The following is a 138,616-nucleotide window of genomic DNA, read 5'->3' as shown; positions in this document are numbered from 1 at the left end:
GCTTCTACCCACAAGATGACCCCTGACCTCTGCCCCCCACCCCCATGACCTCCACCCTTCATCCCCAAGGCCCCGCAGACCGTGGAGCTGCCAGCAGTTGCTGGTCACACCCTTACTGCCCGCCGAGGCCTGTCTCTGCTCCTGGTGGGTGGTTACTCCCCTGAAAATGGCTTCAACCAGCAGCTGCTTGAGTACCAGCTGGCAACCGGCACCTGGGTGTCCGGAGCCCAGAGCGGGACACCTCCCACAGGTGGGCCTGGGGACAGGGCATGGCGGGGAGGGGGCGCTATGCTTTTGACTCCCAGCCATCCTCTCTGTCCACTCCTGTAGGCTGTGGTCACTGCCCCCCCTACCTGTTGTCTCCCTGTCTACCCCCATCACCCGCCCACATTCTCAGGATGCTGCCTTTTGAGAAGTTCAGTTTCTATACCCTTCCCAGACTTCATGAGAAGCTGCCTACCTCCTGCCCAGTAGCAGTGGGTCACTGTTTCCCTCTTCTAGGTCCTAGATCAGTGCCCCTCAGGTATTTTCCTTTCTCTCTCTCTCCTTCTACATTCTTTAATCACCATCCGCAAGGTCATTCTGGTCACCCTGTCTCCCTCTCTTGTCTTTCCCAGGGTCCCTTTAATGGTTGTCCTTTAGAACCGAAGGGAGAAGGAGGGGTTGAGAAAGGCTTCCAGGTCTCTGGCATCAGGGCCTGGTAGGGTGGTGGTGTGGTCATGAGAGGGGGAGCCCAGGAAGACGGGGAGTGTTCCTGATCACCAGCCCTTCCCCCAGCCTCTGTGCTCACTAATCCTTCACCCCCAGGTCTATATGGTCATTCCGCTGTGTATCACGAGGCCACTGACTCCCTCTACGTGTTTGGGGGCTTCCGCTTCCACGTGGAGCTGGCGGCCCCATCCCCTGAGCTCTACTCCCTGCACTGTCCTGACCGCACCTGGAGCCTGCTGGCCCCTTCTCAGGGGGCAAAGGTCAGGAAAAAAGGTCCAGACAGATGAGTGTAGGGGGTAGGAGGGAGGGGGGCCCCCCCTTTCCCAGTGCCCCAGGGACTGGCTCAACCTTGGATTCCTACTCTGCCTCCTTTCTGGTACCCCAAGTCTCCCCTTCTTCTCTCTGTGACTTGGAGGTAAGAATCCTAGACCAGGAGGTCAGAGGCCTGGGTTCTGTCCCAGCTCTGCCACACTCTGGGCGTGGCCGTGACAGGTCCCTCCCCTTCCTGGCCTCTCCAGCTGTGAAACGGGACACTGAGGCTCCTTGTGCTTCTGCCTTCAAGGCCAAAGGAGACAGTGGGAGAGCAGGAAACCCCGGGTATGCTGTTTAGAGACAATTGCATTTGCCATCCACACACATATTCCCAAGCCCTTCTTGGGGCTGGACCACAAGGGAGATGGAAGTAAGAGCCCCAGCAGGATACACCCCGGTCCAGCTGGCGAGGTCACCCAAGAAATGTGGGGCTCATCTCAAGCATCTGAGGCTGGGTTCCTGAGGAACAGCATGGGGTTTGGGGGTTCTGGGAGTTCAGGGAAAGGAGATGGCTGTGGAGACAGCTCTGAGGAATGAGGGAGGCTTCCCGGAGGAAGGAGGTGAGATTTGAGGAAGGTTAGGATTGGGTGGGCTGGTAGGGGCTGGGGCGTGGGGAGGTTTGGAGTGGCGGGTGGGCTGAGAGGAAGCACGAAGAGCGGGTGACCGTGGGCTCTGACAGCCCGTCCTGCCGTGTGTCTCCCCATCAGCCCCGCCCCCGACTTTTCCACGCCTCAGCCTTGCTAGGAGACACCATGGTGGTCCTTGGGGGGCGCTCGGACCCTGATGAGTTCAGCAGCGATGTCCTGCTCTACCAGGTCAACTGCAACACCTGGCTCCTGCCTGACCTCATCCGTAAGTCCACCACTCTCCCTGGGAGGCCGCGGGACAACCAGGGGGAGCGCTGGCCCTGTCCTGCGACTCTCACTCATTAGGGGTCATTTGGGTCCCTTCAGGCCCACAGGCAAAGCTCCTGTCCTCTCCACATTATCTAAGCACCCACGGAGACACCCTCCTTCTTTTTCTGTCTTAGAAAAATTTTTAATTCTGTTTATGAAGTAATGATGGTCATTGTAGATAATTTGTAAAATAGGAAGGAAAAAGTCCCCCATAATCCCATTCTCTAGAGGCAACGACTGTCATATGTGAGGGTGCTTCCTTCCAGTTCATAGGCTGGAAAGGGATTGTATCTTGCCGTTTTATTTCATTTGACAGTCATTGTAAATGACTGACTGTGTGTGTGTGTCTCCGGGCCTGTCTCCTTTGCTTTTTGTTGCTTTCTCTGAGCCTCTGTCTCTAACTCTCTTTCGCTTTTAATCTATTTTTTCCACTGACTCTTTTTTTTTCTTGAGGATTTAAAAAAATTTAGGTGAAATTCACATAACACAATCAGTCATCATAAAACGAACAATTTAGCGACATTTAGTACCTTCACAGTGTGGTTCAGCCACCACCTTAGTCTTGTTCCACAACATTTTTTTTTTTTGGCCACGCCACGTGGCATGTAGGATCTTAGTTCCCCGACCAGGGATTGAACCCATGCCCCCTGCAGTGGAAGTGCAGAGTCTTAACCACTGGACTGCCAGCGAAGTCCCCGGGTTCCACAACATTTGTCTCTGTTCTTTTTTTTTTTTTTTTTTTGTGGTACATGGGCCTCTCCCGCCGCAGAGCACAGGCTCCGGATGCGCAGACTCAGCGGCCGTGGCTCATGGGCCCAGCCGCTCTGCGGCATATGGGATCCTCCCATACCGGGGCACGAACCCGCGTCCCCTGCATCAGCAGGCAGACTCCCAACCACTGCGCCACCAGGGAAGCCCATGTCTCTGTTCTTATTCCACTCTTTTCTGTTCCTTTTTTCTGTTTATGTGTCTCTCTCCCTCTCTTTTGTCTTGCTGTGTCTGATGCTCCTGTCCTATTTGGCCTTTTCTGTCTTCTCTCTGTCTTTCGTTGTCTGTCTCTGCTCTCCTTAGACTGTCTCTCCTCTCAGCATCCCTCTCTGACTGGTACCTTTGTGTGAATCTCTTCCTCGAGTCTCCTGCTCTCTCTCTCTGAACTTTCTGTCTTTCCCCAGGCCCAGCCTCTGTGGGACCACCAATGGAGGAGTCTGTGGCCCACGCTGTGGCAGCGGTAGGGGGTCGCCTGTATATCTCAGGAGGCTTTGGGGGAGTGGCCCTGGGCCGCCTGCTGGCCCTGACCCTGCCCCCGGACCCCTGCCACCTGCTGCCCTCGCCCGAAGCTTGTAACCAGTCTGGGGCCTGTACCTGGTGCCATGGGGCCTGCCTGTCCGGGGACCAGGCCCATAGGTAACCATGGAGACTGACAGCACGTGGGTGGGTGGGTGGTACTGGTGCCCTCCGAAGTGGGTTCTGTGCCAGGCCAGGCTTGTGGGGGAGGCCTCAGCAGGGTGTGGTCTGGTTAGGAGACCAGCTCACACGGGAAAATGGGCAGCTTATCACAGGCAGGGGCAGGCTCGGGGACCTCACCGAGTGGGGAGCCCTGTTTGTGGGCTGGAGTTAGCTGGGTCTGAACTGGGCCGTAAATGACCGGTCAAGTTTAGACCATGAGGGTTCAGAAGCGGGGCTGTATCTGGTGTATTTTAGAAACCATCTGAGCTGGGGAAGAATGAGATTGGAAAGGTGGGTGGGTCAGCTCAGAAAGGGCTTCCGGTGCCTGGCTGAACTGCGCTCCGTCCAGCTCCAAGACTCCTTGTCTGGAGTTTGGGAATCCAAACATATCAGGAGGCTGAAGGCGCTGTCCTAGGTTTAGCACAAACTAACTTGACTGCGCAGTTATCCTGCACTGGTATGAGGCTACTAACGTGGTATGAGGCTACTAACGGGCTTTATTTTGTCCCATTAAATGTGTCACCATGTTTACTACAGAATATTAAAGGGTTTGATTTTTAGGGTGCTCCCCCAGACTCTGCTAGGGGTATTATGTAACAGCGGGTACACCCACTGCTTTTCTGAAACCTGGAAAGTTCTGAAACAGGTGTGCCTTCAAGGATTTTGAGTGAGGGATTATGGCCCTCCACTGTGGGTGATGGGGAGGCACAGAAGGTTTAAGTAGGAGAGGGCAGGGGCAGGCTTGTGAAGGAGGGGGTGGTGAGGGGAGGCTGCAGGTGGAGGCCTGGAAGGGGGAGGCTTGAACTGGGCGGGGGCTGCAGGGCTGGAGGAGGAGGGGATGGTCAGAGAAGAATTCAGGAGGCAGAGGCCTCGGTGGCTGGAGGGCCAAGAGGCCATGGGATATCGTCCAGTGTCTCTGACCTGGGTGATAGGTGGACGTGGGACCATCACCAAGGGAGTTGGGGAGGAGCAGGTTTGGGAGGCCTGTGCTGAGAGCACTTGGGAGTGCATATGTGGGACCTGCAGGACGGTGTCCACGAGGCACCAGGAAGAGGCGAGGGTGAGGAGGAAGGGTGGGGCCTGGCTGAATGTGATGAGCCAGACCTCCTATCTCCCCAGGCTGGGCTGTGGTGGTCCCCCCTGCTCTCCAATGCCCCACTCCCCCGAGGAATGTCGACGTCTGCGGACCTGCAGTGAGTGCCTGGCCCGCCATCCCCGGACCCTGCAGCCTGGAGATGGAGAGGTGAATGATGGGGGTGGGGGTGGGAAGGGGGCGTGGCTCAGGCACCACTGAGCTCTTCAGCTGGGATTGGGTGGCAAGACCTGAGGCTGGAGGGATGCTGGGGGCCCTGACAACCCCGCTGAGCCCGTATCCCCCCGCCAGGCATCTGCCCCCCGCTGTAAGTGGTGTACCAACTGCCCTGAGGGTGCCTGCATCGGGCGCAATGGGTCCTGCACCTCGGAGAATGACTGTCGCATCAACCAGCGAGAGGTCTTCTGGGCTGGGAACTGCTCGGAGGCCGTGTGTGGGGCGGCCGACTGCAAGCAGTGCACAAGGGAGGGCAAGTGCATGTGGACGCGGCAGTTCAAGAGGACTGGTGAGCGCTGAGGCTTGCTCCCCGAGAGGAGAGTTTGGGGGCCTGGATTCCTGCTGCAAGGACGCAAGGGGCTCAGGGGCCTGGTTTGAGGGAGGAGGGGAGGGGCTGGGGGCCCGGACCTGCTTCTAATCCGTGTGCCCCCAACCCCAGGGGAGACCCGCCGCATCCTCTCGGTGCAGCCCACCTATGACTGGACGTGCTTCAGCCACTCTCTGCTGAACGTGTCCCCGATGCCGGTGGAATCATCGCCCCCCCTGCCCTGCCCCACGCCCTGTCACCTCCTGCCCAACTGCACCTCCTGCCTGGACTCCAAGGGTGCAGACGGGGGCTGGCAGCACTGTGTCTGGAGCAGCAGCCTCCAACAGGTACCGACTGCCCCCAGCGGGGTGTGCTGTGGCCCTCCTCCCTGCTGCACACTGACCTTTCTCCAACCCCGCCGCCGCTGTCCTATGTCCGCCTCCATTTCCTTAGGGCTGGTCCCACCATCACACTTTCTCTTTCTTCCCACTTTCTCTTCTCTCGCCCCTTCCAACATCTCTTTCTTCCCTCTTTGCCTTGTTCTTGTTGTTGGTTTTTTTTTTTGGCTACGTCGCACGGCTTGGGGGATCTTAGTTCCCTGATCAGAGATCGAACCCGCGCCCCCAGTGGAAGCGTGGAGTCTTAACCGCTGGACCACCAGGGAAGTCCCTCTCCTTGCCTTGTGAGTCTCCCTGTCATGTCCCAGCACCCGCTTCCTGACTCCTCAGCCCTGGTGTCTCTCCAACTCTCAGTTAAGCTCTCCTCGCCCCATCCTTCCCATGACTCAATACCATCTCCCTTCTCCCTCTCACACCTTTCCACTTTCCTCCTCCATCTCTTTCTCTCTCTACTTTTAGAAGTTTTGGTTGTGAGAAACAGAAACCCACTCGAGCTGGTGTTATTATAAGGAACCGGGGGTATTTGATGTTGTCTGAAGGTAGGAAGTACTGTTGCTTCATCCTTCTTGGGCCGCCTGGTCTCTGATCTCAGCTGTTTTCTGCGCGTCTCCATCCTCTGGTTTCTCTCGGCTTGATCATCAACACACACCACCTCAACTGGCAGACCTTGACCCTCAGTCTGTGTGACTTCCTTTTTTTTTTTTTTTTTAAAATATTTATTTATTTACTTGGCTGCGTTGGGTCTTAGTTGCGGCCTGTGGGCTCTTCGTTGCGGCGTGCAGGCTTCTCTGTAGTTGTGGCACACGGGCTCAGTAATTGCGGCACGCAGGCTTAGTTGCCCCACAGCACGTGGGATCTTAGTTCCCCGACCAGGGGTCGAACCCGCGTCCCCTGCATTGGAAGGCGGATTCTTAACCACTGGACCACCAGGGGAGTTGCTATGTGACTTTCTAATTCCAGAGACTACAGTCATCTCTGTGTTCTTCTGTTAGTTCACATTCTCAGGGAAGACTTCAGCTCAGCTCACGAGTTAGATGTCCAGCCGTGGTCCAGTGAGGTGTGGCCAGGGAAGGGAAGGAGCACTGCTTCTGACACAGCCATTCAGACCCACCCCTCATCTATGGCTATGGTCTAGAGAGATGATTCTTGAACATGGGCATGGTCTGGGGAGGTACAGTCCACCCTTTGGCTGCCCAGTGCGTGCTGTCTCATAAGGTCCATTCCAAAGACGCCTCTGGGGGGAATTCCCTGGTGGTCCAGTGGTTAGGACTTCGCACTTTCACTGCCGAGGGCCCGGCTTCAATTCCTGGTCAGGGAACTAAGATCCCACAAGCCGTTCAGTATGGCTGAAAAACAAAACAAAACAAAAAAACCAAAGATGCCTCTGCCTGGCATGATTTAGCTGTCCCAGTGGCAGACACAGGCAGTCAGCCCCAGCCCCACCCCAGCAGGAGATAAGAAAGCTTCAGCTACTGCTGTCATATCCAGAAACAGTGTCACTGGGCCAGAGTTGTGAGTCTGTCTACTCCTCATTCATCTTTTTTTTTTTTGGCGGTATGCGGGCCTCTCACTGTTGTGGCCTCTCCCGTTGGGGAGCACAGGCTCCGGACGCGCAGGCTCAGCGGCCATGGCTCACAGGGCCAGCCGCTCCGTGGCATGTGGGATCTTCCCGGACCAGGGCACGAACCCTGTCCCCTGCATCGGCAGGCGGACCCTCAACCACTGCGCCACCAGGGAAGCCCTACTCCTCATTCATCTTTATTGTGCAAGATTGTGCAAGACCCAACTGAGGTGTGATTACTCACCATCTCACAACCCAAGAGCCTACACGAGTCTTTGGTAAAATAGGAGTGCTGTCAAGAGACCCTGTCTGGGGTGTTTTCCAACACCAACAACCAATTCTCCAGTTCTCTGGACGCCAACTATGTGTTCAACAATTCAGTTAATTTCTGACACTATCTACGTGACATCAGAGTCAGATCCCACAGGTTAAAGTGTTCAGTTCCACAAGACTGCTCCCCCTTCAGATGGCAGTCACAAATCCAGGCTAACTGGCTGTACCTTGGGGGTTCCCACCATCCCCTCTGCAGGGTTGATAATGTGCTAGAATGGCTCACAGAGCTCAGAGAAACGTTTACTTACTCACACTGGTTTATTATAAAGGATACAGCTCAGGAAGAGCCAAATAGAAGAGGTGAATCGGCAAGGCATGCAGTTTCCATGCCTTCACTGGACATGCCGCCCTCCCAGAGGATGCACTCATCAACCTGGAAGCTCTCTGAATCGCATCGTTGTTGTTCTTTTTTTTTTTGGCCGTGCCGCGCGACTTACGGGATCTTAGTCCCCCGACCAGGGATTGAACCCCAACCCACAGCAGTGAAAGCACAGAGTCCTAACCACCGGACTGCCAGGGAAGTCCCCTGAATCTCATGGTTCAAGTGTTTTTATAGAGCTCAGTCTCTCCCCTGACCCCCGGTGGGTGAGTGGGGCTCTAATCACTTGGTTTTTCGGCTCACTCCCCTAAGTCACCCCGTAAGCATAAACTCAGGTGTAAAAGGGGTCCCTTATGAACAGCAAAAGACGTCCCCACCGCTCAGGAACCCCTATGTGTTTTAGTAGCTCAGTACCAGGAACTGGGGACAAAGGCCAGATACATTTTTGTGTCATACCACACCGTCCCATAGGAAGGTCGTCCAAGTTAGATGGGAGAATGTATGTAGAGCGTGGAGCCCGGCCTGCTATTCAGTAAAAACTCAGTAACATCCCCATGTTCCACCCACTGGGAGGATTCCCAGTCTCCGCTGTCTGGGTCACACCAAGAGGGTCAGTGCAGCGGCTGGGAGTGGGGAGTGCTCCCCGTGGGGCTCTCAGCGTGGCTGCAAGGGCAGAGGTCCCCTGCGGTGGCACCTCTAACGAGCAGAGGCCTCTCGTCCTCAAGCCTGGGGTCCTTCCGGTGATACACGTCCTCCCTAAATATTACTGAGATTTCCATTATTTGTTTTTATTGGGATCCCAGGGACTGGAAGGCAACACCAGAGAGCCTGCAGGCAGCTCAGGAGGTGTGAGGCGGGAGGGGGTGGTGGCGCGGCTGAATGGAGAGCGCGGAGCTGATGCTGCATGGGAATGTCAGAGGGCTGCTGCCAGCTCTTCTGATTTCTGGGAAAATCAGTTAAAACTGTTGGCTCGGGTGTTTTAAAAACACAGATCAATCATAACAGGTGCGCAGACCAGACCTATTGTGATTTCGCTCAAGGGCAGCCTTATTTTAACAGTCAGGCATTGTTCTTCTAAATGCCTTTGGCCTCAGAACCTGGGGCAGACAACAAGGTGCTCCCTTCCCTGGCTGGCTGGCTGGCTGGCTGGCTTCTTCCCTCCTTCCCTTTGTCCTTTTACCAAATTCTTCATAGAGCACCTTCCTTGTGCCGGGCACTTTGCTAGTCTGTGGGCATATGTCAGCAGATGAGCTAGGATCCTGCATCTCTTCCAGGAACACAGGAAATGCAGTTTATGGTATTGGGCAGCAATCACATTTGGCCACTAGGGGGGGTCCCAGCAGAAAGTGCTGAGCAGACTGGAGCCTCGGGCTTCTCTGGGCCCCCTTCCAGGTTGCCCCTCTGTTTGTCAAGGGGTGCACTAAATTCAGATCTGGAAGCCTAACCTGGAGGAGCATTTGGCTGTGGCAGTTCAGCCAGGCTCGACTCATCACCGGCGTAACCCATAGGGACTCAGAGATCCGGCCACAGCTATCAGGGTGTTCTATTTCAGGACTGCATGGTTGCTTTGTTTCTTCCTAAGTGCTTCCAGACAGCCAGCCTAGACTAATCTCTTTCCTCTTGTACTTTACTTAAGGCCCAAGCCGTAAATAAAATGCTCTCATACACTGAGGTAAGTTTCCAGGAGTGTGAACCTCGTTGAGCACCGTGTCTGGGTCCCAGGACACAATAAGTGATGGTGTGTGAGCTGCTGAGTCCTGACCACGGACTCCTCAACTTCCCAGCCAAGGGCGGGCGGATCCTGTTGCCCCAGCAGCTGGGTCCATGTTCTAAGAGGCTGTGGCTGGCAACCCCCCTCCTGATGCTTGTTTCTTTTTCCACCTGGGATCATTGCCTTTCTTTGATTGTAAGAAAGAGCTGCATCCCAAGCCAGGTGGGTAAAGGGGCTCATTATACCAACACAGTGGTGCCTCTTGTAACCCAGGTAGAAAGTGCAGCCAGGCCCTACCAGGGACTGGAGGTGGAGCCTGGAAAGCTGCCTGTCTTCTTGTCTTTGGGGTGTGTGATTCTCATCTCTGCTTCCTTCTGTCTCTGCTCTTTTCTTGCCTCTCTCTGTTCTCTTCATTTGCTGTCATTTGTTCATCCAAACGGCCCAGCCAGCCCTAGTCTACACAATCTAGTTTCAAGGATGTCCCTAGCCTGACTTCTGGTCTGAACTTCTAGTTACAAATGCCGAGGAGGGAGAATGTGATGACCCCAGCTGATGTCCATTTTGGTCCACCCGGTTGTGGCCAGCAGGGGTGAGATCTCTGAGAAGAGGGTGCAATCCAGGAAGACACCCAGGAGGTGTTTGCTTGATCTTCTTTCTCTGCCCTTTCCCCTCCCCTGTAGTGTCTGAGCCCCTCCTACCTGCCCCTGCGATGTATGGCTGGAGGCTGCGGGCGGCTGCTCCGAGGACCCGAGAGCTGCTCCCTGGGCTGTGCTCAGGCAACACAGTGCGCCCTGTGCCTACGGCGGCCCCACTGTGGCTGGTGTGCCTGGGGGGGCCAGGATGGGGGTGGCCGCTGCCTGGAGGGTGGACTCAGCGGCCCCCGCGATGGTGAGACGGGTTTTCGGATGGGGTGAGTGGGGCTGGCTCCTGTCTGCGTTGTGACGTGGGGTTGGTTCAGGGAACGTGGAGGGCCGCCGGCGGCTCTCACAGGTGGCGCTCAGCGGAAGGGGGAGCAAGGGCCCGGGTGGCTAGGCGAGTGGTTCAGAGGCCTCCACAGTGAAGCCCTGTATCCTCGTGCCAGGGCTGACATGTGGACGACCTGGGGCCTCCTGGGCCTTCCTGTCCTGCCCCCCTGAGGACGAGTGTGCAAACGGGCACCACGACTGCAATGAAACACAGAACTGCCATGACCGGCCCCACGGTTACGAGTGCAGCTGCAAGACGGGCTACACCATGGACAAGTGAGGCTACAGGCCAGACGCGGGGGCTTGGGTGGGGTTGAGGGGAGCAGGGCCAGGCAGACCGTGGGGTGGGAGAGTCTGTGGGGAGCAGTAGACGACGGGGCATGGATCAAAGTGGGACGCAAGAAAACATAGTCCAAGGTGTGGAGGAGGGTGTGAGGGCGGGGGCTAGGTCGTGGAGGGCAAGGTTGGTCAGTTAGTTTAACAGGATACCCTGGGAAGGGGGTCATCGCCCCTGGAGGAGGTGCTGGGCTGGACCCGGGGCAGGGGAGTGATGCAGCGGACTGGGGGGTGGACTAGTTGCGAAGAGGGTGGGCTGGCCGGTGGTGGCCTCAGAGGCGCGGTGAGGACCGTGCTGACGGCTGGGTGTGCCTTTGGGAGGGAGCGGCCCGCTACCCTGCGCTGACTCCTGCCCCACCCCTGCAGCGTGACGGGGCTGTGCCGCCCCGTGTGCGCCCAGGGCTGCGTGAACGGCTCATGCGTGGAGCCCGACCACTGCCGCTGCCACTTCGGCTTTGTCGGCCACAACTGCTCCACGGAGTGTCGCTGCAACCGCCACAGCGAGTGCGCCGGTGTGGGGGCCCGCGACCACTGCCTGCTCTGCCACAATCACACCAAGGTGTCCGTCCGGGACCTCAGGCCCTCGCCCCGGGCCTCTGTGCCTTCAGCCTACACTCAGGCATCTCGAGCCTCCTTCCAAGCCCCAGTGAGCTAGGCACAGAGAGGAGGGGGCCTAGCCCTATGCCAAGGAAGTACGAGAGGACCCTGGGGACACCATCTGGGTCTGTACCACAGAGGGGCCGCCCTGGATAGCGGGACAGAATTAGTACTGGACCGGGGAGGGGGATCCCGTGGAGGAGCATCTGGGATCCTGTGGGGAAGGGCTTTCTGAGCGCAACACTGGGGCTGAAGGGGAGTGAAACCCCATCACTGGAGGTGTGCGAGTGAAGGCACAGGGCTCAATGGCAGGTGGGCTGGGACTGCCCAAGCCAAATGCCTGAGCTGTTGCTGCCCTCCCCTGGTGCTCTCAGAACCTTCCCCCAGCTCTCACACCCACTGTGACTCTTCACCCCCTCTGACTGCCCTGTCCCTGGTTTCCAGGGCAGCCACTGTGAGCAGTGCCTCCCCCTGTTCGTGGGTTCAGCCGTGGGGGGCGGGACCTGCCGGCCCTGCCACGCCTTTTGTCGGGGCAACAGCCAGGTCTGCGTCTCCAGGAAGGAGCTTGAAATGGCCAGGAAGGAGCCGGAGAAGTACTCGCTGGATCCAGATGAGGTGCAAGAGACTGGGGTCCTGAGCTCCTGGGTCTGAAGGAGGAGGGGCTGGGGGCTCCTAGTCTGAGGGAGGAGGAGGCTGCCGGGCTCTGGACTCCTGGCTCTGAGGGAGGAGGGGCTGGTCCATGCATTTCTGTGATCACCCTGTCCTTCCTCGGCCAGATCGAAAACTGGGTGACAGAGGGGCCTAGTGAAGACGAGGCTGTGTGTGTGAACTGCCACAATAATAGCTATGGGGACAAATGTGAGAGCTGCCTCCATGGCTACTTCCTCCTCGACGGGAAGTGCACCAAGTAAGTGGAAGGGGGGCCAGGAACCCTTGCCCCGCTCAGTAGGAACAGCTCTGGGAGCCAGGCTCCTCTCCCCAGTCCTCTGCCCTCAGTCAGGAAAGGCTGAGATCCCCTGAGGCACGGGTTGGGGGCAAAGAACTAGACTCAGGTGGGAGACCCTCTCCCTCAGGCCAGTGCTGAAACGCAGGCTACCGAGCAGCCCTGGTGGAGACTCTTGGGCAAAGAGAGACAGCGAGGGCCCTGAGGGAGAGGCCTCAGGACAGCCTCCCCATTCCACCCCCTTCCTTCTGCATGGTCAGTAAGCCCTGGAGTTCGTCCATCCTGGGTTCTAATCCTGACTCTGCCACTTACCAACACTGTGGCCTTGGGGTAAACGGCTTGACCTCTGTGAGCCTCAGTTTCCTCTTCTGGCCTCATGGGTTGGAGCTCACGTTTACAGCATCCAGCCTGGGCCCCTGTAGGTCGTGGGAGCTCTATAACCCCCGTCTTCTTCCCTCTCTTCAGATGTCAGTGTAATGGCCATGCAGACACATGTAACGAGCAGGACGGGACAGGCTGCCCGTGTCAGAACAACACAGAGACGGGCACGTGCCAGGGCAGCTCCCCCAGCGACCGCCGAGACTGCTACAAATACCAGGTGCGGCTGGAGAAGCAAGTTATGGGCCAAGGGCCCCGTGCCCAGAAGAGGTCAGGGCTGGGATGAGGTAGCCTGGCCCGGGCAGGACTGACAATGTGGTTCCGATATCAGTGGTCATGGGGATCAAGGTCGACTTGACAGACTGTTCCTGAGCCCTAGTCAGTTTCAGGACCCGGGCGGTGTTGCTGGGATCCCAGAAATGAGCCTCTTGTGGGCGGTGGAGGTGAGGAGACGGACTCCTGTACGGATAGTCACAACTTAGAGACTGCAGATGCCAGAAAACTCATCTCGTAGTAGCTTAAGCAAAAAAGAAAATGTGTTGGCCCTTAGCACTGAGGTCTGGAGTCCACTTGAGGAATGGGCAGATCCGGGTGCTCACACAGTGCAGTCAGGAGCCCTTCTTTCCCTGGGTCTTGACTCTCCTCTCCTCTGGGTTGGCTTCATTCTCAGGCAAGTTTTCGCTCAAGTGGTGGCCCTCACCTGATCACTTGGGGCCAGTAGGGGATCTCATATTATTACTAATACCCATATGCAAATTCCCCTTGAGTCCATATCCCCTTTCTTCAGCTGGGGGGCTCCTGGAGCCCCTGTACTGACTGCCTGGTTGGTTACTGTGTTGCAGGCTCACCTCCCACAGAGGGGATATTCCATGTTCCTTCCTTGGGGTACAGCTCCTACCACCCCACCCACCTACCTTCTCTCTAGTTCCAGAAGGAAGAGAGAATCCCTTGCTCGCCTCAGTCTCCCTACCCGTCTACTGGCAAAGATGCGACCACGCCCAAAATGGCGACAGAGCTTCACAAGCCTTACCCCTAACATTTCCATCCAAGACCAGAATTTTTGCTTGCTTTCTTTTTTTTTTTTTTTTCAGCCTTGCCGTGCGGCATGCGTGATCCTAGTTCCCCAACCAGGGATCGAATCCGTGCCCCTTGCATTGGGAGCTCAGAGTCTTAACCACTGGGCCGCCAGGGAAGTCCCCAGAATTTTTGCTTGCTTGATGCATAATCAAAAGGCCCATTGGTCTTTGTCAAAACAGACAGCTTCAGAGCTTAATTCAGACCTCCTCCGCCAGCAGCTCTGTTGGTAGCTCTGAAACAGCAGTTTCTTTACCTTCTAATGATAGCAGTAGTGGTTAGTATGTCAGGAGTGCCTGCCATAGATACAGTGGAGACAGCACAGACACGGAAGGCTTATGAAGGCTGTGCTAGGGCCTCGGTGAGCTGTGGGCGTAAGAGCAAAAGGAGGCTCAGAGACTTGTCCCAGGTCAGACAGCTGGCTGGGTTTGGAGCTTGGACTGACCCTGGTCAATCCCAGAGGTTGAGTGGTTTCCACTGGACTACAGGAATCAAAATAGCTGTTATCCAGCCAACTCATTCACTCGACACCTATTTACTGAGCACCTAATATATGCCAGGCACTGTGCAAGGTATTGGGACGCAGTAGGGAACAAAACAGGCAAAATGTTCTGTCCTCAGGGAATTCATGGAGGAGTCCAGCAACCAACAAATGAATATGTCAGACATGTAGTGTGTTAGTGATGAGCAGTAAGGAGGAAAATTAAGCAGAAAGGAGGGCTAGGAAATGTTGGGAGCGGAAATGGTAGATACAGTGGCCAAGGAAGGCCTCAGTGAGAATGTGACACTTGAGTAAAGACATTCAGACATGGGGCGGGTGGTGCGGGGCAGGCAGGAGAGCGATCCAAGCAGAGGCTCAACCAGTGCAAAGGCACTGAGGCAGGACCTACCCAGTATAGTCCAGAAACAGCAAGGCTAGCAGGCAAGGCTGACTCACCTGTGCTGGGCCTGTGATTTCAGTCGTGTTTACTCTCTGTGTACAGAGGAAGAATCTCCAGTTCAGCAAGGTTAAGTCACTATTCCAAGGCCACACAGCTAGTGAGGAGGTAGAGCCAGGATTCAACAGAGCTCTTCATTGCTGTGCCTCAGAGTTCCAGGGGCCTTGCCACTAGGGTGCTCTGGTCACTGGAGTGACACCAGGAGCAGCAGTGCTGGAGTGTAGGATGCTGTTAGTGTCCACACTGTGTCAGGGAAATCCAGGGGGGTCACAAGGAAGCTGCTGGGACACTGTGGAAACCCAGGGCAGGGGCTACTTACCAGTAGGTACAAAATGTCAGTCCTCCTTGGAGGAGGGCTGGACCCTGAGTTCAGCTCTGATGGCCGCTTCCACTCCCTACCCTGTCCGCAGTGTGCCAAGTGCCGGGAGTCATTCCACGGGAGCCCGCTGGGTGGCCAGCAGTGCTACCGCCTCATCTCCGTGGAGCAGGAGTACTGCCTGGACCCCACGTCCCAGACCAACTGTTTCCACGAGCCGAAGCGCCGCGCTCTGGGCCCCGGCCGCACTGTCCTCTTTGGCGTGCAGCCCAAGTTCACCAATGTGGACATCCGCCTGACGCTGGATGTGACCTTTGGCGCCGTGGACCTCTACGTCTCCACCTCCTATGACACCTTCGTGGTCCGTGTGGCCCCCGACACTGGTGTCCACACCGTACACATCCAGCCGCCACCGCCTCCCCCAGCCCCTCCACCCCCTGCTGACGGTGGGCCCCGGGGGGCTGGGGATCTGGGGGGACCTGGGGCCGGAGGTGGGCCGGCCACCCCAGCGGAGCCACGAGTGCGGGAGGTGTGGCCACGGGGCCTGATCACCTACGTGACGGTGACAGAGCCATCCGTGGTGCTGGTGGTCCGTGGCGTGCGGGACCGGCTGGTCATCACCTACCCGCACGAGCACCACACCCTCAAGTCCAGCCGTTTCTACCTGCTCCTGCTGGGCGTGGGAGACCCAAGTGGGCCCAGTGCTAATGGCTCGGCCGACTCGCAGGGCCTGCTCTTCTTCAGGCAGGACCAGGCCCACATCGACCTGTTTGTCTTCTTCTCCGTCTTCTTCTCCTGCTTCTTTCTCTTCCTCTCACTCTGCGTGCTGCTCTGGAAGGCCAAGCAGGCCCTGGATCAGCGGCAGGAGCAGCGCCGGCACCTGCAAGAAATGACCAAGATGGCCAGCCGCCCCTTCGCCAAGGTCACCGTCTGCTTCCCACCCGACCCTGCTGCCCCGGCCCCCGCCTGGAAGCCGGCCGGGCTCCCACCACCCACCTTCCGCCGCTCTGAGCCCTTCTTGGCACCCTTGCTGCTGACGGGGGCTGGCGGGCCCTGGGGACCCGTGGGAGGGAGCTGCTGCCCACCAACCATCCCTGCCACCACTGCTGGCCTGCGAGCCGGGCCTATCACCCTCGAGCCCACTGAAGATGGCATGGCCGGCGTGGCCACCCTGTTGCTCCAGCTGCCTGGCGGGCCCCATGCACCCAACGGCGCCTGCCTGGGGTCAGCCCTTGTCACTCTGCGGCACAGGCTGCATGAGTACTGTGGGGGGAGCGGGGGTGCTGGGGGCGGTGGGCACGGGGCTGGTGCAGGCCGGAAGGGACTGCTGAGCCAGGACAACCTCACCAGCATGTCTCTCTGACCCGTGGTGGGACCCTCAGCCACAGCAGTCGAGTCCCCTGAGGGGGCCGCCCTGGACTTGGGGCCCCTCCACCTGGGACACTGTGTCCTCAGAGACCTCTGGTTTCCTTCCCCTGGGTGGGGTGGGGTGGGGTGGGGGGGTCCCCAGACAGGCCTTCTTTGTTCTGCATTCAACAATTATTTATTGAATACCTACTATGTGCCAGGCACTGTTGAAGGCACTGGGCAGAGCGGGAACCAAGACAGCCAAGGTTCCCTGATCTTGTGGGATTTAGGTTCTAGTGAAGGGATCCCGTCGGCATGCGCGCACATGCGCGCGCACACACAGATGAGTCAGGCCATGGCGAATGGGACGAGTGCCGTGAGGTAGCAACGGAACGTGGCTGTGAGGAACCTTGGGGTAGTCAGTTGGTCCCTGTGCGAAGCTAGACTTTAAGAAGGAAACTGGCTGTGGGAAGAGCTGTGGGAAGCGGGATCCAGGCAGAGGGAACTGTTAGGACAAAGGCCCTGAGGCGGGAACCAGCTTCTGTTATTGGAAGGATCAGAAGGCTGGCCAGTGTGACCCAGACCACGTGTGAAGAGGAGATGAGGTCAGGGTCAGGCAGGGGCGGATCACCCAGGGCCTGTGGGCCACACATAGGGTTTGGGGTTTTATTCTCAGGGCATTGGGCAGCCATCGGACAGTTTTAGGAGGGAGAATGACAGGATCCGATGTATTTAAGAGGTCACTCCGCTCTGTGGAGAGTGGACTGGGGACGGTGAAAGAGAGGCAGCAGGGGGACAAGAGATGGGCCAGATCAGGGAAGTGGCCATGAGAAGAGGAGTCGGGAACAGATGCAGGCTGTGGGTGGAAGGATGTGACGATGGTGTGGACGTCGGAGTGAGGGAGGGAAGGAGTCCAGGCTGACCCCAACTTTGTGGCCCAAACTGTGGGTGGAAGGTGGGTTTATAAAGACGGGGCAGACTGGAGCTGTGGGGGGAAACCAGGAGTCCAGCTTTAGACCTAAGATCCCCTTTAGAGACACCTCTTCGGGTAGGTCCAAGCAGGGAAACACAGTCACCCGGAGTCTTTTCAGCAAAGGGAGCTGAGTGCGGGGATTGGCTCTACTGGTGAGGGATGCTGCCGAGAAGAGATGGGACAGTGAGGCAGCCCAGGGGAGAGCCAGAGCAGGACGCTGCTGCTGCCACCGCTAGGCTGGAGGGACGAGGCTCAGGTGGTGGTACCTGACCCCAGGACCAGGGTCACTGTGCTCAGAGGGGGCATAAGGAGACAAAGCCCCTGCCTGAGATGCCGCCCCGGGAAGGGCAGGGTTGGGTGGGGGACACCAGGGTTCGAATAGAAATGGCAGAGTTTTCAACATACAGCTCTCTTCCCAGACAATGCTGCCTTGAAGCAGCATCTGGCTTTTCCCCAGGGCCTACCCTCACCCCAGCCACCACCTTGCTGAGCCCTTCTGCCCCTTGAGGACCGCCTCTGCCCCCCATCCCCACCCCATCCTAACCATCTTGAACTTGGGACTCCTTTCCCAAGACTCCATCCCTCAGCTGTTTTTTTGGACCTTGGAGAGCTGGGCCCCGTGTCTTCCTCTCCGTCTGAGGCCATGTGTGCCCTTAGAGGCCGTCTGAAAGAGGGGGAGCGATTAAAGCAACAAATAGTGTGGGGAAGATCCAGTGTCCAAGTGCTGTCTGTGTGCAGCGGATGGGCCGTCTTGGCTTCCTGACCCAGCACCTGAGAGCTGGTTAAATCAGATAAATGTCCTTATCTTGGTGCCCCCTCCAAGCCGCGTGGCCTGAGGCTGGCTCTTCACTGCGTCTCCTGGCACGGGTGGTGCCACTACAGAAGCTCTTGTTCCCCAGGAGGGATGACCTGAGGGGACATGAGGGCAGTGAGGCCTTTGACCCTTGCCCAGATCCCTGTCACAAGGAGACCCCTGCTCGTCTCAGGAAGGAAAACAGACTGCCTTGCTCCCAGGTTTGGGTTTTATTCTGGCCCCTGACGTAAGAGAATTCAGGCAGCGCAAAGACTGAGGTGAGGCCCTAGCACGGTGAGCTTTCTCTAATTCAAGTAGATTCTCACAGCCCAAACCAAAAGCATCATGGGAGCCTTTATCCACCAGTCCCCTGGCCAAGCAAGAGCGCTTTTGCGAGGGAAGGTGGGAGTGGGAGATCTCCGTCCCGTCGGTGGGCCTCGCTCAGCGTGGGAGTCTTGCTGGGAGTGTTCCACAGTGTACTTATGACCCAGCCCCTAGGCACAGGCCGGCTGCTTCATCTGCTTCTGAGCCAAGGACATGACGATGTGTTGGATTTAGGGGCCTGTGAATATCATGGTATTTTCAGACTTCATGAGCAACTTAAGGAGTTTTCAGGGATTGCCCTGCCCACACGTTCTGCCTTTACCTAACCTCCAAGACGTGACTGTGAGCTTACATTTTACTGAACACCAATGCTAGATGCTCGCTATTATGATCTTTCCAACAGTCAAATCTATGAGGTGGGGACCATGTAATCCCCATCTTGCAGATGAGAAGACAGAAGTTCATAGACACTGTTTAGCTGTTGAGCGACAGCTGCCATTTGAACCCAGACCTGACTCTCACATCCATGTTCCTGACCACCAGGCTCTTCCACTTCCCAAGGAAGAACTGCTTTATTTAGCATAAGTTGACCTAGCTGTCTCAGCACAGAGTGGACACTAGGAGTAGGTGTTCAAAATGGTCAATATCTGCTCAGGATAAGGCAGAATTTCCCAACTGGGGAGCCAACTAGCAGTGGGACACGCTGCCTCAAGGAGTCCTGAGGCCAGTGGGGTCATCCCGCATAACCAGAAAGGAGTTAAGGTGGTTATTCAGGACTCCTCCATGGGGGCTTCCCTGGTGGCGCAGTGGTTAAGAACCCGCCTGCCAATGCAGGAGACACGGGTTCGAGCCCTGGTTCGGGAGGATCCCACATGCCACAGAGCAACCAAGCCCGTGCGCCACAACGACTGAGCCTGCGCTCTAGAGCACGCGGGCCACAACTACTGAAGCCCGCGTGTCTAGAGCCCGTGCTCCACAACAAGAGAAGCCACCGCAATGAGAAGCCCGCGCACCACAACGAGGAACAGCCCACGCTCGCCGTAACTAGAGGAAGCCTGCGTGCAGCAGCGAAGACCCAACACATCCAAAAATAAATAAATTAATTAAAAGTGCTGGCCCTCTGCCAGGTCCTGCTAAATGCTTAGGGGAAAGAAAAAAAAACGACTCCTCCATGTTGTGTTTGGACCCTTTGGTAAGGTCTCTTATTAGCAGTCACCCTGTGACTTTGCCTTCCTGAGCAGCGCGTTTGCACTGACTGGACTTTTCCTCTGGGGCACAGAGCCACCTTCCCTTCAGCTCCTGTCACTGCTATGCAGATGCCCCTGTACCAGTGCCCCACAGCATGTGTTCCTCCTTTTCCACGTCAAACCCTCAGCAGTTGCCTCTCCCTGATACCCACACACCCGAATGCAAGGGGCTTGTGGTGAAGTGAGAGAAAGCCTGGACACGGGATGCTAGGGACCTGGATTCTAGCCCATGTGTGGCCACTGATGGCCTAGGGACTTCAGGAGAAGGGGAGAAATTTTACCAAGGGCCTACAGCACTCCAGCGCTGTGCTGGGTGCTTGGCATGAGTCTTTTAATCTTCCCAACGTCACAGCTGGGAGGTATGGGCTTGTTCCCCCATTCTGCAGATTCGGAAATTAAGTCCCTTGCCTAAAACTCAGAGCAGATTAGTAGACGAGTCCAGATTCCGACACAAGCCTGTCTGACTTTCCATTGCCCCCCTGTATTACCTCTAAAATCTCTTCCCTTTTCTAAGCCAACGTCTCCCACCTGTGATCACACATTGTCTCCACCTCCACTGGGCTCCGCACTGTTCTGGACATACAGCCATCAACAAGGTCCCTGCTCTCATGGAGCTGACCATGGGGGAGCCAAATAATAAAAGATTCGGTATGTTGGAAAATGACTGGATAAACGAGGCAGTGAAGGAGGGGGATGGGGAGGTAGGTACTTGCTCTTTAATGTAAGGTGGAAGTGGGGGGGCTCACTTTTTTTTTTAATTTATTTTTGGCTGCGTTGGGTCTTCATCAGTGCGTGCAGGCTTTCTCTAGTTGCAGCGAGCTGGGGTTACTCTTCGTTGCGGTGCAGGGGCTTCTCATTGCAGTGGCTTCTCTTGTTGCGGAGCCCTGGCTCTAGGAGCGTGGTTTTCAGTAGTTGTGGCTCACGGGCTCTAGAGTGCAGGCTCAGTAGTTGTGGCGCACGGGCTTAGTTTCCCTGCAGCATGTGGGATCTTCCCGGACCAGGGATGGAACCCATGTCCCCTGCATTGGCAGGCGGATTCTTAACCATCTGCGCCACCAGGGAAGTCCTGGGCCTCACTCTTAAGATGACATGTGAGCAGAAGTGAAAGAGTGAGCCATAGGGACATCTGAGGAGAGTTCCGAGTTGAGGGAACAGCCAGTGCAAGGATCCTGACGTGGGAGCGTGCCTAACATCTTAGAGAAACAACCAAGAGACTCGTGGAGTAGAGAGAATAAAGAGGAGGTAAGGTCACAGAGGGAATAAGAGGAAGATTGTGCGGGTCCTTGAGCCACCGTGAGGACTCTGGCTTTTACTACAAGCAGGAGGAGCCAGCAGAGGGTTCTGAGCACAGGAGGCATGTGATCTATTTCAGATGTCCACAGGGCTTCTCCGTGGGGAAGAGACTAAAAGGGTGGAGTTAGGGCAGGAAGCCCAGTGAGGAGCCACTGCGTTTGTTTAGGCCGAAGAGGAGGGTGGTTGGAACAAGGAGGCGCAGTAGAATGGGAAGAAGGGAGATTCTGGATCTGTTCTGAAAGTAGAACCAACAGAATTTGTTGACAGTTTGGATACTGGGTGAGAGAGAAAGTGGGCAACAGAAGGGATGGCGTTCGCTATTTCCTGAGATGAGGAAGACTGTGGGAAGAGCAGACTTGGGGCGGTGGGGAATCAGGGGTCAGGTCTTAGACACGTTAAACTTAAGATGCCTATTAGACATTCCAAGTGAAGAATGTCACTCGATGGTTGAATACACACAGAGAGAGAAGAATAGCAAATAATACAAATAATATATGAATATTAGAATAGTTATACATTATTACATAATGATATTAACAACAGTTTGTTAAATTGACTCTGGTCTTTCCATCTGTTCCATCTCTTGCTCTCACAGTAGCCATATGACATATTAGGGATTATCCTCAGAGGGAGAAACAGACTCAGGTGTATTAATTTACTAAGAGAACACAGCTGGTAAGTGGCAAGGGTCAAGATTGAATCCCAGGTCTGTCCAACTTTGAGACCCAAACATTTCTAATCTGCTAGTCGCTTTTCAATAAAGGGGGTGGATTGAATTGTATGATCCTTGAGTATGCCTTTCAGCTCTAGAGAGTTTTAAACCTGACAGTTCTGTGCTTTGAAGACAAAGAGCCTCCGCATCTGTTAGGATTGTGTGCAGGCCAAGAGTCCACAGGTATTGAGTGAGCAGGGGGGCTCTCCTAATTTTTTCTTTGAATGGTTGGTACCCGGACAGTCCTCAGACAGCCTTTCTGGTTTGGCTAATTTTCAGGCTCTGGGCGGAGCTTCAGGTAGGCAGCTAGGGAGTTGGTGGTTTTCCTTTGTTAGTGAGGACTCCCTGGCTTAGTGAGGGAAGAGACTTGCCAATGTCGCACACAGCAGATCCGGGTCAAGCATCTGACTCGACTCTGGAACTCCTTCCACACCTAGGCATGTTCCCTGTGTCCCCGCCTCCCTCACCAAACCTCCTTCTCCACCCAGATTCCTTCCCTGGGACAAAAAAGGATGTAGGCGGAGTTGGTTTTTAGGTTTTTTTTTTTATTGTGGGTGCATTTCTGGTAGCGGGATAGGGCGGAGGGTCAGGACCTCCCAGGAGAAGGCAGAGGAGGGCAGGCGTGACGGGTGGAAAAGGAAAAAGGTGAGGGGAACGTCTTTACTCTCGGATCTTCAGCTCCCGCGCCATCTGACAGAGGGCGCAGGGCAAACAAAAGGTGAGGGCCGCCCAGTCTTTCGCGATAGAGCCCTGGAGGGTGGGAGAAAGAGGTTAGCAGTCCTAACTTGCATCCCAGGAGGCCCGTCCCCAGCCCTCGGCTCCTGCGGTCCCGGGCCCGGCGCGTACCTGGATGTGGTAGCGCTCGCGCATGCCGGTGCGCAGGGAGTTCAGGGTTCCGGGCAGGCAGGGAGTGCCGCAGCACTCGCCGAAGTCGTCGGAGATGCGGCAGGCGAGGCACAGAGGGACGAAAGTGCCGCACAGACCTGCAGGGGACGCGGGGCAATAAGGGCGGGGCCCACCGGGTGCCACCGGCCGGCTCTGCCTCGGGGAGGGGCTAGGCGGGGTCCGCGGCGCGCGGTTGAGGGGCCCAGAGGCAGCTGAGTGTTGGTGGAAGTGAGGGTCCCAGAGGGAATTAGGGGTCCGAAGAGTGGGGTTTCAAGATTGGGAAATAAGGTTTGAAGGGGGAGTTGGGGACCCAAGGAAGACAAGTGAGGGTGCAAGGGGGACGTTGAGGGTCCCAGTGGAAGTTGGAAGGTGTGAGGCCGGGATCCTAGGGAGTGTCGGGCGTCCCAGGAAGGCGTGTGGGTTAGAGACTGGGAATTCAGGGTCCAAGGAAGGAGACGGGGAGTGGGGCTAGTAGGGCGAGGAAGGGGCTGGGGGTGACCTTCGCTCCCCTCCCGCTCTTTCCCCGGGCCTGGAGAGGGAGCGGCGGGCACTCACAGATGGGCATGTCACTGCAGCAGTCCATGAGAGTGGTGTTCCAGTCACTGAGCTGGCACTGGTAGCTGCTGGCACCCTGGGGCTGGCTGGTCACTGGGTAGGACATGGCTGCGGAGGGGAGAGGTGGGGGTCAGCGGGCAGCTTCGCAGCACCTCCTGGGCCCTTGCACCTATGCAGCCCCTCCCTCTGCCGGGCAGTCCGGGCGAGGCCACCAGGCCGCCCACTGAGGGGACACCACTGTGCCTCCCGCGTTCTTTATGCCACATCTGGGCATCGACACCCCAGTCTGTCCCTGTTGTTGGTGTCTCCTGCACAACTGGTTCGGCTGGAGGTGGGGTGGGTGGGGAGCCTGCAAGTCTAGGGAACGTTGGCGCCACATGTGGGCGGGGCGGGGACCTGCCGCTGGTTCCTCCACGCCTGGGCCTGGGGACCTGGGTCCCTGCACGTCGGGGCATCTGGGGTGCAGGCAGGTGCCGTCTGTCTTCGAAGCCAGGGTGCCCAGGGGAAGGAAGTGGCCATGTTCCGGGGACTGGAAGGTTTGGGGTTCCATCCAGCGATCCCACCTTTGCCTTTCACGTTGTCGTGCATCTCAAATTGCATCTTGCTGGCCCTGAGGAGGTGGCCGTTGGGGACAGCAGATGTGGCAGTGGTGACAACGTCAGAATCTGTCCAAGGGATGCTGGATACTGGGGGAGGTCAGGGCAAGGGGCAGGGGCACTGGGGGCTGGGTTCTCAGGGGTAAGGATGCTGGGGAGAAAGAGCCATATCAGCTTGCCAGCTAGGAGAGACGTGGGATAGGGTTGTATGGGGTTGGGGGCGAGAAACTCGCCCATCTCTGTACAGCTGCCCTCCTCATACCAGAGGCAGAGCTGGAGAGAAAGACCAAAAGACAGAGACAGGCAGAGTCAGAGACAAGGGGAGAAAGAGATCAGAGGTAGGTGCCTATAGAGATGCCACCAGTAACACTCACACCTGCCCAGTACTGTTTTTCTGTAAGCCCATTTCACAGACAGCACACTGAGGCTCAGTGAGCTGAAGAGAAACACCTCACATCTGATGGCCCAGCCAAGAGGGTTAGTAAAGGGGGTACTGGCCCCCAGAACTTCCAACTTCAACTCAGTGCCATCAGGTTGAGAAAGGGGGGTGGGTCACAGGGGGCATTGAGAAAGACAGGGATGTCCAGAGAGGTAAACAGTCAGAGACATGTAAGGGGGCAGAGAGACATGAGTGGAGTTGGGTGGGGGGAGAAGAGAGCAGAGGCACCAACCTTTGAGTAGAAGGCTGTGGGCAGATGCTCCTACCTGCAGGACTGCTACAGCGACGATGGAGACAGAGGTGTGGGTGACACCTGGGAACTGAGTTGCTTATATCTGGGCGGGCCACGTGGCCCTGGGTGGGGCTCTGACAGAGATGCCCAGGGAGCCAAGCCGGTCTGGCTGACCCTCTTCCCCACATTGGGACTTCCCCTTCCTCCTTCTCCATCCCTCATTCCCTTCTCCCGCCTCCTGCTTGGCCTCAGAGGACCAAGGAAATCGTGGGGGAGGGGGTCCAAGGATGAGGAGCTGGGAGTAGAGATCTAAAGGGAAGTGGGCAGAGAGACCAAGAGAGGGAGAGAGAAGGCTGAGGGGAGGTGCAAGGGGCACAGCTGTACAGACACCAAAAGAGAGGAAGAGACAAGAGAGATAGGGAGGGAATGGGAGACAGAGACAGAAGGAGAGGCCCAGAGGGGAGAGAGAGACAAGGAGATTCAGAGAGATGGAGAGAGATAAGATGAGAAGACATGGAGAGAGAGAGAAAGAGATGCCGAGACAGAGAGGCACAAAGATCTGGGGAGAAATAAAAAGAAAGGGGGAGAAGAGATTCAGAAAAAAGACACAAAGATAGAAAGGTGGAGTGTCAGGTGAGTGGAGGTACCAGCCACTGGCCATGCCAAGGCTTAGAGGGAAGGGAAACAGGGAGAGGAGAGAGGCTGGTGGTGCAGGAGAGTGCAGAGTGGGCTCCCACTGGGCCCTCTCCCACCATCCTTAGTGAGGCCCCGACTTCCCGGGCAGAAGGGGCTTTGTGCCCCCATTCAGGGCCACTGGGCACATGGGGGGCAGTGTGTTTTGGGGGTGACCCATGCTGGAACCAAAGTAAAAAAACACACCTCACCCAAATCCAAATTGGGAAGGGAGGAGGCTGGGGACTGAGAAACTTCTGGTTCCTGAGGGAGGTGGATGTGGTCTAGGACACTTGAGTCCTAACAGAGCAGAGGACTGGGGCCCTGGACTCCTGGGTCTGAGGGAGGAGGGGGCTGGGCATCCAGACTCTTGGGGTTAAGCTAGGCTGCATCCCTGAGTGGGGTAGGGGTCCTGGGATACCCAGACTGCTGTCTTCCTGGGAGATGAAAGAGCTGGGGGCCTGGAGGCCTGAGTCACCAAAGTCTCCCCTCAACAGGTCTGGCGGGGTTGGAGGTGACTCAGTGAAGGAAGCAGAATTAGAGCTGGGTGGGGTTCCCACCACGGGTGTCACTCCAAAATTGTACGAGGCACCGGAAAACTGGGGTGTCAGCTGCAGAGAAGGTGATGCTGTCACCACACTGGGTATGAGTATGGGGTGATGAGGTGGACCACCCTGCTGGTCTGGGATCCCAGCTTTCCCCCCACAATCCTTAATTTCCTGACACCACCCAGATGGCTTGCTGTCCTTGTCCCCAGACCTAAGGGCAGCATGCAACATCTTGTCTGTCAGTGTCCATCACTTGGTCCGGGATCCTGAATGTCTGGGAAACATCTTCTCCCCGCTTCTGTTCTAGGGTCCCTGTCCCCCACCCCGCCCCCACCCCCGTCTCTGCATCTTTGTCTCTCTGGCTCTGAATCTCTCCTTTCCTTCTTTCCTCATCTCTGCAGATCTGTTTCCAAATTTCTCCTGGTTCTCTGTCTCCTCATCTCTGAGTCTCTCTTCCCAAGCTCTGTGTCTCAGTGTCCTTATCCTGGAGCCTCTGCGTCCTTTCTCAGCATCTCTCCCCATCCTGAGGCTTACCCCATGGAGGCAGCCACAGAGCCCCATCCCCCAGCTGTCCAGACCATGGGCTGCGGGTGACTCAGGGTCAGACCCTAGGTCTTCCAAGACAACAACCTGAGTTGTCCTCAAGTTTCCTCTCCCAACTCTGACACAGCCTGGGGGCCCCAATTAGATAGATACAGAAACTCATGTACGTGAGGAAATCAGGACTGGGAAAGCTGTGAGGTGGCCTGCTTGGGGGTGAGGAGGAGGGAAGTGGCAGGAAGAGGAGAGCTGGGGGCTGAGGAGTGAGCATGGCAGCGTATCCAGGCTTCTGGCCTGCATCCCCCTCAAACAGGGTTGCCAGATAAAATGCAGGATGTTGGGATTCCCTGGTGGCGCAGTGGTTGAGAGTCTGCCTGCCAATGTAGGGGACATGGGTTCGTGCCCCGGTCCGGGAAGATCCCATGTGCCGCGGAGCGGCTGGGCCTGTGAGCCATGGCCGCTGAGCCTGTGCGTCTGGAGCCTGTGCTCCGCAATGGGAGAGGCCACAACAGTGAGAGGCCCACGTTCCGCAATAAATAAATAAATAAATAAAAATAAAAAAATGCAGGATGTCCAGTTCAATTAGAATTTCAGATAAACAGCAAATACTTTTTTAGTATAAGTATGTCCCAAGTATTGTACGGAACATACTTATACTTAAAAAGTATTTGCTGTTTGTCTGAAATTCCATTTTAACTTGGTGTCCAGTATTTTTATTTGCTCAATCTGGAAACTTACCTTCAAAGAGGGGAATCCAAGTCCCTGGGTCTTTTCCCAGAACCCAGGAATCCCTCCTCAGAGTCCAGGTCCCACTCCCACTCCTCTCCTCCCCTAGAATCCATGAATGAGGTACCCAGCCCCTACTCCCTCAGAACCCAGGAGTCCAGGCCTCCAGCCTCTTTCTCCCCAGAATTCAGGTGTCCAGGCCAGGTCAGGATACAGTTGCCCAACGTGGGTTTCACAAGGCGGGTGTTGCCATCTATGGCACTGGCGGAACCGGTCTGGCTGAGCAGGCAAGTGAAGGGGCCCCCTTCCCATTGTAAGCCTGCTGCGTCCTCCAGGGCCAGCCCAACGGGGCTGGGAACGGAAGAGTAGGGACTCAGAGCTCTGGATGCGTCACCGTGTCTGGGTTTGGGTGTGTTGTATAGAGACATATCTATCTCTTTGGTGTGTGCTTCTCTAGGTGCTGTGCATCTGTGTGGGGTTTGTCACGATGTGCCTCTCTTTGCGTGTTCCTGTGTCCTGGGGTGTGACACGTGAGGACGTCTTTTCTATGTGCGCGTCTGTATTGCCCTCCTGTGATTCTCCCTACTGTGCATCTGTGTTTGGGTGTGGTCTCAGTTGTGAAAATTCCCTAATTCTGACTAGATTAAGGCAGGAATTAGTTTTTGAGTGGTTGCTTTGTATGCTGGACTCCAGAGCCAGAAAAACTTAGTTCAAATCTTGATGGCCTCTGAATGGCTATGAAACCCTGGGCAAACCACTAAACTTCTGTGGACTTCAATTTTTCCATCTACAAGATGGGTTGCTGGGAATAGAGTTGCTGAGAGGATTAAACGAGTTAATCCATGTAAAGAATTGCACCTGGACCATAGGAAACATTTTTCTGTTTATGGGGATGATGATGATGTTCTAGTTGCTGGAGATACAATAGTGAATAAAACCAAGTCTTTGCTCATGGACCTAGTAGGGATTAGATGAATGGCCTCTCTATGGCTGGGCATATAACTGCGTAACTGGGGTGTCTGTTTTACATGAGGAATGGGATATTTCTGTGTGTTGTCAGTGCGAGTGATTCCACGATTGTGTGCCTATGTGTGTCTTTGTAGGTAATTGCACATGCCGTGTGTGGATTCTCTGCTTGTGTGGGTGTAAATGCAAGATCACACCAAGCAGGTGTTGTGAGGACACATGGGGACAGAGGAAGAGCTGCACAGAGAGATGTGGATGTTTGTCCGTCCATTCCATAAGCATTTGCTGAGCCCCTGCGATGTGCCAGGACCTCTGGCAGGCATTGGTTCAAGGCCTGGGGGAACGTAGAGAGACCTAGAGACCCACCTGGAAATCTTTGGCTGCCCCAGGCTACTCTTTGTTGTGGTGCCCGGGCTTCTCATTGCAGTGGCTTCTTTTGTTGTGAAGCACGGGCTCTAGGCACGCGGGCTCAGTAGTTGTGGCTCGCGGGCTCTAGAGCACTGGCTCAGTAGTTGTGGTGCACTGGCTTAGTTGCTCCGAGGCATGTGGGGTCTTCCCAGACCAGGGCTCGAACCCATGCCCCCTGCATTGGCAGGCGGATTCTTAACCACTGTGCCACTGGGGAAGCCCCTATTATTTTTATTGTTTTCAGCATTTTAATCTCTCATTTGGTATGTATGCTTTTCTCTTTGTTTCCACATGAGTCTCAAGTCTCCTCCTGCTCTGGGTTCCTTCTGCACACAGCACCCGCCCCTGGGTTCCCTTTCAGGGATGAGGAAAGAGCATTATCGAGGCCAGAGCTTCCCCTAAGCCTTTTCCTCTTCATCTCTACTCCAAGCCCCACCTCAGGACCCAGAATTCTGGCCTGGGGACAAGGCCTGGCTCCAGTACAATACAGAGCCACATAAAATCCCGAACCCCAAATCTGTCTTCCTTGGTCAGGCCAGTGACTCTTGGGATCCAGGAATCCCCGTCCCTAGAGCATGACCCTTCAGGTTCCCAGCTCCTCCCTCCCTCAAGATGCAGGAATCCGGACGCTCAGCCTCTTCCTCCCTCAGACTCAGAAGTCTAGGCTCCTCCGTTCCTCCTCCCTCAGGACCAAGGAATCCAGACTCTCTCATCCTCCCTCAGGACAGGATCAGTCCGTCGAACAGCCCAGCTTCGTGCAGCCAGAAACCTCGTTCCTCGTCCTTCTGCAGTCGCCCACGCCCTCAGCTACCTCCCATTTCTGTCTTTCTAGAGGCGTGTCTGACACGCGAGCGCTCCTCGGCAGTCGAGCTGTGATAAGCTACCCACGACGTCAGTCACTATCTTCCAGCCAATAGACACTCCGCCTCCTAACTCCCTGGGCCACTCAGGGCAGGGCGAGTTCCCTAGTAGGCGAGGCCCACAGCTCGAGTCTGACAGCGATAGACTAGTCTCCCCGCCCGTCCTGTCGGCGTGTCAGGAGGTTCGCCGGTTGGTGTTGGGGTCTGCATCTTAGACGCTGGAGCGGCTCTTGAGTGGACACGTTCTGCGAGGCTGTCCTGGTAAACCCTTCACAGCACACCCAGTATTGGGGTTCTGGACGTAACTCGGACGGGAAACGGTGAGCCTGGGTGAGGCTTGAGGCGGAGCGGGGAGCTGGATGCACAATCTAAGAAATCCATCCATCCGTTCCCTTCCTCCCACCCTAAACTCGATTCTCGTCTGCCCCTACCCGTCCTGCTCACGCATGCGTTCAGTCCTTCCTGCCCTCATTAAGTACCTCGCTCATTGATTTCCTCGCATAGCCACTCACTCGCACCCGTTCATTCACACACTCAGCCACCCATTACTTAAACATTTCCTGAGGCTTCCAATGTGCTAAGCCTCGTGCTGGGCCATGGTGGTAACCAAGATGAATCAGGCCTGGGCTGTGTCCTCAAGGAGGCCTGGTCAGATGGGAGGACAGACCCACATACTGATATGCAGGGGTGGGCAGAGGCAGGGGAGTCCAAGAGAGTCTTTTTTGGGTTTAGTGGGTCAGGAAAGGTTTCAGAGGAGGGAACCTCCCTCTCCTGACTCCTCCTGCCTCCTTGATGTACCCCTGGGTTGTCTCCATTACGGTTTATCATAGGATACTGAATATAGTTCTCTGTGCTATATAGTAGGACCTTGTTTATCCATTCCATATTATAATAGATTACATCTGCTACCCCCAACCTCCCACTCCATCCCACCCCAATCTCTTCCCCCTTGGCAACCATAAGTCTCTTCTCTATGTCCCTGAGCCTGTTTGTGTTCATGAAGACCTTTTTTTTTTTTTTTTTTTTTTTGTGGTACGCGGGCCTCTCACTGCTGTGGCCTCTCCCGACACGGAGCACAGGCTCCAGACGCGCAGGCTCAGCGGCCATGGCTCACGGGCCCAGCCGCTCCGCGGCACGTGGGATCCTCCCGGACCGGGGCACGAACCCGTGTCCCCTGCATCGGCAGGCGGACTCTCAACCACTGCGCCACCAGGGAAGCCCCATGAAGACCTTTTGATCTGTGTGCAAAACAACCCTCAGTACCTCACCCACCTCTCACACACCTGAGTCTCCTCCCAGTAAAGAGTCTCACTGTCCACCTGCTCCCCTGTCCAGACCTGAGTGTCCCCTTCATCCCCTTGCCTTCCTGTAACCTCTGCTCCACCCTCAATAAGTCCCACTTACCCAACCTCAGTTATGGCTCTGGGATCTGCTCTGCCCCTACTTCTACTCCTTACCTTCATGGCCTCTGCCCCAGCTCAGGGCTTGTCTTCCCTGCCCCCAGCCTCCTCTTTTGCTTTCAGGGCTCTAGTCTTGCCCTTTTCAGTCTGTTCCCCAGTTTCCCACTAGGCTCTTTCAGTGCCTGCGCTGATCCTGTCCCTCCCCTGCTCAAAGCCCTTCTGTGGCTCCCAGTGCGCTTCATTTATAGTCCAAATTGCACTCCAGGCCCTTCACGATCTGCTGCTGACCACTTCCCACTTTGCACCTGAACTTCTGGCCAGGCAGAAGCCTTGACCACTGCCTGTTGGCTCCCACGACGTTGCGTGTTTCTTCTTCTTAGCAAACTTTTGCTCATCCTTGGATCACCTCCTTTGTGAAGGACTACCTGACTACCACAGATGGAGCCTGCGGGGACTGTGACGGCCTATGTCTGGGTCTCTTCCCACACCCTCCCTGAGTCCAGGGTTGGAAATTTCTTGAAGGCTGGCCCTGCATGGAAATCTCTGCTCCAAACCTAGGGCCTACAAAGGGTGAGGGACTGAGTGACACGGGGGCCGTGCCGCGGGCGGGAGGGAGCGAGGGGCGGGGCCGCGAGCTGGAGCGGGATTCTCCCAAGGCGGCATCATACCCTGTCCCAGACATGGGACAGTCACATGTCACAGCTGGGCAGAGCTTGGGTTCCAGTATTTTGGGTGACCAGTTTGTTTCTGGTTTCCTGTTAGCTTTGCCCCGGTTCTCTACGGAGTTCGGGTTTTCTTTTCCTGGTGTATGCTGGGGTTGGGTCTGTAGAGAGGAGCAGCTGAGAAGCCAGAGTCCTGTGGCACTGTACCTGAATTAGGTCTGAGGGGGAGGTGGGTCTGTGTTAGTAGGGAGCGGTCCTGTCCTTCCTCACTAGAGAATCCAGGCCCGGAGACCCCTCCTTCCTCAGGACCCAGACCTTGGGCCCCCAGCCTTCTGCTCTCCGGTGCCAAGTGTCTCGGTTTCCGATGCTGCCCCCTGGTGGGCGACCCCCCACCCACTCTATTTGCGTGAGGGCAAACTAATTAAATACTTTTATTTACAAAAAGCAAACAAAGCAAACCGTCCTGCAAAGTAGGGTCAGGCTCCGCCCCTGCGGCGGTCGCGGCAGCAGAAGGCAGTGGTGGAGTGCAAGTCCAGCTGTCTCGGAGATGCTTTCTGGGCGTCCCCCTCCCGCAGGCCAGGGTGTTAGCTTTCGGGGGCCCTCGCCCCGCCCCCCCCTTGCCGCACCCTCGATTTAAGGCACAGCCCGCCCCCTTCCGCCCGGCCCGAGGGAGGGGCCGGATGGGCCGGGAGGCGTGGCAGGGGTCCCCGCCGCCCTTTCCGAGGCGCATTCACTGCGGAGCCCTGAGCGGATGGGTACGAGAGGCCTTTAGTGTAGCCCCCGGCAGCCCCCCTCTCCCCGCGTGGCCAGGCTCCGTCCCACGGCTCAGACCGGCGGGCCCGGCGGATTGAGGACGAGGCGGATGCGCTCCACACAGAGCGCCGCGGCCTGCCGCGTCTCCTGGCACAGCGCCGCCAGGCTCAGGAAGCCGTGCGGCAGGTCCTCCACCACGCGCAGCGTCACGGGCTGGCTCAGGCTGCGTAGCCGCCGCGCGAACATGACTGAGTCGTCCAGAATGGGGTCCAGCGCGCACGCCTGCGGGACGGCGGGGGTGGGGCACAGGGGCAGGGTAGATGAACGCGGGGAAATACGTGGCCATGTGGGTGGATAGAGGCAGGAGACATGGGGAGGGGGGCGGAGAGTCGGAGAATGAGTTTAACTGGCCTCTGCCTAGCTTCTCCCTTCCCCCAGAGACCCACCCTCTCTTTGCCCCTTCCCTGAATCTCCAAGCCCAGCGCCTGCCCCAGGTACTCAACAAGACTCCCTTAGTCTACCCGTTTCCTGGCCTTCCCTCCTCTTCAGTCAGGCTTAGGCAGGCTTCCTCCATTCCCCCCCCTCTGCCTTCCCTGGGGGCTCCCTTCCCCAGGTGCACCAGTGCCCCGCCCTCCCCGCTCCTTGCCAGCTCCACCTTCCCTGTCTGGCACTCACCACGATGTGCACAGGTGGCAGGGTCTGCAGCATGCTGTCAGGTGCCAACAGCGGTGACATGAAGGGATTCTTGAGGATGGGCGACGAGTAGAGGGTCACCCGTTTGACATCGTGGCTGGAGCGCCTGGGGTGGAAACCCTCAGGGAAGGCAGCATACACTCTATCCTTGGTGCTCAGCTCATCCCCGGCCTCAGATTCTTCAGATGCATCCTCAGGCCGAAGTAAGAAGTTGACGGCTGAGGGTGTGGAGTGGCCACGTGCCTCCGCTGACAGTGACAGCTCCGGGGTGTCTGGTGTCTCAGAGCTGCCCCTTAGGCTCAGGTCATGCAGCGTCAGGCGCTTGAGGGAGTCCGTTCCCTTTGGGCTCTCAGGCTGGGCCAGTGCTGTTTCAGACACACTGCACCGCATTGGCTCTGCGAGAGATGCAGGGTTAGGGGGCCAGCCAGGGACACAGATAATCCTGGCTCTGTTGGCTGTGTGTATGGTTGGCTGGCCGGGAAGATCATGGGCAGAGCAGTGGCCGGTGGAGGAGTTGCACCCTAGGGCTGTGGAGGCCTAGAGTGTTCCCCCAGACTCCTTCCCTGGGGATGGGCGGGGAACTCCAGGGTGCCCCAGGCTGCAACTCCAAGGGGGAGGTGGAGTTGTGTGCTAATAGAGGGGTGTTTACTTCTGGGAACCTGTTTCCTTCTCTGTACAAAGGGGATAAAAATAGCCCTTACCTCATAGGAAGTGGTGAGAACTCAGTGGGATAATAAGATTTGGGATGAGGTAGTGCTACCCCTGGGAGGTCATAATATATCAATATTTATGTTTTATTACCAGGTGCCCTGTTCCAGCTGCCTCCCTGGCCCCAGCACGAGGCCCAGTCAACTTTGTATTGTCACTTGAGACAGAGGGTATGAATGGCTCAAAGTGGAGTAGTGAGCAGGCCCACGTGGCTTGAAAAGAGGCCCTGTTCACAGGGAGCTAAAAAGAATCTTGAGGACATACCAGGTTCCCAGAGATCCCACATCTTTAGCCACGTAGATATGCTCCCCCAAGTTCCTTCGTGTTCTTCACTTCATCTCTTCCCTTTGTTTCGTTTTTGGTTTTCGGCCACGCTGGGTGGCATGCGGGATCTTAGTTCCCAGACCAGGGATCAAACCCATGCCCCCTGCATTGGGAGTGTGGAGTCTTAACCACTGGATCCCCAGGGAATTCCCCATCTATTCCTTTTGAATGACCAGACAAGCAAGTGCCCAAATGATGCTAAAGGTGCGCTTCAGGCCTGCCTGGTATAGCCACCTTGGCCTCAGCTCCACTGATTTTATCAGACTCATGCTGCTTACCACTAGGGCCAGGACCTTACATTTTTCAGGTTTTTTTTCCACGTGCTTTTATAAATCCATAAAGGCAAAACGCAAGACGATATGAGAATAACTGCATAGGTGCCCTGTGCCCCAGAGGGTCACTGGGACAGAACGGTTGACTAGAGTCACAGGGCACCAGAGGACCAGCATCTTCAAGGAGCACCTACTGTGTGCCAGGTATTGTGCTGGGTGCTTGGCACAAATAGGTGTATGCAGTCCTTACAACAACCTTATGAGGCAGGTATTCTTCTTGTACCCATTTCACAGAGGAGCAAAGCAAGGCTCACAGATACCGTGACCTGCCCACGTCAGTCAGCAACCAGCCAGTACCCGGTACAGTAGGGAGCTAGACTGGCGTGTGCGCCTCTAGGGTTTGCTCTTGTCACTTTTCTCCTACAAGGAAACCGCCTATGCCCAATGGTCCATGTGCCTAAAATTCAAAATCTCTTTTAATTGTTTTTGGTTATATTTACTTGCAACCATTGGAATATCCTAGTATTAAAAACTGAATTTAAAATAAAGCACATTCAATTGGAATGTTTTTCTGAATAACAGGAACTGTATCTACTTTTTTTTTGGCCGTGGCTTGCGGGATCCTACTTCCCCAACCAGGGATTGAACCTGCGCCCTCGGCTGTGAAAGTGCAGAGTCCTAACCACTGGACCACCAGGGAATTCTGTGGGAACTGTATCTTTTTTTTTTTTTTAATGTATCTACTTTTGGACATGCAATTTCTATTACCCAGAAAATACTATTAAAAGTGATTTGAATTGGTTGTGCTTTAAAATCCAGGAAATGGTTTAAAATCCAGGAAAAAATGGATCCCTGGATGGAAGTGATTTTTGGCTGCCTGAGGGTCCTCCTACCCACCCAGGGCTGGGAATCTCCTCCACTTCCTGAGGTCTGTCCAATCTTCTGATCTCCCCATGCCAGGGCCAGCCCCTGGAGCGGGTATATCCCCAAGCACTTCTGTTAAAAGTCTGGAAAGAATCTAGGAGGTCTGGACTCCCACCGAGGGCCCAAGGGATTTGGGTGGGGTTCTTGGGACTGAAAATCAGGACACTCGGCAGGTCTTCTGAGTCGCTCCCCAGGGCGCCTTTCTGAGAGAGGCTGTTTAGAAAGTGAAATCTTACAGTTCCTGGGATTCTGAGTTGACCCGGGGGACCAGAGTCCTGGAATTTGTAGGATGTGGGCTGTCGTGGACAATCAAGGCTTTGTGGTAGGGACTTGGCACAGATATGGGGCAGAGCCAGGAAGGCGATTGCTGCTTCCCTGAGGGCCCAGGGCACAGCCTCTTGCCTTCCCCAGGACTTCTGGTGTGCCAGGCTGTCCCTCCTGGCCACGCTGGATGGGTGTGTGAGGAAAGGCCGTCACTCACCTGCTATGGGCACCGAGTTCGGGTGGGACTTCTGCCCGCTCAGCTCCAGAAAGGAGTTGAGCCACGAGGAGGCACCCAGGCGGAGGTCTCGGAAGAGCAGGGCTGTGTCCCGCTGCACCAGCCCCACCATGCCCAGCGCCTTCTGGTCCGAGTCACAGTGGTCCTCGGTCTCCCCACCTGGGAGTGTACATGGGGGGCTGAGTTGGTCTCTTCTCTTTCTAGGCCCAGTCTGAACACCCAGAACCTCAGGCATCTGTGCCCCCAGGGACCCAGAATATCTGATGGCTTCAGCAGGAACAAGGAGTCTCAGATTCCCTCTCCTTCATACCCAACGAGACAGGGCTCTAGTCTCTGACCCCAGAGGACCCAGGTATCCAAGCACCCGCAGGGCCCCAGTCGAGTGGGTGTGGGACTAACCAGCATAGGCATTGACACACTTGGAGAGCATGCTGAGGGGCAGCAGGGGGTCCATGAGGCTCAGAAGGCGGGAAGGAGAGGCGGTAGCCTGCAGCATTGTGGCCGGGTAGGCTGCCATGATGCCATCTGGCACCCGCACCCCATAGGCTGCTGCCCGAAGGGACACGGTGAAGCAGAGATTCCCGCCTGCGCTGTCTCCTGCGAGGCATATCCGCTCACCTGTTGAGCCTGGTTTGGAGGGGGCTTGGTCAAGCCTGGCAGGGAGGAACTGGAGCTCTGGGCCAGGAGCACTGGACTCTCAGAGGTCGGGTGTCGGGGGCCCAACCCCAGGGTCTAGCCAATTGCAATTTTAGACACTAGTAAGCTACGGCAGGGATTTGGACCCATTTGGGGGATAGTGGTCAGAGGATAAGGCAGCCTTGGGACATGGAGAGGCCTGGAGATCAGGAAGCTCTGGGAAGCTTGGGAGGCTGGAGGTCAGAAGCAAGGAGGGAGGGTGGTGGAAAAGGGAGACCAAGGGCACGTTTCAGGAGGGAGGGGCATCGAGGCCAGCAGATGGAAGCCAGGGTTCAGGCTGACTGCACACAAGGGCCACGGGCCCTGTGCCCTGAGGCACGGCCTCATCCTGTGCTTCCCAAGCTGTGGGGAGTGGGAGGTCGGAGGAGCTGGGAGAATGGGCTGGAGTGAGGCCAGGTGGCTGCCAGCACAGGACAGCAGTGGGTAGACAAACAGGAGGAGGCCATGGGAGGTGGGGGACAGAGTGTCAGGGCTAGAGTGGGCGGAAGTAGGAGGCAGAAGGAGGAAGTGGTTGAGACAGAAGGTGGGAGCACTGGGGCAGAGCTGGGAGAGTGGGCGGGGGACAGGCGGGGTGAACAGGCGGCAGAGGGCCGGGTGGCAGGAGATGGAAGGGGAGGTGGGGCATGCAAGACTGAGGCCTGAGCAACTAATGGATTGTTCCCCCTGCAGGAGGCTGGGGCGGGCTCGGGGAGCTGGTGGCAGTGAGGGGCTCAGGCTCACCAAGGAGGGCACAGTGCTTGACGGCCCAGCAGTAGGCGTAGAAGCACTCCTCCAGCGCCCGGGGGAAGGGGGCCTCGGGGGCCAGGGAGTAGTCGATGGAGAGGATGGGGGCGCCCAGCTCCTGGGCCCAGCTCTTGAGGTAAGGCTCATGGGATTTGGAGGTCTGGGCCACGAAGCCGCCGCCATGGATGTGCACTACCAGGCACCTTGAACGGGGTGCCTGTTGGGGGCGGGACCGCAGCTCCAGGCTTCTGGGGCCCTCGGACCTCCCCAGGCTGCTGAGCTCCTCACTGTCCTGGGGGTGAGGAACGAGGAAGTGGGTCAGGCTGGTGTGGTCTTCCTGGGCCTCACCCCACCGAGGGTGTGTGCTCAGAGACAGGAGTCGGGGCAGTGTGGGCAGTGAGAGGTGGGAGGACATTTGGGGAAGGTGCTTCCATGCTCCTCAGCTCTGTACCTGTCCTGGCTGAGGCAGGGACCCTACCTGTCCTTCACGCAGGTCATAGGAGATGAGCCTGACGAGGACAGGCCCGGGGCCTGTGTGGGCCAGTGGGGGTGAGATGGTGACCATGACCTTGGGGTCAGCAGTCAGCGGCATTTCAAAGGTGATGGGTGGCAGGCTGAGCAGGCGGCTTACCCTCACGGTAGCCGATGTCATGTTTGCTAGAGACTGGTGGGAGGGAACAGAAGGGGCGCTGGGAGGGCCTGCTGGCAGGGGTTCCCCTCACACCTCCCCTCCGACCCCCAGTCTTTTTCCCCCCGTGCTATCCCTGGACCTGGAACACTGCAGAGGCCCGGGAGTGTCTCTGGGCCTCAGTTTCCCCATCATGCACCAGGTTGGGGCCCTCACCGTGCCCCATGCTCACCGATAGCACCTGGATCTCTGTGATATTCCAGAAGGTTTTCCAGAAGTGCACGTCCAGGTTCTGTACGATCCGCTCAAACTCGGCCCCACGCAGCTCTGGGTCGATGGCAAAGCGGCCACCGGTGAAGAGGGAGCTGGCTGTCACACCTGGGGGTCAGGAGGGGTGTCAGGGAGCCCCTGGCAGCCTCGCTGGGGCAGCGGTGCGGAGGAAGGACAGGAGTGGAGGGGAGGCTGCAGGCAGGTCCCTGCAGGGACTCACTCAGGCCCGTCTCGTTGCGTTTGTAGTGCTCCCCGAAGGACACCAGCCCGATGGAGATGGTCTGCAGGAATGGCCGGATGGCGGGCGTGAACTGTGGAGACATGCCTCCAAGTCAGGGACCAGGAGCGGGCAGGAGTGGGGTGGGGCAGAGACATGGGGGGTAGATGTGGTCATTCAGCAAACATTTAGTGAGCTCTGGCTGCGTGCCAGGCACTGCTCTAGGCACCTTCATGGAGCTGATGTTGTCGAAAAGACAGACAATACTCAAATAAAGGCATGCCATATAATGTGAAGTAACGATCGATGTTTGAAAAGACGGTAGGTGGAGGGGACAGAGTGATGATTAGGGGTCTGACTCCTCATACGGGTCTCCAGGAGGGGACTTGAGGAGGCATGGGAATGAAGTGAGGGAAGGCTGTTCCCTGCAGGGGGCAGGACACGTGCAAAGGGTTTGAGGTGGCCCTGTGCTTGGTGTGATGATGGGTGTGGCGGGAGCAGAGTGAGCCAGGGGAGAGGCGCAGGGGCTGAGATCAGAGAAGCAGAGGGGGCTCACATGGGGCCTGAGGATTTGGATTTGTTCTAGATGTGGATGGAGCCATAGAGGGTGGTGAGCTGGGAGAAGGATGATGCAGGGATCCCTGAAACTCAGCGAGGACAGAGATGAGGTGACTCAGGCAGTGGGGACCAGTTAAGGGGCAGCAGGGAGACAGAAATGGGAAAGGTCAGAGACAGGGCCCGAGATCCTGAGGCAGAAAGAGTCAAATGGGGAGACCCAGCATCTGAGAGGAGCCAGGCAGCTAAGAAAAGACAATAGAGAGAAAAAGAAAGCCACAGGAGGCTGGGCAAGGGGCCAGCAGGGTTCTTCTGTTCCTTCAGCAAATACTGGCCTGGGTCCTACTGTGTGCTAGGCACTGGGCTGGAACAGGGGCTGAACGAGACCTAGACAGAGAGGGCCTCTGCCCCCTGGGGCTGCCATCTTACAGGGGGAGGCTGTCCTGCAACATGGCACAGCTGGGCCCTCAGAGAGTAGCTGTCAGGCATGGCCCTGCCCCTGGCCGGGGGCCCAGTGGGCCAGAGAGCACAGCCGGGCTCAGGTGACCCTGGGTTCTCACTCCCGAGCTTCGAAGGGACAGCCGGGACACAGGGAGGAGCAGGCTGGCCCAGCTGGGCCGATCAATATTTGTGGGTTCAGCTTAGGCGAGGGGAAGTTCCCAGGAACGCCCAGGCTGGATTGGTGAGGACGGGCTGCCCCGCATGGAAGCAGAGAAAGGTGGGGTACGGTGGGAAGAGGCTGAGAGACTGCCAAGCTCAGCTACACTGAGGGTGGGGGAGGCCCAGAGAGGGTCTGAAGGGGTACAGGGTTACACAGCTCCAGATACTCCTGTTGGGGTTCCCAGATGTGGCTGGGGACTGTGGACACAGCACTGACCCCAGATGGGGGCAAGTTGGGCCTTGGCTCTGAGCCTGGTGCCCCAAGTGCTTCCCAATTCTGAGTCCCCAAAATACTCTTCCTGTGAGTCCAAAGGCCTCAGAGCTGCTTCCCTGTCAGTTCTGAGATGAGCTGTGTCTCCCTGAGAGTGGTTTGGGGTGGGCAGAGGATAGGAGAAGGCCTGCAGCTGGGGGTCAGGGCCCTGGTTCAGGGAGGAGAGGGGCCACAGCCAGGTCTTCCTCACTGTCACCAACTTGGATATGCTCCCTGGCTCTCCCTGAAACCTCAACATCTGGATTCTACTGTGCCTTAGGTGAGTCGATATGCCCAGGCTGACCTGGGTCCAGTTGAGAAGCTTGGGGCCCCTCCCCTTGAACCTCTGTCAAATGGGGCTGGTACCCTTCCTCCCTGCCTGCCAGGCCTCCGGTGGGGATGGCCTTGGCCATCCAAGTGGGGATGGGGATGACTAAGTGGGACGTGCTCTTACAAACTGGCCTTGAGAACAGTACTGGCTACTCTCCTAGAGGGTCTCCAATGAATTCAGGGGCCAGACAGGTCACGTAAAAGAGTGAATGAATCTCCTGAGTGTAGGACGATAGGGAGCAGTGGAGATCCTGGTGCAAGAGGCCATGCAAGTTAAAGATTTCCTCCACGGTAGATTCGGCCAAAGGGCCACAAGTTTGAGACCCTTCGTGCAGTGCTGTCTGAGCCCCAGACAGCTTCCCCTTCCTGCATCTGCTGTTTGCTGAATCCAGTAACACAGACCACTGTGGTTCCTCTACTATGCTTCTGAGCCTGGTTGGGGCCCACCATGTGCCTTCACCATGGCCCCAGAGGGGCAGGGCAGGGGGCTCACCTGGAAGCCCAGGCAGCGGCCGTAGAAGCAGCCCTTGTGCAGAGTGATGTACTCATGCAGGAAGTCGGCAATGACCCTCTCATCACCCTCGAAGAAGAGCTTCCCGGGCTGGTTGGTGGCCAGCAGGTGCTGAGCGTAGTAGGCCAGAGCACGGAGCTGGGTGAGAGCGGTCAGGTAGGCCTCGAGTTCGGCCAGGTTGTGGCTGGTACGGAAGAAGATGCTGCGGCGGTTAGAGGCCACGTAGCGGGATTTGTGCAGCAGGTGCACCAGGCAGCAGCGGGCTGTGTGCACCAGGCTGCGGTACCCGTTGGCCGGCGTCTCTGCGTCCAGGTCAAAGAGGTGTGCCACGCTCAGCAGGCGGCCCAGGGTTGGCTCCAGCCCCAGTGCCTGTTCCCGAACACCTGCAAAGACGCCTGACAGCCGCCGTGCTGTCTCCCCAGGGCCCTGGCTGGAGAAGAAGGCCATGTTGTCCTCTGCCAGGGTCACCAGCAACTGTGTCACTGTGTGCAGGTCCATTCTGTGCGAGAGCCGTGAGGCTGCGGGCAGGTCGGGAGGCACGTTAAGGCAGGGCTGGACCAGCTGGAGCCTGGCGTCCAGGAGTCCAGGCTCTACCCCCTCCTCCCACAGACTCACGTCAGACCACAGCCCCTCCTTCAGACCGAAGGATGGAGTCTAGGGCTCCAGTTTCTTCCTTCCTTGGGACCCATGAGGCCAGGTACCCACTCTCTCCCTGCTCAAGAGGCAAGTTTGATCCCTCAGTCCCCACCTTCCTAAGACGCAGGAGTCCAGGCCCCAGAACCCTCTTCTTCAGGGCCCAGGAGTCCCTGTCCTCTCTTATTTGGGACACTGATTGATTCCTTAGCTCCAGCATCTGTCCTACAGCCCAGGAGTCTACGTAACCCTTTCTCCCTTCTAGGGACCCAAGTTCAGGCATCTGTCTCCATTTACTCTCCCAGGACCCAGGACTCCCTCTAGGTTCTGAGCAGTCTGGACCCCCCGTTGGTCCCCTCTCTCAGGACCAGGAGTTCAAGCCCCCATCCTACCTCCTTCTCAGGTCCCAGGGGTCGCCCACAGGCCCTTGCCTTCTGCAATATTTGGGAGAGTTCAGCCCTCAACCCACCGATTCCCACCCACCTGGCGGTGTCCCAGGACCCTGGACCCAAGCCCAATTCTCTTCCTGAACCCAGGAGTTCATATTTCTACAACTGAGGGGTCACTCCTGCCCGCTCCTGGTCCCTCCAGTCTGGCTGTGGAATCCCCTCCAGTCTTCTCTGGGGGTCCCCAAACCTTGGTTCCACTCCTCCCCCAGCTGGGTCCCTGGCCTTCAGGCCTGGCTTAGCTTGCACGGGCCAGCCCTGCTCCCTGCCTAGGATGGCATTCATCCCTGCCATTAACCTTGAACTCACTCTGAGTCAGACTCTGTGCTAACAGCTTTCTCTGTTTGCTCCTTTAGGTTCTCACTAACCCTCTGAGGCCCACACCGCCTCGGTTCATGTTTCAACTGTTATTAGGAGCATTTCCGTCTTACAAGAGAGGAAACTTGAGGCTCAGAGGTATTAAGTAAGGAGATGAAAGTTTCCTTGAAAGCGGCAGAGCAGAAGTCAGACCCAAACCTCTGGGGCCAGAGCCGTTACTTTTGCTGGTCTCCATCCCAGGGCTCTGGAGACTGGGCCTCTAGCTCTGGCTCTCAAAAACTTTCCCTGGACTAGGCCTGACTCCCCACACTTCAGGGTCCCCGGTTAATCTTCCCGTCGGCATCCCCGTCCTGTCACCCAGGTCCTGGACAAGCTGTTCTTGCGCCCCTCGGTGGGGATGCTGCCCTCTGCTTCAGATACTCTTCCCTCCTGAAGCCCATCCAGCACCTTGCCTGACTCCCAGGTTGAGGGTCCCCCGATCCCCCAGAAAAAGGTGTCTCTTTTCGCCTCTAGGCCCTGGGGTTTGGCAGCGGCCACTCCTGTCTGTCAGCTGGCAGTGAACTCACCCCTCCCAGGCCTCTTCAGAGCTCCCCAGGGCTGGGACTGCTGCTGACTGCTGCTTGTGCCAGTTGCAGCCTGGGGTGATAATCCCGGGGAGGGGCCCAGCCTGCCCAGGGTGTGGCCACCAGCTCCACCTCCCACCCAGAAAGGACAGTGAGAACCCAGTGCTGTAAACAGAGCCTGGGGCCCAACTCCCAGTCATTGCCCAGCCTCCTCTGGCTTTGAACCCTGGAATTTGGGCCACCAAGAACCTCCTCCCTCAGTCCCAGGAGTCCAGACCCCTAGTCCCCTCAACAGTTAGAAACTGAGGCGTGCAGGTCCCCTGTCCCCTCCTCCCTTAGACCCAGAAGTCTCACCCTGTTCCTGAACAAAGTGTGCCCTCTCACCCAGCCTGGCTGCCCTCCTTCTCCCCAGGGTGGATTCAGGGAGCAGAAGCACCATGATTGATCGCAGCTCCTGCCCCCAGACTGGCCGTGGCACAGCTGGCCCCAGCTGGTGGGGAAAGAGAGGGCAGCCAACCTTGCCTGTCCCTCCCAGGAGGACAATAGCCGATTAAGGGCAGTGCCAAGCTCAGCCAGGGGGCCCAAGCCGCAGGTCCTGCTGCGTGGTGTTCCCACACTGGGCACCCTGTACCTGCCACTTACCCTTCCAGCCCATCCTGCTGTGACTGTCATTCCCACCTCACACACGGGAAACTGAAGCTCAGACGCACTTCACCTCCGTTATGCCACGTGCTCCTCGCCTGGCCAGCTCTTTCTCACCCTCAGGACTCAGCTTCTCACCTCCTCCAGGAGGGCTCCCCCCATCTAAGATGCACCCCCTACCACTGCTTTCTGCCATCATCTTTAAGTTGTTCTTCCTAGAATTTTACATATTTGCAGTTTTCCATTTATTTGTTTCCATGTGTGTTGTTTGTGTCCCCCAGGGGCAAAACCAGGCTTCATGGAGCTCTGACACTTTTACAAGTGGAGGTGGGGCTCTTTAGGAAAAAGAATAGAAAACCACAAGTATGATATTAGGTACAGGCCCTTGGAAGAGGCCTGTGCAAATGAGAGGCCTCGGTGTCATGTGCTTGGCTGTAGGTGACTCCTCCGGTCACTCTGCCTGGGATATCATGCCCATGGGGGCATGGGATGGCCCCAGGGGCCATCATGGGGCCTAGCACGTAGCAGGTGCTCAGCAAATATTTGAAGAAGGAAGGAAAGGGAAGAGTAAGAGTGGGGGCAGGAGGGCCTGGATGGGAGTTTGGGACGGGCCCACCCCTCCCCAGGACGCACAAACGGATGGACAGACAGAGGCCTCTGGAGGCAGCTCTGAGCTTGGTGGCTGTGACAACAGAACACTGGCCTAAGCCACTGGCCAGGTGATCCTAGATGAGCTTGGTCTCCTCATCCGGAAACTGCGCTTGGCCATCCTGCCCGCTGAGGGCCGGAAATGATCTTGGTAAGCAGGACCCCACGGCGGCATTTCTGCTCGTGGTTTGCTTTGTGGTTCTCACTCAGCCTCACTGAGATGTGTATCGGGTCAGTTTTCCATCTAACATACTGTACAATTTACTGCTTGTGCTGTTTGCTTTCTGTGTCTGACAATAGATTACAGGCTCCCTGTGGGCAGGGACTTTGTTTTGTTCACTGCCGTACCCCCAGCCCTTGCGCATGCCCGGCACAGGGCTAGCGTGGTATTTATTGCATGGCTGCGGTTTCCCATTTTATAAAGCAGCTGTCATTTACTTCCTGTCTGTGGGGTAGGGCTCCTTATCGAACATGAGGGCACAGGAGACCTGGACAGAAGAAGTAACCTGCACAAAGCAGTGAGGAAGAGGCTGGATCCCAGGCGCTGCCCTTTGCCTTGTTCCAGGCGGCTCCCTGGGGGCTGGGCCGGATGGAACAGGGAGGGTGGGATGCTGAGTTTGATAGAGGTTTGCCAAGAATCTGAGGCAGAGAGCACTGGGGCAGGGGCAGGCCATCAGGGCCTTGGGTGAGGACTGGGGCAGAGGGAAGGGTGAGGGTCCTGCTGCCTGGGCACTAGCCCTTTGCCCTAAATGGTCACAGGACAACTGGACCCGGCCTGGATTTTGATCCCTGGGGACTGAGCAGGAAGAGAAAAGGGTGGTAGGGAAGTAAGTGGGGGGAAGATCGAGGAAGGGCCAGGTATGAGGCCTGGGAGGGGCAAGGCCTTCTGAAGGGGGAGAGGCCTGGGGGCAGATGCAGGCCAGGGGTAAGTGACTGTGGCTCGATCCCTGACTGTGTCTGCATGGAAGAGCAGACACTGCTCTAAGACAGCTGTGTGCCAGGCACTGCTCTCTTCCTGTGCTTTAGGTGAGGTAACTCGTTTCATCCTTTCCACAACCCGTGAGGTAGGAACCATCATGACCCATTTTGGCAGATGAGAAAACTGAGATGCAGAGAGGTGACATACTGCCCAGGGTCACCGAGCCAGCAAGGATGCCACAGCTTCTCTGCTGTGTTTCTGTGTGTATCCGTGTTGCTCCTTCTGTCATGTCTCAGCTCTGTGCTTTCTGGGTGGGCAGGTGTGAGTATGTCTTTGAGGTTCCATGGAGGTACATACATATGTAGGTTCCTGTCATGCCTAGCATTGGTCCCGGTCTGTGTTTGTGGGTGAGTGTGTCCACATTTTTTCTTAGCCTGTGTGTTTTCTTTTCTCAGTATGTCTGCAAGCACATTTGTATGCATGTGTCACGGCCTATCTGTGTTGCTCAGCCTGTGAGGGTTTCTGTGTCTCTATTTCTCTTGGCCTGTGAGATTGTGTGGCCATGTGTTTGTATGTGTATGGACGTATATCTTTTGTGTGTGTGTGTGTGTGTGTGTGGCACCCATCTCTTCCTATTTGCTCCAGTTCGAACCCAGGGCATCAGCATGGCCACCTCCCAGTCCCATCCAATCCATCATGAAGTCCTGTTCCCCCTGCCTCCCCTAGAAAGCACTGGAACCTGGCCCTTCTCCCACCTCCACTAGCCCCCTTCTCTAGAGGACTGTAACAACTCTTTCTGTGTCTCTGTTTTTGCCCCCTCCATGTCTTTTCCACATAGCAGCCAGAGGATTTTTCTAAAACTTAAATCTGGTCACACACTCCCAACCCTTCAACACCTCCACCCTTGCTCTCAGGGTAAAGACAGTCTGAGCTCTGAGCCTGTCTGAGCCTTCCTGTGTGCATCTGGAGCCAACTCCAGTTCTATGCTTGGCTAATGATGATGTCTATGGCAGGGAGGATGATGAGTCTGGGGGTCTCTGGGCCCGGCGGCTATGTCAGTTTCTTTCCTGCTCAGGAAATTCCCATAGGTCCTCACTGGGATTGACACATACTTCTAATCCAGCAAGGACTTCATGTGTGCCTCTGCCTGAGGCTTGTAGCATCTCTGTTGGTCTGTCAGTGTTTCTCCAGCCCGCTGAGATCTGTAAATAATGTGACCCCCTAGGGAACCCAGGTGACAGCACTTCCTTCTCCCAAGTGAAATTTAGTCTGTCCAAAGCGAACCCAGGGCTCCTTAGTCCTAGGAGTAGGAGTCGGGAATTTAGGTCCTAGGGCAGCCAGGCTGAAGCAGGTGGACTGACAACAAATGGATGAGTGGACTGAATGAAGGATGGTGGGACAGGGCTGTTTGGAGTTGTACTGCACCCCTCCTCCGGGCATTCCCCACTATAGGGCACCCCTTCCTCCTACCCGACTCACCCCTAAACTTCCTCTTTGGACCACAGCTTCTAAATCTCTTCTCCATTACCGTCTCAAGAGGGTCAGAGACCTGAAAATCGGCGTTTGAACCATCTCCCACGTTGAAATCACAAGGCAAGAACTGCCACGGTCACACAGCGTGTACGGAGCTAGAGCAGGAACCCTGGTTCGGGACACTAACATTCTGGACTCTACTCCCAAGATGGTACTGGGGCGTCGGAGAGTTTTTATGCTGGAGGTGATATTTCCCTCTCACATCACCCGCTTCTCACAGTGGATTATCCCCGCATCCCCGCCCCGCAGGGCAGCAATGAGCCAGTCCACGGGCCCCCCCACTTCTTGTGGCAGGAGGTCAGTCCACTCGGTCCCCAGTTTCCCACAGGATGTCTAAAGTTCCTTCCGGCTCCCGCCGGCCTCCTCCCACTCACCTTTGGCTTTGCCTTTTCGCCACCGCCCGCGCCTTTGACTTTTGGACCCCTCTTGAACCTTGTTCGAGCCCGGAGCCCCAGCGGCCACAGGGAAACTCACTTCCCTGGCCGACTCCATCAATTTTCTGCGGCCCGGGCCCCGGGGCCAATTCTACCCGCCTGGGCCAATTCCACCAGCCTGGGCCAATTCCACCCGCCAGTCACCGCCCCGAGGACCAATCCTCGCTACGTACCACCGTCGGGCCCCCACACCACCCAATCTCGGACTTGCTTCTCTCTGGGTCCCGCCCTCTAAGCAAGGAGGGCCGCCCTCCACAGTCCGGTCCCGCCCCCCGCCGCAGGCTTAAAGGGCCCGCGACCAACAAAAATGCAGCCTTGGAGGCGGCTAAAAGCGTATTGGGTCAGAACTAGTGGGGAGTCCCACGGGGGTCACCCCAGCAAGGAAGCCCCGATGTTGTCACGTGTTGGCTGTCATCCTTGTCTTCCCACTCACCTTCCCACGCAGGGATCGTCTAGAACGCACCGGGTCGGCCCGCCGAGAGGTGAGCCGGGTGCCACTTATCTTCCGCCTTGGGTCGGGGAGCGGGCCAGGTCCTCGGGCAATTCAAAGCCGAGGCCGGGCTGCAGTGCAGGAGGCGTGGCTCTGCCAGGGAGCCTTTGGAGGAGGAAGCCCCGCCTTTCCCCCTGCCCTCAGTCTCCTAGTTCTCCTATTGCTCCGTTTCTTGGGGTTCTCCTCTCTGCCCTGTCCCTCCCCGCGAGAATGGAAGGGAGGGGCTGTAGGGTGCTCGGCGCCTGCGCACTAGCTCCAAGCCGTGCACTCGCCCGCAGGGAGGAGAGGCGGCCGCGGGAGCTGCGCGAACCTGAGAAAAGGCGGGAAACAGAGGAGGCTCGAGGCTCGCGCGTGCGCACACACTCAGCTGTCTTTCTGAGGGTCCCGGAGAGGCGGCTTTGGCTGTGGCGGCGCTGTGGTGAAGGCGTCCCTTGAGACTGGGTTCGGGAGGCCCAGGGAGACCGCTGTTTAGCACCAGAAGCACCATCGCGCCCCTCCTCCCCGCCCTCCCAAAGCACACGAGCAGCCGTGGCACTGAGAGACCCGGATGACCCTCTTCTCAGTCCTGAGAGAGGCGGCCCAGCCCTTCCGGGGGACACAGGCCTCTGGGCTGAGACCCCCATTACCAGCCTTCGGACTAACCGTCCTCACAGCGCCCTCAGCTTCCGGAGTGCGGCCGCCTTGTTTCCCCCCCTCTGGCTATCTCACCGAGTCTCCCCACGTTCCCCGGAGAGAACTTGCGCCCCACCTTGTGCAGGGCAGGGCTTCTGAGCGCAGAGAAGGAGCTCAGGGCCCGAGTCTGCTCCCCGGGGGCACCATGGCCGGCTTTGGAGGAGGCGCAGGGATGCTGCCGCCAGTGGAGTCTTGTGCCCACGACCCGCCCACACCGCTCCCCCAGCTCTCCCTCCCGTCAGCGCCGACCTTGCCTGGGACTTGGGCGGAGCCCCAGCGCCCCTCCCAGGCGCCCCCTTCCTGAGATCACAACCCACGAGGCCATGGGCCCGGCGGGACTGGGACTCCCTGGGGACAAGTGTCCTCCTGCCCACTGGACAGCCCAGAGAGCTCAAGGGTCGCTCCTGCCCGGTTTTCGGCCTGGCCTGCGTGGACACTCGCCGAAGGTAAGGGTCCACGTTCAGCAGGGTGCCGCGGTGGCCCACTTGGTGCCCGCCCCAGAGCGGTGCTCAGAGTTGGGGGCCCAAGGGATGAGTACGGGCCCCTCGCCCAGGGCCTTCTTTAGTTTCTGTTTGATTTCCCCCAGATCCCCGCCGGGAGGCAGCCTGGAGCAGGGGAAGGAGTCAGAGGCTCGCTGGGGGTCCTGGCTTGGCCAGCCCCTAACTGCCCAGCCTCCTGCAGGATCCCTCTCTTCTCTAGGGCTCAGCTTCCTCCTCCGTCAAATGGGGCTGTTGATCTGTGTCTGCAGGACTGTTGCGGGGTCACCTGAGCTCACCTGACATTCTGGCAGGCCTAAGTTCTTCCTGAGCAAATGAATGACCATCCCTGGGAGGCCCCCTTCCTCCAAGCTCAACTTACCTGGGTTCCGGTAGTGTTTGGGGTTCTGGCTGCTGGTTTTCTTACTGGGTAATGACGTCCCACCAAATCCCGACATCACTTCATAACCAGGTTTCCCCTTGAAGACCGGCTTCATTCCCTGGGCCACTGTTCCACCCCTCTGGGCTGGCGAGTTGGTCTCTAACGTAAACCCTAAATCCGAATCTGCACCAGAATCTACTACCCGTTCAGGAAATGTCTTATGTTCTGAGGCCGGTTGCTGCATGGATGGTTCGTTTGGTTTTGACAGAAATTGCCACTCAGCCAAAGATCCCTCTTGGGATTTGGCTCCCTGGGCTGGAGCTGCGTGCTGAGCTGTAGGGTCTGACTGTCTCCGTCTCTCTTGGGACATCAGTTCCGTCTGGGCAGGTGATCCATTTTGGGGTCCAGGTCCTACCTGGGCTCCAGCTCCCTCTCTCAATTCCGGCTCCTGTTGAGTTCTAGAATCTTTTCCCAGCCCAGGTCTGTGCTGTGAGGCAGCTTCCTGTTTCCTGAAGGGCACCCTTTGGATGGGAGGTGACTGCTGTGGTGCAGGCTCCTGTGGGGCAAGAAATTCCTGCTGCAAAGCAGATTTTTGCTGTGCTCGAGGTTCCTGCTGGGATTCAGCTCCTTGTTGGGCAAGGGGTCTTTGCTGTGCAGTGCGCTTCTGTTGGGTATCGGGTCCCTGCTGAGCCTTAGATACTGGCTGAGCTGTGGGTGTCTTTTCTGGCCCAGACTCTGACTGGGTGATAGGTGTCTGGTGTGGCTCAGGTTCCCAGTCAGGCCTAGAAACTAACTTAGAGCCTGGCTCCATTGTTGTTATTTCCCTGAAGGGAGCTGTTGATCTCCCAGGCTTCATCCTTCTCGGCCCCCACAGGCCTCCTTTGTCACAGATCTCTCACTGATTGCTCATGATGGCTCCTCCCTTTGGGTTCCACTCCTTCATCCTGGCATCCCTGCTCTTCCTTTTTTAAGGCAGTTGGCAGGTGGCCCCCTACTCCTGTGCCAAGTGATGTGCTCTGTTCCTCCTGCTTTGAGAGGAGGATTGGGAACAGGAGGAGGCTGTGTGCCCAGCACACTCTCCTATCAGAGGGGAGGGGCTTGCCCTGTTGTGTCATAAATAGGACCCCACCCAACTCACCACTCAGCTAAAATGCTGCTTCTCATAAGGCCAGCATCCCAACTTAGTCCTCTGTTCAACCTGGATGACAGAAGCCAGATTCTGGCTTGGTGTTTCTTTTCCTTTCTCCCCTTCTGATGTTTGAGGAAATGGTCAGAGGGGGAGGCAGGAGCTACACATTTTTTTTTTTTTTTGGCTGCTGCGGTTTGCGGGATCTTAGTTCCCCAACCAGGGATTGAATCTGGGGCCACAGCAGTGAGAGTGCTGAGTCCTAACTACTGGACCGCCAGGGGATTCCCAGGATCTACACTGTTTTAATGTTTTCCTCTTTATTCATTCTTTCAAATGGTTGCCATTTTATTCCCTTATATTATCGTTCTGATCATTTTACTCCCATGTTAAAAAAAAGACACCCTCTCATTTTTTCACTTGAAGCCCTTTTCAGGACCACACCATGTCTCTAGCTTTCAACTCTGCTTCTGCATATATGTATTCTGTAGTAGATTGGAAAGTTACAGAGTCAGATGACCATTGATGATGATGATGATGATAATCATAAATACTGGAAGCATTTTACCTGCTAGGAAATTGTGCCAGGTTTTTAAAAAATCTATATTATCTTTACTAAGACAATGTCTGATTCATTGCTTTAACTTCTTTGCCCCACCTAGCTCTTAGCTCAGAAGGGTTTGTTGCATGAGTAAAGGAATAACAGGTTGGGCAGTGGAGAAAGAGTGAGGGTGGTGTTGGGGAGAGGTGTGTGTAGAATCTGGATTAAGTTTGGAATTTACAGAGTAAAATGGGTCGACTGGATTGAACGTGAATTTCCGGACCCCTTTGAAACAAAATGATTTTGCTCTATTAGATTTAAATACATTAATTGACTTATGTTTATTACTTGCCTGGTTATATTTAAGGTCAGGTGGTGCCAGCTAGGAAACCTGGATTTCCTGGTTTCTTTCAGGTAAGTGAGCTTAAGCCTGGGTAGGGAGAGGGCACAGGAAAAGACTGTCAGGAGAAGGCATTAGAGGGAGCAATAATTTTGGTGATAATGCTTTTTTTTTGAGAACACTAGAACGGTTTAGGGAGTAGAGACAGGGATGGGGAGCGTGAGGTGGGAGAAGAGCATCTTAAGATGCGCTCACTGCCTTGTTGACTGAGAATGTTTCATCGGGAGGGTGGGCTCTCATAGCTCCTGTAAGGGCAGAGCAAGGCTTGCCAGCTGAGAAATGGCTGGCAGGCTCTGGAGGGCTTGGTTGGCTTCTTGTGGTGTCTTTAGTGTCCTAGGTTGAAAACAAAAAGGGGAGACTACTGTTAATGCATTTTTTAAATTTAATTTTTATGAGAGCTTTTAAAATGTTAAAAGTAAGACTCATCTAGTGGAAAAATTAAAATAAAACTTATTTATTTTTTACATAATAGTTTGTTCTCCATATCTTTTTGTATGTAAACATAATAGTTTACTTTTAAAAAATGAGCTTATACTATACATATTGTTTTGCTCTGTACCTTTAACAAATCTTTTACTATTGCACAATATTTTATTTATTTATTTATTTTGGGGCTGCATTGGGTCTGCATTGCTGCGCGTGGGCTTTCCCTAGTTGCGGCGAGTGGGGGCTACTCTTTTTTAAATTAATTAATTAATTAGTTAATTAATTAAATTTATTTTTTTTTCTGCTTTGGGTCTTGTTGCTGCGCGGGCTTGCTCTAGTTGTGGCGAGCGGGGGCTACTCTTTGTTGCGGTGTGTGGGCTTCTCATTGCAGTGGCTTCTCTTGTTGCGGAGCATGGGCTCTAGAGCGCAGGCTCAGTAGTTGTGGCGCATGGGCTTAGTTGCTCCGAGGCATGTGGGATTCTCCCGGACCAGGGCTTGAACCCGTGTCCCCTGCATTGGCAGGCGGATTCTTAACCACTGTGCCACCAGGGAAGCCCCTATTGCACACTATATATATATATATTTTTTAAATTTATTTATTTATTTGGCTGTGCCGAGTCTTAGTTGTGGTATGCAGGATCTTCATTGACACGTGCGAGATCTCAGTTTCAGTGTGTGGGATTTAGTTCCCTGACCAGGGATTGAACCCAGGCCCCCTGCATTGGGAGCGTGGAGTCTTAGCCACTGGACCACCAGGGAAGTCCCTGTTGCACAACATTATACATGTATAGAAGTCCATAAAACTTATGTGTGCAGTTCAATAAATAGTTACAAAGAAGATATTCACGAAACTACTACCCAGGCCTAGAAATAGAATATTGCCAACAACCCTCCTCCTTTTCTGATTACTAACCTCTCTCTCCCCCTCACATTGGTAATCCCAACTTTTACAGTAAGCATTTACTTTTTTTTCTTTATAGTTTTACCACCTACGTATAAATTCCTAAATAGTTTAATTTTGCCTTTATTTGAACTTCATGTATATGAAATCAGGCAATAACTATTTTGGTTTTTTTCTTTTATTCAACATTATGTTTGTAATATTCATTTATGGTTTTTATTGTTCATTCTCATAGATATATAATATTTGAATATAGTACTATTTATTTATTCATGGACCAGTTTTCAGTTTGGGGTAGTTATGAACACCGCCGCTATGAAATCCTTGTTCATGTCTCCCACTTGTTCATGTCCTCCATAAGCAAGCATTCTTTTTGAGAATACATCTAAGAGTGGAATTGCTTGGTCACAAAGCTTAAACTTTAGTAAATAACCACCAGCACTTTTTCAAAGTGATTTAGCAATTAAACTCCCATTAGCAGATGAGAGTTTCTCTGTTCTACTCTCTGCCAATACTTGGTATTGTCAGACATTAAAATTGTTGCCAGTCTGATGATATATAATGATCTCTGTTTGGGTTTAATTCATATTTTTCCAGTTACTAGAAGGGTTGAGTGCCATTTCACATGTTTATTAGCTACTTGGATTTCTTGTCTCTGAAGTGCCTATTCAAGTCTTTTTCGTATTTGTTGTGTTGCCTGCCATTGATCTACAGGAATTCCTTATATAGTCTGAATAGTAATCCTTTGTTGATCATATATGTTGCAGACATTACTCCTACTCTGTAGACTGTCGTTTTATTCTTCCTTTTGGTTTTGTTTTGTTTTGTCTGTGCCACGCAGCTTGTGGGATTTTAGTTCCCTGACCAGGGAGCAAACCCGGGCCCTTGGCAGTAAGAGCGCTGAGTCCTAACCACTGGACCACCAGGAAATTCCCCATTTTATTCTTTTGATGATCAAAATTCTTAATTTCAATGAAGTCAGATTTATTAATCTTTTCCTTTATGACATATTTTTTGTATCTTGTTTGAGAAATCCTTTCCTACCCCAAGGTCATGAATATATTCTCCTACATTCCCTTGTCTTTCATATTTAGATCTTTAATTCACTGAATTTTATTTTTGTGATGGGTTTAAAATAGGGGGGTCTCTGCACCTTTATTTCACTTAATGTATTGTGGATATCTTTCCAATGAATACATAATGATCTACCTAATTATTTTTGTCAACTGCAGAAGTGCCCAATTTGCTTTTGATGAGTTTTTAAACTGAGGTATAATTGACATGTAACATTATATTAGTTTCACGTTTACAATATAATGATTCGATATTTGTATACATGGTGAAATGATCACAGAATAAGTCTGTTAATGATGAACATTTAAAATTTCATTTATTTATCAATACAAATACTGGTATAATTCATATGCTTGTACATATATCTTTGAGTATCCATGCTAATATTCTATACTAGAGATTGTGAAGTGAGATAGCTGGTTAAAAGGTACACACATTTAAGTTTTTTTTTTGGCCACGCCTCTCGGCTTGCACGATCTTAGTTCCCTGACCAGGCATTGAACTGGGGCCCTGGCAGTGAAAGTGCCAAGTCCTAACCACTGGACCGCCAGAGAATTCCCTGTTTTTGATAGGCATACTACCAAATTGTATTTTACCTCCATCAACAGTGATAAAGATCTTGATTTATCTTATTCTTTTTTAAAAATTTATATTTTATATTGGAGTATAGTTGATTAACAATGTTGTGTTAGTTTCAAGTGTACAGCAGAGTGATTCAATTATACATATACATGTATCTATTCTTTTTCAAATTCTTTTTCCATTTGGGTTATTACAGTGTATTGAGCAGAGCTCCCTGTGCTATACAGTAGGTCCTTGTTGGTTATCTATTTTAAATATAGCAGTGTGTACATGTGAATCCCAAACTCCCAGTCTATCCCTCCCCCACCCCCCTTCCCCCCCATAACCATAAGTTCATTCACTAAGTCTGTGAGTCTGTTTCTGTTTCTGTAAATAAGTTCATTTGTATCATTTTTTTTAAGATTCCACATATAAGTGATATCATGATATTTGTCTTTCTCTGTCTGATTTACTTCACTTAGTATGATAATCTCCAGGTGCATCCATGTTGCTGCATGGCATTATTTCATTCTTTTTAATGGCTGAGTAATATTCCATTGTATATTTGTACCATATCTTCTTTTTTTAAAAAAATTTATTTAATTTATTTATTTCTGGCTGCATTGGGTCTTCGTTGCTGAGCACGGGCTTCCTCTAGTTGCGGTGAGCGGGGGCTACCCTTCCTTGCCGTGCGTGGGCTTCTCATTGCGATGGCTTCTCTTGTTGTGGAGCACGGGCTCTTGGCACGTGGGTTTCAGTAGTTGTGGCACGCAGGCTCAGTAGTTGTGGCTCACAGGCTCTAGAGCGCAGGCTCCGTAGTTGTGGCACAGGGGCTTAGTTGCTCTGCGACATGTGGGATCTTCCCGGACCAGGGATCAAACCCATGTCCCCTGCATTGGCAGGCAGATTCTTAACCACTGCACCACCAGGGAAATCCCCACCATATCTTCTTTATCCTCATCTGTTGATGGACATTTAGGTTGCTTCCATGTCTTGGCTATTGTAAACAGTGCTGCAATGAACACTGAGGTGCATATATCCTTTCAAACCATGTTTTTCTCCGTATATATGACCAGGAGTGGGATTGCTGGATTGTATGGTAGCTCTATTTTTAGTTTTTTAAGGAACCTCCGTACTGTTCTCCATAGTGGCTGTACCAATTTACATTCCCACCAACAGTGTAGGAGGGTTCCCATTTCTCCACACCCTCTCCAGCATTTATTGTTTGTAGACTTTTGGATGATGGCCATTCTGACTGGTGTGAGGTGATACCTCATTGTAGTTTTGATTTGCACTTCTCTAATAATTAGTGATGTTGAGAATCTTTTCATGTGGTTTTTGGCTATCTGTATGTCTTCTTTGGAGAAATGTCTATTAAGATCTTCCACCCATTTTTTTTGAGTGGGTTGTTTGGTTTTCTGATATTGAGCCATATGAGCTGTTTGTATATTTTGGAGATTAACCCCTTGTCGGTCGCTTCGATCGCAAATATTTTCTCCCATTCTGTGGGTTGTCTTTTCATTTTGTTTCTGGTTTCCTTTGCTGTGCAAAAGCTTTTGAGTTTAATTAGGTCCCATTTGTTTATTTCTGTTTTTATTTCCATTACTCTAGGAGACAGATTGAAAAAGGTGTTGCTGTGATTTATGTCAAAGAGTGCTCTGCCTATATTTTCCTCTAAGAGTTTTATAGTATTTGGTTTTAGCTTTAGGTCTTTAATCCATTTTGAGTTTATTTTTGGGTATGGTGTTAAAGAATGCTCTAATTTCATTTTTTTATGTGTAGCTGTACAGTTTTCTTAGCACCATTTATTGAAGAGACTGTCTTTTGTATACGCTTGCCTCCTTTGTCGTAGCTTAATTGACCAAAGGTGCATGCGTTTATTTCTGGGCTTTCTATCCTGTTCCATTGATTCATATTTTTGTTTTTGTTCCAGTACCATACTGTTTTGATGATGGTAGCTTTGTAGTATAGTGTGAAGTCAGGGAGCCTGATTCCTCCAACTCTGCTTTTCTTTCTCAATACTGTTTTGGCTATTTGGGGTCTTTTTTGTCTCCATACAAATTTTAAGATTTTTTTTGTTCTAGTTCTGTGAAAAATGCCATAGGTAATCATTGAATCTGTAGACTGCCTTGGGTAGTATAGTCATTTGGACAATATTGATTCTTCCAATCCAAGAACATGGTATATCTTTCCATCTGTTTGTGTTATCCTTGATTTCTTTCATCAGCATCCTGTAGTTTTCAGAGTACAGGTCTTTTGCCTCCTTAGGTAGGTTTATTCCTAGGTATTTTATGCATTGTGATGCAATGGTAAATGGGATTGTTTCTTTAATTTCTCTTCTGATCTTTTGTTGTTAGCGTATAGAAATACAACAGATTTCTGTGTGTTTATTTTGTATCCTGCAACTTTACCGAATTCATGGATGGGCTCTAGTAGTTTTCTGGTAGCATCTTTAGGATTTTCTACATGTAGTATCATGTCATCTGCAAACAATGACAGTTTTACTTCCTCTTTTCCAATTCGTATTCCCTTTATTTCTTTTTCTTCTCTGATGGCCATAGCTAGGACATCCAAAACTATGTTGAATAAAAGTGGCAAGAGTGTCTGGTTCCTGGTCTTAGAGGAAGTGCTTTCAGCTTTTCACCATTGAGTGTGATGTTAGCTGTAGGCTTGTAATATATGGCCTTTATTATGTTGAGGTATTTTTCCTCTATGCCCACTTTCTGGAGAGTTTTTATTGTAAATTGGTGTTGAATTTTGTCAAAAGCTTTTTCTGAATCTATTGAGATAATCGTATGGTTTTTATTCTTCAATTTGTTGGTGTGGTGTATCACACTGATTGATTTGCAGATATTGAAAAATCCTTGCATCCCTGGGTTAAATCGTACTTGATCATGGTGTATGATCCTTTAAATGCATTGTTGGATTTGGATTGCTAGTATTTTGTTGAGGATTTTTGCATGTATGTTTATCAGTGATATTGGCCTGTAATTTTCTTTTTTTTGTAGTTATCTTTGTCTGGTTTTGCTGTCATGGTGATAGTGGCCTCATGGAATGAGTTTGGGAATGTTCCTTCCTCTGTGATTTTTTGGAATAGTTTCAGAAGGATAGGTGTTAACTCTTCTCTAGATGTTTGATAGATTTTGTTTGTTGGGAGTTTTTAAATCACAGATTCAATTTCAGTACTTGTGGTTTGTCTTGTTCATATTTTCTATTTCTTCCTGGTTCAGTCATGGGAGATTGTACCTTTCTAAGAATTTATCCATTTCTTCTAGGTTGTCCATTTTATTTGCATACAGCTGCTTGTAGTAGTCTCTTATGACCCTTTGTATTTCTGTGGTGTCTGTTGTAACTTCTCCCTTTTCATTTCTATTTTATTGATTTGAGCCCTCTCCCTCCTTTTTAATAAATTTATTTATTTTTGGCTGCACTGGGTCTCCATTGCTGTGCACTGGCTCTCTCTAGTTGCGGTGAGTGGGGGCTACTGTTTATTGCGGTGCGCAGGCTTCTCATTGCGGTGGCTTCTTTTGTTGCAGAGCACAGGATCTAGGTGTGCAGGCTTCAGTACTTGTGGCACGTGGGCTCAGAAGTTGTGGCTCATGAGCTCTAGAGCACAGGCTCAGTAGTTGTGGCACACGGGCTTAGTTGCTCCACAGCATGTGGAATCTTCCCAGACCAGGGCTCGAACCCATGTCCCCTGCACTGGCAGGCGGATTCCCAACCACTGTGCTACCAAGGAAGCACCCCCTTCCCTTTTCTTAATGAGTCTGGCTAAAGGTTTATCAATTTTTTTTATCTTTTCAAATAACCAGCTTTTAGTTTCATTGATCTTTTCTATTGTTTTCTTCCTATTTCACTCTTTCTGCTTTGATATTTATGATTTCCTTTCTTCTACTAACTTTGGATTTTGTTTGTTCTTCTTTCTGTAGTTGCTTTAGGTGTAAGGTTAGGTTGTTTATTTGAAATTATTCTTGTTAGGTTGTTTATTTGAGATTCTGCTTGAGGTAAGATTTTATTGCTATAAACTTCCGTCTTAGAACTGCTTTTGCTTTGTCCCATACGTTTTGGATGGTTGTGCTTTCATTTTCATTTGTCTCTATGTAAGTTTTGATATCCTCTTTGATTTCTTCAGTGATCTATTGGTTGTTTAGTAACATATTGTTTAGCCTCCACGTGTTTGTGTTTTTTACAGTTTTTTTCTTGTAGTTGATTTCTAATCCCATAGTGTTGTGGTTGGAAAAGATGCTTGATATGATTTCAGTTTTCTTAAATTTACTGAGGCTCTCTTTGTGGCCCAGCATGTGATCAATCCTGGGGAATGTTCCATATGCACTTGAAAAGAATGTGTAATCTGCTGCTTTTGGATGGAATGCTCTATAAATATCAACTAAGTTGGTCTGGTCTAATGTGTCATTTAAGGCCTGTGTTTCCTTATTGAGTTTCTGCCTGGATGATCTGTCCACTGATGAAAGTGGAGTGTTGAAGTCCCCCAATAGTATTGTGTTAGTGTTGATTTCTCCTTTTATGGCTGTTAGTATTTGCCTTATATACTGAGGTGCTCCTATGTGTGGTGCATATACATTTTTTTTAATGGCGCATATATATTTACAATTGTTATATCTCCTTCTTGGATTGATCCCTTGTTCATTATGTAATGTCCTTCTTTGTTTCTTGTAACAGTGTTTATTTTAAATTCTATTTTGTCTGATATGAGTATTGCTACTCCAGCTTTCTCTTGATTTCCATGGAATACATTTTTCCATCCCCTCACTTTCAGTCTGTATGTGTCCCTAGATCTGAAGTCAGTCTCTTGGAAGTCAGTCTCTTGTAGACAGCATATAGATGGGTCTTGTTTTTTGTTTTTTGTTTTTTGGCTGTGTTGTGTGGCATCTGGGATCTTAGTTCCCTGACCAGGGATCAAACCAGTGCCCCCTGCTGTGGAAGCACAGAGCCTTAACCACTGGACTGCCAGGGAAGTCCCAATACAGTTCTTGTTTTTGTATCCATTCAGTCAGTCTATGTCTTTTGGTTGGAGCATTTAATCCATTTATGTTTAAGGTAATTATCAATATGTTTGTTCTTATTTCCATTTTGTTAATTGTTTTGGATTTGTTTTTGGGGGTGTTTTTTCTTCCCTTCCTCTCTTGTTCTCTTGTGATTGATGAGTAACTTTAGTGTTGTGTTTGGATTCCTTTTTCTTTTTTGTGTGTGTATCTGTTGTAGATTTTTGGTTTGCAGTTACCATGAGGTTTTGATATATTGATAGCAGTCTATATATAAACAAGATTGTTTTAAGATGGTGGTCTTTTAATTTCAAATCCATTTCAAATATCCTGCATTTGTACCCTCCTCCTTTCCTGATTATTGGTTTTGATATCATATTTGTGTGAGGATGATTTCCTACCTTTATAGTATGTTTGCCTTTACTAGTGAGCTTTTCCATTTGTAATTTTCTTGTTTCTAGTGTGGCCTTTTCTTTTCTGCCTAGAGAAGTACCCATAGCATCTGTTGCAAAGCTGGTCTGGTGGTGCTGAATTCTCTTAGATTTTGCTTGTCTCTAAAGCTTTTGATTTCTTCAGTTTTGTTGAATCTGAATGAGAGCCTTGCTGGGTAGAGTATTCTTGGTTGTAGGTTCTTCTCTTTCATCCCTTTAAATATATCATGCCACTCCCTTCTGGCCTGCAGAGTTTCTGCTGAGAAAATGGCTGATAACTTAATGGGAGTTCTCTTGCACGTTATTTGTTGCTTTTCCCTTGTTGCTTTTACTATTTTTTCTTTATCTTTAATTTTTGTCAGTTTGATTACTATGTGTCTTGGCGTGTTCCTCCTTAGGTTTATCCTGCCTGGGACTCTGTGCTTCCTGGACTTGGGTAACTGTTTCCTTTTCCATGTTGGGGAATTTTTCAGCTATTATCTCTTCAGATATTTTCTCAGGTCCTTTCTCTTTCTCCTCTCCTTCTGGGACCCCATAATGTGAATGTTGGTGTGTTTAATGTTGTCCCAGAGGTCTCTTAGACTGTCCTCATTTCTTTTTCTTTTTCGTTCTGTTCTGTGGCAGTGATTTCCACCATTCTGTCTTCCAGCTCACTTATCCGTTCTTCTGCCTCAATTCTTCTGCTATTGATTCCTTCTAGTGTATTTTTCAGTTATTGTATTTTTCATCTCTGTTTGTTTGTTCTTTAATTCTTCTAGATGTTTGTTAAGCATTTCTTGTATATTCTCAATCTGTGCCTGCATTCTTTTTCTGAGATCTTGGATCATCTTTACTATTATCACGCCGAATTCCTTTTCAGGTAGGTTGCCTCTCTCCACTTCACATAGTTGTTCTTCTGGGGTTTTATCTTGTTCCTTCATCTGGGATATATTCCTCTGCTGTCTCATTTTGTCTAACTTTCTGTGATTGCGGTTTCTGTTCCACAGGCTTCAGGGTTGTAGTTCTTCTTGCTTCTGCTGTCTGCCCCCTGATGGATGAGGCTGTCTAAGAGGGTTGTGCAGGCTTCCTGGTTGGGGGGACTGGTGCCTGCCTACTGGTGTGTGGAGCTGCGTCTTGTCCCTCATGGGCAGGGCCGCGTCAGGGGGTGTGTTTATTGGGTAGCTGTTTATTCAGGAAGACTTTAAGCAGCCTGTCTGCTGATGGGTGGGGCTGTGTTCCTACCCTGTTGGTTTTTTGGCCTGAGGCATCCCAGCACTGGAGCTACAGGCTATTGGGTGGGGGCAGGTCTTGGTGGGAAAATGGTGGCCTTCGAGAGGGCTCATGCCAATGAGTACTCGCCAGAACTGCCTCCACCAGTGTTCTTGTCCCCATAGTGAGCCACAGCCACCTTCTGCCTCCGCAGAAGATCCTCTAATACTAGCAGTTAAGTCTGGCCCAGTGTCTTATGAGGTCACCGCTTTTTCCCGTGTCCTGATGTGCATGAGACCCTGTGTTTACCCGCCAAGAGCTGAGTTTCTGTTTTGCCCAGTCCTTTGGAATTCCTGCAATCAATCCCCGCTGGCCCTCAAAGCCAGATTCTCTGGGGGCTCCTCTTCATGTTGCCAGATCCTCAGGCTGAAGAGCCTGACGTGGGGCTCAGAACTTTCATTCCTGTGGTAGAACTTCTGTGGTATAATTTTCCAGTTTATGAGTTGCCCACCCGAAGTGTATGGGATTTGATTTTATCGCGATTGTACCCCTCCTACCATGTTATGTGGCTTCTTCTTTTTTTTTGTTTTTTTGTTTTGTGGTACGCGGGCCTCTCACCGTTGTGGCCTCTCCCGTTGCGGAGCACAGGCTCCGGACGCGCAGGCTCAGCGGCCATGGCTCACGGGCCCAGCCGCTCTGCGGCACGTGGGATCTCCCCGGACCAGGGCACGAACCCGTGTCCCCCGCATCGGCAGGCGGACTCTCAACCACTGCGCCACCAGGGAAGCCCGTGGCTTCTTCTTTGTCTTTGGATGTAGGATATCTTTTTTGGTAGCTTCCAGCATTTTTTTATCAGTGGTTGTTCAGCAGTTAGTTGTAATTTTGGTGTTTCTGTAAGAAGGGGTGAGCTCATGTCCTTCTACTCTGCCATTTTGTCTCCTCCTCCTGATTTATCTTATTCTTGATAATATCATAATATCAGTCAGTTTAAGATTTGCCAATATACTTTTTATATGACATTTAATAACAGACTAGGGAGCAATCAAATTCTGTTTGTCACCAACACTGGTGTCATCTCCAAAGATCAATGGCCAGGTCCCCAACAGCCCCATCTCCCTCCACTTTGATAAGCAATGGCATTCTATCGTTAAAGAATTAGGTTATACCTCTCTAGTTGTAAGAGAACTGTATTCTGCTTTTCTTTCTCTTCCTATTTCCCCACAAGTTGACATTGAGTAGAAATGGCTGAGGAGTGTGCTTATCCTGATCTTCATTTCATCTCTCTTATCTCTTTGCAACCCCTGCTTCAACCCTGGTTGATTCCACAGAGTGACTCTGGTTTAAGGAAGGTCATTCTTTTGCAACTTACTGGTTTTCTTCACTCTGCCCTTGAAATGATCACAGGGACACGGCTTCTTTGGCAGCCTGGGCACTGCCATGAGTTTTCTTTTAGGGGCTCTCAGGAACCAATCTGAAGTAAGGGGGTTGCTGCTTAGGAGGGTCAATAAGTTTGAGGGCTAGGGCTTTACTTGCCATCTTCCTTGCCTCGCGATTCGTTTTCATACTGCAGTGGGTGTGGGAAAGGGTCAACCCAGCACAGTGAAGGTATCCAGTTACATGAGCACCAGGGCCTCTAAGTTGTTTGCCTGACCTGTATGGGCAAGGATTTGGTGGCAGGTTTGGAGGAGGCATCAGGGTATCATTAGGGAGACTGAAAAATGAGGAATAAGACCTAGGTGTCTTCTTTTTAGTGTCTGCTTTACCTCAAGCAAGGCTTGCCTCTCTGATTTCAGTCTACCTGTGAGTAAAATAAGGTTGAGAATGGCATCCAGGAAGGTCTTGGAAGGCAGACCTGGGTTGTTGGGGAAAAAAAGGGTAAGGGAGAGGGGGCAGCCAGAGATTCAGCCAGCTCCCCTTTGGACCTTGGAGGAGTCCAGCTCTTGCCTAAGGCTCAGAAAGAAAATAAGTGTTGGTGCTGCATGTGATGGTCTTGTGGAGAGGGGAGAGGGTGAGGGCAGCTCAGATAACATCTGCTCTGGTCTCAGAGGGACTCAGCGGAGCAAGTTGGGATCTGATGGTGCATCGCTGTTGTCAATACTGGATTACTGACCTTTGCACTCACATTCTTGGGCGCCTTCTCAGAACCACTTCCCAGAAGCCTGGCGTTGGTCCCTGTGGCCTCTGGTGACCCATGTCGGAAGGAAACAGATCATTTCGTCACTGGAAAGCAAAGGCGCCAAGAGAATTGGTACCCTGCCACTGTGCTAACTAGGTCAGTACAGCTCCATTGCTCTTCCTTTTTTACTCAGGGATCTAGGGAACTTCAAGAGAGGAGTATTTTATATGTATTTTATTTATTTATTTATTTAGGCCACGCTGCACGGCTTGTAGGATCTTTGTTCCTTGACCAGGGATTGAACCCAGGACCTTGGCAGTGAAAGTGCAGAGTCCTAACCACTGGACTGCCAGGGAATTCTCTGTTATATTTTTTAAATTATATAGTTTATTTATAATGCTGTGTTAATTTCTGGTGTACAGCAATGTTATTCAGTTTTATACACACACACATATATTCTTTTTCATATTCTTTTCCATTATGATGTATTACAGGATATTGAATATAGGTCCCTGTGCTATAGTGTAGGACCTTTTTGTTTGTCTATTTTATTTTATTTTTTTAAGTTTATTTGTCTGCATCGGGTGTTGTGGCACACGGGAGCTTAGTTGCGGCATGTGGGATCTTTCGTTGTGGCACACAGGCTTCTCTAGTTGCGGTGTGCGGGCTCAGTAGTTGTGGCGTGTGGGCTTAGTTGCCCAGCGGCATGTGGAATCTTAGTTCCCAACCCACGTCCCTGCATTGGAAGGTGGATTCTTAACCACTGGACCACCAGGGAAGTCCTCTATTTTATATATAGTGGTTTGTATCTGCTAATCCCAAACTCCTAGTTTATCTTTCCCCTACCCCCTTTCCCCTTTGGTAGCCATAAGTTTGTTTTCTATGTCTGTGAGCCTGTTTCTGTTTCTTAAATAAGTTCACTTGCATCATATTTTAGGTTCCACATATAAGTGATATCATATGGTATTTGTCTGACTTACTTCACTTAGTATGATCATCTCTGGGTCCATCTGTGTTGCTGCAAATGGCATTTCATTCTTTTCTATGGCTGAGTAATATTCCATTGTGTATATGTACCACCTCTTCTTTATCCATTCATCTGTCAATGGACATTTACGTTGCTTCCATGTCTTGGCTATTGGAAATAGTGCTGCTATGAACATTGGGGTGCATGTATCTTTTCAAATTATAGTTTTGTCCGGATATATGCCCAGGAGTGGGATTGCTAGATCATATGGCAACTCTATTTTTAGTTTTTTGAGGAACCTCCGTACTGTTTTCCATAGTGGCTGCACCAATTTACATTCCCACCACCAGGGTGGGAGGGTTCCCTTTTCTCCACACCCAAGAGAGGAGTATTTTAAATGAATAATCCAGAATTGAAGTTTAAAATCTGGCTTAGAAAAAAGCTTACCTGGAAGTAGGTCGAGAAAGAATGGCTTCTGGATGGAAAAGAGCACAAACGGTAGGGGTTAATCAAGACCTTACATCCTCCCCCCATTAAAATCCTCAAGACTTAAGGAATGAGAGCAAGGAGTAGATTATTCTATTAACCAGTCAGGAACTTCACCTGACCTCCATGTTTGGTTGTATTTGAATCCGTAATCCCAATTCAACTATAAAAGGATGGTATTTACCTTTGTTCCTCTGGAACAAATCCATTCTGTTTTGGCCTCCATTCAGGTCTGTCTTATCACCTGATGCTATCTTACTCGCATTTTGTGATACCTAAAATATTTTTATGACAATCAAGTATGATGTTTTATAGAGATTCTGGGACTAGAAATGGGCCCAGATGATGCTTCCGCTGTACAGGAGCTGCTCATGTTTCCTGTCAGACTTAATTACGGTTTCACATGGTTCCCCATCACATTTGAATGCAGCTGTATCCTTGCACAATTACACTTAAAGTTTGTTGTTTGAAATGTGTTGTGGACTGAACTGTGTCTCCCTAAACTCATTGAAGCCCTAACCCTTAATAACTCAGAATGACTGTATTTGAGGATAGGGCCTTTAAAGAGATGATTAAGTTAAAATGAGGCCCTGATGGTTGGGCTCTAATCCAGTCTGACTGGAGTCCTTATAAGGAGAAGAGATTTGGGCGCACAAAGAGACACCAGGCATGTACATGCACAGAGGAATGACCAGGTGAGGAAATAGCAAGGAGACGGCCATCTGTAAGGCGAGGAGAGAGCCCTCAGAAGAAACCAAAGTTGCTGACACTTTATCTTGAACTTTCTAGCCTTCAGAATTGTGGTAAAAAAGGTTGTTGTTTAAGTCTCCTAGCCTGTGGTATTTTGTTATGGCGGTCCTAGCAAACTGAAAATCTTTCTCCCTTACTAGACTCTGACCCAATGGCTCAGTAGTCATTCAGCTACAGGGCTCCTGACACATGGTAGACACGTGGTAAATGTTTGTTTGATAAGCGGATGGACAGGTTGTCCAGACAGGGCCCTTAGGGCAGCATCTGGTTCAATCCAGCTCTATTTTCCAGACTCGTGCCCTTTCTGTCACACAGATGGAGGATGTTGCATCATTTCCCTACCTGCTGGTTTCTAAATGTTCTCATGTGCTGTTTTGAGTGGTGTTAATTTCAACAAGCATGGCCCCTGCTGTCTAAACTTTTCTAATATTTTACTCTTGCCTGACCTCTACTTCTGGTTCCAGAGAAAAGCCACAGAATATTGGAGCCAGAAGGTATCTTGGAGATGAGGTATCTTGGAACGCCCACACTGATGAGTTTTTCTTCTTCATTTAAAAAAAGTTGATCTTTATTGGAGTATAACTGCTTCACAATACTGTGTTAGTTTCTGTTGTGCAACAAAATGAATCAGCCATATGCATACATATATCCCCATGTCCCCTCCCTCTTGAGCCTCCCTCCCACTCTCCCTATCTCACCCCTCTAGGTTGTCGCAAATCACTGAGCTGATCTCCCTGTGCTATGCCGCTGCTTCCCACCAGCAATCTTACATTCGGTAGTGTGTATATGTCGATGCTACTCTCACTTCGCCCCAGCTTCCCCCTCCCCACCCTATGTCTTAAGTCCATTCTCTGTGTCTACATCTTTATTCCTGCCCTGCCACTAGGTTCATGAGTACCATTTTTTTTTCAGATTCCATATATATTCATTTTTAATGGGACATAACTATATTAGAGAAAATTTGTAAAGTCCAAAATCAACTTTACTCTTACCAAATGTTGGAATTTTAGTGTGAATATGATTTTTTAAATATAGTGGTAACCACAGTATGTGAATGAATTTCTTTCTGTTCACTTTATAAGCTTGTTCCCGTGTTGTCTTATAACATTTATAACAGACATTTTGAATGACTACATAACACTCCCAAGTATACATACTTCAGATTACTTTTAAAAAAATTATTTATTTATTTGGCTGCGCCAGGTTTTAGTTGCGGCACGTGGGATCTTCATTGCGGTGTGCGGTGTGCGGGCTCTTAGTTGCAACATGCAAGATCTAGTTCTCTGACCAGGGATCAAACCCGGGCCCCCTGCAGTGGGAGCTTAGAGTCTTAACTGCTGGGCCACCAGGGAAGTCCCCAGATTACTTAATTGTTCTCTCATTGTTGAGTATTTAGATTGTTTTATTTTTGGATATTGATAAATTTCTTTGTAACTGTTTTCTAAATGTTGGATTTCTGTCTCGGGAAAGACTTCCCAAGTGGAATTACTGGGTCAAAAGTTAAGAACAGTTTTATGTTTCTTGATATCTTTGCCAAGTTGCTTTTAAAAGAGTTGTACTAATTAACTAAATAACTGTCCCTTTTATTTTCACGTGAGGAAACTGAGACCCAGAGAGAGCAAATGAAATGCCCAAGTTCACAAAGGTAATGGTGACTCATCTGGAGCTAAAATCCAGGTCCAAGACTCCTACTCTGCTGTTCTTTCTGCAGCCCTACATGACCTAATGTCATGGTGTAACTGAAAACGAAGCCGTTACTATAGTATTATGTCCTCCAAATGTCAGGCATTTTTGGACCACCTTAATGTTTTTTGCTATAGCTTATACACCTCTACTATTATTTATTTCATACTTTTTGCTTTAAATAAATTTAATTTACATAACATCTTCAGTCTATGCAATATTTTTTGTGAGATTATCCATTTGATACATGCTTAGATTTTTTTCTAACATGCATTAAAATAAGCATGTAATTATTAAAGTAAAAACTAATTTACGTTCTATGTAAAATCAGTTTTGGAATATATTTATACAATGTAATAAGCATGGACTTTATATCCAGGCAGACCTGGGGTCAACTGCTTCCTCTGTCAGTTAACTCTGTAGCCTGGGAGAAGTCACTTAGCTTCTACGATCTTTGGTTCTCTGGTTTGTAAAGAGTGGATATTAATATCCACCTTGCAGTGTTGTTAGGAATAAAGGAGCTACTGGGGGCCTGGTGCCCAAGGAGGTGTTCAGTACATGATGGTTATTATTGTGGTTATTATTGCAGACTTCTAGTTATTTCCCAAAGGGTGTGTCTATGCTGGAATGTTTCTCTTATTGCTTTCTGCTGATTTGCATGTGTAAAGAAGTAACTTCCACTTGTTAGTTTTTGCAGTAGATCTATTATTTTTTTGACTTTCCAATTCTACTACATATTAGCTTTGTGACTTTGGACAAGTTGCTTAACTTTTCTGTGCCTCATTTACCTAATTTATAAAATGGGGCTAAAAAAAGTACATTGGTGTGTGTATGCATACATCTGTCCACCAGAGGGCCTAGATGCAATAGCCCTTGTAGCAATGGGCAATACCTTGTGCCCAAGGTTTGTGTATATCATTTTCCCCTGAAAGGAGCCATGGCTCCGAGGAGAAATGGCTGACTCCAAGGATAGGGAAGGAAAGTAGAAGATGAGCCTGGAACATCTAGTGGTGTCAGAAAGTCAGAAACTGCTAAAAAAAAACCCGATATGTCAAAATGATGCAGAAGCCAACTTGAAGAAGTTCTTAGTGGCCGGTTTTGGGACAATATGAATGACATTATAAATAAGGATAGTAATGGATTATAATCCACAAGTATCCCTGAGAATTTACTTATATAAATAAATAATTGAATACCTGAATAAATGAGAGAGAAGGAAGAGCTCTTTCTTTTTTTTTCCCCTTTGGCTGCACCACACAGCTTGAGGGATCCTAGTTCCCCAACCAGGGATTGAACCCTTGCCCTTGGCAGTGAAAGCACGGAGTTCTAACCACTGGGAATTCCCCAGAAGAGCTCTTTCTTATAGTAGAATCCTAATTAATACATTTAGAAGGAATGTTGGAAATAGAAAATCACCATTTGGCTAAGACTATAGTAATACCTGTTGTAGGCGAGAATCATCAATGGATTTTAAAAATTAATAGGCAAAAGTATGACGAGAAGAAACAGGCTATTTGCATAGTTTCGAAGTATCTCTCCACAAGATACTTATTAACTACAATGAGAATATAGTACCTTTGTGCACACAGCCTTAACTAGTGTTCAAACTTAACATCACCCATAAATGAGTATTGTTACTGTGGGCCTCTGATGTGCCGAGAAGGCAAACGTCACTTCTGTGGTGTTCTTGCCAGAAATGCGTAATCTGAATTTAGTCATGAGGAAACATCAGATAAGCCCAAGTTGAGGGATATTCTATAAAATAACTGACAATACTCTTCAAAAGTGTCAAGATCATGGAAGACAAGGAAGGCTGACAAAGTACTCTAGATTGGAGGAGACCAGGAGATCCTACATTCTTCAGTGTAGGATCCTGGATTGGATTCTGGATCAGAAAAAGAATACTAGTGGGATGAATTGGGAGATTGGGATTGACATATATACACTAATATGTGTAAAATAGATAACTAATAACCTGCTGTATAAAAAAAATAAAATAAAATTCAAAAAAAAAGAATACTAATGGGATGATTAGCAAAATCTAAAAATTTGTACATTAGTTAATAGTACTGTATCATTGCTAATTTTCTGGTTTTGATCATCATATTATGGTTATGTATGATGTTATTGGAAAAAAACTGCATGAAGGATATATTGGAACTCTGATTATTTTTACCATATTTTTGAAGTCTGAAGAATGAAAAGTTAAAAAAAAAAGACATTAGGGACTTCCCTGGTGGCACAGTGGTTAAGAATCCACCTGCCAATGCAGGGGACACGGGTTCAATCCCCGGTCTGGGAAGATCCCACATGCCGTGGAGCAACTAAGCCCATGTGCCACAACTACTGAGCCTGAGCTCTAGAGCCTGTGAGCCACAACTACAGAGCCTGCGTGCCACAACTACTGAAGCCCACGTGCCCTAGAGCCCGTGATCTGCAACAAGAGAAGTCACCACAATGAGAAGCCTGTGCACCGCAACGAAGAGTAGCCCCCACTCTCCACAACTAGAGAAAGCCCGTGCACAGCAAGAAAGACCCAACACAGCCAAAAGTAAGTAAATAAATTTATTTTAAAATATCGTATCAAAAACAAACAAACAAAACAAAAACCCTAGGGATAAACTTAACCAAGGAGGTGAGGTGAAAGATCTACATGCTGAAAACTATAAAACATTGATAAAGGACATTGAAGATGATTCAAAGCAATGGAAAAATATCCCATGCTCTTCGATTGGAAGAACTAATATTGTTAAAATGGCCATACTACCCAAAGAAATCTATAGATTTAATGTGATCCCTATCAAAACACCCATGACATTTTTCACAGAACTAGAACAAATAATCCTAAAATTTATATGGAACCACAGACGACCCTGAATTGCCAAAGCTGTCCTGAGGAAGAAGAACAAAGCTGGAGGCATAACCCTCCCAGACTTCAAACAATACTACAAAGCTACGGTAATCAAAACAGTGTGGTATTGGCACAGAAACAGACACATAGATCAATGGAACAGAATAGAGAGCCCAGAAATAAACCCACACACCTATGGTCAATTAACCTACAACAAAGGAAGCAAGAATATACGATTGAGAACAGTCTCTTCAACAAGTGGTGTTGGGAAGACTGGACAGTTACATGTAAATCAGTGAAATTAGACCACTCCCTCACACCATATACAAAAATAAACTCAAAGTGGCTTAAAGACCTAATATAAGACATGATGCCATAGAACTCCTAGAAGAGAACATAAGCAAAACATTCTCTTACATAAATTGTAGCAATATTTTCTTAGGTCAGTCTCCTAAGGCAAAAGAAATAAAAGCAAAAATAAACAAATGGGACCTAATCAAACTTAAAAGTTTTTGCAGAGCAAAGGAAACCATAAACAAACAAAAAGGCAATCTGTGGAATGGGAGAAAATATTTGCAAACAATGCGACTGCCAAGGGGTTAATATCCAAAATATACAAACAGCTCATACAACTCAATATCCAAAAAACAAACATTCCAATAAAAAAATGAGCAGAAGACCTAAATAGACATTGCTCCAAAGAAGACATACAGATGGCCAACAGGGACATGAAAACATGCACAACATCACTAATTATTAGAGAAATGCAAACCAAAACCACAATGAGGTATCACCTCACACCAGTTAGATTGGCCACCATCAAAAAGTCTACAAGTAATAAATGCTGGAGAGGGTGTGGAGAAAAGGGAACTGCGCCACCTGGAAGCTCAGTGAGCTTTCCCCAACTCATTGCCTTTTTGCCTTAGTAGCTACTTTACTCATCTGACTGACTGAACCCTTACTAAGTTCACATTATCAATCGTTGACTCGTTACAACAGTTGTACATGCTAAGTGGTATTTTATTCATTTTAAGAAGATAAAACTGAGGCTGAAAAATGTTAAGCATCTTGTCCAGGGTTTCACAGTAAGTGATGGAGCCAGGATTTGGATCGCGGTTCCCCTCAATTCAAGTCTGAGTCTCAAGGTCCAGGTGAGTCTAAACGTGTCGCCATGTTTGAGAATTATTGGTAGAGAGCAGTGGCCCCACTGGGCAGTGGTTCCCCCTCCAGGGGACATTTGGCAATGTCTGGAGATATTTTTGGCTGTACTAACTGGGCGGGGCAGGGTGGTAGGCGAGAGGCTGCTCTTGGCTTCTAGCAGGTGGAGGCCACGTGGATGTTGTTAAACAGGTTACAAAGCACAGAACAGCCCCCCCTCCACAACAAGGAATTATCCAGCCCTAATGTCAGTGGGCCTGCTATGAAACGCGGGTGTCGAGTCTCCTAAGGGCAACATTTTGAGCTCAGAAACCTGAGGATTTATTCTTTCACTTTGCAAATATTTACTGAGCACCGTGCGGGATAGTGTGAGGGATGTGGAAACAATACACCAGATTGTGCCAGAGGGGAGGTTACAGTGTAGAAGGGCAGGGGTGGAGGTGGGAGAGGCACACCAACACCTCAACTTAAGGTAGAACATGAAAAGGGCAGAGAGTCGAGTTAGGGTTAAGCTTGTTCACAGGCGGGAGGGCTCACATGTGGTCCTGGGACGAATCAAGGGAGGCTGTGGGAGGAGGGGGCTTGGGGTGGGTTTTGTGAGCGAAGCTGAGCTGGTGGGAAAGCACAGGAGCCGCTCGGGAGCAGCCCGAGGCCTAGCTGAGTGGAGCACAGAGCACTTAGTGCGAGGAGGGCTGGACTGGAAAGGCAGCTGTGGCTGCAGCTTGGAATCCAGGCTGAGGACTCTAGCCTTGGTGTCTGTCCTAGTGGTGGAAAAGCCTTCGCTTCCAGAATGGTGGTCTAGGCCCCAGGGCTGGGGGGCCCAGCAGCTTCCAGAGGGCTCTCTCTGTAAGGGAGGGAACGTTGGAAATTGGGGTGGAGTAGGGAGAACTCCTGATTTTAGGACAGAGTTGATGCTCAGTATATAACAAAGCTATTTCACCTCAAAGTAGCCCTTGGGGAGATGTTCCCCTCGAGTGCAGACATAGGTCGGGATGAGGTCTCTTCTGCACAGCTGTTCTGCTAAGGGCTAGGCCACTTCAGCTGTAGTGAAAAGTGGAGCCGATTCGGAGCCCCTAACCCAGGGTCTGCTTCCCAAAGGTGAGCTGTTCAAACAGGGCTTGGTGTGCCTACAGTTTCAATCACGGGTACTACCTGGTGGTGTGATTTTTCTAGTTTATCACCATACCGTGAAACAGCATTAAAAATTGTTGGGGCACATCTGGTGCACTGTAGAGAATACAGTCGAGGATGACTTACTGTCTGTGGTTGTACAGTTGCCTTCAACACCCTCCCACCACTGCCTCCAAGCCTGGCCCTGGGGACATTCATTACTCTCTAGAACAGGGACTGGGGGGGCAGGTGAGGCAGCAAATCTTTGTTGGGCCATTATTTTTTTCTCCCCCGCCAGCTACAGTTGCAGACACTTCCATACACACGGGCTTCTTTAACTCTCACAACACTCTTTGGATTTATGTACAGTTCTTTCCTTTTTGTAAGTGAAGAAACAGGCACTGAGACAGGCTAACTTGCCCCTAATCCCTGTAACTTAAAGGGGCTACATTTTACTGCATGTGTGGTCATGTTCTTTTCTGTTTTGCCATGTTTCTCGCCCCTCTTTATCTTTCATAGAAAAAAAGAAATTTTTTTTACCTGTATTTGAGCTGCTGCGGACCGTGGACACCAGCATTAGTGGCAGCAACAGAAGGAGGGAAGAGATTAGAACTTTCATTTCAACTGTTGGTGCTGCTGTGCGTTGCTTGAAGAATGTGTGGAAGGTTCCCAGTGAGAGGGTCCCGAGTTCTTGGAGTGGCTCAGGCCGTGCGTGGTACATGGCTTGGGGGTCTGAGCCTTACTCCCAGGCTAGTGTTCCCACTAGAGGGTGAGAACGGCCAAGTGACGCTGGTCTCATTAGGTAACTGGACCATGTGATTTATGGGAATCTGGAAGGTAAAGGTGGCCAAAGAGAAGGAGTGAAGCATATTCTTAGGAACGTGGGAGGGCGACTGATAACTTGGCAGCAGTTCTCAGCCCCTCCCCTCCTCCCTCCCACCTCCCTACCCGCCAGTGTGCTATGATTTCTTCCCCAAGTCTTTTTCCTTGTTTGAATTTCCTAATACATGTGAGTGACATTTTCTAGCTTAGTATCTGGCAGGAAAGAGAGTGCTAAGGGCTGGCAAAGAGAGACTCACACGGCGTGTTTCCCCTCTGTCCTCCCCACTCCCGTCCTTGGATCAGCAATAGCAGTGTTGTTTTTGGGAATTTGCTGTGTCCCCACTGTTTACAATTTCCTCCAATTCTGTGGCCACGTAAGGAGGGAAGCAGAGAGGATCAAGGAGGAGAGGCTCTTCTCTCTTGCCCCGAACCCTGGCCTGGAGCACCGGGTCAAAGCAGGCCTCCTTGTTGGTCAGGCAGGTGGCTGTGGCCTCGTGGTTCCCGCCTAAAGGAGAGGGAACTGGGTTGGTGGAAGACCCTCAAGGCTTCATGTCCAAGAGGGTTTGAGAAACAGGAGCCACAGCGGGGAAGGTGTTTGCCCAGGCTGCTGGGGCTCTTGTTTCAGACCTTGTCTGGAAACAGCCCAAAGTGAAAGAGGGAGGTGATACTGAGGCTGGGACCTGGGACCCTTTGCTGCAGTGCTACAATGTTTGCACCTGGACACACCTCTCCTGGAGCAACAACATACAAAGAAACTGCATGGGACTAAAAATAACTGCATGCACTGGCAGTTGGGGCAAATTCTTGACAAAAGATAGAGACCAAAAAACCCAACTACCACTTTTGAAGAGCCCAGAGCAAAAGCAGGGGATCGGGAGCAAAAGCAGGGTACTGTGAATGCCCCCTGCACCCAGTACCACCTAAGGAATGGAGAAACCACCTTAGCTACCCCTGCAGCCCGACCCCTGGACACACCCCTACCCTCACCTCACATAAGGAACAAGCTCACCCCCACTCAGGGAACAAATGAGCAAGGGAACCTGTTGTTTGTTCTCGCTCCCCTCTGCTGCAGCAGGGGCCCCAATAACACCTTGCCTGAATTTCTTGTCTGGCCTCTGATCAATTTCCATTGATTAAGGAGGCCAGGAACCCTGGTGGGTAACAACATTACTTGGAGCAAACATGAAGGGCACAGAGCATCAGCACTTACTAAACTTACCAGTGCCCGCAACTTGATGGGAAAGTAAAGCACCCCCTCAGGCTCCATGTGTGTGAAAAAAACATTTTTTTTTTTTTCTGGTAATGGACTGCACTTTCACATGCTTTCTAACATAGCAGACCTAGTTAAAGGGTTACAAAAATATCATTCAATTCAACAAACATTTACAGAGTACCCACAAAGTGCCACACCCCACATAAGTTCAGGAACGTAAAAATGAACGATTAACAGCCCGCGTCTCAAAAATCCCCACCCAATTAGCTGCATGCTCCTCCTCGGCCCTGCCCTCCTGTCTGCCATCCGCCAGCACAAATCCTACCCCAGCCTCCAGACCCAGCCCAAGTCCCACTGAACCCAGAGTCCGCTGAGCTTACTCACAGCCCATGGTGAACTGCTGCCACTGCTGAAACTTGGTAGCACGGTATCTCTAGGTTTTATGGAGTGTGTGTCATCTCCCTGGCTAAACTTGAGCTTCCTGAGGACAGAGACCATTGTTAGAATTTTCCAGGGAGGAGCCACATCAGTGGTTTACATCAGACCAAGCTCAGACCGAGCCTCCAACTCGAGGACAATCTCCACTGCCTAGCACAGTGCCTGCCGCCTGCAGATGCTTTATAAACTTCGTAGTAGCAAAGTCTACAATCAACCCTCCAACATGTCCATAGGCAGAAATAATCTGAAATTGAGAGGGTAAGAATGAGCAAACAAAAACCATGCCTGGCCTCTTCCCTCCTCTTGGCTGGAACAAAAGTCACACCACCTTTACTCACTCCTGCCTGGAGGAGCCAGGGAGGACTTCCTGTTAACCTTCCCCTCAGCCCCATAAATATCACCCAGCACTTAAGCCCAGCCTCCCGCCGTCTTCGAGCCCATTTCCTGAAGCCTCTGGAATGAGTCATATTTAATAAGTGCTGACGTTTGGGGCAAGAAGAGCCAACCCTCCCAGCTCCTTAACTGGTGAGAAAAGTAAGATGAAGTGCATTTACAGATTTTGGCCACAGGGTGGCAGCACCGCCTAAGTGCTGGTATTTCCCGAGACTACCCAGACGTGGTCAAGTCGGAGATGAAGTTAGGATCAGGAAAAGGGCGCAAGGGAAGTGACTAGGTGAACTTTTTTTTTCTGCGAAGTGAGAGAGTTGAGATGAGTCTCAAACCATTGCATTTTAGAACTGGAAGACACTTTAGAGAAGCGTCTCAAACTTTAACGTGCTTATAGACCGATCACCAGAGAATCTTGTGCAAATACAGATTTGCTTCTTCTGGTGGAGCCTGAGATTCTGCATTTCTAATAAGCTTTCAGATGATGCCGTTGCTGCTGGTTATTGGACCCCACTCTGAATAGCAAAGCCTTAGAGGTCATGTAGATTAATTCTCCTTTCCCCCGATTTATGGATGAAGAGAGGCTGCAGTCCAGAGAGAGCAGGTGCCTTGCCTGACGTAGCCATGACTTCAGCACTTAGCTTTCTACATCTCAACCCAAGCTTCTCACTCTTAATCCACTATATCGTGTGGCCCCCTTTCCTGTTGTGGTGGCATCTCTGTAGCTTAGGAGCCAGAACTCGCGCTTTTACCACCATTTGGTTTAATCTTTGCTCGAGGCATCGCTTTGGTTACTCCCTTATTCAAAACCTTCAGTGGCTCTTCTTTTACCACAAAATAAAGTTCAAATGTCTCAGTCTCATTTTCATGGCTGTACAACATGTGGTCCCACTCTTGCAAGCTTACTTAAATCCATGGTTCCTTAACCCTGTGTTTCCTCTGTAGCTTTCCCTGCTCCTTCCTGTTCCCCAAACATACTGTGTTCAGTCCTCTCTCAGTGGTAGTGGTACTGGCATGGGCTTGGAGTTCGATATACCTACTTTCTAATTCCAGATCCATCGATGACCTTGGCAAGTTACTTCACCTTTCTGAGGGCCAGCACCCTCCTCTGAAATAACCCCATACAGTGACTAAGTGGAGTAAATAAAATAACATATGCAAACCTACTCTCATTTCTGAAATCCTTTTCAAAACTTGCATCTACAGTGGTGCCTGACACTTGGTTCTCTGTGTTTGTGTTTCTCTTTGTCTATTTCCCTGAGACTTAACCAGTCAAAGATCTAACCTGAATCCTGCCTCTTTCCCCAGCCATTCCTCACCTAGTTGAGCCCACGCTTCTATAAGTTATCTCATCTGTCTATTAGCATTTTATTATTTGCCAGCCCTTTCAGTGAGACCCCCTAGCGAGGCTTCAGGGATAACTGGCTGTGTAAGAATTGAGGGATAATGAATGAACTCTTGTTTTAGTATTCGCTGAGCTTTAGAGTACTCCCTGCCTTTCCTTTTGCCACTGATCGCCTAGCAGCAGCTCCTCCTGTGCTAGCAGCACCAGGTCCTGGTAGTCTGGGAATTCTTTAGGGCCAGTTCTTGTCAGGCTCCTTCCAGCCTCTGCATTTTGGGTAAGTTGGTGTTTCCCTTTGTATGTTATTGAATGGCCCCTCCAAGGAAGGGGTTGATGATATCTCTTTCTGGAACCCCCCAGAAAAAAGCGATAAGGAAGTGTAGAGCCCAGTATCATTACTTCAACAGCCTGGTGACAGGAGATGTGTACACTTTCCTATTTCATGAAATTTTTAACGAAGTCCCTCCTCTCTTATTTCAGAAGAGGTTAAGGACAAAAGACCAGGTGGGGAGGGCAAGGTCGTTTAAGGGGGGTCACGTACCTCTGACCTAGATTCTGTGAATTATTCATTCAACTGTACCCGGAAGTGTTCATCTTTGCATGTGTGGTCATATATTTACATCACGGGATCCATAATTCCCTCCCTCAGTGGCGCTTAGGAGCTCACATCAGGCTCATGACAGTACAATTATATGGTGTGTGCTTTCACTGCAGCAAAGGTTTCTCTGAGATCTGGAGAGAAAAGAGACCAGGAGAGCTGGACACTTTACCTAAGCATCCTGCCTTCTCTTTTACAGGACAGCAGTCTACTCACCTATCACTTTCTCAATCAGGCGATTTTTGGCCTTTACTTCCCCCTACCATGGGTTCATGCCAAAGTCCAGTTATTATTTGTGCCTGGAACCAGCTGTTCTTTTAAAAAGAGAGGCCCAAGGAATGGCTTCCTTGCTGATCTCCAGAATTCTAAATCTTCTTGTCTCAGCTGGTGGTTTCCAACCCTGGATGCTAATTAGAGTCACCTGCAGGACACCGAAACCTAGCAACGCCTGTGCCTTATCCTCAGAGAGGCTTTTTTGATCGGTCTGTGGTGTGGCCCAGGCACTGGTGCTTTTAAGAAGCTTCCAAGCAAAACAGTAGTGATTTCAGAGTGGAGGGAGCAGGAAGGGGAGGGTATTATAGGAAGAAGGAAAAGACTTTGAATAAATGCAGATGGGGGAATGTAAAATGTGGGTTCCGATCTTACTACATAGACCAAGGGAGCAGACAGGGCCATGCTTTGGGGACTTTTGAATGGCAGCTTAAATATTTGAACTTCATCTTCACAGATGATAGGAGTCACTAAAAAGTTTTGAGCCACATTAGCCAAGTGTTCAAAGGTAACATCACCAGTAATGAGATAATATCATGGGCCTGATATGATGGGCTGAGAAGGCATAGCACTGCTTCTGTGGTACTCTTGCCAAAATTGCATAACCTAAGTCTAAGCAGAAGAAATATTAGATGATCTCAAACTGAGGGTCATTCTACAAAATAACTGGCTAATACTCTTAAAAATGTGAAGGTCAGGAAGGTATAAGGAATTCTGAGGAACTGGCCCAGATTAAAGGGGATTTAGGAGACAAAACAACTAAATGCAATGTGGTATCCTAGATTGGATCCTAGTTCAGAGAAAGGGCATTAGTGGGAAAGATGATGAAATTTGAATAAAATCTGTAGATTTGTTGATTATATCAATAATAATTTATTGTTTTTGATAATCTCTATGGTTTTACCTACAGCATTAATATTTGGGGAAGTTGAGTGAAGGGTATATGGGAACTCGGACTATTTTTGAAACAGTTTTGAATGTCTAAAATTATGTTAAAATGAAAAGTTAAGAAAAGAAAAGCAAAATAAGAAGCTTCCAGGTAATTAATGAGTTTCCAGAGTTGAGAACCACTTTCCTAAGTCTTCTTGCCTAATACTGGGAGAGTAGTCTTGCTGAAAATGCTTTTTGTCATGTTTGTGACTTCTTCAAAACTTTTTAGTGACTCCTATCATCTGTTAAGACGAAGTTCAAATTTTTAAGCTGCCATTCAGAAATCCCCAAAGCATGACCCTGTCTGCTCCCTTGGTCTATGTAGTAATATCGGAACCCACATTTTACATTCCCCTGTCTGCATTTATTCAAATTCTTCTCCTTCTTCCTATAATACCCTTCCATTCCTGCTCAGCCTCCTGAATTATTTTTCATCCTAAGGCCTATTTCACATCCTGTCCCTTCATTGAAGTCTTTTATGAGTATTTCTGTTAGAAGCAGTCATCTTTCCTCTCTGGTAGGTAGGATGGTGTGGAGTGAAAACATGAGCTTTAGATTCAGAAATACGTGAGTCTGAATCCTGGTTCCACTTCTACCAGTTCTTGGATAAGGGATAAGTTAACTGATCTTCTTGGAGTTTTGGTTTCTCATTGCCAAATAGGGATAATACTAGTACCTACTTTGGAGGGTCATTGTGAGCCTTAGATGAGGTAGAAACATAAAGGTCCCAGCACACAAGAGGCGCCTTGCTCCTCTTGTTCGTAGCTCAGTTGTCCTGACAGAGGAGGTGTGTGGTGAAAGGCTCTTGTCAAAATTTCCTCCAGAGCCTGTAAAAGATATTTGTGTCTGGTCAGCACTAAGATGACAGACACACTTGAACTGAATTGAGTGCGTGAGTCTTCAAGCAATTCAACTGAGATTTTTTCCCCTGGAAGCCAACTCAGAAATAAGTGACCTAGGATAGAGGAATGTAACCCAACGGGGTGGGGGCAGGTAGAGAATGGGTTAGAAACATTGGGAGAAAGCTCTGATGCCTCCCACACCCACCTTTGCTCTCAGCAGGACAGCACTGAGGAAGTAGACTCCTTAGTAAGACTCCCTGAACCATGAGTCCTGCATAGCAGCCCTTCACTAGGCCATTCCTTGCCAAGTGATGTGTACACAGGTGTCAGGTCCCCTGTGAGTTGAATACTTTCACCTTTTCTGCTCCCTCTACCCACACAGCTCAGTGTTGGGTGCTGTGGTTCAGCCCCAGGCCCCAGGGCCCTACTACGGGTCTAAGAAGTCAGGGCCAGGAAGTGGGGCTGAGGAGGAATTCAGAGGCCAGCAGGCACTGAAAAGGGGCAGGTGGGGCTGCCATTGTTCAAAGGCCACAGACTGGGTGTGTTTTATGACTGTTCTGCATTTGGAGTCTCCTCTCCTTTGTGATCACTCCAGGGACTCTCCGTCCTCTTTTTCCTTCTCATTACACATTGTTTTCTTAGTGCACCCCTTATATGGCCAGAGAATGTCTGTGCAAATGTTGCAGGAAGGGGGACCCCTTCCACAGCCTGAGAGTGGGCTCTTGTCTAACACTCAGAAATGAATGGTCTGAGGAGACACACGTGCTGACAAAGCAAAGAGACTTTACTGGGAAGGGGCACCTGGGCGGAGAGCAGCAGGGCACCTGGGCGGAGAGCAGCAGGTAAGGGCACCCGGGAGGACTGCTCTGCCACGTGGCTTGCAGTCTCGGGTTTTATGGTGATGGGATTAGTTTCCAGGTTGTCTGTGGCCAGTCATCTTGCTTGGCCCATAGTCTGACTCAGGGTCCTTCCTGGGGGCTCACGCATCTCTCAGCCAAGGTGGTTTCCAGTGAGAAGGACTCTGGGAGGTTGGTCATCTCCTCCCTCTTTGGGCCCCTCCCGAATTCTCACCGAGAGTTTTCAGAGGCAGAACCACGTTCCTTATCAGGACCTCCTGTTGTGAGACAACTCAGGCAAGCAGGCCTGGGGCGGGGGTCTCAGTCAGTGGTTTCCATCAACAGTTTCCTAACACAAGTAGCTGACAATTCAATAAAAATGACTTTTCATGGGGACTAGGAACCTGAGCCTGTTTCTTTCCCAAGGAGATTGAAATTCCTAAAAGCTAGCTCTTATGAAGGGATGTGTAATTGTGAGTGTAATGTTAGGGAACAGATGTGTAAGTCAAGGGCAAGACAGAAAACCAAATGCTGTGTTTGTTGCATCCTGAAAACAGAGGGGGCAAAATCATTCTGAAAGGTGGATTTCATTCAGGAGACCTCAGAAATCTTAGAGTGTCCTTTGCCCAGATTAAATAATTGATATTTAATTGAGTGAGAGATGAAGTTAAATTATGGAGTTGTATGATGCTGGGTAAATATTAACTTCTCTGTCTCAGGTTTTTTTTTTTTTTTTTTTTTTTTTTGGTACGCAGGCCTCTCACTGTTGTGGCCTCTCCCGTTGCGGAGCACAGGCTGTGGACGCGCAGGCTCAGCGGCCATGGCTCACGGGCCCAACCGCTCCGCAGCATGTGGGATCTTCCCGGACCGGAGCACGAACCCGTGTCCCCTGCATCGGCAGGCGGACTCTCAACCACTGCGCCACCAGGGAAGCCCTGTCTCAGTTTTTTTAATCTGTAAAAGCAGAGATTTTTAGTGAAGACTGTACCTACATATAAAGTCCTTAGGTGCCGGTACCTGGCACGTGGTGAGTGTGTGTGAGCTATAATAATTATGGGTACAGGCAAAGATGCCACCCTGGTTATCTGGGGGGGAGGCATCTTCTAGCCAGGGTCCTGGCAGGCCAGCTGGAAAAGAAATGACAGAGGGAGATTTACCTTCCAGGAATGGAAGGATTAGGTAGCGGTAACTCATAAACAACGTTCTGGAAAATGTCTTAGAGCAATGTCAGGAATACCCAGAGGGTGTATGGCTTGGGTCACAGTTATTGTCCCTGGGGGTCTGGGAATGTGTCCTAGAGTTAAATGGTTTCACTGAAAGCCAAGTCTAGAAACAGATTTCAGGGGATATCTTGCAAAATGAACTCATTTGCTTAAGGAATTCCCCGTTGTGGCCAGGCATTACTTTTGTCTGTGTACTATCCTTATTCATAAGGTGTAAGGGAAAGACTGAAAAAGGATAAAATAAAGAAATGTATGTATAAATTAACAGAGCAGAATTAGGACTGGCAGGTGTAAATTACGATGACGTATATAAAAGCTTCATGTGAACGTAAAAGGACTTTTTAAAAAACAGATCTCTCCGTATAAATATAGTGAGCTATGTTGAGTGATATCAGATTCCATCCAAAGAAGCACTGAAGCAGAATCACAAGAAACGGGTGTATGACCATTTTAGCTTAGACTGCGTCACTGAAGTGAAAGGAGACGAAGGAGAAAATGGACGAGGGTGAGAGAAAATGGGCTGGAAAAAGGCACAGGTTGAAAGGAATGTTTACTGAGGGCTCATCACGTACCAGGCTCAGTGTTTAATGCCTTAGATATCTCACCTACTCTTTTACTGTCATTTCCTAATGCAGTAAGAGGTACCCTTGTGTTACAGGTGAGGAAGAAGAGGCTAAGGGAGGTGAAGTGACTGGTCCAGGGTCATCCAGCCAGTTAATGACAGAGCTAGTGTGTTTCACCTCGAAGCTTGTGCTCCTGCCTCTGCATCAGAAGAAAAGTTATTTCTTTCATCAGCATCTTATAGTTTTTGGAGTACAAGTCTTTTGTCTCTTTAGGTATGTTTATTCCTAGGTATTTTATTCTTTTTGATGCAATGGTAAATGGGATTGTTTCTTGAATTTTTTTCTGATCTTTCATTGTTAGTGTATAGAGATGCAACAGATTTCTGTGTATTAATTTTGTAAACTGCAACTTTACCAAATTCAGTGATGAGCTCCAGTAGTTTTCTGGTAGCATTTTTAGGATTTTCTATGTATAGTATCATGTCATCTGCAAACAGTTACAGTTTAACTTCTTCTTTTCCAATTTAGATTCCTTTTATTTCTTTTTTATCTCTGATTGCCATAGCTAGGAATTCCAAAACGATGTGGAATAAAAGTGGCGAGAGTGGGCATCCTTGTCTTGTTCCTGATCTTAGACGAAATGTTTTTAGCTTTTCACCGTTGAGTATGATGTTAGCTGTAGGCTTGTCGTATGTGGCCTTTATTATGTTGAGGTATGTTCCCTCTATGCCCACTTTCTGGAGAGTTTTTATCATAAATCGGTGTTCAATTTTGTCAAAAGCTTTTTTTGAGTCTATTGAGATGATCATATGGTTTTTATTCTTCAATTTGTTGATGTTGTGTATCACATTGATTGATTTGTTTATATTGAAAAATCCTTGTATCCCTGGGATAACTCCCACTTGATCATGGTGTATGATCCTTTTCATGTATTGTTGGATTTGGATTACTAGTATTTTGTTGAAGATTTTTGCATTTATGTTTATCAGTGATATTGGCCTGTAATTTTCCTTTTTTGTGGTATCTTGTCTGGTTTTGGTATGGTGGTGGCCTTGTAGAATGAGTTTGGGAGTTTTCCTTCCTCTGCAATTTTTTGGAACAGTTTCAGAAGGATAGGTGTTAGATCTTCTCTAAATGTTTGATAGAATTTACCTGTGAAGCCATCTGGTCCTGGACTTTTGTTTGTTGGGAGTTTTTTAATCACAGTTTCAATTTCAGTACTTGTTATTGGTCTGTTTGTATTTTCTATTTCTTCCTGGTTCAGTCTTGGGAGATTGTACCTTTCTAGGAATTTGTCCATTTTATCCAGATTGTCCATTTTATTGGCATACAGTTGCTTGTAGTAGTCTCTTATGATCCTTTGCATTTCTATGGTGTCAGTTGTAACTTCTCCTTTTTCAAATTGAAGATGGTACAAACAGATGGAAACATATACCATGTTCTTGGATTGGAAGAATCAATATTGTCAAAATGACTATACTACCCAAGGCAATCTACAGATTCAATGCAACCCTTATCAAATCACCAATGGCATTTTTCACAAAACTAGAACAAAAAATCTTAAAACTTGTATGGAGACACAAAAGACCCTGAATAGCCAAAGCAAACTTGAGGAGGAAAAATGGAGCTGGAGGAATTAGACTCCCGACTTCAGACTATACTACAAACCTATAGTCATCAAAACAGTATGGTACTGGGACTTCCCTGGCGGTCCAGTGGTTAGGACTTCACCTTCCAATACACGGGGTGTGGGTTCGATCCCTGGTCCAGGAACTAGGATCTCACCTGACCTTGTGGCCAAAAAACCAAGGCATAGAACAGAAGCAATATTGTAGAAAATTCAATAAAAGACTTTAAAAATGGTCCACATCAAAAAAAAAATCTTAAAAAGTAAAAACAGTATGGTACTGCACAAAAATAGAAATATAGATCAATGGAACAGGATAGAAAGCCCAGAAATAAACCACACACCTATGGTGAATTAATTTGTGACAAAGAAGGCAACATTATATAATGGAGGAAAGACAGTCTCTTCAATAAATGGTGCTGGGAAAACTGGACAGCTACATGTAAAAAAATGAAATTAGGACATTCTTTAACACCATACACAAAAATAAACTCAAAATGAATTAACGACCTAAATTTGAGACTGGTCACTATAAAACTCCTAGAGGAGAACATAGGCAGAACACTCTCTGACATAAATTGCAGCAATATCTTTTTTGATCTGTCTTCCAGAATAATGGAAATGAAAACAAAATAAACAAATGGGACCTAGTTAAACTCAAAAGCTTTTTGCACAGCAAAGGAAACAAACAAAATGAAAAGACAACCCACAGAATGGGAGAAAATATTTGCAAATGATGTGACTGACAAGGGATTAATCTCCAAAATTTACAAACAGCTCATGCAGCTTAATATCATCAAAACAAAGAACCCAATCAAAAAATGGGCAGAAGACCTAAACAGACATTTCTCCAAAGAAGATATACAGATGGCCAAGAGGCACATGAAAAGATGTTCAACATCGCTAATTATTAGAGAAATGCAAATCAAAACTACAATGAGATATCACCTCGCACCAGTCAGAATGGCTATCACCAAAAAATCCACAAACAATGCTGGAGAGGGTGTGGAGAGAAGGGAACCCTCCTATACTGTTGGTGGGAATGTAAATTGGTGCAGCCACTGTGGAGAACAGTATAGAGGTTCCTTAAGAAACTAAAAATAGAGCTACCATATGATCCTGCAATCCCACTCCTGAGCATATACCCGGAGAAAAACATGGTCCAAAAGGATACGTGCACCCCAATGTTCATTGCAGCGTTGTTTACAATAGCCAAGATATGGAAGCAACCTATATGTCCATCGACAGAAGAAGGGATAAAGAAGATGTGGTACATTTATACAATGAATATTACTCAGCCATTAAAAAGAATGAAATAATGCCATTTGCAGCAGCATGGATGGACCTAGAGATTGTCATATTGAGTGAAGTAAGTCAGACAGAGAAAGAAATATCATATGATATCACTTATCTGAGGAATCTAAAAAAATGATACAAATGAACTTATTTACAAAACAGACACAGACTCACGGGCTTAGAGAATGATCTTATGGTTACCGGGGGGAAGGGTGGGGGGTGTATAGTTAGGAAGTTTGGATTGTCATATATACACTGCTGTATTTAAAATGGATAACCAGGGATTTCCCTGGTGGTGCAGTGATTAAGACTCCGAGCTCCCAATGCAGGGGGACCGGGTTTGATCCCTGGTCAGGGAACTAGATCTCACATGCCTCAACTAAGAGTTCGCATGCTACAACTAAGGAGCCTGCGAGCTGCAACTAAGGAGCGAGCCTGTGAGCCACAACTAAGGAACCCGGCTGCCACAACTAAGGAACCCATCACTGCAACTAAGGAGCCAACGAGCCGCAACTAAGGAGCACATGTGCCACAAGTAAGGAGCCAGAGAGCCACAACTAAGGAGCCTGCGAGCCACAACTAAGGAGCCTGCCTGCAGCAGCTAAGACACAGTGCAACCAAATAAATAAATTAAAAGAAGAAAAAATAATAAAATGGATAACCAACAAGTACCAACTGTATAGCACAGGGAACTCTGCTCAGTATTATGTAACAACCTAATTGGGAAAAGAATTTGAAAAAGAATAAGTATGTGTATATGTATAACTGAAAAAAAATTTTTTTAATTAAATTTAAGAAAAACGAAGAAAGTGAAAGAGGAGGAAGGCAAAGCAAGTTTTGGGTGTGGGTAAAGTTTAGGCAGATAATGGTCCTCCCCAAATGTCCGCATCCTAATCCCTGGAACCTGTGAATGTTACTTTATTTGGGAGAAGGGACTTTGCATATGTGATGAAGTTCAGGATCTTGAGATGGGGAGAGTATCCTGGATTATCCAGGTGGACCTGATGTCATCACAGGAATCCTCATAAGTGACAGAGGGAGGCAGGAGAGTCAGGGTCAGAATGATGCAGCGTGAGAAAGACTCCACCAGCCATCACTGGCTTTGCAGATGAAGGGGGCTGAGCAGCAAGGAATGTGGGTGGCTTCTAGAAACTGAATCAGGTAAGGGAGTGGATTCACTCCTTGGCTCTCCAGAAGGAATGCCATCCTGCCAACACCTTGATTTTAGTCCAGTGACACTCATTTTGGACTTCTAACCTCCAGAACTGTAGGAACAGGGGAAAGAGTATATCGTCATTGCATTCCAGGAGGTTACAGTTTGCCACCCAGAGAAGGAGACTGGAAGAAATATGCCAAATTGTTAAACAATGATTAAGTCTAGATTATGGGTAGAAAATGGAATATGGGTGACGCTTTATCTTTTCATACTGTATCTTAATTTTCAAAAATAAAAAATTAAATATCATTACTTTGTGATGTTATAAATAGGGGTACATTCAGCGAGCTGTGGGAGCACGGAGGGGGAACCACTACTCATCTGCCTGTGGAGCCCCTTCCCGCTCTCTGAGAGAGCATGCCATTTGAGTTTGCTGAGGCCAAAGGCAGGAGAAGGAAGGATGTTACACGTAGAGGAACAGCTTGTGCCAGGGCAGGAAGGGAGGAATGATAGACTTTGCCTGGGGCTGAGCACGAGACTTTGTTCTTCAGTCTAAATGTTCAGTCACTTCAAAGGATCAGACCCAAAGGAATGAATCTCTAGGCATCAAGGAATATGGTCAGAGATGGCTTAGGGCGCGAAACAAGACATTCTGGCAATTTGAAATCATATCAAGTAGCTTCAGACTTGGTGGCTGCGGAGGATGTGCTCATGAAATAGTTGTTGTTTAAGGCTCAGGCTTTTCTGCATTTCCCTCCTCCTGTTTCTTGCACTACTGAGGTGGGCAGGTGGGCAGTTTCCAAATGAGTCCCCTGTATTTTGCAGGAGGGTGCGTTTCCTTTGTTGAGGGACAGAGTTAGTTTTTTGTTTTTCTTTTACTTGTAATCAGGGAGATGATGGAGTAGCTTTCTTCTGTGTTAACGGTGTCATAATGGAGCCGTCAAATCTCATCCTGAGCCCTCTGCCTTCCAGGGAACCACTCCTTTTCCTGGCCCTCCTAGACCCTAGGGGACTCAGAGGCCTGTGTGAGAAAAGAAAAGCAAAACACTAAAAAACAAAAACCGGGGGTAGGAACTGTTGTAATGCCCTTATTTTCTTAAAGTAAGTGTTTCTTTCTCGTTTCCCGCTTCTCCAGTCTGATATTTTCGGGCCAAGTCCTGATCTCTGGGCATAGAACTGGTTTCCTTGATCCTGCTGTGGTTTGGTTCTGCCCATGAAAACAATAGGCCTATTTTTTCCCTATAGTCAAAGGCCCTTGTGTTTGTCTCCAGGAGTTCCACCCTGAACTGGTGTCACAGTTTGAACTTTCCTGTTCTGTTTCTTCCAGGTCATCTTAGAATCTGCAGGCTTGTATGGTGTGGTAGGGGGGCCTGATTTTGCATCCAGGGAATGGGGAGGGTTGTGGGGATCCCAGACAGTTGTGCTTGGGAAAGATTTCTAGGCCTGTTGGCAGAAGAAGCAGAACTGTGGGCCAGGGAACCTGCGCCCTGGGGCTGGTGACTAAGCTCTGACCTTGAATTGGTAGATTTACTCTTCTAGGCCTTACCTTTGCCTGCTGCAAAATGAGGAGATTTGACTAGATGAACTCAAGTCCTACAGCTTGAACGCCCTCCCATGCATTTTCTTTCCTCTTCCTCATTGAAATCTGTGTCATCCCTTTGGGGGCCCAAGGATCTACCATCAGATAAAATAAATTTGACTAATGCCTGTATGAGAGGGGACCCACTCACAGGTATCATGTAACCAGTTGCTGGTTTTTTAGGATAGAGTGAAAGGGGTGGGTGTTTTTGACCTGGTCTTATTTGGGGCCCTTTTTGGTGGCAGGAGGGGTAGGGTTGTAGGAAACAGTGAAAGTCTGGATGAGGAACAGCCAAGGAATTTGTACTCTCGTGAGTGAGGAGCTACCAGAGGTTTTGTTGTTGTTGCTTTTTTAAAAATTTAATTAATTTATTTTTGGCTGCATTGGGTCTTCGTTGCTGCGTGCAGTCTGTCTCCAGTTGCGGTGAGCAGGGACTACTCTTTGCTGCGGTGCACTGGCCTCTCATTGCAGTGGCCTCTCCTGTTGCGGAGCAGGGGCTCTAGGTGTGAGGGCTTCAGTAGTTGTGGCACACGGGCTCAGTAGTTGTGGCTCGCGGGCTCCGGAGTGCAGGCTCAGTAGTTGTGGTGCACGGGCTTAGTAGCTCTGTGGCATGTGGGATCTTCCCGGACCAGGGATCGAACCCGTGTCCCCTGCATTGGCAAGCGGATTCTTAACCACTGCACCACCAGGGAAGCCAGCTACCAGCGTTTTTTTGTTTGTTTGTTTGTTTGTTTGTTTTGCGGTACACAGTCCTCTCACTGTTGTGGCCTCTCCCGTTGTGGAGCACAGGCTCCGGATGCGCAGGCTCAGCGGCCATGGCTCACGGGCCCAGCCGCTCCGCGGCATGTGGGATCTTCCCGGACTGGGGGCACGAACCCGTGTCCCTTGCATCGGCAGGTGGACTCTCAACCACTGCACCACCAGGGAAGCTCCCTCAGTTAACATTTTTATTACCAATTCTTTGAATTCTTTATCTGATAAATTGTTTCTTTCTGATTTATTTAGTTTTTCAGGGGTTTTCTCTTATTCTTTCAATTGAGAGTCGTTCCTCTGCTTTTTCATTTTGCTTAACTTTCTCTACCTCTATGAGTTTAGGTGAAATAGGTACCTACTGTGGTCTTGAAATGGTGTTCTTGTGTGGGAGCATCCCTCTATAGACTGCATGTACCCAGTGCCTTTGGTGGGAAAACTGGATTTGACATGGACATAAGTCATGTCTTACCTCTGAGTGTGCTGGTATCTATAACCTTGGTAGGGTGTGGGGCTGGAGATGGAGGGGCTAGAACTGGAGCCGGGTGTCTGGTGGGACTTCCCCTCTGCTCAGTGGCCATCACTGCCCTATTGGAGGTGGGGTCTGATACCAAGTTGCTGGAGAAGAAGCTGTGAGGGTTGGCCTGAACTGGCTCTGTTCCCTTTAAGTGTATGTTTTTCACTCTCCCGTACTCACACCCCTGCCTCAGAGCAGGGGAGGGCCAAAGTAAGTGGGGCTCTTGTGGGCTCTTGGCTTGCATTACCACAGACAGATGTCCAATGCACTGCCTGTGCAGGCGCCTGTGGTTCTGCGCTGACATAGCTTTGGTTGCAAGTCCCCTTTGTCCCTCACAGCTGGTCACTGTCCCCAGCCTCTGCTACCCCTGCTGTGTTGTAGAACCATGCTGCAAGGCAGGTGGGGCCTATGTGGGATCTCAGCATGTATCAGGGTGAGCTGTGGTGGAGTAGCTGCCCTCAGAGATCTGGGCTGCTTCTGAGGAACTATTTGAGTAAGCATCAACAATGGCCACCACCACCCCGCACAGACTCTGCCCTGGGACTAGGTTGCCTCTGTGTCCCATGGTTGATTCTTTACCAATTCTTTTATCATTGAAGAGTTGATGTAAACAAATTTCTCTGTCTAATGTAAACTAACCATAAAATGCACCAAGTCTAACACTCCAGTGTAGGGTAATAAAGCCCTTCTTGGGTTTAAATGGAATTGGAAGACTTTAATGTCTGTTTCTGCCCATTTCCACTCCTACTTCACTTCATCCTGGACCACACAGAGCTGGGTGACAGTGTTACCCAGAAAAGCTTCAGCTGGGGAAGGGGGCCTATTAGCTGATTTTAGTCATAATTAACACAGTGCTTCCATCTCTGGAATTTATCGTTCCCTTTGTATTACTCTTTCCTTTGGGTCTTCTTTTTTCTTATCTACAAATCTCTGCCACCATTTACACTCCTTTTTCCCCCTAATCTTCCCTTTCTCCTTAAACTCCTAGTTGTATCAAATTGTTCTTCAGTCCTATGTTAAGACAAAGTTATGAGACTCAAGTGAGTTATAGGATTCCTTTTACAAGTATATCATATCCAAATAAGTATGGGCACCTTAAAAGTAGTTGTCCTAGTTGGCTACCTTTTTATTCCAAAAGTTCTGTCATTACTCAAAATATTTTAGTCACTTATGCAGAGCTGCTCTCAAAACTAGTCTGAGCCCTACAAGAAGACCAGTTTCATTTCCTTATAATCACACTGAGTATTTTAAGAGTCCTGCCACTCTGCTTTTTTCATTTGTCTTCCTGTTTCCAGTTCCCCTTTTCCTTGACTTCTCTAGTCCTCAAGCAAGAAGAGTTCTGGGTTCAGTGGGGTTCAAAGCACAGGGCAAGACTCATCGTCATAGAGAGCCCAGGCAGGGAAGGGAGGTTGGCACGGTTCACAAGACTTTGACCTTTAAACAAAGCATGCTTAACCAGTTCTTTTTAGTCTGTCCTTTCCAGTGTCCCATATCTGCTCTGTGATCCCTCCCCAAACGTTACAAAAGAAAAGGACCATCAAATCCTAGGGCTGGGACATGGCCTTGAATTGCCCAGCTCTCAGAGGTTAACTTGGGGAGAATATGTAGGGAGAGGCCCTTCAGAGGGCTCCATTTCCTTCTGCGCTCAGATAGTTAATGTTCTACCAGCACTTCCCACTCCTGGGGAGACCAGGATCATGTTCCAGCCCCAGATTGCTGCTCAGGGCAGAGGGCACTTTGTACGGACAGTTGCGATCCAAGAGAGACCTGCATCTGAGCTTCATACTTCATCTTTAGAGTCTATATGTCTGTTGTCTTCTGAGTTCTCAGACTCTGGATCTTCCTCTCTAAGTCTCTGCTTTGGAGGGTAATTGAGGATGTCTACTAGTGGGGGAGAAAGAAATTATTCTGCACAGCAAAAATTAACATAAAACTGGACTCCCGGCCCATTGTGCCTCTCTCTCCTCCCCAGAAGTTTCTGAGTACCCCCAAACCCTAGTGAGGTGTTAGCTGATTATTACTAATATGTCTCTGGGTTCTCTTCAGTAGTGGGGCTATGTTGGAAGGCCTTATGTTCTGGCTACCATCTTACTTGCTTTTCTCTTTTCCAGAGGTGTCTACTTCTCACAAATAGGTGTGAGGCCAATGGTCTATAAATTCATCCTCCTTTCACCCTTTATGAGTTGCAGAATAAGTGTTGCAGTGCCTGTTTAGATAATATAGCAGTGGGGAGAGAGATAAAGGAAGCGTTGGATCACCTGCCAGGGAGTGGACCAGAGAGCACCATTAGTGAATGAACATCTCTGGAGCAGAGTAAGGGACAAGATGCAAACAAGGAAGGGAAGTGAAAGGAAGCCAAAGAACTGTAAGAATTCAGGGTCTAATCCATAGAAGAATAAATAGGGGCCTAGACAGAGCCTTTGGGTGGTCCCACCCCTGCTGCCTGAAAGAAGAGTTGACTGATTGGTGCCTGTTATGGCCATAACCTTAGGCTATGTTCTGGGCTGTAGAGATCAATAGACATAGTCCCTAATTTGCAAATATACAGTCTAATCAAAGAAGATAAGTAACAAATAGAAATTAGATGAGATTTTCAAGATGTGTGGTATTGTGGGCTGGGATACCGCATCCATCACTAACAGCTAATGTTTATTCTTCACCCATTTTTTTCTTAACTCTTTGCACATGGATTAACGCATTGACTCCTGACAACAGCCCTGTGAAGTAGGTATTGTTATAATCTGCATTTTATAGGTGAACAATCTGAGGCACAGAGACGTGACAGACGGCTTGCCTGAGGTCTCACAGTAGGGACTCAGGAGCAGGCACTCCAGCACAGCTGGTCTGGCTCTAGAACATGTGCTCTTAAGTAACATGGCCTCTAGTAAGTCATCCGAAGAGTGTGCGGAAGCTCCGTGGCTTCACATCCGCATGCCTTTGTACCCACTCGCCTGCCCTTCTGCCTGGAAGACTCTTCCTTGTAGACTCTGGTCAAGGGAGCCACTCATTTGACATCTTGTCTGACTCCTGCCTATTCCAGGACAGTCACTGTACCCAGAGCTGGACTAGCAATTTGTGTATATTTTGTTAAACTACTTAGCAGTCTATTTGTTGGAATATCTGACTTTTGTGTTATAAGCTTCTGGAGAGCAAGGATTTTTTGTCTTGAAAATTTCAAATAGTTGCAAAAGTAAAGCTAATAATACAATGAATCCATGTGTACTCATCACGCAGCTTCAGCAATTATCATTTCATGGCCAATCTTTTTTAAAAAATATTTAATTTGTTTGGCTGCGTAGGGTCTTAGTTGAGGCATGTGGGATCTTCATTGCCACATGCGGGATCTTCATTGCAGCATGTGGGATCTTTGGTTGCGGCGTGCGAACTCTTAGTTGCAGCATGTGGGATCTAGTTCCCTGACCAGGGATCGAACCCAGGCCCCCTGCACTGGGAGCACAGAATCTTAGTCACTGGACCACCAGGGAAGTCCCCTTCATGACCAATCTTGTTGCATGTATACTCCCTTCTCCAAATCTGGATTGTTTTGAAGCAAATCCCAGATATCAAATCATATCATCTGTAAATATTTCAGTTGTGTTACTAAAATATAAGGGCTTTTTGAAAAACATCATCACAGTACCATTGTCACACTAAAAAGTAGTACTTCCTCAGTACCATAAAATTCTCATTATTTGAATTTCTGCAATTACCTCAGAATTTTCCCCTTTCCTTCCCTTCCCATTTTTTGTTACTCCTTCATTTCTTTTTTGTCTCTCCCGTTTTTTACAGTAGAATTTTTTGAAAAACAATCCAAATAAGGGCTTTATTTATTTATTTTTCAAAATTTTTTTGTTTTGTTTTGTTTTTTGCGTTACGCGGGCCTTTCACTGTTGTGGCCTCTCCCGTTGCGGAGCACAGGCTTCGGACGCGCAGGCTCAGCGGCCATGGTTCATGGGCCCAGCCGCTCCGCGGCATGTGGGATCCTCCCGGACCGGGGCACGAACCCGTGTCTCCTGCATCGGCAGGCGGACTCTCAACCGCTGCACCACCAGGGAAGCCCCAAGGGCTTTATTTTATAATCATCATGTGTTCTCAGCAAGTGGCTTAGTGCTTGACATATAGTACATCGTCAATAAGTGATGTTGAATAAATGAATCATCGAAAGTTTATAAAATGTCCTGGTTGAACTAGTGCAGCCTTACTGTAACTTTTGGTTGGTTTATTGGGATGGCTTTTGGTTTCTGATAACTTTAGTTAGGGGTTAACTTCGGTGCTAGCTACTATCAGTGCCTGTGAACATTACTAAAGGTTTGAGGGCAATGAATGCACCTGTGACTTAGATTTACAGGCTAGCAGGAAATGGGCCATTGCTTTCTTGTCTCTGTTTTTTGTCTTTAGTCTCTTATAATATCAAATTGAGTTTGGACCGACCCCATTTGGCTTTTTTGCCATTTCTTCAGAACAGGGACCCTGAAGGAGCTCCCTGAGAGCACGAACAACTTTCATATGGTGCTGTGGTAGGCAGCATTCTAGGATGGTACCCCAAGATTTACTCCTAATCCCTGGACTGTGAATATATGATGAGTAATCATGCACATGATTGTGTTACCTTATGTGGCAAAAGGGATTTTGCAGATGTAAATGGGGTCACTAATCAGTTGACTTTAAGTTTAACAAAAAGTGTAATCACAGGAACCCCTTAAAAGTAGGCAGTTTTATCCAGCTGGTCTCAGAAGGGGAAATCAGAGAGATTAGGGATTGGATTTAAGGGATGTTCTCCATCACTGAGATAGAGGGAGCCTCATGCCTAGGACCTGAGAAGGTCCTGTAGTAGCTGAGAGTGTTTGTATCAGGACAGTGAGGACCTCAGTCTTAAAACTTCAAGGAACTGAATTCTGCGAGCTAAAAAAATGGATGTTGTTTTAAGCCACTAAATTTGTGGTAATTTGTTTTGCAAAAGTAGAAAATGAATACAGGTGCTTTGTACCTGACAGGTTGAATTAGCTGCTCCTTTGTTTATTTTATTTTTAAAAATTCAGATAAAATTAAAATCCATTAAAAAGCACACAAATCTTAGTGTACAGTTTTATTTTTGGTAACTGTACACACCCATGTGATCACCGCCTGAATTGAGATGTAGAATCTTTCCATCAGCCCAAAAAGCTCTTGTGTGCACCTTTATAGTTAATTCTACCCCACTACGGTGAATTCTAACACCATTAATTACTATTGCTTATTTTTGAACTTCATTAAGATCATCATAGAGCATGTGCTCCTTTGTGTCTGGCTTCTTTTGCATAGCAGAATGTTTTAGAAATGCATCCATCTTATATTAGTAGTCGTTTGTGCCCCCCTCCCCTTTTTTAAAATCCCCATTTAATATTCCGTTGTATGGATATACCAGTCTGCTTATCCATGCACACGTTGATGGATATTTGAGTTGTTTCCACTTTTTGGCTATTATGAATAATGCTGCTATGAATGTTCGTGTATAACTCTTTGTGTGGTTATCTATTTTCATTTCTCTTGGGTAAATACCTGGGTGTTGCATTGCTGGACTGTATAAGTACATTTAAATGTATAAGACAATGCCAAACTCTTTTCCAGAGTAGTTGTGCCATTTTATGTTTCTACCAGCAGTCTGTAAGAATACCTGTTGTTCCCCATCCTCAACAACACTTGGTAACATCAGTCTTTCATTTACTTTTTTATTTTTATTTTTAATACATCTTTATTGGAGTATAATTGCTTCACAATACCATGTTAGTTTCTGTTGCACAACAAGGCGAATCAGCCATATGCATACATATGTCCCCATATCCCCTCCCTCTTGAGCCTCCCTCCCATCCTCCCTATCCCACCCCTCTAGGTCATCGCAAAGCACCGAGCCAATCTCCCTCTGCTATGCTGCTGCTTCCCACCAGCCAACTATTTTACATTCGGTAGTGTATATACGTCGATGCTACTCTCACTTCGCCCTCCCACCCCATGGCATCAAGTCCATTCTCTATGTCTACCTCTTTATTCCTGCCCCGCAACTAGGTTCATCAGTTGATTGATGAACCTAGTTGCGGGGCATTTTTTTCTTTTTTGGATTCCGTATATATGCGTTAGCATATGGTATTTGTTTTTCTTGTTTCTTCTTTTTGGATTCCATATATATGCATTAGCATACGGTATTTGTTTTTCTCTTTCTGACTTACTTCACTCTGTATGACAGACTCTAGGTCCATCCACCTCACTACAAATAACTCAATTTAGTTTCTTTTTATGGCTGAGTAATATTCCATTGTATATATGTGCCACATCTTCTTTATCCATTCATCTGTCGATGGACATTTAGGTTGCTTCCATGTCCTGGCTATTGTAAATAGTGCTGCAGTGAACATTGTGGTGCATGTCTCTTTTTGAATTATGGTTTTCTCAGGGTGTATGTCCAGTAGTGGGATTGCTGGGTCATATGGTAGTTCTATTTTTAGTTTTTTAAGGAACCTCCATGCTGTTTTCCATAGTGGTTGTAATCAATTTACATTCCCACCAATGTGTAGGAAGGTTCCCTTTTCACCACACCCTTTCCAGCATTTATTAGTTTCTAGCTTTTTTGATAATGGCCATTCTGATTGGTGTGAGGTGATACCTCATTGTAGTTTTGCTTTTCATTTCTCTAATAATTAGTGATGTTGAGCATCTTTTCATGTGCTTCTTGGCCATCTATATGTCTTCCTTGGTGAAATGTCTATTTAGGTCTTCTGCTCATTTTTTGACTGGATTTTTTTTTTTTTTAATATTGAGCTCCATGAGCTGTTTGTATATTTTGAAGATTAATCCTTTGTCTGTTGTTTCATTTGCAAAGATTTTCTCCCATTCTGAAGGTTGTCTTTTTGTCTTATTTATAGTTTCCTTTGCTCTGCAAAAGCTTTTGAGTTTAATTAAGTCCCATTTGTTTATTTTTGTTTTTATTTCTGTTACTCTAAGAGATGGATCAAAAAAGATCTTGCTGTGTTTTATATCAAAGAATGTTTTTCTTATGTTTTCCTCTAAAAGTTTTATAATGTCTGGTCTTACATTTAAGGCTTTAATCCATCTGGAGTTTATTTCTGTGTATGGTGTTAGGTAATGTTCTAATTTCATTTTTTGACATGTAGCTGTCCAGTTTTCCCAGCACCACTTATTGAAGAGGCTGTCTTTTCTCTATTGTATGTTCTTGCCTCCTTTGTCGTAAATTAAGTGCCCATATGTGTGTGGGTTTATCTCTGGGCATTCTATCCTGTACCATTGATCTGTATTTCTGTTTTTGTACCAGTACCATACTGTCTTGATTACTGTGCCTTTGTGGTATAGTTTGAAGTCAGGGAGCCTGATTCCTCCAACTCCATTTTTCTTTCTCAAGATTGCTTTGGCTATTCAGGGTCTTTTGTGTTTCCATACGAATTGTAAGATTTTTTGTTCTAATTCTGTGAAGAATGCCATTGGTAGTTTGATAGGAATTGCACTGATTCTGTAGATTGCATTGGGCAGTATAGTCATTTTCACAATATCGATTCTTCCAATCTAAGAACATAGTATATTTCTCCATCTGTTTATGTCATCTTTGATTTCTTTCATCAGTGTTTTATAGTTTTCTGAGTACAAGTCTTTTGCTTCCTTAGGCAGGTTTATTCCTAGGTATTTTATTCTTTTTGTTGCAATGGTAAATGGGACTGTTTCCTTAATTTCTCTTTCTGATTTTTCATTGTTGGTGTATAGGAATGCCAGAGATTTCTGTGCATTAATTTTGTATCCTGCAACCTTACCAAATTCACTGATTAGTTCTAGTAGTTTTCTGGTGGCATCTTTAGGATTTTCTATGTATAGTATCCTGTCATCAGCAAACAGTGACAGTTTTACTTCTTCTTTTCCAATTTTTATTCCTTTTATTTCTTTTTCTTCTCTGATTGCCGTGGCTAGGAATTCCAAAACTATGTTGAATAAGAGTGGTGAGAGTGGACATCCTTGTCTTGTTCCTGTTCCTAGTAGATCAGTTTTTTCACCACTGAGTATGATGCTTGCTGTGGGTTTGTCATATATGGCCTTTATTATGTTGAGGTAGGTTCCCTCTGTGCCCACTTTCTGGAGAGTTTTTTATCATAAATCAGTGTTGAATTTTGTCAAAAGCTTTTCTGCATGTATTGAGATGATCATATGGTTTTTATTCCTTAATTTGTTAATGTGGTTTATCACATTGATTGATTTGCATATATTGAAGAATCCTTGCATCCCTGGGTTAAATCTCACTTGATCATGGTGTATGATCCTTTAATGTGCTGTTGGATTCTGTTTGCTAGTATTTGTTCAGGATTTTTGCATCTATGTTCATCAGTGATATTGGTCTATAAGTTTCTTTTATTGTGATATCATTTTCTGGTTTTGGTATCAGGATGATGGTGGCTTCATAGAATGAATTTGGGAGTATTTCTCCCTCTGCAATTTTTTGGAAGAGTTTGAGAAGGATCAGTGTTAGCTCTTCTCTAAATGTTTGATAGAATTCACCTGTGAAGCCATCTGGTCCTGAACTTTTGTTTTTTGGAAGATTTTAAATTACGGCTTCAATTTCATTACTTGTGATAGGTCTGTTTATATTTTCTAATTCTTCCTGGTTTAGGCTTGGAAAATTTTACGTTTCCAAGAATTTTTGCATTTCTTCATGGTTGTCCATTTTATTGGCATATAGTTGTTTGTAGTGGTCTCTTATAATCCTTTATATTTCTGCAGTGTCATTTGTGATTTCTCCTTTTTCATTTCTAATTTTATTGATTTGCATCCTCTCCGATTGATGAGTCTGGCTAAGGGTTTATCAATTTTGTTTATCTTCTCAAAGAACCAGCTTTTAGTTTTATTGATCTTTGCTATAGTTTTCTTCATTTCTATTTCATTTATTTCTATTTCATTTATGTTGTTCTTTCTCTAATTGTTTTAAGTGTAGGGTTAGATATTTTATTTGAGATTTTCTTGTTTCTTGACGTGAGATTGAGTTGCTATAAACTTCCCTCATAGAACTGCTTTTGCTGCGTCCCATAGGTTTTGGGTTGTCGTGTTTTTGTTGTCATTTGTTTCTATGTATTTTTTTATTTCTTCTTTGATTTCTTCAGTGATCTCTTGGTTATTTAGTAGCACACTGTTTAGCCTCCATGTATTTGTGTTTTTTACAGTTTTTTTCCTGTAATTGATTTCCAATCTCATAGGGTTGTGGTCGGAAAAGATGCTTGACACGATTTCAATTTTCTTAAATTTTCCGAGCCTTGATTTGTGACCCAAGATATGATCTATCCTGGAGAATGTTCCATGTGCACTTGAGAAGAAAGTGTATTCTGCCACTTTTGGGTGGAATGCCCTATAAATATCAATTAAGTCCATCTGTTCTAATGTGTCATTTAAGGCTTGTGTTTCCTTATTTATTTTCTGTTTGGATGATCTGTCCATTGGTGTAAGTGGGGTGTTAAAGTCCCCTACTATTATTGTGTTACTGTCTGTTTTTCCTTTCATGGTTGTTAGCATTTGCCTTATGTATTGAGGTGCTCCTATGTTGGGTGCATAAACATTTATAATTGTTATATCTTCTTCTTGGATTGATCCTTTGATCATTATGTAGTGTCCCTCCTTGTCTCTTGTAACAGTCTTTATTTTAAAGTCTATTTTATCTGATACGAGTATTGCTACTCCAGCTTTCTTTTGATTTCCATTTGCATGGAATATCTTTTTCCATCCCTTCACTTTCAGTCTGTATGTGTCCCTAGGTCTGAAGTGGGTCTCTTGTAGACAGCATATAAATGGTCATGTTTTTGTATACATTCAGCCAGTCTGTGTCTTTTGCTTGGGGCATTTAATCCATTCATATTCAAGGTTATTATCAGTATGTATGTTCCTATTACCATTTTCTTAATTGTTTTGGGTTTGTTTTTGTGGGTCTTTTTCTTCTCTTGTGTTTCCTGCTTAGAGAAGTTTCTTTAGCATTTGTTGTAAAGCTGGTTTGGTGGTGCTGAATTCTCTTAGCTTTTGTTTGTCTGAAAAGCTTTTGACTTCTCCATCGAATCTGAATGAGATCCTTGCTGGGTAGAGTAACCTTGGTGTAGGTTTTTCTCTTTCATCACTTTAAGTATATGCTGCCACTCCCTTCTGACCTGCAGAGTTTCCACTGAAAAATCAGCTGATAACCTTATGGGGATTCCTTTGTATGTTATTTTTTGTTTTTCCCTTGCTGCTTTGAATATTTTTTCTTTGAATTTAATTTTTGTTAGTTTGATTAATATGTATCTTGGTGTGTTTCTCCTAGGGTTTATCCTGTATGGGACTCTCTGTGCTTCCTGGACTTGGGTGACTATTACCTTTCCCATGTTAGGGAACTTTTCCACTATAATCTCTTCAAATATTTTCTCAGACCCTTTCTTTTACTCTTCTTTGTCTGGGACCCCTGTAATTCGAATGTTGGTGCGTTTAGTGTTGTCCCACAGGTCTCTGAGATTGTCCTCAATTCTTTTCATTCTTTTTTCTTTATTCTGCTCCTTGGCAGTTACCTCCACCATTTTGTCTTCCAGCTCACTTATTCGTTCTTCTGCCTCCGTTATTCTGTTATTGATTCCTTCTAGTGTATTTTTCATTTCAGTAATTGTGTTGTTCATCTCTGTTTGTTCTTTAGTTCTTCTAGATCTTTGTTAAACATTTCTTGTATTTTCCCAATCCATGCTTCCATTCTATTTCCAACATTCTGGATCATCTTTATTATCATTACTCTGAATTCTTTTTCAGGTAGATTGCCTATTTCCTCTTCATTTATTTGGTCTTGTAGGTTTTTACCTTGCTCCTTCATCTGTGACGTATTTTTTTGCCGTCTCTTTTTTTTTTTTTAATGAGTGGGGTTGTGTTCTTCTCTTACTGGTTGCTTGGCCTGAGGCTTCCAACACTGGAGTTTGTAGGCTGTTGGGGAGAGCTGGGTCTTGGTGCTGAGATGAGGACCTCCATGAAACCTCACTCTGATGAATATTTCCTGGGCTCTGAGGTTCTCTGTTAGTCCAGGGCTTCTGACAGGGAGCTCCCACCACAGGAGCTTCAGCCCGACCCCCAGCTTGTGAACCAAGATCCTGCAAGCCACGGGGTGGGATGGGGTTGGCAAAAAAAAAAAAAAAAAGAGAGAGAACAATAGCAAAGTACAAAATAAAATTAGACTAGGAAAATAACAGATATGTTAGAAAGAATATAAAAATAAAAATGTAGAAATATAGATGAATCAACAACCAGAAGGTGCAACAGTACCACAATAGTAAAAAAAGAGGAGGAGGGAAAAGAAAAAAAGAAAAAACAAAGGGGGAAAAGGCCTTGGCTGTGGAGGGCGGGACCTAAGCAAGGGTGAGGTTTGGGCAGTGGGCGTGGCCTATGCTTAGGACCCATAGGGCTGGAAAAGGCCCTGGGGGCTGTGGGGGGTGGGGCTTAGTCTTAACAGAACAGAAGGGGCCCAGGCGTGCCCCCCACCCCTGGGCTTGAGTGGGTGGGGCAATCACCCTCGGCTCCTCTCCTGCTCCTCCCAGAGGGCCCCTCCTACCTGCCTCTCCTGATGTCCCCCGTCTCCCTCCTATGCCCCCAAGGACCCACGTGGCCTGAAGAGGGGTCTGGAGGGCAGGGGATACGCCTGCGAACTCAGCAGGCTCCCCAGGGCCCAAGTGGGCGGGGCAAACGGCCTCTGCTCCTCTCCCGCTCTTCCCGGAGAGTCCCTCCCACCTGCCTCTCCTGATCTCCCCGGCCTCAGGGGTGCCGATCTTGTCTGGCCTTCACTTCTCCTCCCCCCTCGGTCCCCCTACATCCTACCAGTTCACTCTGGGGTTCCTCCAGTCTCCTTGGGGGTCAGAGTTCCCCACCAGGGGCCGGCAGGCGCCCTAGTTGTGGGGGGATGCTAACTCTGCTAACTTCAGTACTGGAAGCAGTATTTCCAGCAGAGGTGTTGAGGGCCTGGGTTGTTTAGGTGTATGGGAATGGAGAGAATGACATAACTGAGAGATGTTAAACAAGGAATCAACAGGCTTCGACGATGTATTGAATGTAGAAAACGAAAGAGCAAGAGCCGAGGAAGCAGTGGCGTCACTGAGAAGAAAGAGTGACCTGTGGGGGAAAAGCCAGTTCAGATGGGGAGCAATTTCAGAAGGTATTTGGGTGTGTCATGAGTTCTGGGAAGTAGACGGGCTAGAGATATAGATGAAGGAGCCCCCTGCAGAGAGGTCATGGAAGCTGTGGAAAGAGGGTGGTGTGGAGCGAGACAAGCAGGTCTGAGTAGGAAATCTGAGGTCGGGGTGCAATGCACAGCTGGGGCTGGTAGGAGGAGAGTGTCCAGAAGGAAGAAGTTGTGTGTGGTCTCAGATGTGGTAAAAGTGAACAATGTGAGGACGGTGAAAGTACCTTTGAATTGGCCAAGAGATGGGTGCTGATTTTCTGCTGCTTCCTGTGGTCTTGGGAAGGGAGCCAGCACTGCAGAGGGCCAGGAGAAACCAGGGCATGAGGAAGGAGAAAGACAGCACACGTTTCAGTTGCTTGGAAGTGAAGGAAATGAGATAACAGGCTAATTAAGGAATGAAGGTTACCCAGGTTAGAAGAGCTCTGACCCTCTGAGGGGCAGAAAGAAAGGAACAGGGTACAAGGAAGAGAGGGTGCTAGAGAGATTTCTATACCCCTGAAGCCGTGGAGACTGTTGGAGTGAAAGCTGTATCGCTGCATCTGACTCACTGGAGCCACCTGCGTGGGAAGTGTGATTTGTCCCTAGTAAAGAGGCCAGGAGATCTTCTACTCATGAAATCATCTTCTGTCCCAGAGGAAGACAGGCAGCTTCTCCCAGGCAGGTTGGAGCTGTGGCTTGTTGCTCTAGATAGACGCACTTTGTTAGCAGGTGTGCAAATGAATTGAGCGAATTCTCTGATCATGAGATCAGATACCATGTGGACTTAGAAATAGGCTCACGCTGACTCCCTATTAAGCAATTCCTGTTTCTTCTGCCTGTAAAGAAGACATTGTAGAAAATAGTACCAACTGTGAGGCAGCATGTTGATGCCTGATATATAATTTTTATTATAAATATAGAGCAAATTATACAAATAATTCAGAAGCAGCCTTAGCCAGGCAAAATTAAATTACACAGAATAGTGTGGATGAGGGGAGGTATATACAGTCTGTGTCAGGGTTAAAAAACCCTGAAAGAGGTACCTGAGTACAGAGAACTCCCAACCAACCCTCTTTGAGGGGGCCAGTTCCACACAGCATTAGATCAAGTAATGAATATGGAATAAAACCTTTCTCTCAACAGCCTCAAGGAGGTTCCATCCATGCAGAAGGAGGCTGGGTGGGAAGTAGACGTGCCTCTCCTCCTGCCCATCCTTTTTGTGCTGACACATTGGGTCTCATAGACCCCATGGGAGAAAACAAATTTCAGAGGCTTTCACGAAGCCCAGAGCTGAGCTATAATCCTCCCCTTGTGTCCTAAGGAGCATCAGCACCAGTGCAGCTTTCTAGGTTGTAAACGAGGCCAGCTGCGTGGGTGGTTGTGTCCCCTTCAGGTGCTCCTGCTTCTTAAGAACAAAACACACCTTAGCAGAGGCCAAGGTTTCCTGAGAAGGTGAGTGGGGTGGATGGAACGTACACAGGCAGAAACGTGGAATAGAATTGTGCTGATGGTTGGTCTGAGGTGCCTAGAAACTGAGCGAGATCCCTTTCTGGCCATGAATGTAGAAAACTGCTTCTTCCTATCTTCTTTTTGGAGCCCCTGATATAAAAGACTTGAGGAGCTCCTGGCCAGAGGGACTTGAGGGGTTTTGGTGGCTTCTTTCACCTAAGTCAGATTGGCTTACACAGCAAATTAAGTAAACATAACCCCTTTCACATAAACAAACAATTACAAAAATTTAAATGGCGAATGTCTCAGAAGGAAGGAAAAAACCCAATACCCCAAATTGTACATTCTTTAACCATTATTTAAATAATCTCTGCAGGGTAGCTTTCTGATTCCTTTCCCAAATCCCAGCAGATTGTCTCTGTTAAGAGCTGATTGTCCTCTAAAGCGATAATCCCTCCATCTCTGAGCATTGCCTTTAATGAAGCCCATAAAGTTATTAAAACAGTATGTGCATTTTTTGCAATTTCCATTAGGATTCACTTATGGACTTTGAGAAGTTGTTTTCTAGTTGCTTCTAGTAGTTTCTCTGAAGACAGGCTTTCAAAGGTTTAGGTGGTATTCTAGCTAAGTAGTAAGTTGTTTAGCCCTGGTCCTGCAGGTAGACAACCCTGAAAGTGGACAAAGGTATAGAATTTCCCAGTTCAGAATTGGTTATGTATGTGTTTTCCTGTGAATGGTGGGTTCACACCGGGCTTCAGAGAGCAGGAGAAGTTTTTCCTTTTCCTCTCCTTTTCTGGCACATGCATTTCAGTGGATCAAGGACATAATTTTCCAGGTTATGGCAAATTCAAGTTAAACTCCAATATGAAAGGACTGGGGTGGGAAGGAATGAGCAAGTTTAAAACCAGTTTAGGTCAGGAAATGGGGAGGCATGGAGGTTCTGGCAACTCTCTCCCAAGGTCTGCTTTGCCAAAGTTCAATGACAAGGAAGGTTGGGTTTCCTACAGACCTCCTCCTGGATGTACCTTTTCATCTACTGACACTGAAGGAAGGGACTGTGACTAGGCAGCCTGGAGGAGCCTCATTAGGGATGAAAGGGGGGGAAAGACACTATTCACATTTTCCCCGGAGGGCAAAGGGATCTCCTAGGGATGGGGATGAGAAGCTTGGAATAAGTGCAGTGAGCAGGACTGGTTGCATCACTTATTTTTCACTTCTGAATAAACTGTTTCTGTGGCTGATGAGGAGGCTGAAGTTGGTTTCTTTGATTCCTGGGCATTGAAGTTCAGGGCAGAATATGCAACTTCGTCAATCTGAAAAGAATGAACAGCAGTCAATTAAATCAGTGTCGTAGGCCAGGCCCTCACCTTGTCCAGTGTGATTCAGCACCACATGCTTTCACCACTTTGAAACTTTTAGCTTCAGAGAAGGGCTTTTATTACCCATTTTCTCTGCTTACTAACATCCTGTTGAATGATCATTCGGAGAGAGAGATTATGGAATGCTACAGTGAAATACGATGATACAGCAATGAGAATAAATGAACGACAAAGGCACACAACAATATGAATGAATCTCACAAGACAATTTTGAATCAAAGAAGCCAGACACATGTATACACTGTATTTTTCATTTATATAAGTGCATAACCAGGTAAAACTAACCTAATGCACTGGAAATAAGGATAGTCATTACTCTTTGGAGGGAAGTAACTGGAGCGTTTTGTGTGTGTGTTTGTTGGGGGGGTTGATTTTTTTTTAAATGATTTGGGTGCTGTTTACATAGGTATGTAGAAACTTAAACATTGTTAAAATATACTTATGATTGAAGCATTTTTCAATATCAATGTATATTCTATTGAAGGTTAAGATGAGAAAAATTCAGTACAATTATCAGAAAGTAAAGGAGCTAAGACCTCAGATCTATTAGATTGAAAATTATCATTTGATAGTAAGAGCAGGGTCAGATTGGAGGCAGAAGAGGGAGAATGATCTAGTGCCTTCCTTGAGCTGGGCATTGTGTCAGGTGCTTTACCTTTGTTATGTCATTTAATTCTTTGAACTTCTCTTTGAAGGAGGCAGCATGTCCATTTTACACGTGAAAAAGCCGGGAATCAAAGAGGTTAAGTTACCAGCCCAAGGTCCCAGCCAGGATTCAAGTTCATATCTTGCAATGAGGTAGACTGGTGGGGGTAATACTTCTTTGTCTGTTGCTGAAGTGAGGAACTTTGACCCAAACTTGATCTCACTTTTGTATGTTCAAGAATAACCCATTCTACACAGAGATATTTCCATGAGAAAAGGAGCCAGTGAAACTGGCTGTGCTTACCTTGTTAGGTGAATTGTCAGAGTGGCCCTGACCTAGGGAAACAAAGGAGAGTTATCAACCCATGAAACTGCAGAACTAACTTATTGCCTCAGAACTAACTTATTGCCTCAGAACACGGTGTTCCGAAGCTGTTGTGCTTCTAGCTGAAGGAGGGGGCAGGTGGTGAGAGGGTGGGGTGGGGGGGTGGCCCATGATTAAGACTTAAGGAATTCGCTTCCCTCAGTCTGAGGTCCAGACCCCAGGGCATTAGACCAAGGAGAGGTGGGGAGAGGCCTCAGTGCACTTCCGAAGATTTCTTCCAGTTCACAAGGCATGAGTTTTGCCCAGGTGTGTGTCTCAGCAGCAGGCTTCAGAGGCAAGGAGGGGCATTGAGGCCCACAGTACCCAGAGCACCAAAGGCAGGGAAAGTCTCACCAAAGGAGATGCCCGCATCCGTAATAGAGGCAGGAGGGGGAAGGAGGTAGGATGAGGAAAAGGCTCCTGGAAACATGTCCATCTCATGGCCTGCTTGGCTTGCCTGGCCTAGGAGGGGCGAGTGTCTCTCCCCCAGCTGTGTCTCAGGGGAATCTTACATGGCTAGGAAGGGCGTGAGGACCTATGCCAGTTTAAGCTTGGGAAACTGAGATCCCCTCTAATAATTCAGAAGGTAGGGATTCACTTGGAAATCCGAGATTCCCTGGTAGGGCAGGGTATACAGTAGGACATACGAGCTCTCACTAGGTGAGCAGGTTTACTTACTCTGGTTGTGGTCTGAGGATTTGTGCTCTGTGAGATCGCGCTAGTCACTTGCCCTAAATAAATATCAGACACTGTGACTGCTATTCCCAGGCACAGGACCTTTGCTCCTTGAATTAGGAAGGACCCTGTCAGCATGACTCCTTGGGGCTCCTCAGTGTTCCTTTATACCTTGGTTGGTCCTCTTTCCTCTGAGGACCTCATCCTTCAATCTACCCATCATCCCTTCTGGTGTTTACTCCTCTCCTGCTTCCTGGCTGTTCACATTTGGGGCCATTCATGCCAACTGCTTCTGAGCTTATTTCTACCCTGACACCTTTCCCCTTTTGTAGGTAGATGCTGTTTCTTTGTCACTTTATTTATTGCCCAGGAGGCCTTTGGTTGTTTCTGCTTTTCTTAGGTTCTCTTCCTGTCCTGTCCCTCCCTCCTCCTGCTACTGTTGTCGACAGAGCGCAGGACCCCCTTCCTCCTGCTTCTTTCATTTCCTCATTAGTTTTCCTTCTTGGACCTTGGCTTCCCTGACTGGGGAGAGAGGGACATAATTGGTTCTGCTCCCTCTAAACCAGGTGGGGATGGGAATAACTATGTCCAAGAGAGAGTAGGGCACAGGAAGCATGAAGACCAGGGAAGAAGAGACCCACAGGAATTAATGCCAAGAAGAAAGATTTTAGGAAGCATGAGGAGCAGATCCAGGTCCAGAGACAGAGATGAAGTCTCCTTCCCTCTCCCGAGCATGACGATTAGCCTCAGAGAAAGCAGAACAAGAGGAAAGGCATCATACCCTTCAGTCTATCTCATATACGGGAAATACACCAGAGGTTCAATCAGAGCTATGCCAGCCAGGACTCCAATCACGATGCAGGCAATAGCACCACCTGAGAGGCCAGTTGAATCAACTGTCATCGAAAGAAAAACGAAGAGTCAATGAAGGTGACATTATTTTACAGTGGGGGGTGCTCTGGGAAATAACTCTCAATATGAAATAGTCTCGACTTGTTCCTTCAAGGAATAAAATTTCTGTGGAAGGTTGCTGTGAGGTGACTAGCCGACTATATTTTTGTAATTTTTTCCTCTCTGACTGTATTTCTAGGTTGGTGGTTGGACATGCCTCAATTCCAGTGTGGCCTTTCTGCACTCAGATATTTTTGAAGGCTTTGGAAATGGAAGAAGCACTGATGGTTATTTTTCTATGTTTATAGCTTCCCATCTTTTCACGATTATATCTTTCTCTGGGTGTGGCCCAGGTGTGGCCACCATGAATATGTGCCTGTTAGGTGTCTTGGTGGGGATTTTTTGATGGAAGGCCCTCTGAATTCACTGCCCCTCTGCACAGAGACCACCCTTCACACAGGTTCCCAGCAGGAATATGAAATCAATCCCAGTTCTGCAAGAAATGATTTTTGTGTGTTGGGTGACTTTAGTTCAAGGACTCCTCACCAGATTTGCAGACACTCTCTTAGAACTGCACTGCAGCCTAAAACTTCCTCCTTCCCTTTCTCCTTCCCAGGGATCCAATATGCATCATGGTCTGAGGACCCTCCCAGGCTCCTCCCGCTCCTGCCCCACTTTCCTTCACAGGCATTTTTCCCAATGAATGTCTTGTATGTCTAATCCCATCTGGGCTGCATCTCACAGGATGAAAACTAACATACTAGATGTGAAACTTTGCACTCAACTCCTTTTTTTCTCTCTTCCATATTTACTCAGTAACATGCTCCTATGCGTCTTTTGTGTTATACCTTCCTTCCCCAAATATATAATACCTTTTGCCTCTTTGTTGTTTTTGTTTTTTTTTTGCGGTACGTGGGCCTCTCACCGTTGTGGCCTCTCCCGCTGCAGAGCACAGGCTCCAGACGCACAGGCTCAGAGGCCATGGCTCACAGGCCTAGCCGCTCCGCGGCATGTGGAATCCTCCCGGACCGGGGCACGAACCCACGTCCCCTGCATCGGCAGGCGGACTCTCAACCACTGCGCCACCAGGGAAGCCCTCTTTGTTCTTTTTTATTTCAGTTCCCCTCACCATTCAACTCAAAACTCAAAATTAATGCTAATGTTAGCCATTGTTATGATGTACTTACTATGTGCCAGATTCTGTGCTATATATAATATTTCCCATATATCTCATTTAATTCATATAATAACCCTGTCAGATAGACATTATTTCCATTTTACAGATGGAAAATCTGAGGCTTCCAGTAGTGAAAAACCCAAAGTCATATGGCTAATAAGAGGTGGATCTAGAGTTAGGTAGTCCTTGAATCGGAGTACCTGATTTCACATAACCTACTGATAATAGGAGTAATTATAGCAGCTAACATTTTTGGAAAAATTTTCCTTTGTGTGTATTTTGCTATGGGTTTAATTGAATATTACATTAAATCTGAAACAAAACCATGAAGCAGATACTTTTATTACAATTTTCAGCTGAGGAATCTGAGGCTCAGAGAAGTCAAGAATCCTGTGCAAGAATTTGTAATTGTAAATGCTTACATTAAAAAAGTAGATCTCAAGTCAGCAACCTAAATTTACAACTTAAGGGACACGAAAAACAAAACAAGGGAAAAAAAAAACATACCAAAGCTAGCAGAATGAAGGAAACAATAGCAATTAGAATGGAGATAAATAAATTAGAGAATGGAAAAACAGTAGAGAGAATCAATAAAACCAATATTTGGTTCTTCAAAAATATTAACAAAATTGACAAATCTTTAACTAGATTGACTAAGAAAAGAAGATTCAAATTACTAAAATCAGAAATGAATGTGGGAACATTACTACCAATTCTACAAAATATGAGTACTATGAATAATCATTTGGCAACAAATTGGATAACTTCTACAAAATGGACAAATTCCTAGAAACATGAAAGCTGCCAAGATGAAATCACAAAGAAATAGAGACTATGAATAGACATAAAGTAAGGAGGTTAAACCAATAAAAAACACTTGACAAAAATCCACTAACCTTTCATGATGAAAACACTCAAACTAGGAAAAGAAGGAAACCACCTCAACATAATAAAGGACATATATAAAAAACCCACAGCTAACATCATCCTGAATGGTGAAAGATTGAAAGTTCTTCCTCTAAGGTCAGGAACAAGACAACAATGCCTGTTTTTTCCACTTCTATTCAAAATAGTATTGGATGTATTAGCCAGAGCAATTAGGCAAGAAAAAGAAATAAAGGACATCCAAATTGGAAAAGAAGAGTAAAATTATCTCTGTTTGCAGATAACATGACCTTATATGTAGAAAACCATAAAGATCCCCAAGAAAACTGTTAGAACTAATAAACAAATTAATCAAAGCTGGAGAATACTAAATCAACTTGTAAAAATCAGTTGTTTCAGGACTTCCCTGGTGGCACAGTGGTTAAGAATCCTTCTGCCAATGCAGGGGACATGGGTTCAATCCCTGGTCCGGGAAGATCCCACATGCTGCAGAGCACCTAAGCCCATGCACCACAACTACTCATCCTGTGCTTTAGAGCCCGCAAGCCACAACTACTGTGCCTGCGTGCCACAACTACTGAAGCCCACGCACATAGAGCCCGTGCTCCGCAACAAGAGAAGCCACCGCAATGAGAAGCCTGTGCACCACAATGAAGACTAGCCCCTGCTCGCCGCAACTAGAGAAAGCCCACGCACAGCAACGAAGGCCCAATGCAGCCAAAAACAAAAATAAATAAATACTATTTAAAAAATCAGTTGTTTCTATACACAAACAATGAAACATTCAAAAAGGAAATTAAGAAAATTTTATTTACAATACTATCAAAAATAATGAAATATTCAGGAATTAACCAGGGAGGTGAAAGACTTATACACTGAGAAACTATAAATAAACACTGCTGAAAGAAATTAAAGAAGACATAAATAAATGGAAAGACATTCCATGTCCATGGATTGGAAGACTTAACATGGCTAAGATGACAGTACTACCCAAAGTGATCTAAGATTCATCGCAATCCCTATCAAAATTCCCCAATGACTTTTTTTTTTTTTTTGCTGAAATGGAAAATCAGCCCTAAAATTCATATGGCATTTCAGGAGACCCCTAAAAGCCAAAAAAATCTGGAAAAAGAAGAACAGAGTTGGAGGACTCGCATTTCCTGATTTCAGAATTTGTTACAAAGCTACAGTAATCAAAAGTGTGGTATTACGGGGCTTCCCTGGTGGCGCAGTGGTTGAGAGTCCGCCTGCAGATGCAGGGGACGCGGGTTCGTGCCCTGGTCCAGGAAGATCCCACATGCTGCGGAGCGGCTGGGCCCATGGGCCATGGCCGCTGAGCCTGCGCGTCCGGAGCCTGTGCTTCGCAACGGGAGAGGCCACAACGGTGAGAGGCCCTTGTACCGCAAAACAGTGAGAGACCCATGTCAGCCGCTGTTGCCTCCTAGACTTGGCTCAAGGCTGGGCCTGCCCAGATTTGCCTGGGACAGGAAGTCATGGCCAGCCTGATATCCAGAGGTGAGAGTCCATGTACCTGGACCTGAGAGGGAAGGGTGTGGTCTGGCCTCCGGCAGTAGAGATTCAGTCAGGCTGCCTGGGGCACATAGGAACAGAGGCTACTCACAGATGACGTTCAGGGTGAATGGGTCACTGCGGCTGACACTCACTGGGTTCCGAGCTTCACACATATAGGGTCCTGTGTCATTCCTCGTGACATGGAATAAAGTGAGAGTCCTGTTGTCCTCAGACAGCTCCAGCCTGGTGCTGTTGGGGAGGCTCTGCTTGTTGACCCACCACGTGTGGGAGGTGTTCTGAGTCTCCGTCCCACATGTTAACACTACAGTGTCCTGCTCCATGGGGTTGGAGTTGTTGCTGGTGATGACTGGGGTGGGCAACACCGCTGTGAAGACAACAGAGAGAACATGGCCCCTTTTATACCTTGATTCCTCCAATAGCATCTTCAATCAGAGTTGGCATTTCTCACCTTTCAGCCAAACTGAGTCCTTAAAGAATAAGGCAGGTCTTTGTATCACAAGACAAATGCATGAACATCTGAACTCAGAGAGTATAAGGCCACCTGCTCTATGTCTGAGAGAAAGCACAGACTTCCTCGAGTGTCTGTCACGTATCAAGGTTTGATAGCAGTAACATAGGCCTGGAAATCAGAGACCCCTTGCTCCCTCATTTAGTTTTTTGTTTGTTTGTTTGTTTGTTTTTGTGGTACGCGGGCCCCTCACTGTTGTGGTCTCTCCCGTTGCGGAGCACAGGCTCCGGACGCGCAGGCTCAGCGGCCATGGCTCACGGGCCCAGCCGCAACGCGGCATGTGGGATCTTCCCGGACCGGGGCACGAACCCGTGTCCCCCGCATCGGCAGGCGGACTCTCAACCACTGTGCCACCAGGGAAGCCCCCTCATTTAGTATTTTACTGACCAGGTGACTACCTGACTGACCTTGGGGTGTTCACCTGGAACATGCAGGTCCTGAGACCCTCAAGCTGCACAGACCTACATTGCCTGGTGGAGACGTGTTTTCACTGAGTCCTCGATTTCCAAGGTTCCCTAGAGATAGGTAATGATGGGCCATCCCATAGTCCTTAAACCCCAAGAAGACTGGGCAACATGGCCTGGAACTGGGTGTTTGAGCAGAAATAACACATGGGACGACCCAGAGCAAGCCTGGTGGTCAGTCCAGTATTCAGGCTGCAGGGCCATGAGGTGGGGCAGTTCTGCCCAGGTGTTAAGGGTGATTGACAAGACAGTGACCCCGTAAAGGCTAGGCAAGTCCAAAGAATGATTAGAAAAGAGTGAGGGGGAGGGACTTCCCTGGTGGTCCAGTGGGTAAGACTCTGCGCTCCCAATGCAGAGGGCCCGGCTTCGATCCCTGGTCGGGGACCTAGATCCTGCATGTATGCCCCAACTAAGAGTTCGCATGCCGCAACTAAGAAGCCCGCCTGCCACAACTTAAAGATCCTGCATGCCGCAGCTAAGACCCAGCCAAAGTAAATAAATAAATAAGTATTTAAAAAAAAAAAAAAAGAGTGAGGGGGACATGCTGGCTGGCTTTGGCAGCAGAACCAACGTCTCTGCCCTTAGTCTTGGACAGAACTGATCGGGGAGAGGTCTGAGTCTGTTTTATAAAGAGAGGAATGATTTAAATTAGTAGAAACGTTCTGTGTTATGTTAATAACTTTAGGAGAAGAGGTCCCTGTCACCAGTTTCCGTGGACAGTCAGGCAAATGGGGAGGAGGCCCACCACTGGCGTGTGGCATGTTTTCTTTTCTTTTCTTTCTACCTCAGGAAACACAGGTAGAGCTGGATCAAATTTGTCTGAGTTGGGCCAAGTCTAAGTGAAATGACAGTGGCTTGGGCACCTCATCGTCGGAGAGCCCTATGATACAGGTACCATCATGAGGACACACGGGCAATGAAACAGTCAGTAAAGCAGTCAGATGGCACAGGGTCTGTCAGCCCCACCCTGGGAAGGTCTTGGGAACCACTGAGAGGAACGGGAGGCTCCCAGAAGGACAAGAATGTGAGTCACAAATCAAAGAGGTGAAGTGAGCCACTGGGGACTGCAGACCTGTCTTTCTGCCTCTGACTTCCTGGTTGAGTCATGTAGGCCTTAGATTCACCACCTGTTACGTGGTATGTTCCACTTGTTGGCATCATGGAGGGAAAGAGCCCTGGACCAGGGCAAAGTGGGAGCTCATTCTCCCGGTGACCTGGGGAAACTGGCTCGTGTTGGAGCCTCGCAGAGGCTGCTGCTCCCACTGATTTCTGCGTCCTTTACTATTGCCCGGGAGAGTGGGTCTGGCCACAGGTGTTAGCAGGACGGGAACAGGGCAGTCAGCCATTTGCGGGAGTATCTGTGGAAGGCTTAAGGGTAGGGGAGCTGTGCAGAGCAGGGCCAGTCCCGGCTGGAAAGAAGGAGGAGGAAGATGAGAGACATGGAAGCAGCAGAGAGAGCAAAAAATGTCCATTTACAAGTGACTTCAAAGTGGGGGTTACAAGTGCCGTCAAAGATCAAAGATCCAAGAGCCCCGCTGCTGCCCAGAGGCAGGACCCCTACAGCCCTGGAAAACCCTCCCATGGCCGAGCAGCCCCACAGTCACCGTGAGACCTGGCTCCCAACGTGCTTTAGGGGCGGGTGGTCAGAGGATGGAACATGGGTCCCATCCCTGGAGAGACAGGCAGTAGGTGTGGCCAGTACCTCCTAGGATTCTGCATCCAGATTCCAGTGCCTGAAGAGATTATAGGTCATTCACTCATTCTTATACCTTCCATCCTTCCTTCATCAAAGAAAGATTGAGAGTTTACCTGTTGGGCCCTATGCTGCTTGCAGGTGTAGGTTGGAGAGTGAGGAAACCGAGTCCTTCCCATGTTATTCCAGCGGGAGTGACACCCAGCACATTAGGAAACAAATAAATAAATGATTTCTCATCCAGTGCAAGGAGCTTGTGCATTGGCTGCCTGAAGAGGGAAGGCCTGGACCTTCCTGTCACTGACTATGATCATTGATGCAGGTCATTTAGTTCTAGAGTAAACAGGATTCATTTTCCATTTCCTTTCACTTTCCATGCCCGAGTCTCCCTCTGAGTTGGGGATGCCCAAGAAGAAAGGATCTGAACCCACAGCTGGCTTCTGGGTCCAAAGATGCACAACAAGGCCCCCGGGATGGAGGAGAGGACGGGGCTGTTATCTTGGCATGACTCTGATTGGCCAGTCATGGTCTGTGTGACTCTGATTCAGTGAGTGTAATCCCCTTTAACTCAGTTTCTCCTCATTAAAATAGAAAAAATGGTAAATTGTCTCAGGATTGCCCTGTTGCCTGTGTATTAACCTTAAATCATTAATAATTAACTGACCTAAAGCTGAGCATAGAGGAGCTGACCATAAAAACTGCATCTGTTATTAGTTGCATCCACAGGAGAGGGCTCCCTGGGCTGTGCCCGGTGGTCAAGGAGCTGCCAGGAGCATCTTCTGTCCTCTGTTCCTCCCTAAGGATGCTGACCTTCCTCTGGAGTCTCCTTAGTCCCCCTGGTGGTCGGCTAATAACCTGTCTTGCTCTCCATGCTGAGTCTCAGGTGAAGGCCCAGACTCCACCCCTGCCCAAATGTGGCTCTTGGGGCTGAGCCCTGGCTGGTGACCAGCTCTGAAGCCTTGGGACTCAGGCAGCTGGGAAGTCACTGCTCCCAGTCAACCCCGTCCAGGAGGATAAAGCCCAACAGTGGCAAATGTTCTCCGGGGTTGTTGGAGGCGGGAGCGGAGGAGCTGGGCAGGGGCTTCCTGGGGCTGAACTTCTCTGTGGGGGTCCCAGGGGGCCCTCAGGCCAGGCCCATACTGAGTCCTACAGGGTCTCCCTCAGTGTCATGGGCACAGGGGGTTGAACTGCGGCTGATCTTCCTCTGCTGTGTTACTCCCATCAGCCTGGTCCTTCTTCCTGCACAGAATGTCTTCAGGGTCCGGATTCTGCGAAAGAATTCTGATCCTTTGACGTTTGTCTCCACTGTGTGTATGTCCTGCACTAAATGTTCAAAGCCCAACCTGGGATGTGACGCAGCGGGGGGTGGGGACACAGTCCAGGCCTGTCAGTCCCTGTGTGTGAATAGAATTCACCTCACCCAACACCCAGAGGCCAGAGAGGAATCACTCACGGTATACGTGGAGCTGTGCAGCTAGTCTTTCCGTCCGTAAATCATTCTTTATGATGAACAGGGTGTAGTATCCTGTGTCGTGCTGGGTGACATTCTGGAACAGCAGGGATCCGTTGGGGTATATTGTCTCTCGACCGCTGTGTGCAAGCCCAGTGGTGCTTGTACTAACGTCTATTCTATGTGATGCAATTAGTTGGTTGTTCTCTACCCTTTCTCCTCTGTACCAGCTGTAGCCTAGAAGATCCCCTGTCACACTGTGGACAAGTAGAAGCACATCCGTGCCTTCTGCAGCAATGACGGGCACCGATTCAATAGCGGGTTTCACAGTGCTGAGCAGCTTCCAGAAGATTACGAGTGGGACTAGGAGGGAAGAGAGAGAAATTAATATTCTGACCTATGTGTTGGGATGGAAAAATGGGGCCCTGGGTCCTGAGCAGGGCTCTTCATCCCTCAGCCTTGGTGTGTGTTTTTGTAGTGCGTGTGTGTGTGTGTGTGTCTGTCTGTGTCTGTGTGTGCATGTGTGTTTGCTACTGGCTCAGGGTCAGCAGCATGACCCCCATTACTTCAGCCCCTCTGAGCTTGTTATTTCCTCTGTTTCCCCAGATGTCTTCCTGGCTCACTCCCTTGCTGCCCTCACACGCTTGTTCACACTTAGGGGCCTGTTGGGAGCTGCCCTCCCTGACACCTGCTCCAAAGACCCTCCGTCTTCACTTTCTGACCTTTCCCTGCTCCGTTTCCTTCATGATACTTGTCAGCACCTGACAGCACATTCTAGATCTCTTTGCTTGTCTGTCTTCCTCCCCATAGAGTGTGAGCTCTGGGACGGCAGGGACTTGTCTGATCCTGGTTGTAACCCAGGGCCTGGACCAGGCTCCAAATACCAGGTGAGGAAGGAATGAGTGTTCCCAGGGCCTCCACCGCCTGGTGTTTATTTGTCAGTCTCTAAGGGTGGTGGGTAAGGACAGTGTTTAGCTTCCTGGTTGCGTTTTTTTCTGGATTGACACCCTGACATAAATTGTTATTGTCACCAGTTTTGAAAAATTACTGCTCAGTGATGAATAATTTGGAAAATGTACAGTAATTGAGGTTTTCCTGCCCCTCACCAATTCCAGTTCATTGAGATTTTCCTGTTGCTCAGTCCCTCCCCCTACCCTCCCCTGCTCCCATGTCCTCTTCCCTCAGGTCCAGACAGAAGCCCTCTGTCCACTCTCAGAGCCCTGTCTCCCCCAGAGACCTCAGCCTGTCTCTGTTCTCCCACCCCTGCCCACACCCTGAAAACTGTCCCGTCTCACCTGCCAGCAGGAGCCCATTCCAGGGGCTGCACCCTCTGTGGGCATGGGCTAAGGGGGGCTTCATGGTGTCTGCTGTCTGCTGTGTCCCTCGCTCTGTGAGAAGAGCTTCAGCTCCCGAAATGCTCACGAGCACTGCTGTCTGATGTGTGAGCTCTGCTGTCCTTCCTCCCTCTGTGCTGGGCCTCCTCCTGGGGCAGGAGCACTTCGCTGGGTCACGTGGGCCAGGGGCGGGGTCTCTGCCCAGGGCCCTCCCTCTCCCTCCTCTCTCATTTCTGCCTGCCTTCTCTCTTCTTCCACCTTCCCTTCCTGTTTACAATTCATTTCCCTGTGAACCGCTGCTCTTTCTGCCTTTTTCAGCTTGACTCCTCAGCCTAGAAACACACACACACAATTTGCCATTGGTTGGGGGGAGCACAACCCTGGGGCTCCGTGTCCTGGGCATTCCCCACAGTTCGCAGTTGGAGTGCACAGTCAGCCTCTCCCCCACAGCCTCCCCTTCCCCTTCTGGGTTTTCCCTTTAGAGCAGGAGCCCTGCGGCTACATCTCATACCCTTGTCACAGGAATGTCACCCACACTGTGCATTGGAATCACTGTGGAACTTTATAAAGACTGTGAATGCACAGATGACCCCTTAGAAATGCTGTTTCAGCAGCTGCCCAGGTAACATGTATGCCCAGCCAGGCTGAGACCCCATAATGGGCTGGGGTAGACTCTTCCCCTCTCTTGTGCACACGGAGGGTCTGCAGATCCTGTGAAAGCACAGAGTCTGCCTCAGCAGGTGTGGGGTGGACCTGAGAGTCTGCATCGAGCTAGCTCTCGGGTGACGCTGATCATACTGGCCGTGGAGCACGGTTTCAGTAGCAAGGTCTGTCAGCACCACACAGACACCTAGAGGTCCCCAAACCAGGATCTTATTTCCCTTTGTGACACGGAGGGTCTTTCCAATGTTCTCAAATGCTCTGAGAAGGTTTCCTTCTGTTCCTGCCAGAAGGCTCCAGAAAAGGATTGAGGGACTGGAAAGGGTGCAACGTGAGTGATGTCTGGTGAGAGGGACGCTCCTTCTCTCTCCATGGGGGTCTAGCTGGGCCACAGCTTCCTGGGACACACACTGATGACCTGAAGGAATAGTAGTTCCTAAAGGTGTGAAGTGGGCCAACTCCTGGCTGGATGGAGGAGCTGTCCATTGTGGGGAGCTTGGAGAGCTGTGGCCTAAGGTGACACTGGTGAGGGTCCTATTCTGCTGGGCTGAGGGGGGTCTGTAGCCCTTGGGGAGGCTCTAGCCTGTGGGGTAACTCTGCCGCCCTCTGGTGGACAAGGAGGGAAGTGCAGCAGTTACCGTGCCACGCTGCTCTGCATGTTTATTCAACGCCATGAACTTTTTACATGGGTTACATATCATGTGAATGCTGCATCATGTTCCAGCTCTGTGAGTCACAGTCTCTGCTGCTCCAAGAACTCCAGCCCCGTTCCTTAATGAGATGTCACCAAGCTCAGATTTCCAGGAATGTAGATGAGTCTGTGTTTGTCTCCAGTAGGTTATACTGTGTGCGTCCCTGGGAGACAGTAGTGAATGTGGCTGGAGCACTAGGTGATGGGTCTATGGGAAGAAGAGGCAGGAGCAGGGAACCAGGCTTGTCAGGAGGGGAAGGTCTGGGTCAGGGGAGCAGAGGGGGAAAGGATGGACAGTCAACTTCCCCTCTCGCTCCTGGGGCCTGGGTCAGGTGAGAAGGGAGCTGGTTCCCTCTTGTTCATCAAGAGCTGGGCCTCACGGGTGCCCTATGCCCATGGCTGAACTCTCGTGTTAAGTCCACTTTTATCCAGGGTTGTCGTTGGCGCTCTCTGTACACATAGGCTATGAATGGAGAGGCCCCTGGTCTTGAGGTGGCTTCACACACACAGTCCCACCCAGGGCCTCGGGGTAGCTCCCGCAGCGCCTGTGATCCTCTGCTTCTCCCTCCCCCATCCTGGGGTTTCTTTCCTGTACCACCTTCTCCCTGGGACTCTGTGGACAGCCTCAGCCAGTGACCTCACCTGCTTCCGTTCTAGGCAGCTATCCCTGTGATCTCTGCCCCCTCACAATCTCTGGGCCTCACTAGTCTCTCTCATTTTTTCTGACCCCTGATCCCTGTGAGGAAAGGAGGTTGAAGCTGAGATTGGTACTCTCCAGGTTCTACACTTTTTAGACAGCTTGAAAGCCAGGAACCCTGATGTGTCAGTGGAATCATTTTTGTGTCTCCCGGTGGAAGCATTCCTCCCTTTGGAACCAAGACCTCTGGGCCAGCAGAACATAAAGTCACGGGAACAGGAAGTGTAAATTTTCCTAGTGGATCATTAGAGGAGATCATTAGAGGACCACAGGCTCCGGACGCGCAGGCTCAGCGGCCATGGCTCACGGGCCCAGCCACTCCGTGGCATGTGGGATCCTCCCGGACCGAGGCACGAACCCGTGTCCCCTGCATCGGCAGGCGGACTCTCAACCACTGCGCCACCAGGGAAGCCCAAACCCGAATATATACCTTTTGACTCCATTCACCCATTTCACACACACCCCACTCCTCATCTCTGGCAACCACCAATCTGTTCTCTGTTTTTGAGCTTGAGGTTTTTTGATTTGTTTTAAATTCCACATATAAATGAGATTATACAGCATTCGTCTTTCTCTGACATTTCACTTAACATAATCTCCTCAAGGTCCATACATGTTTGTAGTAAATGGCAAGATTTCATGTTTTTAATGGCTGAATAATATTCCGTTATATATATGTACACCACATTATCTTCATCCATTCACCCGTAGATGGACACTTAGGTTCGTTTCATATCTTGACTAATGTAAATAATGCTGCAATAACATGAGGGTTCATAAATCTTTTCATTTTCTTCAGCTGAATTCCGAGAAGTGGAATTGCTAGGTCACATGGTAGTTCTATTTTTAACTTTCTGAGTAACCTCCATTCTGTCTTCCCTAGTGGCTGCACCAATTTACGCAATTTACATTCCCACCAACAGTGCACAAGGGTTTCCTGTTCTCCACACCCTCACCAACACTCGTTATTTCTTGTCTTTTGGATAACAGCCATTCTAACAGCTGTGAGGTAATAGCTCATGCGGTTTTGATCTGCATTTCCCTGATGATTAGTGGTGTTGAGCACTGTTTCCTGTACCTGTTGGCCATCTGTATGTCTTCTTTGGAAAAACGCTTACTCAGATCCTCTGCCCATTTTTAATCAGATCGTTTGGTTATGTGCTATTGAGTTGTCTCAGTTCTTTAAACATTTGGGGTATTTACCCCTTATCAGATATATGATCTGCAAATCTTATCTCCCATTCAGTAGGTTGCCTTTTCATTTTGTTGATGGTTTGTTTCCTATACTGCGCAGAAGCCTTTTAGTTTGATGTAGTCCTACTTGTTGATTTTTGCTTTTCTTGCCTTTGCTTGTGGTGTCAAATCCGAAAACTCATCACCGAGAGCAATGTCAAGGAACTTACTGCCTATGTTTATCTTCTAGGATTTTTACGGTTTCAGGTCTTACATTCAAGTCTTTCATCCATTCTGAGTTAATTTTGCTTTATGGTGTAAGACAGTCATCCAGTTTTACTCTTTTGCATGTGGCTGTCCAGTGGCAGGATGGGACGGAAAGTTCCAACCCTCTAATCACTCCTTTGGGTCCACTAGCCACCAGCCCTCATCTTTAGATGCAGTCCAGTAGAGACCTCATTAACATAACAAAAGACACCTTCGCGGCTCTAAGCACTTAGGAAATTCCAAGGGTTTTAAGGAGCTCTGTGTCAGAAATGGGGAGGAAGACCAAATGTGTGCTTCTGATTATAAACCACAAGATCACACCTTCCCCACATTTTTCAATTCCTTGATGGTACTAATCTCTGCAGTCCCTCCAGGAATGTGGTACTGCTTTTGATTTATTTTCCTAGGTCGAGGCAGTTCTAGTGGCTTCCATTTGGCCTATCCTACCAAAATAGCCCTCACTCCACAGGTCAGGGAACCAATGTGGGGATTCTTCCAGTTGCTGAATATATCTACTCCAATTATGCATTTCAAAACTGGGGAAATAACCACAGGATGAGTTCAGGGACCCAGTGGGCCCTTGTGAGATGGACTGGAGCTAAAACTCCATTGCTTGTCTGATTTCCATATGGTCCTACTCTGACTGGTGGGCTACGGTGACATTTTGGGTCACCTGCAGTTAGTGTCAGTTCAGAGCCTGTGTCCATCAATCCCCCCAAAAGTCTGATTATGTCTTTTTCCCTGATGTATGGTCACTCTGGTAAAAGGTCAAAGATCACTTTGGGGAAGAAGTCTGGGAGAAATATTAACAGTAAAACAAAAAAAACAAACAGAAAAAAACAGGGCTTGCCCTGGTGGTGCAGTGGTTGAGTCCGCCTGCCGATGCAGGGGACATGGGTTTGTGCCCCGGTCCGGGAAGATCCCACATGCCGCGGAGTGGCTGGGCCCGTGAGCCATGGCCACTGAGCCTGCGCGTCCGGAGCCTGTGCTCCGCAATGGAAGAGGCCACAGCAGTGAGAGGCCCGCGTACCGCAAAAAAAAAAAAAAAGAATCTGCCTGCCAATGCAGGGGACACGGGTTCAATCCCTGGTCCGGCAAGATCCCACACGCTGCGGAGCAACTAAGCCTGTGCGCCACAACTACTGAAGACCTCGCGCCTAGAGCCTGTGCTCCACAACAAGAGAAGCCACCACAATGAGAAGCCCGTGCACCGCAACAAAGAGTAGCCCCCGCTCGCCGCAACTAGAGAAAGCCCGCGTGCAGCAACGAAGACCCAATGCAGCCAAAAATAAATAAATAAATAAAATAAATTTATTAGAAAAGAAAATCATATATCTGTTAAGGGGTTAATGCCTAGAATATATAAAGAAACCCTACAATTCAACAACAACGACACTAAAAAAAACCCAAATTACCTGATCAAAACATGATCAAAACACTTGAATAGACATTTCTCCAAAGAGGATATACAAGTGGCCAACTAGCTTATGAAAAGATACTCAACATCACTAATCATTAGGGGAATGTAAATCAAAATAACAGTAGGATATTACCTCACACTCATTTTATAGTGGCCATCATGCATGTACACACACACACACACACACACACAGGCATGCAGAAAATAACCTGTGTTGGCAGGAATGTGAAGAAATTGGAAACTTTGAGCAGTGTTGGTGGAAGCATAAAATAGTGAATCTGCTGTGGAAAACAGTATATGGAGTTTCTTTCAAAAACAAGAAATAGATTTACCATATGATCCAGCAAACTCACTTCTGGTTTTATATCCCAAAGAATTGAAAGCAGGATTTTGAAGAGATATTTGCACATCCATATTCACTGCAGCATTCTTTACAATAGCCAAGGGATGGATGCAACCCAAATGTCCACAGACAGGAATGGAAAAAGAAAATGTGGTCTATACATACAATGGAGTATTATTCAGCCTTAGAAAAGAGGGTACTTCTGGACTTTATGCTAAGTGAAATAAGTCAGTCACAAAAAGACAGACACTGTGTGCTCCCCCATATATGAGATATCTGAAGTAGTCAAATACATAGAAACAGAAAAAGAACAGTGGTTGCCTGTGGCTAGGGTGGGGAGGGAAAAAATGAGTTGTTAAAGTGTAGAATTTCAGTTTTGCTGATAAAAACGTGCCATAGATCTGTTGCACAACTAACAGCCTACATATAACAGCCACTGAACTGTATACTGGTTAAGGGTTATGATGGTAAACTTAATGCTCTGTGCTTTTTACGATAATTAAAGTTTTTTGAGGGAGAAATTTGGGGTTAAGAACCCTGGGGCTTTTGAGAACCTCCTGCCTTGAAGGGGAAGCTCTGGGCTCGATAAGTACAAAGTGCAGGTGGTCTGCGGGTTCATTTCCTGTTTCCAATCAGCCTGCTTCAGCCTCGGGCAGTTACTCTTGGGGCCTTTGAGATGGGGGTGGAGGCCCAAAGCTCCAGTGATTCTGGAGAGTAGAGAGGCCAAGGTGGGTTAGGGCTCACCTGGATAATCCACCATAACCTTCCCATCAATATCTTTAATGGAATCACATCAGCAAAGTCCTGCTTTATAAGGTAACATTCACAGGTTCCAGGGATTACAACAGTGATGTCTTAGTGGGTAATCATTCAGCCTACCATACTATCTCCTGTTCATCAGATCTTGGGGGTTCTCCCCCAACAGTGGCCTCCGGTGTGGGAAGAGCATATTTCAATGTCCTTAATAAGGTCCTACTTCAAAGGGCTTCACAGGTGGGTTATCACGCCAGCTCCGCCCAGTTTCCCCCGTTTCTAGTGAAGCTGCGGCAGTCTGTATTTGGCGCCATCTGGTGGACACAGCGTGCCACAGCAGGTGTGCGTCCAATAGAAATACAGTACAAGCCAGGTATGTAATTTTTCATTTTTTAATAGCCATATTGAAAAAGAGGTGAAAATTATTTCAATAGTATAGCTTATCTAACCCAATGTATCTAAAACACACTCATTTTGACATGTAATCCACAACAAAAATAGCGAGTACTTTCAAATCTTTGTTTCATACTAAGCCTTCGAAGTCTGGCGGGTATTTGACACTTAACAGCACCTCTCAGTTCACACCAGCCACATTTCAAGTGCTCAGAAGTCACACGTAGCGGTTGGCTGCCATATTGGACAGCACAGAGCTAGATGAAGATTGAGGGGCAGAGAGAGGGATCAGTGGAGGGAAGGTGGGGGGAGGGGACTCTGAGAAGGGATACAGCCTGGGGGAGGGGTTGGCCTGGCCATAAAGGCCAAGAGGCAGTGGCATTAACATGTCCACGTGTGTGCACACACGAGATGGGCCTTTGCACGCCTCCCATACACGCATTCAAGATGCAACAGAACCACAAATGTGATCTCCCCCCAGAATCACCCTCCTCTGTGTCCCAGTCCCCCAGTCCCGGGGATAACACCCCTCCCCACCCCAGCCCTGCCCATCGGTCTCCTGAGCCTCCCTCCCCCGGGGCTCTCCTCCCCTCCCCACAGCCCTGCCTGGTCCAGCCCCATCCTAGCCCACCAGGGTCCTCTACTGACCAACACTGTAGCTTTTTGAAATATAATTCACACATCATAAAATTCACCCTTTTAGACTTCCCTGGCCGTCCAGTGGTTAAGATTCCGCTCTTCTAATGCAGGGCTTGCAGGTTGGATCCCTGCTCGGAGAAATAAGATCCCACATGCCACATGGCATGGTCAAAAAAAAAAAAATTATAAAAAAATAAATAAGATAAAATTCACCCTTTTAAAGTATAGAATTCAGTGCTTATAGTGTATTCATGTTGGACAACCATCACTGTAACTAACTCCAGAACATTTTCATCATCTCAAAATAGAACCTTGTGCCCATTAAGCAACATTCCTCATTCTCCCCTCCTCTCCGCCCCTGGCAGCCACTAAGCTACTTTCTCTATGGATTTGCCTCCTTTGGATATTTTGTATAAATGAAATCATACCATATGTGGCCTTGTATCTGGCTTCCTTAGTGTAGCATAATGTTTTCAAGGTTCATCCATGATGCGGTGTGTATCAGTCCTTCATTCCTTTTAATGGCTGAATAATGTACAACTGTATGGATACATGACATGTTGCTTATCCATTCATCCTTGCCTTTGCCTTAGGAGACAAATCCAAAAAAAATTATTGCTGTGATTTATACCAAAAAGTGTTCTGCCTATGTTTTCTTCTAGGTGTTTTTGACTCCAGATCTTACACTTAGGTCTTTAATCCATTTTGAGTTTACTTTTGTGTATAGTGTTAGAAAATGTCCTGATTTTATTCTTTTACATGAGTTGCCCAGTTTTCCCATTTACTGAAGAGACTGTCTTTTCCCCTTTGTATATTCTTCCCCTTTGTATATTAATTTTTTAAATTAATTAATTATTTATTTTGGCCGCACCAGGTCTTAGTTGCAGCATGTGGGATCTTCCTCGTGGCATGTGGGATCTTTTTTTTTTTTAATTGCGGCATGCAGACTTCTTAATTGTGGCACGCACGCGAGATCTAGTTCGCCGACCAGGGATCGAACCAGGGCCCCTTGCATTGGGAGCACAGAGTCTTACCCACTGGACCACCAGGGAAGTCCCCGTCATACATTATCCCTGTAGACTGCAGATTCATGTGCAAAATACATGCTGTCATTGCTTAAAATAACTGAGTTTTGGGGTTGTTTGTTATGCAGCAGTAGGTAGCTGCAGCAATGCTCATCCTGCTGGTGCATGGACCGCACTTTGAGTAACAAGAAGCTAGATCACTAGACCTTCTAGGACTTTTGCATGTGCAATTTTCCTTCTTGTTACTCTTTTCCCATTCTCTTTCTCTGCTTGGCTCTTTACTTATTCCTTAGGTTCTTTTCCAAGAACACTTTCCTGATGTTTCAGGCTGGGTCTTTTGCCTTATCTGAGTCCTCCCCCATCCTGCTCCATGCTCCCCGGTGAGGAAAAATGCACGCTTACATTTTTGCAATTCTTCTTCAAAACACTTTCTATTTGGGAGTGAGGATATTCCCAGAGAAATGAGATGTTGACAGATGGGGGAGTCCGTGCTCCCCCATCCCGGCCCTGATCATCTTAGCTGTCTCTGTGTGTTAAGGGGTCCCCCCACCTTGCTGGGCTGGGAGCTCCAGAGGGCAGACTTGGTGCTGACTTGATCATTGCTGGATGTAGCTCAATAAGTTGGCATTGAGAAGGACAGTACCGGGGAGGGGGAGCTGACCACATTCACCCAAGCTTCCCTTAGTGTTTGACTGAGGTGATTCCCCCATAGATGTCATTTCTATGGCCCAGAGCAACTCCCACCCAGACATCAGGGGCCACCCATCATGCTGTTCTTGAACAGTAAGCATTCCCTCCCAAGTCGCCCCCTCCAGTCTCCCGTCTGTGCCTCCCTCCCTCCCGGTCTCTTTCTCCCCAAGAGGCAGAGTACCTTGGCATTTGTGAAGCATGACCCAGACCCTGTGGCCATGGAGCCCCACCTCCCCAGCCCTGGTGACCCCCACGGACTCGATGTAGCTGCCAAGAGACCCAGACTGCCCCCAGCCTCTTTCTAGAGTGCCCAGTGTCGGAGAGGGGGCTCTGCTTTATCTTTCCCCTTCCCTGGGTACTGGGGTCTGACTTCCAGCATTCTCCCCAGCACCACCCCCTACAGGAGAACTCCCAGCAGCTGCAGACCTGGCTAAGGTAGGCAAAGGAGGACCAGTTTGAGGATGGAGCCCAAACCCCCAAACCCCTCGAGTCTTGGGTGACTCCAGTGCACAAAAAGAAGCAGAGTATTTTTAAATTTTATTTTATTTATTTTTGTCTGTGTTGGGTCTTCGTTGCAGTGTGCGGGCTTCTCACTGAAGTGGCTTCTCTTGTTCTAGGCGCGCGGGCTTCAGTAGTTGTGGCTCGCGGGCTCTAGAGTAGAAGCAGGTTTTCTGAAGACAGAAATCCCCACGGACAGGAATTCAGCACCTGCCAGCATCTCACTTCTCTGGGAATATCCTCACTCCCAACCAGAAAATTGTTTTGAAGAATCGAAGAAACGCAAGCGTGTATTTTTCCTCACTGGGAGTAATGGTTTTATGAGGAATGTCCAACTATCTTCCCAGAAGAGCTGTCTCTCCTCAGGCTGGAGCCCTACACCTGCTGTCTTGGGCATCTTTTCTACAAATGTGGACCTGGGCAGGAGTTATATTTGCAGCCCTGCTTCTATCTGCCTGTCTCCTGAAGGTGGCGCTGTAACACAATTGCAACGCGTCTGGGAATATCGAGGAAACCTCGCCGCTCATCTGCTCACACCCACATTTCTTTTTCAAACGTCTGAAATAGTGCAGTGCAAGAGAAATACAGTGGGAGCTACTTATGTAACTTTAAGCTTTCTAGCAGTCATATTTTAAGATGTAAAAAGAAATAGATGAATAAGCACAGGAAAAGATGCTCAACATCATTAGTCATTAGGGAAATGCAAATCAAAACCACAATGAGGTATCACCTCACAGACATTAGGATGGCTATCATGAAAAAAGGAAAAAAAAAAAGAAAATAACGTGTTGGCGAGGAGGTGGAAAGTTGGAACTCTTGTGCACTGTTGGTGGGAATGACAAATGGTAGAGCCAACAGTATGGTACTTCCTCAAATAATTACACAGAGACTCACCGTACAATCCAGGAATTCCACTTCTGGGGTACATACCTAAAAGAATTGAAAGCAGAGACTTGAACAGATATTTGTACACCCTTGTTCAGAGCAATGTATTTCACCACAGCCAAAAAAAGGTAGAAACAACCCAAGGGCCCATCGACAAATAAAATGTGGTTGTACATACCACATGTATGGAATATTATTCAGGCTTAAAAAGGAAGGAAATTCTGATACACACTGCAACATGGATGAACCCTGAGGACATTATGCTAAGTGACATAGGCCGGTCACGAAAAGACAAATACTATGTGATCCCACTTACATGAGGTCCCTAGAGTAGGCAAATTCATAGAGACACAAAGTCGAAGGGTGGTTGCCAGGGGCTGGGGGAGGGGGAATGGGGACTTGTTGTTTAAGGGGTACAGTTTCCGTTTTGCAAGATGAAAACACATCCACACAACAACGTGAGTATATTTCACACTACTGAATTGTACACTTAAAAATAGTTAAAATAGGGGCTTCCCTAGTGGCGCAGTGGTTGAGAGTCCGCCTGCCGATGCAGGGGACGCAGGTTCGTGCCCCGGTCTGGGAGGATCCCACGTGCCGTGGAGCGGCCGGGCCCGTGAGCCATGGCCGCTGAGCCTGCGCGTCCGGAGCCTGTGCTCCGCAACGGGAGAGGCCACGACAGTGAGAGGCCCGCGTACCACAAAAAAAAAAAAAAAGTTAAAATGGTAACTTTTATGTTGTATGTATTTTACCACAGTAAGAGTTTACAAACAGGTGAAATTACCTTTAGTCACATTTTTATTTATCCCAGAATATTATCATTTCAAATATTATCATTTCAAAATGTAATTAATTTTTACGATTATTGAAATGTTGTCTATTCTTTTTATCACACCCAACTTGGAAATTCAGCGTGTATTTTACACGTACAGCACACCTCAGTCAGACCTAGCCACTTTTCAAGCACTCAATAGCCATCTGCACACATCTCCATCATATTTGCAAAGACCCACGCCTCCCCTGCAACACACCTGCAGCGCGTCTGCAAATACACCTAGAGTTCCTCTGCAAGCCTCCCGCATCCCCTGCAAACATGCCCGCAGCTCAGGGGCCCACCCCTCAATCTAATCTCCGACATTTTCAGAGAAAGCACTTGCTCAAGGAGCGCGTGCCAATGCCAAATCGACGTTTGCAGGTTGATTTGACCTGCAAATCTCCCCATCTTCTTGGCATAAATTTGCATACCATTCATGGGTCCAAAAGCACAGCAGCAGGGCCTCAGATAGTCATTTCAAAGTCAGGGAGGCGGTGACCTGGGGCTGGACCGCAGGCCCCCTCCTGCTTCCCTTCCAGCTCTCTGTCCTCCTCCTCTTCCAGGAAGGTGATCAGTTCCTCCTGAATTGCCCCCATCTCCAAGCCCAGGCTGCATAGCTGGCCCAGCAGCTGGACATCCACCAGGCGGAGGTTCACCTGCGGGTGGGAAGGGGCAGTCATGGGCATCCCACCCCAGAGGGCAAGGGGTTAGTGTGCCCCTGCCATGAAACCTGTGTGGGAGCAGGTCTCAGCTCAAGTCCCAGGATCCTGAACCTTTTCCTAGGCCCATCAGCACTTCTTTGTAAAATCCAGTTTTGGCAAGAATCCCCCCTCCTCCTTATTTGATCGGGTTCCTCACCCTCCCCCCTCCCCCAGGTGATGGCGGCTCACCCTGACCTGCCTTCAGCAAGAATCCTGCTAGATAGGTTGAGCCAGAATCCCCCCTATACCCCTGATGTTTCCTCCTTGGAATTTTCTACCCCCTGACCCCTCTCCTGCTCCTTGGCCGTAAATTCCCCCTTGCCCATGCTGTTTTCAGAGCTGAGCCCAATCTCTCTCCTCTACTGCAAAATCCCCATGACAGCAGTCTTCATACCTAGAGCCTTGCCATCTTTAACAGGTGTCATAAATTACTTTCTCTTTAACAGTCCTGGCCCACAGCACCGCAGGTGGGATCCTCACTCTGTCCCTGGACTCTGCCGTCCTGCTTCTGTCTCTGATCTCTGCCCTGTCTCCCTTTGTCTTGGTCTCTCCATTTCATTGTCCCTCGCTGTCTCCATCTCTCTCGTTCTTTCTCTGTGTCTTGAGCCCTAGTCTCTTTGTCTCTCTTCTTGGGTCTCCCTCTCTTGTGATCTGTCTCCATCTCTCTGTCTCTACTTGGCTGTCTCTGTCTGTCTCTGTCCTTCCATATCCCTGTCTTTCTGTCTGTCTCTATTTCTCTGCCCCTGCCTTGGACTGTCTCCACCTCTCTGTCTTTCAGATTTAATGAGTCTGTCCTTGTTGCGGCTCTCAATCTCTGCTTTCCATCTCTCGTCTCTTTCTGGGTCTCTCTGTCTCTGCCTCTCTCTAGTCCTGTCTCTCACTCTTTGCGTCTTTCTGTGTCTCTGTCTGTGTCCATCGTTCTCTGGGTGTGTCTGTGTCTGCCTCTGCCTCTATCTCTCTATTCCTGTCTCTGACTTTCTGTCTTTCAATCTCTGGCCCTTTTTACTTACATTCATTCCTATTCATTTATCCACTCCCCCCACCCCATCTCTTACCCCTCCAAACCCCTCACTCACCAGCTCCTTCCAGAGCCACAGCAGACTCTCCCTGGCACCTCCAGTGTCAGCCCCTGGGAACATGAGGGTCTGATCCACCCTCTTCACTGGGGGCACCACCCTCAGGGCCCGCGGGGGTGGGCCCAGCCCTGGGGGCACCAGTCCAGCCTGCCTCAGCTGCTTCCACAGCTCCATAGTCTCTGAGCAGTGGCAGCCAGGAGCAGGAAGTAGCAAGGTCCAGAGTGACCCAGTCCCCTGGGGAGCCGGGGGCTGGGTGGGGGGAGTAAAGGGCAGTGGCGGGTAGGAGAGGGCCAGCCCCACCCCCTCAGGCCACCCAAAGTCCATTCTCCACTGAGAATCAGCAGCTTCCGGTGTTTTTGTTTTGTTTTAATCAAAGTCTAACCTTAACTCTGCTCACAAGGATCCAACCTCAGCCCCTCTGGCAGAGGTCAAACTCCACCTCTCCCAGCCTCTTCTCAGGCCTGACCCCTCCCCAGTGTGTGGACCCGGCCTCACCTCGTCCCGCCCCCTCCTGGGTCCCACCCACTCCTCCTCCCCAGCCTCCCCTGTAGCCCTCTTCTCCGCTTGATCTCTGGCTTCCCCTGGCTTGGTCCTTGCCAGTCTTCTCCACTCGGGCCCTCCCAGGGCTTCCCAGACAATGTGCCTGGGGAGCCAGGAGTGGCTTCCGAGAAAATTATCCCTTGGCCAGGGTGCCTCGGTGTCCAGGCTGTTGGCCCACAGCTGAGCAGCCAGTTCTGCCGACCCTAGACTTGCCCAGAGACATCATCACTAGCAGCTTGGGCCCCGTCATGGAGAAGGTGGGGAGGCGCTGCGGGCCTCCCTCCGCTAGAACCCCTCTTGCAGGGGTGTTAAAATTCCACCTATACGCCAATGGCTCCCAAGTCTCCCAAGTCTCCGACTCCAGTCCTGACCTCCAGACCACTACTCAGCATCTCCAGCTGGATGTCTCAGGCATCTCAGGGTGAATGTGGTCAGAACAGAACTCTCAGCTGGGATCTACCCCACTGTATTCGTTTCCTATTGCTGTTGTAGCAAGTGACCACAAACTTAGCGGCTTAAAACAACACAGACTTATCATCTTACAGTTCTAGAGGTCAGAAGTCTAAAGTGTGTCCACAGGTCTGGGTTCCTTCTGGAGGCTGTGGGGGAGAATCCATTTCCAAGCCTTTCCCAGTTTCCAGAAGCCACCTGCATTCATTGGCTCATACGCCCTTCCCTGCATCATTCCAACATCTTGCACCTGTCATCACATCCTCTACTTACTGACTTTCCTGCCTCCATCTAAATAGGACTCTGGGACTTCCCTGGGGGTCCAGTGGCTAAGACCCTGCACTCCCAGCACAGGGGTCCCGGGGTTCGATCCCAGGTCAGGGAACTAAAATCCCACATGAGGCAACTAAGAGTTTGCATGCCACACCTAAAGATCCTGAATGCTGCAACTAAGACCTGGCGCAGACAAATAAATAAATAAATATTTTTATATAAATAAATAGGACTCTTATGGGACTTCCCTGGCAGTCCACTGGTTAAGACTCTGCACTTCCACTTCAGGGGGCACAGGTTCGATCCCTGGTCGGGGAACTAAGATTCCCACATGCTGTGCAGCGTGACCAAAAAAAAAAAAAAAAGTAAAATAGAACCCTTGGGACTTCCCTGGTGGCGCAGTGGTTAAGAATCCGCCTGCCAATGCAGGGGACATTGGTTCGAGCCTTGGTCTGGGAAGATCCTACATGCCGCGAAGCAACTAAGCCCGCGAGCCACAACTACTGAAGCCCGCGCGCCTAGAGCCCGTGCTTCTCAACAAAGAGAAACCACCGCAATGAGAAGCTTGTGCACCGCAACGAAGAGTAGCCCCTGCTCGCTGCAACTAGAGAAAGCCCGCGTGCAGCAACGAAGCCCCAATGTAGCCAAAAATAAATAAATAAATAAAAATACATTTATAAAGAAAAAAAAATAGAACTCTTGTGATTACATTGGGCCTGTCGGGATTATCCAGGATAATCTCCCCATCTCAAGATTCTTAATCACATCTTCCCTTTACCATACAATGTAACATATTCACGAGTTCCAGGAATCAGGATGTAGACATTTGGGGGGCGGGGGAACTATTCAGCCTACCACACCTACCCTTCCATACCTGCTACTTTCCCAGTTTCCCCCTCTCCAAAAATGGCATCGCTATCCTTTTAGTTTCTCAAACTATTGGCTCTGTCTTCAAAACAGACTCATAGGGGCTTCCCTGGTGGTGCAGTGGTTGAGAGTCCGCCTGCCGATGCAGGGGACACGGGTTTGTGCCCCGGTCCGGGAAGATCCCACATGCCGCGGAGCAGCTGGGCCCGTAAGCCATGGCCGCTGAGCCTGCGCGTTCGGAGCCTGTGCTCCGCAACGGGAGAGGCCGCGTCAGTGAGAGGCCCGCGTACCGCAAAAAAAAAAAAAAAAAAAAAAAAAAAAAAAAGACTCATAATCTGAGCACTTAGCACTTCCACTGCCCGGTCCCTACTGCTGACCCCATTCATCTCTTGTCTGGACGATTGCAGTAGCCTCTTTGCTGGCTCCGTGCTTCCCCCCTTGCTCTCTAAGGTCTGTTCACCACCTGGCAGAAATGATCTTTACAAAATGTAAATCAGATCGTGGCATGCCCCGGCAAATGGAATAAAGCAGTTTCTTGCTAACCTCTCTGATCCAGTCTCCCAGCTCTCTCTCTGCAAGCTGGTCCCACCTCTGGGCCTTTGCACTGGCTGTACCTCTCTGCCTGAAACACTATTTCCCCAGATCTTTGTTTTTGTGGTACGCGGGCCTCTCACTGCTGCAGCCTCTCCCGCTGCGGAGCACAGACTCCGGACGCGCAGGCCCAGCGTCCATAGCTCACGGGCCCAGCTGCTCGGTGGCACGTGGGATCCTCCCGGACCGGGGCACGAACCCGTGTCCCCTGCATCGGCAGGCGGACTCTCAACCACTGCACCACCAGGGAAGCCCTCCCCCAGATCTTTGAATGGCTGTTTCCTTGTTATCCTTCACCTCCACTTAAATGTCACCACTTCACAGAGGTCTTTGCTGATGGCCCTGTGCCCCAGTCACTCCCTGTTATATTGCCTGTTTTTATTTGCCTCTTATCAAACACTGTCTGAAATTATCTTGCTTATTCATGTGTTTCTTTCTTTTTTTTGTGTGTGTGTTCATGTGTTTCTTATCTAGCCTCTTCCTGCCTGGAATGTCGACTCCCTGAGAAAGAGTCTTGGTCCCATGGCAACCTCACTACTGCAACAGTGCTTGCCACGTGGTAGGACTCAGTAAATATTTGTAGAAGGAATGAATGAGTAATTCTATCCACAAGACTTCATATTGAATTTTCATATTAAGATGTAGCCTGGAACTCCAAACTGAAATTGCCAACACATCACAATACTAGTCTTGAGATCTCACCTCTGTCCTTTACCCTGAGGTCTAACCTCACCATCTACTGGACGCTTCCCTTCCCTGACCCTGCTTTAAAGAAGAGGCGGACAGTTTCTCAACGCATCATTCCCTGTTCTAAGGAGGTAGCAAGTTAGAGGTAGAAGAAGTCCTCAGGCGGACTAAGAGTGCAGTCGGAGGGAAGGATGGTATTCCGACAGGAAGAACTGCCCACGCTCTCCTAGGGAAAGGCTGCCGAGTCCCATTTTAAGGCCCATGGCAGAGGGAGCTCCAAGCAATCCCTAAACCCGAGAAGAGTAATAAGTGTGTACTCCTTTAAGAGGAGGGCTGGAAAAATGGACGGGGCGCGGCCATAAGAGAAGACGCCCAACCCTGAACCGGGTGGGTTAGGTAAGAAAAGACCAGCCCCTTCCGGTTACGTAATCCTAGCGAGATGGCGGCCCCCGGGGCGGTAAGTGAACGGAGCTTCTGGAGCCCCCCAATTAATGTCCGCTCTGCTTTCAAGGCCTCTGTCGGCGCCCAGGGACCAAGTAGCGAGGGGGAGCAGGGGGCCTCTCCCGCTAGGTCTGGAGCTGGGCGCGGAGACGTGTAGCCGTCGGGGGCCGGGAAGGATCGGTGAGGCTCCCAGGCCGCGGAGGAGAGAAACCAGTGGCAACCAATGGGGAAGCAGCGCGTGCGGTCCGAGAAAGCGCGCCCAGCCAATCAGAGGGAGGGATCCGACTGCGAGCTCCTGGAGCCGAGGGGCTGGCGAGAGTGGGACCTGCAAGGGATGAGGGTTTGGGAGGGATTGGCAGAGAAACTGGGATTTGAGGTGCAAGGGTAGGGAACCAAAGGTGAGGAAAACTCATGGGAGAGTTAGAAATTTTGATGGAAAATCAAAGGGATGATGGGGGTTGGGGGCAGGATCCAAGAGGTGAATTTGGGAATTCTAAGGGAAGGACCTAGGGGAAATTAAGGGGAGGATTTGCCATATTGTGGAGAGAATTTAGAAGGAATTGGGCAAAATCAAGGAATGGACCTAGGAAAACTTAAAGTAAGAGGTTGGGAACTTAAGAGGAATTTTAAGGGAAAGTAAGGATTTGGGCAAAATTATCGGGAGAACTTGGTTAAAGCAAAAAGAGAAATTGAGGCAGACTAAGAGAAAACTTTGGAGGGGAAATTGAAGGAAGAGTTTGGGAGCTTTAAGAGATAAGCTAAGGGTGGTTTGGAGAGAAATTAAGATTATATTTGGGGGAAAGGAATGCGTTATTCAGGAAGTCTGGTGGGATTTGGATAAAATTAAGGGGAGAATTTGTGGGACATTAAGAGTTCAGATAACAGAGGTTTTGAGAGAAAGTGAGGGCTTAGGGGGAAATTAGGGGGAGAATTTAGGAAAACCAAGACCGTTTGGCCAAATCAAAGAGAATTTAAGGTTGATTAAGGGGAGGAACTTGGGGGAAACATGGGGAAATTTTATGGATCCGAAAGAATTGGAAGTTCTAAGAGAAGAATTAAGTGAGCAGGGAAGCACTGAGGAGGGGAGATTTGGGAGCAAAAGCAGGGGGACCTGGCTGTGTGTCTCACAGGAGGCTCCAGGCTCAGCCTCTCCTCCCCTCTTCTCCGCAGTCCCTTCGCCTGGTGGCTCCAGTATGGAACAGGGGTACGAGCGGCATCCGTGGCCTGAGCAGGTCAGTGGACCCAGAGGGCAGTCAGAGGAAGGGGAGGACGCTGCTCCAGTTCCTGGCTGACCACTTCTATGATGTGGAGGCTGTGAGGGAGTACCTGCTCCAGAAGCAGGTGTTGAAGGTGCTCCAGAAAAATCGGTGAGAACCCCTGGCCTGCACGACCCTGCTGTTCAGGCCTCCCCAGTCAGTGCCCACCCTGCCCTTGCCACTCCTGGCAGCCCTGGGGCTTCCAGTGCCAGCCTTGCCCACTTGCATCTTCGTCTCCAGCCCACACACTTCCCAAGCTCTCCGGCTCACAGACGCAACCCAACGCCCATCTCTTCTTGGAGGTCTAGCTGGTACTTCAGACCTAACATGGCTAACCCTTGGTTTCCCCCGTAAAAAGTCTTCTCACCCCCAAGCCTTCTCCATCCCAGTCAACGGCACCATTGCTTACCCAGTTGTTCAGACCACATTCTAAGGAATCCCTGATTCCTCTCTTTGCATCCCTTCCCTCCACATCCAGTCCATCAATAAAATACCAGAATATCCCAAATTTGACCGGTGGTCGGTCACCTCCTCGCTGTTTATAGCCTGGTCTGAGCCCTTTCATTTTATGGTTCGATTACTGTAGTCTCCTAACTGGTCACCTTTTGCCCCCTATTATAGTCTACACAGCAGCCAGAGGACTCTTAAGAAAGGGAAACAGATAACATTACTACTTTGTTTAAAACCCTCAAATGGGGCCTTCCCTGGCAGTCCAGTGGTTAAGACTTTGCCTTCCAATACAGGGGGTGCAGGTTCAATCCCTGGTCGTGGAGCTAAGATCCCTCATGCCTCATGGCCAAAAGACCAAAACATAAAACAGAAGCATTACTATAACAAATACAATAAAGACTTTAAAAATGGTCCACATCAAAAAAAAAAAAAATCTTAAAAAAAAACCCTCAAATGGTTTCCAACCACAACTAGAATAAAAGCCAAACTCTAAGGCCGAAAACCTGGCCCCTACTGAGCTCTGAGACCCCTACCAGGGACACCCCTCACCCCCGCTAGCTCGGTGTCCTTATTGCTATTCGTTCAACCATCGTAATTCAAGCCCTGAGCCTTTGCACTAGCTGTTCCCTTAGCCTGGCAGATTCTTACCTTGGCCTCTGCATTCCTTCCCACACTCAAATCTCTGCTCAAGTGTCACCTCTTCCAAGCAGCATTTCTTAACACCCAAATTAAATTAGCCTCCTCTATCCCTACCCCTGACCCAAGCCACTCCTGGTCTGTCCCTTGGTGTTAATTTCATCACAGAATTGACACTCTGCAATTTGTTTTTACTTCCCGGTTACCTGTTTCCCCGGTGAAATAACTTCACAAGGGCAGGGACACTTATCTGCCTTTTGATTACCACTGTCCCCCGGTGCCCAGCACTTCACAGGCCCTCAGTAAATATTTGCAGTCTTTCCTGCCTGCCAGTCTCAGTCCTGTGCTGTGGACTCTGACCCTCTCAGCTGCACTGGGGCCTGGCGAGGGTTGTGGTGTTCCCAAGGCTCACCCTCGGCTACTGTTCTCCCGGCAGGTCCTCCACCTACATCAAGGAGCGATATGGCCCCTACGTCGCAGGTGCCTATTTCATCCTGAAGCAGGGAGGCGCAGTCAAGTATGATGGCAAAGGTGTCACAGTGGGGTTGGGGGAGGCGGGAGAGCGGCTCTCTAAGCCCCGGGCTCTTCAGTCAGTCAGACAGGCTTCCGTGCGTGCCCTGGTCTCTGCCCGCTCCTGGCTGTGTGGCTGGGGACTTGTTCCTGACATCTGTAAAATGGGATGGTAGTTGTGTCTAACCTACAAGGTGCGCTGTAAAGATTCAAAGATACTTTGCAATCTGGACACTTGTCACAGGTCACAGGCTGGCTTAGCACGTGGCTCAGTCGGCGTTAGTGCGTCTTCTCCTTCCTCCTTTCCCCTCCTTTCTCTTGCCTTCCTCCTCCTCCGTTTTCCCCTTCGCTTTCCTTTTTTGAAAACAATTCACGTAGGCTTCATCTGTCCCTCATCTTGGTTCCAAGTAAAATTGTCACTTGGTTTGAGCACTTCCTCCAGCATTCCTTAGTGATGATGTACCTGTCGGAAAACACCTCAACTTTTGCCCATCTACAAGGATTCTTGTATAGCTCTTTTCTCTGTTCTCAGTAATCTCTTCGACCCTCAACTTCCAGGTATGTAAAATTGGCCAGATGTTCCATCTTTGATGGGGTTGTCAGGGGATCCAGTGAGACCAGACACGTAAAGCCCTTAGTTCAGGGCCTAGTGTGTAGTGCGTGTGCCATGTTCTCTTATTACGGGGCTGGGAGTGTTCTCAAGAGGTTGGTGGCCTGGGGGACCCTGCTGACACTCCCTCTCTCCCCTTCCAGGTTTCAGGACAAGGAGTGGATGCGGCCAAATGGGCGTGGTCTCTCTGGTGAGCTCTGGAAGCTCCGGGAGGTGCCTATAGAAGCTGTTGACGCCAGCGGCTGTGCCATCACCTACCAAGGCCTGGACAACCTCTGTGAGTGGGGTGTGGCGGGGACGGGTGGAGGTGGGCAAGGTCTGCGCTTTCCCTTTCGTGGTGGGCCCCAGAAGGACCCTCAGTGCCGTCTGCCCTCTGCCCCTGCAGTGGCCCTGAAGGAGCTCCAGTCCCTGTCGCTGCAGTGTTGTCCCCACGTGGATGACTGGTGTCTCAGCCGCCTCTACCAGCTAGCCAACTCGCTACGAGAGCTCTCGCTGGCCGGCTGCCCCCGCATCTCTGAACGGGGCCTCGCCTGCCTCCACCACCTCCAGTGAGACCTCAGCTCAGGCTGGGCCCCCAGCCAGGGAGGGGCGCTCTTGGGCACTTCCCACATCCCTGCCTCCACGGTGGACCTAGAGCGTTTGCGGTGGGTCAGCACAGATGAGTGGCACAGGGAGCCTCTAGGAGGATGGGAGAACTCCTAGCCTGCCTTTCTTTTTGTTTTAATGAGACCCCAAGAAATTTACACTGTTGCAGAACCACAGTAGGAGCCAGAGGTGTCTGTTTGTAATGAACACGGTGGGTCTCACGTAGTTGAACAAAGATTTTTATTAGAAAGCTAGGGGTTAACGTGGGGGTGGGTACGCTCCCATACACCCGCTGCCACAGACGCCGTCCTCATGCGTGTCCTCACGCCCCAACCTTGCCTCCTCAGGAACCTCCGCAGACTGGACATCTCTCACCTTCCTGCCGTGTCCAACCCAGGCCTCACTCAGATCTTGGTGGAGGAGATGCTGCCCAACTGTGAGGTTCTGGGGGCTGACTGGGCCCAGGGCCTCAAGTTCGGGCCAGAGGAGCAGTCCCGCGACACAGCCAGCAGCCCCATCCCTGCCTAGCCTTTGGCCCCGTCCGTGTGGAGCTGGGTCTCAGCCGGGTTGTGCTGAGAGGTTAACAGCTCACCCTTCTTCTAGCTTCCAGTTGGGTTCACTCAACTCGGGGGGTCGGGCTAGGATCAGAGGCACTGGCAGGTCAGAGGCAAGAGGAGTGAGGTGGCTTGTCCCCTACCGCGGGGGTGCTCTGGCTGGCTGCACCCTGGGGTGAAGCTCGCAGCTCCTGTCAGCCTGTCAGGCAGCCCTTTCCACACCATTCTCTCCTTCCCAGTTCCAGGAACCCCCTTCTCCTGCCTCTTCAGGCCTGGGGGAGGTAAGGGCTTCTGGCTGCAAGTAGCCTCAGGGAGTTGCACTCTCCCTTGTGGTGCTCCCACAGCGCGCCCACCTCTATGTCAAGAAACTTCTCTTGACTTTTGTCAGAGAAACTTCTCGACTTTTCTCAGAAGACTCTTGTAGGATTATCTCACTTGAGTGTGCTACTGTTTCCTGCCAGGACCTGACTGATACAGAAGGTGCTATGGGCATTTTATAGGGATGGTTCTTCCCTGTGTGGGACGACTTAAGCTCAGGCTGAAGCATCCCTGGGCCACACCCACTAAATGCTGGGAGCATCCTAAGCCCCAGTGTTCTCGCTTATTGAGTTACTGACTCAGCTCCAAATTCAGCTTGCTTGTTTGCTCTGTGAAAATTGATCCTGGGCCTTTGAAATATTTTTCCTTTGCTAAGTGGCCTGATAAGGTTTGCCAGTAGAGGGCGCTCGAGAGACGTTCCTTGAGAGAGGCAAGGCTTTTGCTTTCTGGCGGCACTCAGGAGTGCCAGCTCAGCGGCCCTGCAGCACATGACTGCCCCGCGCACCTGCTTCCTGAAGCGTCAGGTGGTCAGCAGCTTCCCCGGCACCCACCACCCCTGACCTGGCAGTTCTATAGAGCCTCCACTGACGCACCTCCCTGTGAATGCCTCTCCACCACACCCCCGAAGGTGGATTTCCAGTAAATTCCAAGGCACCTTACCAATGAATCTCCCTCCTTATTTCACTTTGCTGTGAAAGTCATTAATTCTCTATATTAAACTTTTCCCTGTTCAAATTACCGTATGGTTTTTCTTCTCTCCAGACTGGATCCAAACTGATAGAGCACTGGCATTTGGAGTGTTCCCAGAGATAAACACACAAAGATGGGATTTGGGGCTTGGTTTCATCCCGCCTTTGGCTTGAGTGCATTGCTAAGCTCCTCGGCAGTGGGAAAGGAGACATTAGAAATCCATGGGCTAAACGTCCATCGACAGATGAATGGATAAAGAAGATGTACATATATACAGTGGAATATTAGCCATTAAAAAGAATGAAATAATGCCATTTGCAGCAACATGGATGGACCTGGAGATTATCATACTAAGTGAATTAAGTCAGAGAAAAACATCATACGATATCACTTATATACAGAATCTAAAAAAAAAAAAAGATACAAATGAACTTAAAAAACAGGAACAGACTCATTTAGAGAACCAAGCTTAAGGTTACCAGGGGGGAAGGGTGGGGGGGAGGGATGGACTGGGAGTTTGAGATTGACATGTACACACTGCTATATTTAAAATATCAATAGATAGGGAATTCCCTGGTGGTTCAGTGGTTAAGACTCTCATGCTTCTGCTGCTGAGGGCGCAGGTTCAATCCCTGGTTGGGGAACTAAGACCCCACAAGCCGCGTAGTGCGGCCAAAAACATTTAAAAAATAGATAACCAACAAGGACCTAATGTATAACACAGGAAACTCTGCTCCATATTCTTTCTGTAATAACCTAAATGGGAAAAGAATTTGAAAAAGAACAGATACATGCATATTAATCACTTTGCTATACACCTGAAACCAACACAACATTGTTAATCAACTATACTCCAATATAAAATAAAAATTAAAAAAAAAAAAAACCAAAAATCTAAGGCATGCAACCGCATCACGAAAACGCTATTGCCTGGGGTCGTGATGAGGTGCCAACTGAAGCCTTGTGCCCCGGGAGGCCCTATGGCTGCTGCACTTGATGCTGAGGCAGTAATGACAGTTCTAAAGATAGGGCCAGGCAGATTGCCTGGAGTGCCCAGCTCAAGTCACCCCTTCAGAATTGGAAAGCTCCCATGGCAATCCCCCACCGCCCCCCAAAGTTCTTACTTGTAGATACTGCTGAAAATACAACACAACATTTGGGTTTTCGAGTTGCTGAGTTATGACAGTTGAATTCCCAGTCTTGACAAGTTTGTCATACGAAAGTGAGGGCACTGACTGGTAAACAGTGGGATCCAGAAATCTGGAATCGGGTCATCTGGTTGGACCCAAAGGAAAGATGATCTCAAACTCCCAAGTCACTGGGAGCCTCCCTTACCAGTGTGAGGAGACCACCAGCCATCCTGCTCACAAGCATTCCCTGCTGCCACTAGACCCACAGATGCCAGGGGTCAAGCCTCAGCACGCTCCAGAGGACAGGTGCTCACTACGACCCAGAAGGGAACTGCTCTTACACTGAAGGGCAAGACTTGCAGACAGATGTAGAGTCAACCCTGGGGAACGTGCACAGCAGTGGGTTCTCAGGGTGTTAGGCCAGTGGATCTTACACTGCATGGGGCCAAGTTCACCGCTAGGAGGGCACTTACTAGAGCTTCTGGGTATAACAAGTTAGCCAGTGCAGCTGGCGTGGTCCTGACAGCTTGCTTAGTTGGCTGGCCGGCAACAGTGACCTACGGTTACTAAGGCGAGAAGCCAGAACCGCCCTGGCATAATCTGGAGAGGGAGATTCAAAGGCTGGGGGAGACAGGAAGGTGGGGTGCTCCGCTTTCAGCCCGCACACCCACCCGACCACGCTCCACAAGAGGGCAGCTCTTCAGTCATTCTCGACGTTCCACTTTACCTTCCGGCTGCCGAGCGGTTTCTCTCTCCTGACTGCAGCATTTGCAGACTGATGCACACGGCGGCTCGGCCCCCGGTGGAGAAACCTCCGCGCCCTGGGAGAAGCTAGATGAGCCCAGAGTCGGGGGGCCTGGACCGCCCCACCCCGGCCTGGGGGGAAGAGGGCTTGGAGACCCCTTCCAAGGTTTCTCAGGGCCCGGCCCCAGCCCCCTCTTGCTTTTATTCCATCAGTATTCCCCACCTTCTCCATACCCTCGTCCTCCATCTGGTCCCATGGGCTCCATTATTCAATCCTGGGGAGAGGGAATCAGCTAGACAGATGATCAGCTGCTGCTGCCCTGTCCAGGACAGGGTTCCTGAGGTGATCCGGGCAGTTCCCAACCCGGGTGGGGGTGAAGGGGGTCAGACCGGGCTCACTGGGGGGCCCTGCGTCCCAGCCCAGGCTCCAGGAGCTCTGGTATGAGGCGGCCCCACCTACCTGCCACCCCAGACAGCTGATGCAGCCCAAACAGCAGACGCCTCCGGAGGGCTGTGACGGAAACACTGGCAGACACCCTCTCTGGTCCCGGGGGGCCGGATGGGAGTGTCCCTGGAATC

General features: G+C 49.4%; 6 protein-coding genes across 18 annotated transcripts in view; 2 read left to right on the top strand and 4 right to left on the bottom strand.

The window, feature by feature from the left end:
• Positions 1-17,879, top strand: part of MEGF8 (multiple EGF like domains 8) — a 43,351-nt gene extending 25,472 nt beyond the window's left edge. For 3 of the 4 annotated variants that reach the window (XM_027079656.1, XM_027079652.1, XM_027079653.1), the window contains 14 exons: positions 70-250; positions 808-971; positions 1,731-1,875; positions 3,092-3,323; positions 4,485-4,608; positions 4,750-4,963; positions 5,114-5,328; positions 9,984-10,191; positions 10,385-10,544; positions 10,971-11,163; positions 11,646-11,816; positions 11,978-12,108; positions 12,610-12,742; positions 14,945-17,879. In XM_027079656.1, coding sequence (XP_026935457.1) covers positions 70-250; positions 808-971; positions 1,731-1,875; positions 3,092-3,323; positions 4,485-4,608; positions 4,750-4,963; positions 5,114-5,328; positions 9,984-10,191; positions 10,385-10,544; positions 10,971-11,163; positions 11,646-11,816; positions 11,978-12,108; positions 12,610-12,742; positions 14,945-16,213 — 3,540 coding nt within the window. In that variant the 3' untranslated portion in view covers positions 16,214-17,879. The remainder of the gene's footprint in view (positions 1-69; positions 251-807; positions 972-1,730; positions 1,876-3,091; positions 3,324-4,484; positions 4,609-4,749; positions 4,964-5,113; positions 5,329-9,983; positions 10,192-10,384; positions 10,545-10,970; positions 11,164-11,645; positions 11,817-11,977; positions 12,109-12,609; positions 12,743-14,944) is intronic. The other variant, XM_027079654.1, reaches the window with a different exon arrangement.
• Positions 17,880-22,063: 4,184 nt separating this feature from the next.
• On the bottom strand, positions 22,064-24,358 carry CNFN (cornifelin). 2 transcript variants are annotated; one of them, XM_027079651.1, is made up of 4 exons: positions 24,247-24,358; positions 22,980-23,087; positions 22,386-22,522; positions 22,064-22,289 (listed from the first exon to the last, which is right to left on the bottom strand). In XM_027079651.1, exons 2-4 carry the CDS (start codon positions 23,083-23,085, stop codon positions 22,200-22,202), a joined length of 333 nt encoding a protein of 110 aa, XP_026935452.1. In that variant the 5' UTR covers positions 23,086-23,087; positions 24,247-24,358; the 3' UTR covers positions 22,064-22,199. The 2 variants fall into 2 exon arrangements, with proteins under 2 accessions (XP_026935452.1, XP_026935451.1); XM_027079650.1 differs by lacking the exon at positions 24,247-24,358 and adding an exon at positions 23,543-24,233.
• Positions 24,359-31,435: 7,077 nt separating this feature from the next.
• LIPE (lipase E, hormone sensitive type) lies at positions 31,436-49,030 on the bottom strand. 6 transcript variants are annotated; one of them, XM_027079642.1, is made up of 10 exons: positions 48,198-49,030; positions 40,024-40,559; positions 37,739-37,829; positions 37,481-37,626; positions 37,099-37,284; positions 36,618-36,912; positions 35,601-35,828; positions 35,184-35,360; positions 32,457-32,869; positions 31,436-32,063 (listed from the first exon to the last, which is right to left on the bottom strand). In XM_027079642.1, the coding sequence occupies exons 1-10, from the start codon at positions 49,006-49,008 to the stop codon at positions 31,854-31,856; spliced, it is 3,093 nt and encodes a 1,030-aa protein (XP_026935443.1). In that variant the 5' UTR covers positions 49,009-49,030; the 3' UTR covers positions 31,436-31,853. The 6 variants fall into 6 exon arrangements, with proteins under 6 accessions (XP_026935443.1, XP_026935440.1, XP_026935441.1 ...); XM_027079639.1 differs by lacking the exon at positions 48,198-49,030 and adding an exon at positions 46,611-46,867; XM_027079640.1 differs by lacking the exon at positions 48,198-49,030 and adding an exon at positions 46,641-46,867.
• Positions 49,031-61,989: 12,959 nt separating this feature from the next.
• DMAC2 (distal membrane arm assembly component 2) lies at positions 61,990-136,208 on the top strand. 4 transcript variants are annotated; one of them, XM_027079644.1, is made up of 7 exons: positions 61,997-62,120; positions 65,761-65,812; positions 131,725-131,921; positions 133,333-133,413; positions 134,160-134,293; positions 134,402-134,564; positions 134,949-136,208. In XM_027079644.1, exons 2-7 carry the CDS (start codon positions 65,795-65,797, stop codon positions 135,127-135,129), a joined length of 774 nt encoding a protein of 257 aa, XP_026935445.1. In that variant the 5' UTR covers positions 61,997-62,120; positions 65,761-65,794; the 3' UTR covers positions 135,130-136,208. The 4 variants fall into 4 exon arrangements, with proteins under 4 accessions (XP_026935448.1, XP_026935445.1, XP_026935449.1 ...); XM_027079647.1 differs by lacking the exon at positions 133,333-133,413 and having other exon boundaries at positions 61,990-62,120; XM_027079645.1 differs by lacking the exons at positions 61,997-62,120; positions 65,761-65,812 and adding an exon at positions 130,028-130,570.
• Positions 102,213-114,820, bottom strand: LOC113605926 (carcinoembryonic antigen-related cell adhesion molecule 7-like). The gene is made up of 6 exons (XM_027079643.1): positions 113,942-114,820; positions 112,650-113,009; positions 108,620-108,895; positions 104,827-104,941; positions 103,311-103,342; positions 102,213-102,295 (listed from the first exon to the last, which is right to left on the bottom strand). The coding sequence occupies exons 1-4, from the start codon at positions 114,003-114,005 to the stop codon at positions 104,835-104,837; spliced, it is 807 nt and encodes a 268-aa protein (XP_026935444.1). The 5' UTR covers positions 114,006-114,820; the 3' UTR covers positions 102,213-102,295; positions 103,311-103,342; positions 104,827-104,834.
• Positions 124,880-127,099, bottom strand: ERICH4 (glutamate rich 4). Its single transcript, XM_027079649.1, has 2 exons — positions 126,706-127,099; positions 124,880-125,584 (listed from the first exon to the last, which is right to left on the bottom strand). The coding sequence occupies exons 1-2, from the start codon at positions 127,027-127,029 to the stop codon at positions 125,393-125,395; spliced, it is 516 nt and encodes a 171-aa protein (XP_026935450.1). The 5' UTR covers positions 127,030-127,099; the 3' UTR covers positions 124,880-125,392.
• Positions 136,209-138,616: the final 2,408 nt, after the last annotated feature.

Source organism: Aethalodelphis obliquidens, unplaced genomic scaffold (genome assembly GCF_003676395.1).
Source record: "Aethalodelphis obliquidens isolate GAN/ISIS:26980383/991018 unplaced genomic scaffold, ASM367639v1 scaffold43, whole genome shotgun sequence".
Taxonomy (NCBI): domain Eukaryota; kingdom Metazoa; phylum Chordata; class Mammalia; order Artiodactyla; family Delphinidae; genus Aethalodelphis; species Aethalodelphis obliquidens.
This window is presented reverse-complemented; position numbering and strand designations above follow the sequence as displayed.

Bases quoted from the DNA above. Each gene is read 5' to 3' on its own strand.
- LOC113605926 (XM_027079643.1), bottom strand. From the start codon at position 114,005: ATGAAGCCCCCCTTAGCCCATGCCCACAGAGGGTGCAGCCCCTGGAAT. The intron at 113,010-113,941 runs GTGAGACGGGAC...CTTCCCTCCTAG, and splicing joins GAATGGGCTCCTGCTGGCAG to TCCCACTCGTAATCTTCTGG. The intron at 104,942-108,619 runs GTGAGTAGCCTC...TTTCGATGACAG, and splicing joins ATTCACCCTGAACGTCATCT to TTGATTCAACTGGCCTCTCA.
- LIPE (XM_027079642.1), bottom strand. From the start codon at position 49,008: ATGGAGCCAGGCTCTAAGTTAGTTTCTAGGCCTGACTGGGAACCTGAG. The intron at 37,285-37,480 runs GTGAGCATGGGG...CCCTCCCACCAG, and splicing joins CAGAGATCCAGGTGCTATCG to TCTCTAGCAAACATGACATC. The intron at 35,829-36,617 runs GTGAGCCTGAGC...CCTCCAAACCAG, and splicing joins CAAGCACTGTGCCCTCCTTG to GCTCAACAGGTGAGCGGATA.
- DMAC2 (XM_027079644.1), top strand. The intron at 134,294-134,401 runs GTGAGTGGGGTG...CTGCCCCTGCAG, and splicing joins CCAAGGCCTGGACAACCTCT to TGGCCCTGAAGGAGCTCCAG. The intron at 134,565-134,948 runs GTGAGACCTCAG...TTGCCTCCTCAG, and splicing joins GCCTGCCTCCACCACCTCCA to GAACCTCCGCAGACTGGACA.
- ERICH4 (XM_027079649.1), bottom strand. From the start codon at position 127,029: ATGGACTTTGGGTGGCCTGAGGGGGTGGGGCTGGCCCTCTCCTACCCG. The intron at 125,585-126,705 runs GTGAGTGAGGGG...TCCCACCCGCAG, and splicing joins TGTGGCTCTGGAAGGAGCTG to GTGAACCTCCGCCTGGTGGA.
- CNFN (XM_027079650.1), bottom strand. From the start codon at position 23,579: ATGCAATTTGAGATGCACGACAACGTGAAAGGCAAAG. The intron at 23,088-23,542 runs GTGGGATCGCTG...TCCCCTCCGCAG, and splicing joins CGACAACGTGAAAGGCAAAG to CCATGTCCTACCCAGTGACC. The intron at 22,523-22,979 runs GTGAGTGCCCGC...CGTCCCCTGCAG, and splicing joins CTGCAGTGACATGCCCATCT to GTCTGTGCGGCACTTTCGTC.